Here is a 136063-nt window from a genome sequence, read left to right on the forward strand (position 1 = left end):
TAAATATGGAAACTTAGGTAAACATTGTTGTAAAAAAGGTGAAACTGAACATATTGCAAAAAATGAGTATGAGCGAGAGAAAATTTGTTAATTAACTCTTCAAAGGTCATCAATCGACGATCACAAAATAAATCTGTAAAAGAATGGATCCCTTTATTTTTCCATAGGAGAAAAATGGGGACAGTTGTTGAAGGTTTAAATGAAATGTTTCGATACAAAAAACTGGACAACTAAATTGTTTCAAACTTTTAAAAATTACGAAACTGAACCTAAATCGGTAGGAATTGTTTAATAAACGGGTAAAGATATAAATTTGGAATTTTAGAGAGCTATAAAGGTAATGGAGCTCCTAATATTGAAGTTAAATGAAATTATTTAACAGCTTTTAATTCCAAATCAACCCATAATATTTTTTGGTTCTTATCAAGCCAATATAACCAAAAACATAATTCTCTAATATTCACAGCCCAATAATACAATCTTAAATTAGAAAGTGCAAGTCCACCATCTTTTTTTAGATTTTTGTAAATGATACTTATTAATTCTTGGTCTTTTATTGTTCCAAATAAAGGAAGAAATAAGAGAGTCAATTTGATTGAAAATTTTTTTAGTTAAAAAGATATGTATACCAAACAAGGCAGTAAGGGGATTTGGGTCAAATTGGACCCTAAAAAGTTGTGAAAAGGTATGGAATACTTCCCGCCAAAACTTTTCAATTGTAGGGCAAAACCAAAACATATGAATTAAAGAGGCATCAGCAGAGTTGCATTCATTACAAAGTGGAGAAACATTCAGATAAAAACTGGACAGCTTCTGTTTAGAAATGTAAGTTCTATGAACCACTTTAAATTGTAGAAGAGAATGACGAGCACAGAAAGATGATTTATTAACCCGTTTAAGAATTTTATTCCATCTATCATCAGAAATCTGACAGTTTAGGTCATCCACCCAAGCTTTTTTTATTTCATCTAAACAGTCTTGTCTAGAATCAATCATCAAGTTATAGATACCGGTAAAGGAACCATTAACAAAAGGTTTTAAATTTAAAATATGGAAATATGGAAACTTAGGTAAATATTGCTGTTAAAAATGTCCAAACTGAACATATTGCTGAAAATGTGTATGAGCAACAGAAAATTTGTTAAATAACTCTTCAAAGGTCATCAGTCGACAATCACAAAATAAATCTGTAAAAGATTGGATCCCTTTATTTTTCCATAGGAGAAAAATAGGGTCAGTTGTTGAAGGTTTAGATGAAAAGTTTCAACATAAAAATCTAGACAACTTAAATTGTTTAAAAAATTTTTTAAAACGAAACTGAACCCAAATCCGTAGGGATTGTTTAATAACCGGGTAAAGAGTTAAATTTGGAATTTTAGAGAGCTGTATAGGTAATGGAGCTCCTAAAATTGAAGTTAAATAAAGTTGTTTAACAGCTTTTAATTCCAAATCAACCCATAATGATTTTTGGCTCTTACCAAGCCAATATAACAAAAAACATAATTGTCTAATACTCACAACCCAATTAAATTCACAGTCTTAAATTAGGAAGTGCAAGTCCACTATGTTTTTTAGATTTGTGTAAATGATACTTATTAATTCTTGGTCTCTTATTGTTCCAAATAAAGGAAGAAATAAGAGAGTCAATTTGATCGATTTTTTTTAGTTAAAAAGATATGTATATTTTCGAAAATATATAAAAATCTACGTAAAATCATCATTTTCACAGCATGAATACGACCTATTAAAGAAAAAGTAAATGGATTCCATCTAGAAAATAGTTGTTTCATGGAGTCCATTAAAGGAACTACGTTCGCTTTATAGAGATCTTTATATTTTTTAGTAATTATAATAGCTAGATATCTAAACGTATTAACAATTCTAAAAGGAATACCATCATATATAATAACATGGACATTTAATGGAAACAATTCGCTTTTATTCAAGTTAAGTTTATATCCTGAAAATGTACCAAAATATTGAAGTGCTTCCAAAACATTAGGAATTGATTCCTCAAGACTTGAAATAAAAACCAAAAGATCATTTGCACAAACCAAAAGATCATTTGCCAAGATGATCATCACTAATCTCACTGAGATTTCTCAGGTCCTGTTGAATTTATTGCCAAGTGCACAAGTACGGGAAGGTAGAGGTACAGAGAAACACTGACTTATGGCAGCATCACAGGCAAGTACATTCAGATAACACACAGAACACAAATTATACGATTCTCTGTCAGTCACAATCTGTAAATATGTTTTAAGTCATTAACGATATATAAAATACATTTTGTCATGATCAATATTAAAATGTGCATTTTGTGTCAACAACAGACTTGGAAATGTTGAATTTGATACCTGTCTCCATTCCTTCTGTAATCCACAACCAGCTCCTGTGTTTTTGTCACAATGAGGGAGAGGTTGTTTTCTTGACACCACTATGTCGGGGTGATGACTTCTTCTCTGTCGGCTGCCTCGTTATTATTTGAGATTAGGACAGTCAGTGTAGTGTCATCACCAAATTTAATTAGCAGATTGGAGCTGTGGGTGGCGACACAAGTCATGGGTGCACAGAGTAAAGTAAGGGGCAAGAAGCCAACCCTGTGGGGTATGTGTGCTGGGGGTCAGAGAGAGAGAGAGAGAGAGAGAGAGAGAGAGGTGAGCGAGCCCATACTTACCACCTGCGGGCGATCTGACAGGAAGTCCAGGATCCAGCTACACAAGGCAGGGTGAAGGCCGAGGTCTCTGAGCTTCTTGTCGATACTTCATGCCTTCGTATGGCTACTGCTCTGCCCATGACTGCAAGGAACTGCAGAGAACATCAGAGAAACAAGCCTCCCCTCCATGGACTCTTCCTACACTTCCCCTCCCTCGGAAAAGCAGGTCATGTACTCAAAGATCCTCACAGCCTGGACATTCTTGCTGCAAACCCGCTACCCCATCGGGGAAGAGATACAAAAGCCTTAAAGCGCGAACCACTCGGCTCAAGGACGGCTTCCTGTCTGTGGTTGGAAACCAAATGAATGATAAAATGGTCTCGGCCTCACAATGTGACTCGACGTGACCCTGCACCATATGTCTATCTGCACTGCATTTTCTCTGCAGCCATAATGCTTTGTTACAGTTATTGTTCTGTCGTATATCAGCTCAATGTACTGTTGTAATGTATCGATCTGTGTGGATGGTACGTCAGGCAAAGTTATCACTGTAGCTCAGTACATGATGATAATAAACAAATTCCCCATTTTAATTGTGTGGAAATATTAGACAGACTGATTTTCTGCTCTGGAACCACAGAAGGAAACTGAACTGTTTTCATTTCTGAACTGAACTAAACTGTTGTCCAGCCTTTCGTTATAGCTCGTGCTCTCTAATCCAGGCAGTATCCTGGTAAACCTCTTCCCCGCCCTGTCCAAAGCCCCGACATCCTTCCGAGAATGGGGGCGACCAGAACTGTATGAAACACTCCAGATTTGGTCTAAATAGTTTTATAAAACTGTGTTTCGAACTGTAACGTTTTAGAAACGAACCAGCAGCAATAGAGTTCACACTGGAGTCTGGTTTTGATGTTAAAAACACTCTGTTTATTAGTATCTACTTATAACGTAGTAAATTAACGAAGTAAAGGAAAGTGTACAGTGTTATGTGTATATATGTGTAAATATAATTCCCAAACTATCGAGCCTAAGGGAACAAAGCTCAGAGTCTTGAGATGGTAAAGTAGGAAAGTTCAGTAATCCACGGAATAAATGACGGGAGAGGGATATTTGTAATCCAGGGTGAAACGTAGAGAAACGGCCGTTACTTGAAAATACCGTCGTCGAAGTTCTTATCCGTTGAATCCGTCCACATACGAGTTATCAGCGAAAATGACCTGTCACAGGAATACCGTCTTCCAGGGGTTACCACACAACATACCCAGGCAAGGGTTAACACAATATATTCCAAAATCCAGTCCTATGGATTATACGAAGTTACAGCCACACACATTCGTTGTGGTTCCGTGTACCGATTATCAACCCACTCTTGTGGGCAGCGGAGAGTTCCGATCCTCAGCTGCGACTAACTGAAGCGATCAGCTTTTCCAGTCTCTCTCTCTCTCTCTCTCTCTCTCTCTCTCTCTCTCTCTCTCTCTCTCTCTCTCTCTCTCTCTCTCTCCCCCCCCCCCCCCCCCCCGGCCGACTGCCTGTCTGCAGATCGCTCTCTCTCTCTTATGTTTCAGTCCACAGTCAGCGCTGTCAGCCTGTGACTGACGTCATAGTCCCGCCTCCTCACGCCGGCGCTCTTAAAGAAACGGTCACAATACGACCACAGGCTCGGAACAGCCGCAACACAACTTCCCGACTTTCGACCTCAATGCTTCAACTGCTTCTGATCATCGACACTTAACATTTAACAGTGTACTGTCGCAACAATTTGCCCTACCGAGCTGCCAAGATGATCATCACTAATCAAATCTCACTGAGATTTCTCAGGTCTTGTTGAATTTATTGTCAAGTGCACAAGTACGGGAAGGTACAGGAACAGAGAAACCCTGACTTGTGGCAGCATCACAGGCAAATACATTCAGATAACACACGGAACACAAATTATACGATTCTCTGTCAGTAACAATCTATAAATATGTTTTATGTCATTAACAATATGTAAAATACATTGTGTCATGATCAATATTAAAATGTGCTTTTTGTGTCAATAACAGACTTGGAAATGTTGAATATGCTCCCTGTCTCCATTCCTCCTGTAATCCACAACCAGCTCCTTTGTTTTGTCACAATGAGGGAGAGGTTGTTTTCTTGTCGGGGTGATGTCTTCTTCTCTGTAGGCTGCCTCGTTAATATTTGAGATCAGGCCAGTCAGTGTAGTGTCGTCAGCAAATTTAATTAGCAGATTGGAGCTGTGGGTGACGACACAAGTCGTGGGTGCACAGAGAGTAAAGGAGCGGGCAAGGAGTCACCCCTGTGGGGTATATGTGCTGAGGGTCAGAGAGACAGAGGTGACGGAGCCCACTCTTACCAACTGCCGGCGATCTGACAAGAAGTCCAGGATCTAGCGACAGGGTGAAGGCCGAGGTCTCTGAGCTTCTTGTCGATACTTCACGCCTTCGTATGGCTACTGCTCTGCCCATGACTGCAAGGAACTGCAGAGAACATCAGAGAAACAAGCCTCCCCTCCATGGACTCTTCCTACACTTCCCCTGCCTCGGAAAAGCAGGCCATGTACTCAAAGACCCTCACAACCTGGACATTCTTGCTGCAAACCCGTTCCCCCATCGGGGAAGAGATACAAAAGCCTTAAAGCGCGAACCACCCGGCTCAAGGGCGGCATCATGTCTGTGGTTATAATCCAAATGAATGATAAAATGGACTCGGCCTCGCAATGTAACTCGACGTGACCCTGCACCATATGTCTATCTGCACTGCACTTTCTCTGCAGCCATAATGCTTTGTTACAGTTACTGTTTTGTCCTTTTCATTTTTTTAAATTTTTAGAAGCTTTTTTATTGGTACAGAATCTTGTACAGCTATAAAATGATACAAAACTTCAATAGATTAATATGTATGCAATTAATAAAGCTGATAAAAACTGATCGTAAAATATAAAATTGGAAATTATATATATGGAAAAAAAGGAACCACATCTAACTAGGGGAAAAAACCCACTAACTACACACATTTGACCATCATCTAAATATGAAAATAAGAAACATCAACCGCCATTTCGTATTTATATAAAAAAAAATTTGGAAGGAAACCATACAAATTAAAATTAAATGATAATATTTGGCAAATGAACCCCATCTTCTTTCAAATTCGAATCGAGGATCAAAAGTTCTACTTCTATGTTTTTCCAAACTGAGACATAACATTCCTTGAGAAAACCATTCAATTAATGTAGGGGAAGAAATATCTTTGTATTTTAATAAAATAGCCCTTCTTGTCAGTAGTGTAACAAATGCAATTACATGTTGATCTGAAGATGAAATACCCTGAATATGATATGGAACTATTCCAAATGGAACAGTCAATCTATTAGGTTGTAAATTAATTTTCAGAGCTTTAGAACTTGTAGAAAATAAAGATTTCCAAAACGATTTTAATGAAGTACATGACAAGAACATATGTGACAAAGTAGCTACTTCAGTTTTACATCTATCACAACATTTGTCTATACAAGGAAATATTTTAGATAGTCTCTCCTTTGTTAAATAATAACGGTGAACAAATTTAAATTGAATTAAACGATGGTGGGCACATACAGAAGAAGAATTTAAGTTTTTCAGAACTCGAAGCCAATCTTCATTAACAAAGGCCATATGAAGTTCTCTCTCCCAATCTTATTCAGTCTTTAGTGATAGGTTCTCCTTTTGTAACAAAAATAAATTATAAATTCTGCTAATGGAACCTTTCACTAAGGGATTCGATTTCAAAATGTTATCCAACAAATCAGATTCTTGTAAATATGGAAACTTAGGTAAATATTGCTGTTAAAAATGTCCAATCTGAACATATTGCTGAAAATGTGTATGAGCGAGAGAAAATTTGTTAAATAACTCTTCAAAGGTCATCAATCGACAATCACAAAATAAATCTGTAAAAGAATGGATCCCTTTATTTTTCCATAGGAGAAAAATTGGGTCAGTTGTTGAAGGTTTAAATGAAAAGTTTCGATATAAAAAACTAGACAATTTAAATTGTTTAATTTTTTTTAAAAAAAGAAACTGAACCCAAATCCGTAGGGATTGTTTAATAACCGGGTAAAGATTTAAATTTGGAATTTTAGAGAGCTGTAAAGGTAATGGAGCTCCTAAAATTGAAGTTAAATAAAATTGTTTAACAGCTTTTAATTCCAAATCAACTCATAATGATTTTTGGTTCCTATCAACCCAATATAACCAAAAATATAATTGTCTAATTTTCACAGCCCAATAATACAGTCTTAAATTAGGAAGTGCAAGTCCACCATCTTTTTTAGATTTGTGTTATTGATACTTATTAATTCTTGGTCTCTTATTGGTCCAAATAAAGGAAGAAATAAGAGAGTCAATTTGATCGAATTTTTTTAGTTAAAAAGATAGGTATATTTTCGAAAATATATAAAAATCTAAGTAAAATCATCATTTTCACAGCATGAATACGACCTATTAAAGAAAAAGTAAGTGGATTCCATCTAGAAAATAGCTGCTTCATGGAGTCCATTAAAGGAACTATATTCGCTTTATAGAGATCTTTATATTTTTTAGTAATTATAATACCTAAATATCTAAATGTATTAACAATTCTAAAAGGAATATCATCATAAATGCTAACATGGACATTTAATGGAAACAATTCGCTTTTATTCAAGTTAATTTTATATCCTGAAAATTTAGCAAAATCTTTAAGTGTTTCCAAAAGATTAGGAATTGATTCCTCAAGATCTGAAATAAAAACCAAAAGATCATCTGCATAAAGAGAAATCTTATGTATGGTTCCATTCATAGAGATACCAAGAATATTTTTAGCTTCACTTAGTGTTATAGCAAAAGTCTCCAATACAAGATTAAACAATAAAGGGCTTAATGGACATCCCTGTCTAGTGCCACGAGAAAGTGAGAAAAGAAGACCTGCAGTTATTAGTAATGACAAGCTCAAGGACGGCTTCCTGTCTGTGTCTATAAGCCAAATGAATGATAAAATGTTCTCGACCTCACAATGTAACTCGACGTGAACCTGCACCATATGTCTATCTGCACTGCACTTTCTCTGCAGCCAGAATGCTTTGTTACAGTTATTGTTCTGTCGTATATCAGCTCAATGTACTGTTGTAATGTATCGATCTATGTGGATGGTACGTCAGGCAAAGTTATCATTGTAGCTCAGTACGTTATGAGAATAAACAAATTTCCCATTTTAATTGTGTGGAAATGTTAGACAGACTGATTTTCTGCTCTGGAACCACAGAAGGAAACTGAACTGTTTTCATTTCTGAAATGAACTGAACTGTTGTCCAGCCTCTCGTTATAGTTCGTGCCCTCTAATCCAGGCAGTATCCTGGTAAACCTCTTCTGCGCCCTCTCCAAAACCCCGACATCCTTCCGAGAATGGGGCGACCAGAACTGTATGAAACACTCCAGATGTGGTCTAACTACTTTTATAATACCGTGTTACGAACTGAAGCGTTTTAGAAACGAACCAGCAGCAATAGAGTTCACACTGGAGTCTGGTTTTGATGGTAAAAACACTCTGTTTATTAGTATCTACTTATAATATAGTAACTTAACGAAATAAAGTTAACAGTGTTAAGTGTATATATGTGTAAATGTAATTCCCAGACTATCGAGCCTGAGGGAACAAAGTTTAGAGTCTTGAGATGGTAAAGTAGGAAAGTTCAGTAATCCACGGAATAAATGACGGGAGAGAGATATTTGTAATCCAGGGTGAAACGTAGAGAAAAGACCGTTACTTCAAAATAACCGTCGACGAAGTTCTTATCCGTCGAATCCGTCCACAGACGAGTTATCAGCGAAAATGACCTGTCACAGGAATACCGTCTTCCAGGGGTAACCACACAACATACCCAGGCAAGGGTTAATACAAGATATTCCAAAATCCACTCCTATGGATTATATGAAGTGACAGCCACACACGTTCGTTGTGGTTCTGTGTACCGATGATCAACCCACTCTTGTGGGCATAGGAGAGTTCCAAGCCTCAGCTGTGACTAACTGAAGCGATCAGCTTTTCCAGTCTCTCTCTCTCTTTAGACTGGCCGACTGCCTGTCTGCAGATCGCTCTCCCTCTCTTATGGTTCAGTCCACAGTCAGCGCTGTCAGCCTGTGACTGACGTCATAGCCCCGCCTCCTCATGCCGGCGCTCTTAAAGAAACAGTCACAGTACGACCGCAGGCTCGGAACAGCCGCAACACAACTTCCCGACTTTTGAACTCAATGCTTTAACTAATAAAGACAACCATGACATTTGCCTTCTTAACCACCCGATCAATCTGTGCAGTCTCTTTCAGGGAGCGATGAACTTGGAGTCTGATATCCCTCTGATCATCGACACTGTTCAGGGTTTTTCATTTAACAGTGTACTGTCTCATACATTCGACCTACCGAGCTGCCAAGATGATCATCACTAATCAAATCTCACTGAGATTTCTCAGGTCCTGTTGAATTTATTGCCAAGTGCACAAGTACGGGAAGGTACAGGAACAGAGAAACACTGACTTGTGGCAGCATCACAGGCAAGTACATTCAGATAACACACGGAACAGAAATTGTACGATTCTCTGTCAGTAACAATCTATAAATATGTTTTATATCATTAACAGTATATAAAATACATTGTGTCATGACCAATATTGTGTCATGATGCCTCGTTATTATTTGGGATCCGGCGGATCAATGTAATGCCGTCAGCAAATCTAATTAGCAGATTGGAACCCGCCACTGCAACCCCACAGTGCACTATGTACTGATTGCAAAGCTACGAAATTGCATGTGAATAGCCTCCCCTCCAACAACTCCACTCTTTCTGCCTCACCAGCAGACTGGGACATCTCACATCTCGCTGCCTCCGCCAGGACATTAAACTGTGAACAACTGTGGTCAGGGACTGATCTCTGGGGTACTCCAAATGGTACCTCCTTCCAGTCTGAAAACAACCCACTCATCCAGACACACACTACCGGCAGTTTATCGATCTCCAACGAAAAAGCCTAATCACCTACTCCCGATGTTCAATACCATTGCTGACTCTCAGTTTACCACCGTCAAATGCCGGGAGGGACATAATAATCAGAAAGTCTCCAGTCACAGCCGTTTAAATAAAATGTGATCTCAGTCGGTGTGTCACGCATGCTAAGAATGCGAAAGAGACAGACAAACTGAGCCAAGTCACAGACTGATAAAGGGGAGGAACGATCCATTTTGATACAGAGAGGGAAGCAGAGAGTTTGATGTTGTGCCTGATGCCGGAACTGTGGCCAGTTAGAAGATTAAGCCTAAATTGTTTTGAACAGTGAAAGTGTTTTTCTCAGAAGGCACCATGGAGACTAAAATTATCTGAGTTGAAATGTTGTCCTTCACCCACTGACGTGCTTTGTAAGCTTTTCACAGTGTAGAAAAGTCCATATCGGTGATCTGATTGGATACACCGCCATGACGTTAACAGCAGTGAAATGTCATTCACTGGCTCTCATTTTGGAAGGGATTCAGTCGGCCATCGCAGATACACCAACAGCTTCGCTCTGGGAAGCGGCTGTTCACCTGCTCCGTGTGTGAGAAGAGACTCATTCAGTTAGCCCACCTTGCGATGCTCCGGTGAGTTCACAATAAATAGAGGCCACATTTCTGTCCGGAGTGAGCAAAGAGTTTTACTCAATCATCCCAGCTGCTGCAACACCAGCAGCTTCACATCAGGGAGGAAGTTCAAATCAGCTCCGTGTTAAATGTTTAACCATCACGGTGACTGAAGGCAGCTGCAGGTTCATGAGGGACTGTTACTGTCAGATTCTGCAGTTCTTGCGGCTGCTCATCGCACCCAGGACTGAACCCTGGTCACTGAGCATTGGAGGAGTCTGTTCTGCTGATGTTAGCCTTAAACTAGACTGGTGTTTAATATTGTGGAGCTGTGAAAGATAAATCAGTTCTCTATCAAATTCTGCGTCTCAGGTACTTACTGTCTCTACCACTCTGACATTGTACACTAGAGAGGCCACTCGGCCCATCTGGTTCCTGCCCATGTTTCTGTTCCATATCAGTATATGAAAATCTACCCCTGCCGTTCCTCTCTCACTCTCCCTGAGATGACAGGTTGCAACTAGTCACCACTCCGTGGGATAGGAGATTTCCCTCGAATTCCATAGAATCATAAAAATCTACAACACATTACAGACGCTTTGGCCCACGATGTTGTGCCGACCATGTAACTTACTCCAGAAACTGCTTAGAATTAGTCTCTTAAAAGACCCTATTGTATCCTCCTCTACCACCGTCGCTGGCAGTGCATTCCACACACACACCACTCTTTGCTTAAAAAACTTAGCAATGACATCTCCTCTGTACCTACTTCCAAGCAGCTTAAACCTATTCTCGCTCGTGTTAGCCGTTTCAGCCCTGGGAAAAACCCACTGGCTATCCACACAACCTGGTCTTACAACATTTATATTGCTGTATCGCATAGTTACTAATAAATAGCATTAGTTTATAGCAATACCAGACTCCACGGTGTTTTCTATTTCTGCTGGTTCTTTGACCCGTCACAGGGTACGTAACAGTATCTACTCCAAATATAAAAGATTAAATGAAATAAACAGAAGTTAACAGTGTTATGCGTATATATAGCTCCCAAACTATCAAGCTTGGGAAACAATGCTTAAAGTCTTCAGATGGTAAAGTAGAAAAGTTCAGTAATCCAACGGAATAAGTGAGTGAGAGGAGAGATTTGTAAATCCACACGAAAATGTAGAGAGAAGGCAATTACGAAGAATTCCACACACATTCCACGCTGGGTAAACGAAATAACAGTCGCCGAAGATCTTATCCGTCGATTAGTTCCGAAATCCACTTAGAAATATCACCAGGTGACAGTCACAGGAATATCGTCTTCAAGTGGTTACCACAGAACACCCCGATTCCACGTATGTGCCAACAAAAGTGATACCACAGGATACTCCAGCAAATCCACACATATGGATGATACGAAGTGACAGTCACACATCCGTTGTGCACTGCGTGCCGATGATCAGATCAACCCAACCTTTTGGGCATGGAAGAGTTGCAGCCTATAGCAGTCACACGCTGAAGTTCCAACAGCTTGTCTCCCTCTCCCGCTCCCTCAGGCTGCCGCAGCTTGTGTCTGACGTCACAGCGCCGCCTCACTCAGGCACTTAAAGCGATACTCACAGTAAACGAACCTGCGGTCTCGTAACACAATGCACCTCTAAAGTCTGACAGCAGACTAGCGAGTGAATCTTCGATGGTGCAGAATCAGAAACCAAAGAGTTGCCAGACTGAGTCAGGCTTTGGGGCTCCAGAGAGAGATGCGGTCTGGAGTTTACGCGGAGGAGGAATCAGACCAGCAGGATATGGCTACAAAAGAAAGATCAGAAACATTTGGAAACTAGTAGACCGAGAAAAAAGTGGTTAATTTCTGCAAAATACTGCTGGAAATCAACCGATCCGGCAGTAGATGTGGAGAGGAATAGACAAAGTTTAGACCGAGCCCGCTCCGCATGCTCAGTTGCTGCCTGAACTGCAGAGTTCCTACAGCATGTTGTATGTGTGCGTCCCTGTATTTCCAGCAACTACAGAATCTCCTGTGTTTTACACCTGCATTTTACTTTGGCATTAGATACACTTTGATATTGAGTATATTGTTTATGGGAGCCGCTTTCTGCGTTAAAACAGCTGTTGATTTTTCTATAGGTCAGTTGTGGAGAGCGCCCTCTTCTTTGTGGTGGCGTGTTGGGGAGGCAGCATTAAGAAGAGGGACGCCTCACGTCTTAATAAGCTGGTAAGGAAGGCGGGCTCTGTCGTGGGCACAGAACTGGAGAGTATAACATCGGTAGCAGAGCGAAGGGCGCTGAGTAGGCTACGGTCAATCATGGAAAACCCTGAACATCCTCTGCATAGCACCATCCAGAGACAGAGAAGCAGTTTCAGCGACAGGTTGCTATCGATGCAATGCTCCTCAGACAGGATGAAGAGATCACTACTCCCCAATGCCATTCGGCTTTACAATTCAACCGCCAGGAGTAAGATATGTTAAAGTGCCGGGGTTAGGACTGAGCTTAAGTTACCATTCAATGTATTTAAATAGTTAAGTATTGTATGTAATTAGCTTTGCAACAATAAGTGTATGGGACATTGGAAAAAATGTTGAATTTCCCCATGGGGATGAATAAAGTATCTATCTATCTATCTATCTATCTATCTATATACACGAAAAAAAGAGGATAGACATTGAACCGGTGCTTGCAGAAATGTTCAATGGCACCGTGATTACCCATAAGGCGCTGCGTTCAAAAATTCTCCAGCGCTGAAGCACCGATAAAATGCGCAGGCGTCAGCGCTGATGACGTCTCCGAGTAACACGCATGCGCGCAGTACACTGAAGGCCTTGGAAATATCGGGAGCAGGTAAGAACGTTTCTCTGTATTTTTATCTTAAACACCGACTTCAGGACAATTCCTGTGAAATCCGGACACCGTAGTCCGCAATCCCGGGACAGTCCTGCTCTCGTCCCTCACTCTCAGCCCCACGATCCGTACACGGGCCCCGGGGAGCTTCCGGCTGATGAGGGAATGGGAACGGATGGATCTCTCAGACAGAGCTGAGCTCCAGCTATCTAAATGCAAGGATTAGGAACTCGGAGAAAGGGAACAAAATCTTTTACATCACCATTTGAGAAAATCGCCCTTGTTCTACCTCCAATCACTACCGAGAGAAAATCTGCAGATGCTGGAAATCCAAGCAACACACACAAAATGCCGAAGGAACTCAGAATTAGTACTCTTTTCCACAGATACTGCCTGGCCTGCTGAGTTCCTCCAGCATTTTGTGTGCGTTGCTTGTTCTACCTCCTCTTGCTCTGGACTTTCCTACCGGTGAGAACATGTTTTGACCCATTCTCTCTGGGCATATAATGATATCAAACACCTTTGCCCTGGGCAACAAGTGGCTTTCACATCACAAATGTGCCAGACTCCAGTGAGACAGACTACTGCCCTTCCCTTCATATTCATTGCCATTGCCATCACTGAGTTCAACACTGTCAGTCATTGGGGGAGGGTTCAGGGGGAATATTTATGTAGAATACAGAAACTAGTGATGCCTGTTTGCATTTTGGTAATGCAAGAGTTGCTGGAAAATTTGCAAGTGGGAAGAAGTGGAGTGATATTTGGAAATCTGACTTTTTAAAGTGTAATTTAGCAAGCAAACCACATATGGACAATATGCAAAAACTTTGGTGAGAAAATCCTTCATTACCTGTTACAGGCCTGCTACATAGGTTGTGTGAGAGTGCAGATGAACTGGATCGATCCCAGAGGAGATCAAAGTTCCTATTGACAGTGATTTGCTCGCTGTGAAAATGAATACCTCTCTATATAAAATTCACTGTGCACATCTTGTCACTGGGTAAAAAATGCACAGTATATGCAGACTGATTATTACAAATTAGAGGAAATATTGGAGGGAAGGAGGGGTGACCTCCAGTGGCCCTGATGCCCTCACCTACAAGATGTGCATCCAGCTGCAGCTTGTAACCCTGCACTTCAATGAGCTGCAACTTGAAATGGGTGAATTCCAGATCATCCGGCAGTTGGAGGTGTTGATAGATATGACATGCAGGGAGGTGAATTACACCCGAGGTGCAGGGCACAGGAAACTGGGTGAGAGTCAGGAAGGGGAATGAGGTTAAATAGGCATCACAGAGAACTCTAGTGGCCATCCCCCACAGGAACAGGAAGACCACTTTAGAAGCTGTTGTGGAAATTCCCTGGCAGAGTGCTAATAGGGGATTTGTTAGTTAGGGGAACAGATCAAGAGGCGACTAATATCCTAGTGGTAAGGCTTGCCAGAGTTAGTGGGGGGGGGGGTGGTTACGTGGTTAAAGTAAGTTGTAGGGGGAATGGGAGCCAGAATGTCAGAACAGATAGTGGAGAGGGTGAATTGAATTTAATTGACTTTATTATATACATCCTTCATATAGATGAGGAGTAGAAATATTTACATTACGTTACCATCTAAATGTGCAATGTGTAATTTAAATTGTTTTATAATAATTAGTTTGTATATAGGACAGTCAAGAAAGCAAAGAAATCAATTAATCAGTCTGATGGCCTGCTGTAAGATGATGTACCGCAGCCTGTTGGTCCATTTGCTGTGGTACTGTGTCCTGGATGGTAGCAGCAGGAACAGTTTGTGGTTGTGTTGAATTTGGTTCCCGATAACCTTTGTTCCCTTTTTATACAAATCCATATGCCTACCATCCAGGCTCCCATCCAAACTTCTTTTAAATGGTGAAACCGAGCTCATATTCACCACTTGTGTTGGCATCTGATTCCACACTCTCACGGTCATTTCAGTAAAGACCTTTTCCAAATGTTTCCGTTTAATTTTCACATTCCCCACTTACCCATGACCTCTGGTTGACATCCCACCCAACCTCAGTGGGAAAAGCTGCTTGCATTTACCCTATCTATACCCTCATAATCTTGTATACTTCTAACAATTTCCCAAAGCTATGTATAATTTCCTTGTTTATGTTTAGAGCCTTTTTTAGGTGTATAAGATGATGAGGGACATTGACCGTGTTCATAGCCAGAGGTTTGTTTTCCCAGGGCTGAAATGTCTAACACGAGGGAGCAGAGTTTTAAGGTGCAAGGAAATAGATACCGAGGGGATATCAGGGGTAAGTCTTTTACACAAAGAGTGGTGGGTGTGTGGAATGCACTGCTGGCTATTTGACTGAGAGTGTTTCAGTTACTGTGGGGCCAGGAACCCATGCAGCTCAGTGGGAACAGGGAATAATATCAATGTCTCTCCAAACTGAGCCAGGACACAGATTGGAGATGGCAGAAATGCTCCTCTCTTATAGAGATAGGAAGAACATCAGAGAGTTTGATGGTCATTCCAGATAACAGCAGTGTGCCCAGTTAGATGATGATTTCACTCTCCAACTTGTGTTGAACCTCACTGTAACAGTTCAGTTCCCAGCTTGACAACTCAAGTGATCTCATCTGAAATGTTGTCCTGCAGCCACTGATGCATTTTGTTAATCTTTTTACAGGTTACAAATGACAGGGAATTTGTGTACGGGAATCTAAAACTCAACACGCCAGTTTTGCTGTCTCTGTCCAGATATTTAAGAAGTGGAGCAAGGGATTCACTCGATCATCCTTCCTGCTCAGACTGTGGGGAGGTTTTCACTCTATCATCTGACCAACTGGCACGCCTGTCATTTTAAACAGGCAATTCCCATTCATCTGCTCAGATGGTGTGAATTAATTCAGACGGATATTTGAACTAAAGGGACATAAGCAATTTCACACTGGGAGAAGGGATTCAGTCGGTCTTTCCTCCTGTGGACAAACCAGTCAGTTCACACTGGGCAGAGGCCATTCACCTGCTCAGACTGTGGGAAGGGATTCACTAAGTCATCCACCCTAATGGCTCATCAACGAGTTCACACTGGGGAGCGGCCGTTCACCTGCTCAGACTGTGGGAGGGGATTCACATGCTCATCCCAACTGAAGATACATCAGCGAGTTCACACTGGGGAGAGGCCATTCACCTGCTCAGACTGTGGGAGGGGATTCACATGCTCATCCCAACTGAAGATACATCAGCGAGTTCACACTGGGGAGAGGCCATTCACCTGCTCAGTCTGTGGGAAGGGATTCACTACGTCATCCAACCTAATAGCTCACCAGCGAGTTCACACTGGGCAGAGGCCGTTCACCTGCTCAGACTGTGGGAAGGGATTCACTACGTCATCCACCCTAATGGCTCATCAACGAGTTCACACTGGGGGGCGGCCGTTCACCTGCTCAGACTGTGGGAAGGGATTCACATGCTCATCCCAACTGAAGATACATCAGCGAGTTCACACTGGGGAGAGGCCATTCACCTGCTCAGACTGTGGGAGGGGATTCACATACTCATCCCAACTGAAGATACATCAGCGAGTTCACACTGGGGAGAGGCCATTCACCTGCTCAGTCTGTGGGAAGGGATTTACTCAGTCATCCAACCTAATAGCTCACCAGCGAGTTCACACTGGGGGGCGGCCGTTCACCTGCTCAGACTGTGGGAAGGGATTCACATGCTCATTCCAACTGAAGATACATCAACGAGTTCACACTGGGGAGCGGCCGTTCACCTGCTCAGACTGTGGGAAGGGATTCACATGCTCATCCCAACTGAAGATACATCAGCGAGTTCACACTGGGGAGAGGCCATTCACCTGCTCAGACTGTGGGAAGGGATTCACTCGGTCATCCCACCTACAGAGTCATCAGCGAGTTCACACTGGGGAGAGGCCGTTCACCTGCTCAGTCTGTGGGAAGGGATTCACTCGGTCATCCATCCTAATAGTTCACCAGCGAGTTCACACTGGGGAGAGGCCGTTCACCTGCTCAGACTGTGGGAAGGGATTCACTCGGTCATCTGACCTAATGGCTCATCAACGAGTTCACACTGGGGAGCGGCCGTTCACCTGCTCAGACTGTGGGAAGGGATTCACATGCTCATCCCAACTGAAGATACATCAGCGAGTTCACACTGGGGAGAGGCCATTCACCTGCTCAGACTGTGGGAAGGGATTCACATGCTCATTCCAATTGAAGATACATCAGCGAGTTCACACTGGGGCGAGGCCATTCACCTGCTCAGACTGTGGGAAGGGATTCACATGCTCATCCCAACTGAAGATACATCAGCGAGTTCACACTGGGGAGAGGCCATTCACCTGCTCAGACTGTGGGAAGGGATTCACTCGGTCATCCCACCTACAGAGTCATCAGCGAGTTCACACTGGGGAGAGGCCGTTCACCTGCTCAGTCTGTGGGAAGGGATTCACTCGGTCATCCACCCTAATAGCTCACCAGCGAGTTCACACTGGGTAGAGGCCGTTCACCTGCTCGGACTGTGGGAAGGGATTCAGCTGCTCATCCCAACTGAAGGTACATCAGCGAATTCACACTGGGGAGCGGCCTTTCACCTGCTCGGAATGTGGGAAGGGATTCACTCGGTCATCCCAACTGAAGGTACATCAGCGAGTTCACTCTGGGGAGAAGCCATTCACCTGCTCAAGCCTGAATTATACCTCTGAGTAGGCACTATGGCATAGCAGACTCAGTAGCCCATGCATGTTGACTACACGGTTGTGAGCATTTCTACTTGTGCGTTTGTGTGTCTGCGTCGCTCTGCCAAAATGCTAGTTGGCGTTGGGGTTCTATGCTACTGTGTTGAATTGACCCGTGTGGAGTTGGGAACGATGGCAACTGCTGAGTTCATCTTGTTGGAGTTGGAGCTAATAGATGTTGAACAAGAGTTACTTTTATTGAAATTACTGCAGCACAGAAAAGAGAGAAGTTTTTCCATTTCTTTGCGCATTCCACAACGACCAAACCGATGTTTATGGAAATTTCTTTCCACAAATTTGATGCCATTTTCAATTCTTTATGGTGTGCCGACGAAGGGTCAAGCAAATGGACATATTTTCTGACTTCTTCACTTACCCTCTCCTCAATTTGGTCCACTTCCCAACTTCGAAGCAACAGGAAATGCACAGGAGGAAACTGGCTGCTGCCAAGTAGACCAATCACAGTTCTTGCGGTCTGTGTCGCCACGACACATAGGTACATTTTTGGGAATGTGCGCGTTAGACTACATTGGGCAAAAGACTCTCTTGGAGGCGCTAAATGGAATTGCTTTCCGGCTTTGCTCCGTTCATTTTAAATTTACTTACCACCCCTTTAATATCTTTATCAAAGTGTTTATAACACTTTTATATGTTTGAATTTGAATTTTAATCGACTAAAATGGCTTACAGAGGAAGAAAGGCATTAGCCGAAGGCAAGGAAACTGGTGATGGAAATGAAAATAAAGAAGATGTCTTTGAACAGCCTAAAAAATTTCCACTTACTTTACCGGCTATCTAGAATCTTTTGGATGAAAAACTTGATGAAAGATTTACTACCTTGGAAGTATGGTTAAAGGAGAGCGAAGGTGGATTGGCAACACTTGAAAAGAAGAACGAAAAACAGCAGTGGCAAATTTCAGCGATTATCAAAGCTGGCAAACTTGTATCACAAATGGAATTCTTTGGAAATGAAATGAACTTCGACACTCATACATTGGAGCAGAATAAAGTCAAGATTATTGATTTGGAGAGTCAAAGCCAGACTGCATTTGCGAATAATAGACTCAGTGCGGACGTTGAGAGCCGGGATCTTACTCAGTTTTTTCTCAATTCTCAATGGAGGTCTTTGGCTCGGAGGTTTCTTCTTCTCTTCCTGCGCTCAACTGCGCACATCGGGCGCTGAAACCAAAACGATCAAAAGGGTTAAAACCGCGTCATGTAATTCCTCGATGTCACAATCTGAATACCAAGGAGCACTTCATTCAGATTGCTTGTCAGAATGAAGTTACTGAGCATGAGAATCTTAAGTTTCATTATGTTGAAGAATGTTGTCCTGAGGTGATGCAAGAAAGATTGCATTTTAAAATGGTGATGTCAGAATTGTATCAGAGGAATCTTCATCCGGCTTTGTTATATCCCTTTCACCTAAGGGTTGCTCTGCCTCATAAATCCTTTAAATGGTTTAAATGTGTGGATGAATCAAAACAATTTCTCGAAGATCTAAGCTTGAACGCAGATGTCTAATGTTTTGAAGATCAATATTTGAGTTTGGATGTCTATGAAATTTACCATTCCTTTATGTCTGTGTATATCTGGTTTATTAGTTAACAACCAGCTTATAGATTTGGACAGTTTAGAACTTTGCCCTTGAGTTGATTACAGTCATACTGTATTTTGACGTTCAGAAGTTTATTATGTTTCCATGTTAAAGTTCCTTTCTTTTACCTTCATTGTTTTACTTTTTTTATTTTTAATTGTTTGCTTTTGAAAATTATTAAGACTCTGATTTGCTGATTATTTCTTTTTTCTTGAAATATTATTAAGATTGTATTTTGTGTCATTTTTAAAGGCCTTGTCTTTTAAAACGGTCTGCAATAGGCTGTTTTCTCTGAAATGTGTTTGACATTCCTTGTAATTTTTTGACTATGGGTGCTTTGTTTATTTTTTTTTGTAATTTGGAGATTTTCCCTCAGGGGAGATGGGGGTAGAGAGGTTCTTAGATAGTTCTCTGGCTGTCTATTGGCCAGGTTTTTGGACTTTGTGGGTGGGGGATAGGGCTATTTTTAGTCTAGTATTTTTCTTTTGGGCTGAATTGAAGCTACAAAAATGTCTGTATTGTCATAACTTCCGGTTCCTCTTTAAACTTTCCCTCTTCCTGATTCGTGAGTTTCCTATGCGATATGGTTAACCCTTTACATACTACATTGTTTATTTAAGGAAAATTGATATCATTAATTATTTTGGCATTATTAATTTTGTTTCATGGAATACGAATGATTTGAATCATCCAATTAAATGGAAGAAGATTTTTAGAGTTTTTCATAGACTGAATGCTCAGATTATCTTTGCACAGGAGGCTCATGTGAGGAAGGAGGATAATCAGCACGTCTTTAGGTATTGGAAAGGCCAACAGTTTCACTCATTGACTAAGGAGAAAGGTGTTTCTTTTTTCTAGACTCCTGGAACTCATTTGTTCACTACAATACAATTTCAGACCCATATGGTAGATCTCTATTAGTCACTGGTTAACTTTATAATGATAAATTAGTTTTGGTTAATATTTATGCTCTAAATACTGACTATCCTGAATTCTTTAAGCACTTTTTTGTATTTTTTCTCAATTTAAATGAATATATGGTAATAATGGGTGGAGATTTTAATTGTTGTCTGAATCCTATGATGAGTGGTGGTTCAACTCTATTTTACTTCAGGGCATAAGTTTTGTTAATTTCATTAAAGAACAGATTGCCTTTTTCTTTTCAACTAACTCAATGGAAGAAATTTTCAGTGGGATATTATACGATACCTTTAAAACATATATCCAAGGGCAAATTATCTCATACTCTGCTGAACTGAAAAAACAAATTCTTAATGAAATATGTACATTGGTTAATAATATTAAAGAAATTGATAGAAAATATTCTTTTGCTCTCATTTTAAGTCTTTATAAAGAGAGAATTGAACTTCAGATGCAACATCATTTGTTATTAACATCCCCGATTGAAAATCAGTTACTTAAAACTAAGAGTCAATTTTATAAATATGGTAATAAATCGGGAAAATTATTAGGTAACCAATTAAAAGTGATTTGGCGAAACTTCAGATTAATGGGGTTTGCAAACGGGAAGGTATTTTGACAGTTGACCATGGTGAATTTAACAAATCTTTTCAAGAATTTTATACCAATTTATACAAATCAGAATTTCCTGATGATTCTACCATAATGTATGAATTTTAAAAGAAATTCAATATTCTGAAATTATCAGTTAATGAACGTTTAGTATTAGTCAGACACATTACTGAAGAGGAAGTAAGCAATTTATTCAATGAATTCTGGTGAAGCACCTGGTTTGGATGGTATACTGCTGAATTTTTCAAATCTTTTTCTGATTTACTTTCTCCTGGTGAGGTAAAAATGTTAAAGATTATTTATAGGTAAATTACCACAATCCTTTTATGAAGCATCTATTTCTTTAATTCCTAAAAATGATAAAGATCTCACTGAATGTGCATCATACAGACCTCTATCTTTGTTGAATGCGGAATCTAAAATCCTTTCTAAAATATTAGCAATTAGATTGAAGAAGATATTGCCACAAATTGTCTCTGAGGATCAGACAGGATTTATTAAAAATCATTATTCACATTTTAATGTTTGGAGGTTAATGAACATTGTATACACAACTTTATCTAAGACTCCAAAATGTGTTATCTTGCTCGACACCGAGAAGGCATTTGATACACTTGAATGGGAATTTTTTTTTTACTATACTTGATAAATCTAATTTTAGCCCAAAATTTATATTTGGATCCAATTGATATATCATATACCTTTGGCGTCTGTTTCACTAATAATCAGAGATCCCCTTTCTTTAGGCTTTTTCAAGGTACTAGACAAGGCTGTCCTTTGAGCCCCTTACATCAGATATTGGCCTGGAGCCCTTGGCATCGCTATTCGTGATTCCCCCAACATATTTGGTGTTACTCATGGGAATGGGACACATGAAGTATCGCTATATGCAGATGACCTGTCACTATATATTTCTAATTCAGAGGAATCCATTCCTGCAGTAATAACACGACTTGCTCAGTTTAGTAGTTTTTCTGCCTATAAGCTGAATCTTAATAAAAGTGTGCTTTATCCATTAAATATGCAAGTCTCAATGTATAGACAGTCATCATTTCGATTGGTTGCTGATTATTTTATTTATTTGGGTGTTAAAATTACTAAGAAGCTCAACGATTTATTTAAAGTTAATGTTGACCCTTAATTGATCATGTTAAACAATTGTTTACTAAATAGTCCCCATTGTCCTTACCCTTGATTGGTTACATTAATGCTATTAAGATGATTATTTTACCTAAATTTCTGTATCTATTTTGTGCAATATCAATTTTTATCCCTAAATCTTTCTTTTTGATATTATTGATACTAAAATTTCTTCATATATAAGGCAGAATAGAAATTCCTGCCTAAGGAAGAAATATTTACAGAAGTCAAAAAAGGAAGGCGGATCCTAGATTTTATTATTGGGCAATTAATATTCGATATTTAACGTTTTGGACACAAGAGTTGGATGAAACTCCGTGTCCAGGATGGATGAACCTCGAGCGTGAGACTGTACAGGTGTTTTCATTGCCTTTTATTTTAGGGGCTTTTCTCCCCTTTGCACTTACTAAATTGAATAAACAAATGGTAAATCCAATAATTAAACGTACAATAGGAATATGGTTTCAATTTTGTAAATTTTTGGACTGAATAAATATATACTGTCAAGTTCTATTATATCTATTTTTTTTCTTTCAACCATTTAAATTGATCAAGCTTTTCTTTTATGGAAAACGGAAAATTAAGCTTTCGTGACTTATTTATGAATGATTGTTTTATGTCTTTTGAACAGTTTTCTAATAAATATAATTTGCCTAGATCACACTTTTTCAGATATTTACAGATTAGAAACTTTTTGAATGTTATTTTACATTCTGTTCCGATATCACATCAAATTGATGTTACGGAAAAAAAAAGTTCAAATCCGTATTGGAAGAGTTTATTATCATTTATTTATGATTTAATTATGAAAATATGCTTAGATACTTCTGATAAAATTAAGAATGGGTGGGAAAGAGAACTTCGGATACCTTTACATATACAGAAATGCGAGAAAATTCTTCAACTAGAAAATTCCTTCCTCAGTTTGTGTCAGACATGCATTCATACAATTTAAGGTGGTTCATAGGGCTCCTATGACCACTGGTAAGTTAGCTCATTTTTACTGCCATATAAATCCTGTCTGTGATAGAGGTAATTCTGAGGTAGCTTCATTGAAACGTATGTTCTGGTCTTGTCCTCTTCTAAAAATAATATTGGAAATATATATTTGATATTATCTCAGTAGTTCTGCGTATTGATTTACAACCACATCCTATTATTGCAATATTTGGACTACCAGTGATAGACTGTAGTCAACTATCCTCATCAGCTTGTCGTCTAATTGCATTTGTTACATTAATAGCCAGAAGACCCATTTTACTTGAAAGATTCCAATCCCCCTGCTACATTGTAAAGGTTTTCCGAAGCCTTAGCATGTCTAAACTTGGAAAAAAAACGAGTGGTACTGTGGATCCTTCGGTTAAATTTGAAGAGACTCGGAGACCATTTATTCAATATTTTCATATGATGTAAGTTGACCCTTTCCGAATCTTGTGTAATAAGGTTTTGTTCATGTATAGAGGAGCGGAGTTAATGACAAATAATAATTTCAGCCATTGTGATATGACAGCCCAATTTTTGTCTATTTGTTTTTATTTAGTTTAGTGTTTTTTTTCTAGTTTAGGGTGTTTTCCCCTTATAGAATATCTTTTTCATGGTTAGTTGCTATGAGATTGGGAGGTTAAACTATATTTGTCATTTGGAATTGGTGTTTTTACATGTTAACCGTTATTAATGTAATCCCGATCTCTTTATATCATTACTATTATTGCTATGCTTATTAAATTTGAAACTTAATAAAAAGATTGAAAAAGAAAAGGAAATTGGCTGCTACCAGCTGGACCAATCACAGTTCTTGTCGTCTGCGTCTCTGCGACGCGTAGTTACATTTTTAGGAATGTGCGCGTTAGGCTACGGCATACGGTACAGCCTAGGGTGCAGCGTCGGGTACGCGGCTACGTAGAGCCTACGGCGTAGACTGGACGGAGAAGAATAACTCAGGCTTCAATGTGTGGGAAGGGATTCACTTGGTCATCTCAACTACTGAGACACCAGCGAGTTCACACTGGGTAGAGACTGATCACCTGCGCAGACTTTAGGAGGAGATTTTCCCAGCCAAATCAACCAAAGGTGCATCATTGAGTTCACACTGTGGAGAGGTTGTTCATCTGCTGTGACTGAGGGAAGCGATCCACTCAGTCATCTAACCTTACGTAACTTTCACTTCAGCTGGCAGTTTAATATACGGGGTGATAGCTCCCACCCAGCCCGGCCAAACTTCAGAAATCTCATTTGGGTGGATGCTGTGTGATGTGTCCCATGTTACAGATCAGTACCCTGAAATTACAAACGATACACAATATGCAATTAAACGATTCAGCTCTATAATTCTTACTTTGACTATAGGATTAGTAAAGAAAATGAAAAAATAGAAAAAGGGCCCACTCTCTCCATTCATGTCTTCTCATCTCTCCCCAGCAAAAAACCGTGAAAATCTCTCTTCCAAACTCACAAGAAAGAATATTTCTGTCATTGCACAGCCCCACACTCGAAAACCCTATTTCCTCTAGTCGTAACCTAAACATTGCTGCCACAGAGAAACCATTACCTCAGCAGCAAAACATTACAGAGAGGCCGTTACTTTAGCAGTGAAACCTTACAGCGCGTTACACTTACCACACACTGCCGGTTCACACTGGGAGAAAGTTTCAATGAGCTGCATGCTGGATATTTGTCCATCACCATTGCTAAATGCAATTTCGAGAGTGACTGTCGGTGCTGAACTCTGCAATTATTGCTGCTGCTCACCACACCCAGTTCTGCACCCTGGTCACTGGGCATGAGAGAGGTTTCTTGTGCTGCATATTCACTTTTAATGGGACTAGATCTGTGACAAATAAATCAGTTCTATATTAAACGCTGTCTCCGGTACTTAGTGAGTTTATTACACACCTAGTGTACAGCAGAGAGTCAACTCAGGCCGGCTGGACCCTGCCAGTGATTCTGTTCCACAGCAGATCTTTCAAATCCTCCCCTGTTGTTGACCTCTCACTGTCCCTGTGAATGAGTTCCAAATAGTCACCACTCTGTGGGTGAAGAGGTTTCCCTTGAATTCTCTGCAGACCGAAGAAGTCGAGCTGACTGCAGTTCTGTCTGAGATGTTCTTCGTCCCTCAAATCTCTATGCATCACAAAGAGGAAGTAGTATTCTAAAGCTCAGGTGACAAAACCGTGGCTGATAAGAGAAACCAAAGAAAACATAAAAACCAAAGAGAGGGCATAGAGCAAAAATCACTAGTATGTTGGAGGATTGGGAAGATTTTAAAAACCAACAGAATGCAACTAAAATAATTAAGAAGGAAATGATGGAACACTTAAGTGAGCTAGCCGGTAATATTAAAGAGGATACCAAATGTTTCTTCAGGTAATTGTACTGTAAAAGAAAGGCGGAAGCGGATATCAAACCACTGAAAAGTGATGATGGAGAGGTAGTAATGGGCTGGGGGTGCAAGGTGATGGCAGATGAACTGAATATCTCTCGAAGACCCCGGCAGGAATATGGAAGTACCAGAGGTCAGTGGACTGAATGTGTGAAGTTACGTTACTCGGGAGAAGGTTCTTGGGAAACAGAGATGGTCTGAAGGTAAATAGGTTCCCTGGATCAGATGGTATACACCACAGAGATCTGAAAGAGGTGGCTGAAGAGATGTGGAGGCGTTAGCAATGATTTTTCGAGTATCGTTAAGGAAATAAAATCCTAAGTTAGTTTTCCCTTCACTACTCCCCCTCTCGCAGTTTCACCTATCACCGACCACTTCTTCTACCCTTTTCACCCCCACACTTCTTCCTCTGACGTCTCATCTTTTCTTCCCCCCAGTCCTGATGAAGGGTCTGGGCCCGAAACGTCGACTGTTTACTATTTCCCATATAAGCTGCCTGGCCTCCTAGGTTCCTCCAGCATTTTGTGTTTGTGTTGCTTGGATTCCCAGCATCCACAGAACGTTGCAGTTGATACAGATAAGAGACAGATAGTTTGGAGTAAAGCTGCAGTCTGCAAAATGACTTCGATAGGTTTGGTGAACGGACAACGAAGTCGTGGATGAAATGTACGGAAATGTACAGTGTATGCAAATGTACGGTCATGTACAATTGTGGAAGGAATAAGGGCGTAGAGAAAAAATAAATAAATGGGAGAAAATTCAAAAATCAGAGGTGCATAAGTACTTGGGAATCCTTGAGCAGGAGTACCTAAAGGTTTGCTTGCAGATTGTGTTGATGAAGGATGACAACTGTAATGTTAGCATATAAGAACAAGGATGTGACTCTGTAGCTTTAAAACGCATTGGTCAGATCGCTCTTCGTGTATTGTGAGCAGTTTACAACCTGCAAAAACAGATGTGCTCATACTGGAGCGGGTCCGGAGAACGTTTACGGGAATGATTCCAGCAACGAAAGGGCTAACGAATGAGGAGCGTTAGATAGCTTTGACCCTGCACTCGCTGGTATAGAAGAAAGAGAGGGGATCTCATTGAAACCTATTAAATATTGAAAGGCCTCGACAGCGTGGCTCTGAAGAAGATGAACACTATACTGTGTGAGTCTGGGACCACAGGTCACAACCTCAATGTATCGGACATCCACTGAGAGCAGAGATGAGGAGGATTTTCTTTAATCAGGGAGTGGTAAATCTTTAGAATTTATTGCCACGGACGGAGTAGAGGCCAAGTCATTGAGTGTATTTTAAATGGATGTTGAAAGATTATGGGGAGAAGGCAGGAGAATGGGGTTGAGAGATAATCAATTGGACAGGAACGAATGGCGGAGGAGACTCGATTGACTGACCAGCCCCTGTCTGATATCTCATGGCTCATGGTCTGAAGAAGAGGCCGGTGAGGTTGCATTAGGGTTAGGATTTTGTTAGGGTATCCACGTCTGGATTATTGTATTCAGTTATAGGAAAGAGGACGCTAAGCTGGAATAAGTGCAGAAAAGATTTACGAGAATGCTGCCGATACTCGAGGCACTGAGTTCTGGAGAGAGGTTGGGCAGGTTGGGACTTCACACCTTGAAGTGCTGGAGATTGAGGTGACATTATGCAGGTGTTCCACACTATGAGTGTACATAAATGGGGAATGTGCGCAGTTGAGTGATCTCGGCCTTTTCTCCTTGGAGCGACTGAGGATGAGAGGTGACCTGATAGACGTGTATAAGATGATGAGAGACATTGATCGTGTGGATAGTCAGAGGCTTTTTCCCAGGGCTGAAATGGTTGCCACAAGAGGACACAGGTTTAAGTTGCTGGGGAGTAGGTACAAAGGAGATGTCAAGGGTAAGTTTTTTACACAGAGAGTGGTGAGTGCGTGGAATGGGCTGCCGGCAACGATGGTGGAGGCGGCTACAATAGGGTCTTTTAAGAAACTACTGGATAGGTACGTGGAGCTTAGAAAAATAGAGGGCTATGGGTAAGCCCAGTAATTTCTAATGTCGGGACATGTTCCTCACAATTTTGTGGGCTGAAGGACCTGTATTGTGCTGTACGTTTTATATGTTTACTTTTCTTTTACCCCATTTTTGTGGAATCAACAACCAGAGGGCACCGGTTTAAGGTGAGAGAGGATTGATTTAATAGTGATCCCGGGGGACAATTATTAATCCACTCACTTCCGGTTCATTGTTTAACTAACATGATGAGGGCACTGTCAGGTTGGAGGAGCAACAACTCATATTACATCCGGGTAGTTTACAACCTGATGACATGAACATCGACATCTTTAACTTCTACCTCTACCTTTTTTTTCATCAACCCACAGGCCCGTCTCCTCCATTCTGTCTCCACACTTCTCTCTTCCCCACTGCGGATCGTCTCCCTCTGGTTCCTCTTTTACTTCCTTTTGTCCCATGGCCCGCTCTCTTATCGTATCAGATTCCTTCTTTTCAGTCCTTTGCATTTTCCACCTACCACCTCACAGCCTCTCACTTCATCTCCCACCTCGCCCACCCACTCACCTTCACTCTTATCTGGCTTCACCTATCACCTACCAGCTTGGACTCTTTCCACACCCCGCACCATCTTATTCCGGCTTATCCCACTTCCAGTCCTGATGAAGGGTCTTGGCAGGAAATCTCTGTTTTGCTTTATCCCCTCTATAGAAGCTACCTGACCTCCTGACTTCCTCCAACATTTTGTGTCTGTTACTCTGCATCTCCAACATCTGCAGAATCGCATCGGGACAGAGTGCAGAATGCAGAGAGAACATCGGGTCTCACTAATGTCGAGGAGGCCACACCTGGAAAACTGAAAACAGTAGATAACCCCAACAAGCACGATGTTGAAAAGTTGCCTCATATGGAAGGACTGTTTAGGACCCTGACTAGTGGTGAGGAGAGTGGTTTGGGGCATCTCTGGCACTTCATCCACTTGCAGTTGGCTTCCAGCCCCTACACCCCTTCTTATCGCTGTAAACCTCTCCCTTTTGTGGACAACACTGCCACTTGATGGTGATTTACCACAATAACAGGACCCCCTGATTTGTGGACTCCATTGTCACCAGGTCGCAATAACGCTGAGAAACAGAAATGTGATGCTGCAGCCTGCTGAAATGTTTCTTCAAGATTCAGGGTTGTTTAATTCCATTTCCAGCAGACACGTGTAAATGAGGTCGAAATAATTATTACTCCGGCTCCAATACAACACAACACAATAGTAACAACATATATCCACAGCTTATATACTGTGCATGCATTGATTGCATGTTCATAAAGTGACGCTCGGCATAGGATGCCTGCATATAAGATGACAGACAGGAAATGATAAAGTAGAGGTGTTTGGTGTTGTGGAAGTATGGGTTAGTGGGCAGAGATATTTATCAGCTTTACTGCTTGGGAAAAGTAGCTGTCCCAGAGGCTGGTAGTCCTGGTGAGGACGCTGCGTATCTACCCCCGATGGGAGTGAGACAAATAGTCCATGAGTGTGATGGGTGAAGGTAGATTGTGAAAATTAGGTTGGTGCTTGATCTCAAGAGAGGGAATTTGGAAAATACCAATGAGATGCCTTTTAGATCAGCTTGGAATTGTGTAGCCGGCTGGTGGCGTAGTGGCATCAGTGGCGGGAGGTCCTGAGTTTGAATCCAGCCGGCACCCATCTGTGCTGGGTTAAGAGCTGGTGATCTCTTAAAAAAAAATCTCACCCGGCAGAAGGCAAATACAACAATGGCAAGCCATTGCTGTAACTAGCCTCGCACACGATTTCCCAATACGTCAGAGGAAATCGCCCGCTAAGTTGAAAATTCCGGATGTGACCTACCTTCCCTTTGCAATTGTGCCCACTAGGGAAAAGTTAATTCTGGAATGGACCAAATTTGATTGGGGAGCTTTTGGAAAAGGGAGCATGTGGATACAGTGATAATAACATGACTGAATTCACCCTTCACTTTGAGAGGGGAAAGGTAAAACAAGATGCATCATTATTAGTGGAGTGAGGGGAACTACGGAGGCACTGGAGAAGAGCTTACCAAAGTTGATTGGAAGGGGACACTAGCAGGGATGATGGCAGAATAGCAATGGCTGGAGTTGCTCCACTTGACAGCCTCAGGGTTGAAGAGAAACAAATCATATTCCACCTACGTAGCTCCAACCTGAAGGCATGAATATCGATTTCTCCTTCCAGTGAAAAAAAATCACAGCCCATTGCCTTTCCTTCTACTTACTCCCGAATAACGTAACTTTACACATTCTGACCACTGACATTTGGGACTTTCATATTCCTGCCAGTGCCTTCCACAGATAAGAGTGAGTACAATACTTATTCAGTTCATCAGCCATCACCTTTCACCCTCACACCATTATTCCCTCTCCAGCATCATTCTCCAGTGGTTTGATATCCATTTCTGTCTCTCTTTTACACAATATGTACCTGAAATTAAAAATGGTATCCTCTTTAATATTACTGGCTAGCTAATCTATTCCTTCTTAATGGTTTTGGTTGCATTCTGTTCATTTTTAAAACTTTCCAATTCTCTAACTGCCTAGTAATTTTTGTTCTGTGCCCTCTTTGGTCTTTATGTTGTCTTTGGTTTCTCTTAGCAGCTACGGTTTTGTCACCTTACCTTTAGAATACTACTTCCTCTTTGTGATGTGTATATCCCGTCACTTCCAGATTGCTTCCAGAAATTCCAGCCATTGCTGCTCTGTTTTCATCCCTGCCCGTGTTCTTTCCAAATCAATTTTGACCAATTTTTCTCTCAGGCCTCTCTAATTCTCTTTTTATTCATATCTGACTTCAGTTTCTCCTTCTCTAATGTCGGGGTGAATTTGATCAGATTAAGATCACTTGTCCCGAAGGGTTCCTTGAACTCATGTGACCTAATTAATTCCGGTTCATTACAACACCCAATCCAGAATAGCTGATCCCCAAGTGGGCTCAACCACGAGCTGCTCTAAAAAAAAAGCATCTTGTAGGCATTCTAGGAATTCCTCCTCTTGAGACCAACACCATCCTGATTTTCCTAATCACCTGCATGGCAATCCCCCATGACTATTGTAACATTGCCCGTTTGGCACTCATTTTCTATCTCTCATTGTAATTTGTGGACCATATACTTACTACTGTTTTGGGGTCACTATACAATTCCCATCAAGGATTTTTTTGTACATTTGCTGTTCCTTAATTCTACCCACAGATTCCACACTGCCCAACCCTATGCCACCTTTTATCTAATGATTTTATTTAATATTTTACCAACAGAGCCACATAACCCCACGGCCGGCTTGTTATTTCACTAAACATATAAATATCTGGGAAACAGGAAGACCTGCAGATGCAAGAAATCGAGAGAAATTCACACAAAGTGCTGGAGAAGCTCAGCAGGTCAGGCAGCATCTATGGATGGGAATCAACATTTCCGGCCATGACCCTTCACCGGGACTCTTGATAACCACGTATCTGGAAAATCAACAAGCAAAAGCAACAGAAAGTAGTGCAATATAGGGAAAACCTTTGACAAAATTTATTTCAAGGCTTTAAAAAACTGCCGAACAGAGCTCACTAGTTAACAAATACAACAAAGGCAATAAACACTTCCATCAATACCGACATTGACTTTTTTAACTGAAAATATCTTAGTCCCATTTCAATCAGTAAAATTTACAAAGATAAGTAAGAACTGAAATGACAAGATTAGAAAAGACTATTTACACTCAAACCCACTGAGATTAACACTACCTTGGACAGAAGGAGGAAGAGCACATGAGAAAAAAATCACATAAGACCATAAGACAAAGGAGCAGATTCGGCCATTTGGCCCATCGAGTCTGCTCCACCATTTCATCATGAGTGGATCCAATCTGCCCTTTAGTCCCATTCCCCCACCTTCTCACCATAACCTTTGATGACTTGACTACTCAGATACCTATCAATCTCTGCCTTAAACACACCCAATGACTTGGCCTCCACTGCTGCCCGTGGCAACAAATTCCACAGATTCACCACCCTCTGACTCAAAAATTCTCTTCGCATCTCTGTTCTGAATGGGCGCCCTGTAAACCTTAAGTCATGCCCTCTTGTATTAGACTCCCTCAGTCACTCTTGAAATTGCATTCATCAACGGGGATGGACAAATATCCAGCCTACAGGTTATTGAGACTTTCCCCCCAGTGTGAACCCAGTCGTGTGTTACAAGGTTAGATGACTGAGTGAATGCCTTCCCATATTCACAGCAGTTGAACGGCCTCTCCACAGGGGAACACAATGATGCAGCCTTGGTGGAGAGGGTTGAGAGAATCTCTTCCCAAAGTTTGAGCGGACGATCGGCCTCTAAGTGGTGTGAACTCCCTGGTGTTTTAATAGATGACATGATCGTGTGAATGCCTTCCCACATTCACAGGTCTACGGCTTCTCCCGAGTAGAACTCACTTGTGTGCCAGCAGATTAGATGACAGAGTGAATCCCTTCTCACAATCTGAGCGGGTGAAATCCCTCTCTGCAGTGTGAACTGACTGGTGAGTCACTAGGTGAGATGATTTGGTGACTCCCTTTCCACAGTCTGAGTAGGTGAACAGCTTCTCCCCAGTGTGAACCCGCTGGTGACTCTGTAGGTTAGATGACTGAGTGAATCTCTTCCCACAGTCTGAGCAGGTGAACAGCTTCTCCCCAGTGTGAACTTGCTGGTGTCTCTGTAGGTTAGATGACTGAGTGAATCTCTTCCCACAGACTGAACAGGTGAAGTCCCTCACTGCAGTGTGAACTGACTGGTGAGTCAGTAGGTGAGATGATGTGGAGAATCTCTTCCCACAGTCTGAGCCACACAACCCCATCAGTTCCAATATCCAGATCACTGACAAACCATGTGAGAAGTAGCGGACCGTATACTGACCCCTGAAGACCACAAGTCACTGCTGGCCAACCAGAAAAGGCCCCTTTTATTCCCTCTTGCTGCCTCTTGGCTGTCAGCCATTCCTCTATCCATGCCAGTATTACTTCGGATTTTTATCCTGTTAAGCAGTTTCATGTGTGACACCTTATCAGATGCCTTCTGAAAATCCAAGTAAATGATATCCACCGCCTCTCGTTTGTCCATCCTGCTTATGACTTCCTCGAAGATCTGTAACAGACTTGTCAGGCAAGATTTCCCTGTACAGAACCCATGCTGGCTTTGACTTATTATATCATTAGTCTCCTAGTACCCCAAAACTTCATCTGTTATCAAGTGATTCTTGACGTGTCATGACCAGTGCATCTGTTATCTCTCCAGCAACCTCTCTCAGGACTCTGGGATGTAGTCCATCTGGTCCAGGTGACTTATCCACTTTAAGAACCTGAGTTGGCCTAGCACGTTTTCCTTTGTAATAGCAATGGCACTCACTCCTGCTCCCTGACACTCACGGATCTCTGGCACACTGGTAGTGTCTTCCACAGACAAGACGGATGCAAAGTACCTATCAAATTCATCTACCATCTCTTCCCCATTTGTACCCAATGAGCATCATTTTCCAGTGGTCCAATATCAACTCTCGCCTCCCTTTCGTATATTTTATAACTGGTTTATATTATTGTATAGTTTGTTGTCATATTTCACCTTTCCGCTTACAGCTTTTATTTTAAATTTGCCTGTTGTTGGATGTTAAAAGGTACCCAATTATCCAACCTACTACTCACTTTTGCTACCTTATATGCTTTTATACAGTCCTTAACTTCCTTTGTCAGCCACGACAGCCTAGCCCCGCTGTTTGAGAACTACGTCTGTGGGACATATCTATCCTGCACATTATGAACTATTCCCAGAAACGTCAGCCATTTATGCTCTGGCGTCTTCTCCACCTGCATCCTCCAATCCACCTGGTGAATCACCTTTCTCACGCCTCTGTAATTCCCTTTCATTCCTTTGTGATACTACACATGTGACCTGTGCTTCTCCCTCACAAATTGCAGTAGGAATTCAATCATATTATGATCACTGCCTTCTAATGGTTCATTTACATTAACCTCCATAATAAGATCTGGGTTATTACACAACACCCAATGTAAGATAGCAGTTCCCCGAGTAGGCTCAACCATCAGCTGCTCTAAAAAGCCATTTCGTTTGCATTCAATACATCCCCTCTTTTGCGATCTCACGCCAATCTGACTTTCCCAATCCTCCTGCAGATTGAAGTCACCCACTACAGCTGTGTCATTAAATTTATTACATAAATGCCAAACATTCAGCTGTACCTGGGGCAGAAGTGAGGATACATGCTTTTACCAAGGAGAGAAGGTTTTTTTGAAGCTGAAAGGCCTGAAGGTAGATAAGACACCGCAGAGTTCAGAAAGAGGTAGCTGAAGAGATTGTGAAGGCATTAGAGTCATAAAACACTACAACACAGGAAAATGCCATTCGGCCAGTCTAGTCCGTGCTAAAGCATTAATCTTCCGAGTTCCAACAACTTCCACCTGGACCATAGCCCTCCATATGCTTCTCATCCAGTGACCTAAGCAAACTTCTCTTAAAGATGACAATCGTCCCTGCCACTTGCTCTGGCAGCTCGGTGCACACTCTCCCCGCCTCTGAATGAAGAAGTTCCCCCCTTAGTTTTCTCTTCAAGTGATGAGTAATGATCTATCAGAAATCACTAGATTTTGGAACGGTTCTGGTGGACCAGAAATTTGCAAATGTCACTCCACTCTTTAAGAAGAGAGGGGGCACAAGAAAGAAAATTATTGGACAGTTAGTCTGACCGTAGTGGTCAGGAAGATGTTAGAGTGTACTAAGAGTGTGTTTTTTTGGGTACTGTAATTGGGGAAACATGATGAAGTAGGCCAAAGTCAGCCGGATTCTTTCGAGGAAATCTTGACTGACAAAGCTCTTGGAATACTTTGCGGAAATAACAGGCAAGATAGATAAAGCAGAGGCAGCGTATGTTGTTTGCTTGGATTTTCAGATGATCTTCAACAAGGTACCCCATGCAAGGCTTATTGAGAAAGTAAGGAGGCCTGGGATCCAAGGGCACATTGCTTTGTGGATCCAGAACTGGCTTGCTCACAGAAGACAAAGAGTGGTTGTAGGCTGGTCATATTCTGCATGGAGGTCGGTGACCAGTGGTCTGCTTCCGGGATCGGTTCTGGGACCCCTACCCTTCGTGACTTTTATAAATGACCTGGATGAGGAAGTGGAGGTATGGGTTAGTAAATTTGCTGATGACACAAAGGTTGGGTTAGGTTGCAGGGGGATATTGATAGTCTGCAAACCTGGGCTGAGAAGTGGCAAATGGAGTTCAACCCAAAGAAGTGTGATGTGGTTCATTTTCTTCGGTCTAATATGATAGAATATAGTATTAATGGTAAGCCTCTTGGCAGTGTGGAGGAACAGAGGGATCTTGGGGACGGAGTCCATAGGACACTCAAAGCTGCTATGTAGGTTGCCTCTGTGGTTAAGAAGCCATACTGTGCATTGGCCTTAATCAACCGCAGGCTTGAGTTTAAAAGCCGAGATGTAATGTTGCAGCTATACAGGACTTTGGTCAGACCACACTTGGAATACTGTGCTCAGTTCTGGTCGCCAAACTACAGGAAGGATGTGGAAGCCATAGAAAGGGTGCTGAGGAGATTTACGAGGATGTTGTTTGGATAGGGGAGCATGCCTTTTGAGAATAGGTTGAGTGAACTCAGTCTTTTCTCCTTGGAGTGATGGAGGAAGAGAGGTGACCTGATAGCGGTGTACAAGAAAATGAGAGACATTGATCGTGTGGATAGTTCGAGGCTTTTTCCCAGGGCTGAAATTGCTAGCACGAGAGGGCATAGTTTGAAGATGCTTGGAAGTAGGTACAAAGGAGATGTCAGGGGTAAGTTTTTGACACAGAGAGTGGTGAGTGCTTGGAATGGGCTGCCAGCAATGGTGGTGAAGGCGGACACGATAGGGTCTTTTAAGAGACTCCTGGATAGGTACACGGAGCTGAGAAAAATAGAGAACTGTAGGTAACCCTTGGCATTTCTAGAGCAAGGACATGTTCGGCATCGCTTTGTGAGCCAAAGGGCCTGTAACGTGCTGCAGGTTTTCTATGTTTCTAAGGTGCTGCACGTGAGGCTGCTGAACAGGATCACAGCTCATGGAATTACAGGAAAGATACTTGTACTGACAAGGGAGAAAGAGTCAGAATAATGTGGGCAATTCTGTTTTGCTGTCGGTAACTAATGCTGTTCTGCAGGGGTCAGTATTGAGACCGCATCGTTTCATGTTAAATCTGAATGATACGGATGATGGAATTGATACCTTGGTGACGAACATTGCAGTTGATACAAGGATAGGTAGGGGACAGGTAGTTTAGAGAAAAGTGGGAGTCTGCAGAAGGACTTCGATAGGTCTGGAGAATGCCAGCAAAGTAGCAGTTGAAATACAGTGTATGCAAGTCATGTATATTTGGTAGAAGTAATTGGGTGTAGAAAAAAAATGGGAGAAACTTGAAAAAATTAGAGGTGCATAAGTGCTTGTGAGTCCTTGAGCAAGAGGCGCTAAAGGTTTGCTTGTAGATTGAGTTGATTAAGGATGACAACTGCAATGTTAGCAATATAAGAGCAGGGATGCGATACTATAGCTTTATAACGCATTGGGCAGATCACTGTTGATGTATGGTGAGCAGATTCTGACCTGTACTTCCGACTTATTATCTGAGCAAAAGATGTGTTCTTATTGGAGTGGGTCCGGAGAAGTTTCAAAGAATGATTCCAGGAAGACCAAGAGTGGATGCCCTGGATGAGGAAGTACGTGGGAAGGGATTCACTCAGTCATCCACCCTACAGAAATTTATCAATATCCACTGCTGCTGATTTCCACACACAAATAAATCAAAAGGGATATGCCTAATCAAAACGATAATTAATCGATCAATAGCCCCCAAACAACACGGCACAGCCGGACACATAACAGGGGACTTTACATCTCACAACACTGGATTCAGTTACGAAACCGGTGATTAATGTTGTTTTCCCTCTGAAATCATAAGAAACGCACATTAAGGTGCATTTAAATGTGAGTGCATCCCCACAGGTGACGTCACACAGACCCCATCGCGCCTGACGTCAGGCATGGGCTTCCCATACCGGGATCTGCCCTTACGTGCACAGCGTCTTACGTCATCCATGCGCTGGTAAGCTCAGGCTTTATCAGTTTAATAGCTGGGCTAATAATCACGTGACGAACCCTTCCCCACTGCTGTCAACAGAGGATTCAGGGTCTGCGCAATTCCCATTGGTGCAAAGCAATGTCGATCACTTGTTACCACCAAGTCCAGAGGGCCTTACCCCCACTGAGTTCGCCTCCCGCTCCGGCCTCAAACTCCATATCACAGCGGAGTAAATCTCCGTTTTTTGATTTATTTCCATTTCCCTCCAAGGGAAGTTGGGGCATTTGTGAAGCGTCTTCTGCGGCCGGAGTCTGATGTGTCACCGAGAGGTAGGAGGAGACTGCTCGGCCCGTCGGTTTGATGCCAGTTCCCTGGGGAGGGAGAGGAGGGATTTTATTGAAAGGGTGAAGATGATGTGAGAGGGGGCGGACAGGATGTTTGTCCCGGTGGAAATCTGTGGAAAAATCTGAGCCCACGGTGGTGGTGAGCAGAGGGATTCACATTGGGGGGGAAACACCGGCAGACGGTTGACCTGCAAGTGGGGCCAATGACAGGGGTAGGAGGTGAGTGGTTGGGGCAAAACGGGGCTGCGGAAGATGGACATTTTTTGCACAGAGGATTAACAAAGTGGTTAGCGAGTATTTGTTATAGAGAGTGCAATGAAGTTTCAACAGACTGATCCCTGAAATGGTTGGGTCATCATATGAAGGAAGATCAAATGTGATAACCCTTTCATTTAGAGAATCGAGGACTGAGAGGTGAACACATTGAAATGCACATCATTACCGGTTGAACCAGGGATCCCAGTCTCTGAAAAAGGGGGTGGATGCCTATATTTTATAATATAACCCCTATTGTTTTACCTTTACCTCCTCTCCCAGTTTTATGCTTGCCCTGGTCCTTCACACCCCCTTACCTGCTTAAGATTCAGCCCAGTAGCAACAGTCAGCAATTCATTCTTTTTGGCTTTTCCTAATGCCTTAGGGGTTGTTGCTTCCAGAAATTTATAAATGTCCACTGCTGCTGATTTCCACACACAAATAAATCAAAAGGGATTTCCCCAATCAAATCGATAATTCATCGATCAATAGCCCCCAAATTTGTTCATATCCCAGACGCAGGTCCCAAATTTGTTATGAACCAGAATGCTTTAGAAACAAGCCAGCAGCAATAGACTACACCTGGAGTCTGATTTTGATGTTAAATCTGTCTTTATTAGAATCTACTTGTAATATGCAACTTAAACAAGATAAGATGGTAAAGTATGAAAGTTCAGTTCAACTACAGAATAGGCGATAAGAGAGAGAGAGATTTGTAATCCAGGGTAAATAGCGAGAGAAGGCAAATATGTAGAATTCCTCAGGTTCCATGGTTGTAAAATGAAAGAACAGTCGCTGTAGATTTTATCCGTCATCATTCCAAATCCACATACTGATTATCACCAAAAGTGACTTGTCACAAGGGGTATCGTCTTCAAGTGAACTACCACACCACAGCCAGGCAAGGGTTAACACATAAGTGGTCTCCACAGGATATCCCAAATCAGATCCACTCCTATGGATCAAACAATGTGACAACCACACATTCGATGTACATGAATCGATAATTAACCCACCATTGAGGGCATAGGAAACTTCTAAACAGTGACCCTTGGTCACTAGTTCTCTGGTTTCGATCCTTCCATTTTTCCTCCTTCGTCTCCAACTGACTCTGAGTGTCTGTGTCCTCAGTTAAAACTAAACAAGCTGCGAGCGATGTAAACAAGCTGCAAGTCAGACTGATTCACCTTCTTAATCTCTGTCTCTCTCTCTTAAAATGACAGTCCACAGCAAAGGAAACCCAGGGATTCATAACAACGGCCAGTCCCCACTGTGAACTGACTGGTGTGCTAGTAGTTGTGATGACTGAGTGAATCCTATCCCATAGTCTAAGCAGGTGAACGGCTTTTCCCCAGTGTGAACTCGCTGATGATTCTGTAGGTGGGATGACTGAGTGAATCCCTTCCCACAGACTGAGCAGGTGAATGGCTTCTCCCCAGTATGAACTCGCTGATGACTCAGTAATGTTTATTGACTCAGAGAATCCCTTCCCACAGACTGAGCAGGTGTATGGCTTCACCCCAGTATGAACTGACTGGTGTGCCAGTAGTTGGGATGACCGAGTGAAACTCTTCCCACAGTCTGAGCAGGTGATCGGCTTCTCCCCAGTGTGAACTTGCTGATGACTGTGTAGGTGGGATGAATCAGTGAATCTCTTCCCACAGACTGAGCAGGTGAACGGCTTCTCTCCAGTGTGAACTCGCTGATGTCTCTGTAGGTAGGATGATCGAGTGAAACTCTACCCGCAGTCTGAGCAGGTGAACGGCTTCTTCCCAGTGTGAACTCGCTGATTCTGTAGGTGGGATGACTGAGTGAATCCCCTCCCACAGAGTGAGCAGATTAACGGCTTCTCCCCAGTGTGAACTCGCTGATGTCTCTGTAGGTGGGATGACCGAGTGAATCTCTTCCCACAGACTGAGCAGGTGAACGGCTTCTCTCCAGTGTGAACTCGCTGATGTCTCTGTAGGTAGGATGACCGAGTGAAACTCTTCCCACAGTCTGAGCAGGTGAACGGCTTCTCCCCAGTGTGAACTCGCTGATGACTCTGTAGGCTGGATGAATGAGTGAATCCCTTCCCACAGTCTGAGCAGGTGAACGGCTTCTCCCCAGTGTGAACTCGCTGATGTACCAGTAGGGTGGATGACTGAGTGAATCCCTTCCCACAGACTGAGCAGGTGTATGGCTTCACCCCAGTATGAACTGACTGGTGTGCCAGTAGTTGGGATGACCGAGTGAAACTCTTCCCACAGTCTGAGCAGGTGATCGGCTTCTCCCCAGTGTGAACTTGCTGATGACTGTGTAGGTGGGATGAATCAGTGAATCTCTTCCCACAGACTGAGCAGGTGAACGGCTTCTCCCCAGTGTGAACTCTCTGATGTCTCTGTAGGGTGGATGACTCAGTGAATCCCTTCCCACAGAGTAAGCAGGTGAATGGTTTCTCCCCAGTGTGAAATCGCTGATGTCTCTGTAGGTAGGATGACAGTATGAATCCCTTCCCACATTCTGAGCAGGTGAACAACTTCTCCCCAGTGTGAAGTCTCTGATGTCTCTGCAGGTCAGATGACTGACTGAACCCCTTCCCACAGACTGAGCAGGTGAATGGCCTCTCCCCAGTGTGAACTCGCTGATGATTCTGTAGGTGGGATGAATGAGTGAATCTCTTCCCACAGACTGAACATGTGTATGGCCTCTCCCCAGTGTGAACTCGCTGATGACTCTGTAGGGTGGATGACTCAGTGAATCCCTTCCTACAGACTGAGCAGGTGAAGGGCCTCTCCCCAGTGTGAACTCGCTGATGTCTCAGTAGGTGGGATGACTGAGTGAATCCCTTCCCACAGAGTGAGCAGGTGAATGGCTTCTCCCCAGTATGAACTGACTGGTGTGCCAGTAGTCGGGATGACCGAGTGAAACTCTTCCCACAGTCTGAGCAGGTGAACGACTTCTCCCCAGTGTGAACTCGCTGATGACTCTGTAGGTGGGATGACTGAGTGAATCTCTTCCCACAGACTGAGCAGGTGAATGGCCTCTCCCCAGTGTGAACTCGCTGATGTACCAGTAGGTTGGATGATGCAGTGAATCCCTTCCCGCAGACTGTGCAGGTGAATGGCCGCCCCCTGGTGTGAACACGCTGGTGTGCCATTAGGTCAGATGACCGAGAGAATCCCTTCCCCGAAATTCAGCAGATGACCAGCCTCTGCCCAGTGTGATCTGACTGGTGTGTCCACAGGTGGGATGCCCGACAGAATCCTTTCTCACACACAGAACAGGTGAATGGCCTAGCGCAGTGTGAACTTGCTGACGTACCTTCAATTGTTATAACCGAGTGAATCCATTCCCACTGTCTGAGCAGGTGAAAGGCCTTTCTCCTCTGTAAGATGACGGGCTTGCTAGATGTTCAAATGACCAAGTGAATCCCTCCCCACAGTCTGAGCAGGAAGGATGGTCAATTGAATCCCTTGCTCCACTTCTTAAATATCTAGACAGAGACAACAAAACTGGCGTGTTGTGTTTGAGATTCCTGGAGACAAATTCCTTCTCGTTTTTAACCTGTAAAAGATTTACAAAATCTATCAATGGGTGTAGGACAACATTTCAAATGAGATCACTTGAGTTGCCAAGGTTTGATTTGGTATCACACTGTTACAGTGAGGTTAAACCCAAGTTGGAAGATAAATCATCTCCTGACTGGGCAGAGTGCTGGTATCTGGAATGACCATCAATTCCCATATGCGTTTCAAGTTCCAACTCCTTACAGTGCAGGGTTACAAGCTGCAGCTGGATGCACATCTTGTATGTGAGGGCATCAGGGACACTACAGGTCTCCCCATCTTCCCTCCAATACCCCCTCTAACTTGTAATAACCAGTGTGTACATAAATCTTGCACTGTGTATTTTTTTTACCCAGTGACAAGTTGTGCACAGTGAATTTTTATAGAGAGGTATTCATTTTAACAGCTGGCAAATCACTGTCGATAGGAACATTGATCTCCTCTGGGTTCGATCCAGTTCATCTGCATTCTCACACAACCTATGAAGCTGGCCTGTAATGGGTAATGAAGGATTTTCTCACCAAAGTTTTTACATATTGTCCATATGTGGTTTGCTTGCTAAGTTACGCTTTAAAAAGTCAGATTTCCAAATATCACTCCACTTCTTCCCACTTGCAAATTCTCCAGCAACTTTTGCAACACCAGAATACACACAAGTATCACCAGTTTCTGTATTCCCCTGAAGCCTCCCTCAATGACTGACAGTGGTGAACTCAGTGATGGCAATGCCAATGAATATGAAGGGAAGGGCAGTAGTCTGTCTCATTAGAGCCTGGCACATTTGGGATGTGAAAGCTGCTTGCTTCCCCTGGCAAAGGTGTTTGATATCATTAAGTACCCAGAGAAAATGGGACAAAACATGTTCTCATGGGTAGAAAAGTCCAGAACAAGAGGAGGTAGAACAAGCAACAGGCACAAAATGCTGGAGGAACTCAGCAGGCCAGGCAGCATCTATGGAAAAGAGTACTAATGCTGAATTCCTCCAGCATTTTGTGAGTGTTGCTTGGATTTCCAGCATCTGCAGATTTTCTGTTGTTAGTGATTGGAGATAGAACAAAGGTGATTTTCTCAACTGGTGATGTAAAAGATTTTGTTCTCTGAGTTCCTAATCCTTGCCTTTATTATAGCCGGAGCTCAGCTCTGTCTGAGAGATCCGTCGGTTCCCATTCACTCAGAAGCCGGAAGCTCCCTTGGGCCCGTGTATGGATCGTGGGGATGAGAGACATGGACAAGAGCAGGACTGTCCCGGGATTGTTGGCCATGGTGTCCGGATTTCACAGGAATTGTCCCAAAGTCAGTGTTTTAGATAAAAACATGGAGAATCGGTCTTACCTGCACCCGACATTTTCAAGGCCTTCTGTGTACTGCGCGCATGCGTGATACTCGGGGACGTCCTCAGCCTGATGTTGGTGTATTTCATCGGCGCTTCAGCGCCGGCAAAATTCTTAACGCATGGCCCTCTGGGTAATCACGGTGCTATTAACCATTTCTGCAAGCACCGGTTCAATGTCCATACCTCATTTTTTTTATAGTGTGTATAGAAAAAATCTGCAGCTGTTTTAACGTAGAAAGCGGCTCCCATAAACAATATACTCAATATCAACGTGTATCTAATGCCAAAGTAAAATGCGGTTATAAAACACAGGAGATTCTGCAGTTGCTGGGAATACAGAGACACACACACACAAAATGCTGGAGGAACTCTGCAATTCAGAGAGCAACTAAGCAGCGGAGTACACAGGCTAGGCATGCTGAAGGGGCTCTGTCTAAACGTTGTCTATTTATTCCTCTCCACATTTGCTGCCTGAAATTAACCACCATTATTTCGGTCAACCAGTTTCCAAATGTTTCTTTTCTCTCTTTTGTAGCCACATCCTGCTGGTCTGATTCCTCCTCCTCCTGGTAAACTCTAGACCCCATCTCTCTCTGGAGCCCCAAAGCCCTGACTCAGGCTGGCAACTCTTTGGTTTCTGACTTTGCACCATCGAAGTTTCACTCGCTAGTCTGCTGTCAGACTTTAGAGGTGCATTGTGTTACGAGACAGCAGGTTCGCTTACTGTGAGTGTCACTTTAAGTGCCTGAGTGAGGCGGGACTGTGACGTCAGAGACAGAGAGAGAGAACGTCAAAACCACAGTGAGCTCATTGTCTTATTCACCCTGGAAAAAATCATGCAGGTGTATAAGATGATGAGAGGCATTGGTCGTGTAGATAGCCAGAGGCTTTTTCCCTAGGGCTGAAACAGCTAACATGAGGGGGGGGTTTAAGCTGCTTGGAAGTAGGTACAGAGGAGATGTCAGAGCTAAGTTTTTTAAGCAAAGAGTGGAGTGTGTGTGGAATGCACTGCCAGCGACGGTGGTAGAGGCGGATACAATAGGGTCATTTAAGAGACTCTCAGATAGGTACATGGAGCTTAGGAAAATAGGTGGCTATGCGGCAGGGTAATTCTAAGCAGCTTCTAGAGTAAGATACATGGTCGGCACAGCAATGTGGGACAAAGCATCAGTAATGTGTTGTGCATTTATATGTTTCCATGAAATTCACGGGAAATCTCCTATCCCACGGAGTGGTGACTAGTTGCAACCTGTCATCTCAGGGAGGGTGAGAGAGGAACGGCAGGGATAGAGTTTGATATACTGATATGGAACAGAAACATGGGCAGGAATCAGATGGGCTGAGTGGCAATTCTAGTGTACATTGTGAGTGTGGTAGAGACAGTAAGTACCTGAGACACGGGATTTGATACTGAACTGATTTATCTTTCACAGATCCACAATATTAAATGCCAGTCTAGTTTAAGGCTAACATCAGCAGAACAGACTCCTCCAATGCTCAGTGACCAGGGTTCAGTCCTGGGTGCGATGAGCCGCCAGAAGAACTGCAGAATCTGACAGTAACAGTCCCTCATGAACCTGCAGATGCCTTCAGTCAACATGATGGCTAAACTTTTAACACACAGATGATTTGAACTTCCTCCCTGATATAGGAGCGCTCAGACTGAAGGTGTAGGGGAGAAGGGAAAAAAGAGATAATAAAGTTATTTGCACCGTTAGGGATAAACATAGAGGAAGAGGTGGAAAGTTTCTTGAATGCATCTATTTTAATGCTAGGAGCATTTTAAGAAAGGTGGATGAGCTTAGAGTATGGATTGATAACTGGAAATATGATGTTGTATCTATTAGTGAAACATGGTTGCAGGAGGGGTGTGATTGGCAACTAAATATTCCAATATTTTGTTGCTTCTGGTGTGACAGAATCAGAAGGGCAAGAGGGGGAGGTATTGCAATGCTTGTCCGAGAAAATACTACAGCGGTGCTTTGACAGGATAGATTACAGGGCTCATTTAGGGAGCCTATTTTGGTGGAATTGAGGAATGGGGAAGGTATAGTAACACTTATAGGGGTGTATTATAAACCACCTAATTGGGAGCGAGAATTGGAGGAGGAAATTTGTCAGGAGATAGCAGATATTTGTAGTAAGCACAAGGTTGTGATTGTGGGAGATTTTAATTTTCCACACATAGAAACATAGAAAATAGGTGCAGGAGTAGGCCATTAGGCCCTTCAAGCCTGCACCGCCATTCAGTATGATCATGCCTGATCATCCAACTCAGAACCTTGTACCCACTTTCTCTACATACCCCTGATCCCGTTAGCCACAAGGGCCATATCTAACTCCCTCTTAAATATAGCCAATGAACCGGCCTCAACTGTTTCCTGTGGCAGAGAATTCCACAGATTCACCACTCTGTGTGTGAAGAAGTTTTTCCTCATCTTGGTCCTAAAAGGCTTCCCCTTTATCCTTAAACTGTGACACCTCATTCTGGACTCCCCCAACATTGGAAACAATCTTCCTGCATCTAGCCTGTCCAATCCCTTTGGAATTTTATACGTTTCAATAAGATCCCCCCTCAATCTTCTAAATTCCAGCGAATATAAGCCTAGTCGATCCAGTCTTTCTTCATATGAAAATCCTGCCATTCCAGGAATCAATCTGTTGAACCTTCTTTGTAATCCCTCTATGGCAAGAATGTCTTTCCTCAGATTAGGGAACCAAAACTGCATCTGGCTGTGGCCTCACCAGGGCCTTGTACAACAGCAGTAGAACCTCCCTGCTCCTGTACTCAAATCCTCTTGCTATGAATGCCAACATACCATTTCCCTTTTTCACCGCCTGCTGTACCTGCATGCCCACTTTCAATGACTGGTGTACAATAACACCCAGGTCTCATTGCACCTCCCCTTTTCCTAATTGGCCATTCAGATAATAATCTGTTTTCCTGTTCTTGCAACCAAAGTGAATAACCTCACATTTATCCACATTAAGTTGCATCTGCGATGAATTTGCCTACTCACCTAACCTATCCAAGTCACCCTGCATCCTCTTAGCATCCTCAAAGCTAACACTGCCGCCCAGCTTCGTGTCATCCGCAAACTTGGAGATGCTGCATTTAATTCCCTCGTCTAAATCATTAATATATATTGTAAACAACTCGGGTCCCAGCACTGAGCCTTGCAGTACCCCACTTGTGACTGCCTGCCAATCTGAAAAGGACCCGTTTATTCCTACTCTTTGCTTCCTGTTTACCAACCAATTCTCTATCCACATCAATAACATACCGCCAATACTGTGTGCTTTAAATTTGCACACTAATCTCCTGTGTGGGACCTTGTCAAAAGACTTTTGAAAATCCAAATATACGACATCCACTTGTTCTCCCCTATCCATTCTACTAGTTACATCCTCAAAAAATTCTGTAAGATTCGCCAGACATGATTTTCCTTACAAAAATCCATGCTGACATTGTCCGATTATTTCACCTCTTTCCAAATGTGCTGTTATCACATTTTCACAACCAACTCTAGCATTTTCCCCACCACCGATGTCAGGCTAACCGGTCTATAATTTCCCGGTTTCTCTCTCCCTCATTTTTTAAAAAAGTGAGGTCACATTAGCCACCCTCCAATCCTCAGGAACTAATCCAGAATCTAAGGAGTTTTGAAAAATTATCGCTAATGCATCCACTATTTCGTGGGCTAATTTCTTAAGCACTCTGGGATGCAGACCATCTTGCCCTGGGGATTTATCTGCCTTTAATCCCTTCCATTTACCTAACACCACTTCCCTACTAACATGTATTTCCCTCAGTTCCTCCATCTCACTAGACCCTCGGTCCTCTACTATTTCCAGAAGATTATTTATGTCCTCCTTAGTGAAGACAGAACTGAAGTAGTTATTGAATTGGTCTGCCATGTCCTTGTTCCCTATGACCAATTCACCTGATTCTAACTGTAAGGGACCTACATTTGTCTTAACCAATCTTTTTCTTTTCACTTATCTATAAAAGCTTTTACAGTCAGTTTTTATGTTTCCTGCCAGCTTTCTCTCATAATCTTTTTTCCCTTTCCTAATTAATCCCATTGTCCTCCTCTGCTGGACTCTGAATTTCTCCCAGTCCTCAGGTGTGCCACTTTTTCTGGCTAATTTGTATGTTTCTTCTTTGGACTTGATACTATCCCTAGTTTCCCCTGTCAGTCATGGGTGCACTACCTTCCCTGGTTTATTCTTTTGCCAAACTGGATGAACACTTGTTGTAGTTCATCCTTGCAATCTTTAAATGCTTGCCATTGCATATGAATGTTGAGGAACCAACTAGAGAGCAGGCCATTCCACATTGGGTATTGAGCAAAGAGGAAGGGTTAGTTAGCAATCTTGTCGTGCGAGGCCCCTTGGGTAAGAGTGATCATAATATGGTGGAATTCTTCATTAAGATGGAGAGTGACGCAGTTAATTCAGAAACAAAGGTTCTGAACTTAAAGAAGGGTAGCTTTGAAGGTATGAGATATGAATTAGCTATGAGAATTGGCAAATGATACTTAAAGGGTTGACGGTGGATATGAAATTTTGCGACTTTCATTTTGCACCCCTCTGTCTCTCTGCACTTGTTCCCATCCCCGTGCCACATTAGTTTAAATCCTCCTGAACAGCAGTACCTGAATGCAAACCTAAGCCTGGGGAATCGGGACCAGACTATTGAGAGCGATTTCTGGCCTGCTACGGCACCTTCGCAGGAGAGCAAGACTTTAATGATGGGAATCTGTCCCCCCAGTTCAATGCCCTACTGCTCCAATGCTTACCAACTAAGTTAGCCAACATGATTAAAACAAATAATATGGACTGGCCTGACAATGACCGAAATCGAATGCGACGAGCTTTGACATATCATTAGGACCCAACTTTCGAATCTCGATCAACCCCGAAGGGAACTAATATTAAAGGTGAATATGCTCAGCGGGAAGAAGGACGCGAGCGGGCTATATCTGAGGAACAGAAATGGGATCAAAAACCAAGGGACAGGTGGGGACAACAACCCGTTTAGAAATTGACAAGAAGATGATTCCAACCATGAGTGCCAACCCTCAGGAAGAGCCCAATGTAATATTGCAAGTTGCTGGAAATCCAGTTCCATTTAGATTGATATTAGTTCAAAGATCAGAGTTCAAAGTAAATTAATTCTCAAAGTACATATATGTCAACATATTCTACTTAGAGATTTGTTTTGTTGCAGGCATTTACAGGAATATGACAAAATACAATAGAATTTATGAAAAGCCATATATAAACAAAATCTGGCAAACAACCAATGTGGTGTAACCCTCAGGCTCGGCCAACTGGTGTTCGTCCAACTTCTGGCCCCGCCAAACTGAGAAATCTCGTTTGTGTGGATGCTGCGTGATGTGTTGCCCGGTTACAAATCGGCACCGCAAAATATCAGGCAGTACACCATATGCAATGAAGTGACTGAAATTTATAAATGTTAATCTGGATAGAGGGCTCGTAAAGAAAATAAAAAGAAGAAGGGCCCATGTTAAGGAAAAAGTCAAAGTGCATGTTGGAGCTCACTGATATGGCCATTCGTCAACCATCGACCTCCTCCGAGCATAGCCAACCTTCGGACCTTCATTCCCAGTCCACTCCGTCCAGTGGTCTACCAGCTCTCTCCACATGTGTCTTCCTTCTCCCTCCTCTTACCAACCAAAGACAGCGAAAATCCCTCTTCCAGACCCCAAGAAAGAACAACATTCCTCTCGTTGGATAGTCCCCACATTCCTAAGCCCCGTTATCTCCAGTCATAACCCAAACATTGCTGCTACAGAGAAACCATTACGTTAGCAGTGAAACATTGCAGAGCGTTACAGTGGAAAAGAAGGCAAATAATAAAAAGGAAGTAAATAAGTAATACAGAAAATGGGAGCTGTAAACTCTTTGAAAGTGAGTCATTAGGGTGTGGAATCAGTTCAGATTTGAGGTGAGTGAAGTTATCCAAGCTGGTTCAGGAGCCTGATGGTTATAGGGTAATAACTGTTCCTGAACCTGGTGGTGAGGAACCTAAGGCTCTTATAGCTCCTGCCCTATGGAAGTAGTGAGAAGAGAGTGTGGCCTGGATGGTCAGACATTACGGGTCACGGAACCTGTTCCCATTCTGTATGGTTCCATGTTGTAAAAGAGGTCACACATGACGGAATCTGATCATTAAGAAAGGTGATGAGTGGAACCAGATGATGGAGGGATGGTGGGCAGATGGAACATAGGGTAAGGGAATAGGAGACCCAGTGGGTAAAATGTCTGGGCAATACGCTGAAAGAACTAGGCAGGGGAACAAAACTGGTAATGGTGGCTTGGGGATAGGAGAGGGGTGCAGTGTTGTGTTGGGAGAATGCAGATGGGCCAAAGACTGGGACCTCACAGCATCTCAGAAAAGATTCAGTATGGCTGAGCCTGTACCTCTTTTGTATGAGACAAATCTTGCCCCTCTCATTACAGCTCTGTAGATCCTTTCCTTTTAAGTAGCCCTGCTATGGCTGAGTCTGCCTCCACTTCTCCACCAGCAACACAGTCCAGACCATTACCTTTCTGCTACTGAGAACATTTCTACTTCAAGATCTTCATGATGTAAGTGCCTCTCTTAGATTCCGCTTTCCATCAACTCCCAATATTCCAAGAAGATCAACTCCTCCACCCAGTCCTCAGAACTGAAGCCCGATAAAGGCAATGGGAACATACTTGTCGGCCGGATCTGAGGAAAGTTTATAAGGTAAGGAGGAGTCACAGCAAGTGAGCTTCCAGCCAGAAACACATTAACCAATCCACTACAGCCTGCCCTAAAATCGGATTAGCTTTATTTGTCACACGTACATCGAAAGATGCAAACACACGGTGAAATACATCGTTTGTGTCAACAGCTAGCACAGTCTGAGGGTTGTGCTGGATCCCACATTGGGGATCCTGGCCTTATAAATACAGGCATACAGTTCTAAGGTTAGGCAGATAGTTTGGCAAGGATTAGCTTGTCACAATGTACATTGAAACATACTGTTCAGTAAAACAACGACCAACGCAGGTCCGTGAATTTTGCTGGGGACAGCCCACAAGTGTCACCGTGCCTCCAGTGCCAACATAACATGTCCACAACTTAGCAATTCCAACCCCTTTGTCTTTCAAGACTGGACCACCAGGAGGAAATCCATGTGGTCACATTGAGAACATCCAGACAGTGGCAGGAGGGGACCCGGGTTGCTGGTGCTGAAAAGCTTTATGCTAACCACTACGTAATCATACCACCAGCACAGTATCTGCTGGCCTTACCAATAATGCCCGTTTTAAAAATGCAAGTCTCCAGAAGTAAAGGAGCAAGAGGAGAGCAATGGTTAGCGAACACTCATAAAAACAATTATGGTGACATGGTAGTAACCAAGCATCAAGCATTGGTAAGATTATGTTTTGGTCTTGTTATGTTACATTTTAGAAACAGTTTCCCTCTGCCATCAGATTTCTAAGTGGTCTATGAACACTACCTCACTATTCCTCTTTATCATTGTTTGTTTATGTTTATGATTGATATGAGGGCAACCACACTCGATCAGGAAATAGTATCAGAAAAGGGATTCCAGCTATCAGACGTTATAATCACTCTGTCAGGGTTCGAAGGCACGGAGCGTACTTATTCACGTACCCAGCCACTGCAGGCGGAATTCCAGGGGAGCCAGTGTGAGGTTTCATTTACAGTCACCACCAGACGGGGGTGTAATCTAGCAGGGAGAGACTTGCTCTGTCTGTTAGAAATCGAGATTCTTTGCACAGAGAATGCTGTCACCCTTGACAGGTGAACACCCCACAGCTTCTCCAGTTTCCGACCCCCAAGTGGAGGGCATTTAATTTGGGCTCCACTCCTTCTGCCAGCAGCCGACCCTCATGTGACTCTGTGCTTTGACCCTACGGGGTGCACCGCTGAGGAAAGCCAATATTATGCACCCCTTGAGGGACAGAAGTTCCCAGTCACAGTGATTAGAGAGGTTAAAGGAAGAAACGGTATTGCATTACTGGCCGAATTTCCGGATTTCCTTTGGTGACAGACAGAACTGGTAGTTCCCCATACCACCATTAGGGTTTGCACTAGGTTCAAGCCAAAGAGCACAGGGTTCCTGGCCTACACCCTAACGAAACAAGCCTCCAGCACCGATGGAGACTGGCAACACTTGGCCGCGGGTCTAGCCCAATACAGGAAGGAGTCTGAGGTGAAGACGGGATATCTGGTAAGACAACCTTTTAATAGAGTCCAATCCCAAGATGCTGTACCCCATCTCTGTGTAATTTCAGGCCAGGAAGTCTGTCGCACCAACTGTCTCCGTCTGGATCACCATGAACGAAGGACAGACTCTCCCATCCATTTAGCAATATCCCATCAATCCCAAGGCAACGTTTTATGAGGATGGAAGCTCCTTTGTGGATCCAGCAGGAAAACAATGTTCTGACTATGCGATAGTGATGGACAGTGAAGTAAATGAGCAGGTCTCTTTTGAAGCAGCTGTCTCCGCCCAGAAGGCTGAGCTGTTTGCTCTGACTCATCCCTGTATCCCAGCAACAGACTAAAGTGGGAACGTTTACACAGACTCCCGTTATACATTTGGAATTGTATATGACTACAAGGCTCTCTGGGAACATGGGGATTCCTGACTTCCTCTGGCCACCCCGTTAGTAATGCCACCTTTGTAAACAACTTACTCACCGCTCTACAGCTACCTCGAGTTTTGTTCTTCTCAGGGGGACGCCTCTGAGCAGGAGTGAAAACTGTGGTCCCAGATGGGGTGCCAGAAAGACCCCAACATAGGTTTTTGGATCACCCAGTGGGACAGGTTTGGGTTCCTACACAGTTTTTACCAATATTGGTTGATTAGATACATAATTGTACACACCTGGGAAAGGAGGGAATGGTTGGTAACCTGTACCCTGCACACTGGGTACGACTCCCTTGCCAGGTGGACCTTTTTGTGTCTACAAGTTGATTTTATTGAATTACCTAGAGTACATTGCTATAGATGCTGCTTAGATATTATAGATGTGTTTAGTAGATGGGTTGAAGCTGTTCCAACTACCAATAATACTGTTATGACTGTTGTGAAGGTATTATTACGGGAAATACTTCCCGGGTACGGCCTGGCAGAGATGCTGAGCTCTGACAATGACCCACACTTCGTGATGAAGGTAAACAAAGGCATACGTAATGAACTAGCTATCCAGCAACAATTCCACTGTGTACACCACCCATGGGCCGCTGGCACAGTGGAGAGAGCCAATGGCACTCTGAAGAGTAAATTGGCCAAACTAACAGTGGAGACTGGACTCACTTGGTTGAAGGTCCTTCTGTTACCCAGTTCCACATGAGGGTTACCCCAGGGAAAACAGGGCTGTCACCAGCTGAAATAATTTATGGATGGCCCATGAAAACACCCTGGGGACTAAGACCTTGTGTACCATTGCTCCCAGAAAGTCTACCAGCAAAATTGGATATTCATACCTGAGGGGCAGACATGGGGAAATATATATGCCAACTAACCAAAATTTTCCAAGTATACATTCACAGGTATGACAGGCTTACAAGGAAGAGATCTACTCCGCACAATGGAACCTGGGATTTTTTTTCTTGATGAAGAACTGGGATTAAGGGAATCTTGGACCTCGGTGGAGAGGACCATATCAGGTGTTACCGACCACTCCCACGGCTGTGAAACTGAAGGGGCAATCTCGGTGGATACATCATTAGGCGCCAAACAGGTTACTGAAGGAACTGTGCAGAAGGTCTCTCTCGGACTAATGGGAATGTATTGGTTGTTAGTGGTGTTCATGTTTATGTCTTTGAGAGGGCTCACCCCAGCATCCGGGGGCCCCCATGTTAACACATTTCCGTCTTTCTGTCATACCTATGCCAAACAGGTAGAACTAGGGGCCTGCTGGGTTTGTGCTGAAATTCCACAGCATGGTAAAACTATGGTTCCAATGTCAGTAATCCTGCTCAACCAGAGTGAGGAACTCTCAGCCTGGGCTTTCTCAAATAACATCCGGGGAAGTGAGATGAGGACCTGTGGTCCAGACAGAGATGACTGTGGCTGTCAGTGTTTTGAGGGATGGTGTCTCAGGCCCCCATCCAACTGAACTTCCTATACTGGGAAACATGCATCCTGGCCATACTTGCAGGTGCCCAGCAGCCGAGAGGAACAACTGAGACTGATTGATTTTGGATGATTACTTTTCTCTCCTATGGAGTAGCCAGAATTCACGAGAGATAATCAATTTGGATACAGCACTTGAGGAGCTGGCCACAATACTGCAGGGGCCCTGACAGAAACACAGGCCCAAGTAACAGAAATATCCACTGAAATGATTGCAATCTGGCAAACAGTCATACATAATCGTACAGCTTTAGAGTTTATCCCAGCTGAGAAAGAGGGAACCTGTGCTGTTATTGACACAGAATGCTGCACCTATATCCCTGATGAATCTACTAACATTACACCCCTCTCCGAGCACACTGCAAAGGAGATTGACAGCATCAAGAAAGTAGGGCAGGATTTACACGGGTTCACTGAAGGGTCGAAATGGTGATCTTTGAAGGCCTGTTTGGTAATATGTGGGACATGATACTGCATTATGTCCTAATAGTTGTACATATCTTTGTTACAATTACTGTTGTACACTGTCATTACCCACTGATAAGTCAATGCTGTCGTCAGTTGCTTTCTCTGTAAAAAGTTACTGCGTTGTTGATAATGTAATGATCAAATGGAGGGAAGGATAAAGTCTGTAAAATGGTTAACACTTCGTTAAACAATAGCAGCCTGTTTTTCTGAAAGAAACTGCTGATGATCAACCGATGTGCTGAGCCATGTTTCTTCTTGCGGGTAGCTAGCTAGAGTTTCAAGATGCTTATCTCCTTGCACATTCACATGTAGAGATAGGACAGCTTCAGTCTGTTCTGTGTGTGTAAACCATTTGTAAACTATTTCGTAGTTTGTCTTTAGGGGCTCCAGCCTGTCATGTAGTAAATATCTTTGGCTCCAGCCTGTCTTGTGTGGGGGTATCTGGATGGATATATCTGTGGTGTAAGGGGAATTGTTAGTCAGTTAGTGGATTGGGTGGGAACAGTCACAGACTGTTCCTGTTTGAGGGACTAACTAAGTAAGCCCCGGGTGCTTGGAATAAAGAGTTTGTACCGTACGGTCTCTGAGTGACTTTATCCGGATTCGACTTCCACAGAATAGGAGTGGTTTTAAAGGGCTGTGCTGCTGGAAGCTCATTACCAGACCTGGAGTGATTGCAACTGGGTCTGACAGAGGCATAACTGGTTCTTCTGGGCACATTCAGTCTCACTCCAACTATTTCCCACCTTCCCTTATACAGGTATGTAATGTCTAAAGGAGCAGTGTTTGAGTAAATGAGACTCAACAAACTTTCTCCTGACTGAATCAATGGAATCTCCGAGTCTCTTGAGGCAGAGCTGTTCTCTCCAGTTAAAGCTCTCAGTCCTCAGGCTGGTTCACTTGTTGCTGTTCCCTCATCTTCAGCCGTGGTTTGCTTCTAGTTGGGGTTTTTCTTTTTTATAAACCTCTCACCGCAGGTCTAACTTTAACCAGGGAGACAATGAAACACAATAACAATAAAAAGGAGAACCAAACATTTCTGGTTAATGTTACTAAAAACAAAATGTTGAAGGCTGATATAATGATCTCAGTAAACATTTTTTTATTGTCACTATTGTCAATATGGGATAAGGAGGAGCCATCATTCAGTCAGGAACAGAATTAGGTGATTTGGTCCATCTGGTCTGCCCCACCATTTAACCACAGCTGATTTTCATTCCAACACCATATTCCTGCCTTCCTCCTGTAACCCTGAGCTACTCAGCAATCAGGAATATGTTAATCTCTGTCATAAATATACCCAAATGGCAGCTTCATCCAACCTCTGTGGCAACAAATTCCACAGATCAGACATCTTCTGGCCAAATTTTTTTCTCCACTCAGTTTTAAAGGGAAGCTTCTTTATTCTGAGACCATGCTGTCAGATCACAGTCTAATGGAAACATTCTCTCCATGTCCACTGTATCCAGGCTTTTCAGCATTTGGTAGGTTTACTTAACCAAACATCCCCCACCACCCCCACCATCCCTCTGAACTCCATTGAGCACAGGTCCAAAACAATCAAATGCTCCTCATACATAATGCCGAACATTCCTGAGATTATTCTTGTAAATCTTGTTCACAGCAACTGTACTGAACACATTTCTACGAATAACAAACTAATTGGCACCAGGGTAATTTGCAAGGAAAGGTTGTGGTTACTTTATTGTTCAACTGTCACAGAGTGAGCCATTTCCACTTCCACATTAAAACCGGTACATTTCAGGAAACATAAACCAATCCAGAGTGAATGTAATCAAAAGAAATTGGAATTACCAAACTGCTCAGCATGTAAGGAACAGCTGTGGGGAGAGGAACAATCTTTACAATTCAGGTTAATAACATTTTGTCAGGATGACTTCAAAAATTTTCAGTTTTTAGTGCAGATCTCCAGCAACTTGAGATTCTGCCCGATTTCCACCACTTTATCCAGATTTGACTTCCACAAAATGCGAGTGACTTTAAAGGGCTGGGCTGCTGGAAGCACATTACCAGACCTGGTGTGATTGCAACTGTGTCTGACAGAGGCATAAATGATTCTTCTGGGCACATTCAGTCTCACCAACTATTTCCCACCTTCTATTGTACAGGTATGTAATGTATAAAGGACCAGTGTTTGAGTAAATGAGACTCACCAAACTTCCTCCTCACTGACTCACTGGGAACTCCAAGTCAGCTGATTCAGAGTTGTTCTCTCCAGTTGATGCTCTCAGTCCTCGGGCCAGTTCACTTGTTGCTATTCCCACATCTTTAGCCATGGTTTGCTTCTAGTTGGGGTTTTTCTTCCAATAAACCTCTCACCGCAGGTCTAACATTAACCAGAGAGATAATGAAGCACATTAACAATGAAAAGGAGAACCAAACATTTCTGCTTAATGTTACTAAGAACAAAACTCACTGAAATTTAAACGTTGAAGCCAAATATAATCATCTCAGTGAACAATCTTTTATTGCCCCTCACACATCACAAAACAATATGGGATAAGAAGGAGCCATCATTCTGTCATGGTAATACATAAGACACAGGAACAGGATTAGGTGATTTGATCCATCTGGGCTATAAACGTGCAGGAGCAATGTGTGGTTAAGTGCCATGCTCAAGGATACAACGCACTGCCTGGCCTGAGGCTCAAACTCATGACCTTCAGATTGCTTAACCACTCGGCCACATGCACATCACAGAAACCACTCTCCCCCCTAGACTTCCCAGTCCCTCGGTAAAGCAGGCAGTGAAATCAAAGATCCCCACAACCTGGGACGTTCTCCTTTCTCACGCACCCCAGTCCGGTAGAAGACACAACAGCCAGAAAGCTCAAGGACAAATGTGAGCAGCCTCAGGAAATGAGGCGAGTTGGGGGAAGTTAACAGGACTCAGTGACCAACGTCAGATCCCCCAACACAACATAGAGGAAGCATCCTGACCCATCCGGGGACTCTGAGCACACACCACGTCATCTTGCATCACAAAGTGAAGGGCAGGGCAGATCAACAGTAAACAGCCTCACGTGACCTGTTGGTGGGTCTCCCATTTCAACTCTGCGGAAATAGACTGCCTGGGCTCCAGGTTTCAATGCAGATTAAGTGAAGTCTACAGATTTTTGACCAGCCCGGATAATCGGAAAATAAATGAGTAATTGGTCCTCAGTTTGGGGCTCACGGCCCACATCGGATCTCCCAGCTTGGGATCGGTCTCAATACTCACCGATGGGAACGCAATATCTTCTGCCCACAGACAGTGATCCCGACCCCGGGCTCCCCCACCCAGGAGGTGAGGACCCTTCCCTCGATCCCACAGATGATGCACTTCAGCACTGAGCGGAAAAGAAAACACCGCCCGGCCGGAGACAGTGAACATGCGCGAAGTGAGTGTCACATCATCCGGAGGGCAGGGCCTCGGAAACAGATGCACAGATGCTGCCCATCTGCTGTTAAATGGGAGGGGCAAACGAGATCACGTGACCAGTGGGGTCTCCCACCCCAGGCAGAGTTTTCCAGCTACCCACCATTCCGTGTAAAGAAACAAACTTACTGCTTACATCTCCTCTCACCTTAAATATATTAGACATTTCAACCCCCAGGAAAAATAGCTTGTCTGTCCACTCAGAATCAGAATCAGGTTTATTATCACCGGTGTGTGTCATGAAATTTGAAAACTGTGCAGCAGCAGTTCAATGCAATACATATTATAGAAGGAAAAAAAACAAAATAAAATAATAAAAATAAACAACTAAATCATTTACAGTATATCTAGGACCCTTACTCTTTGTGATTTTAATAAATGACCTGGATGAGGAAGTGGAGGGATGGGTTAGCAAGTTTGCTGATGACACAAAGGTTGGGGGAGTTGTGGATAGTGTGGAGGGCTGTCAGAGGTTTCAGTGGGACATTGATAGGATGCAAAAATGGGCTGAAAAGTGGCAGATGGAGTTCAAACAAGATAAGTGTGAAGTGGTTCATTTTGTTAGGTCAAACATGATGGCAGAATATAACATTAATGGTAAGACTCTTGGCAGTGTGGAGGATCAGAGGGATCCTGGGGTCCCACTCCATAGGACACTCAAAGTTGCTACGCAGGTTGACTCTGTGGTTAAGAAGGCATATGATACATTGATCTTCATCAATCGTGGGATTGAATTTAGTAGCCGAGAGGTAATGTTGCAGCTATATGTGACGCTGGTCACACCCCACTGTGCTCAATTCTGGTTGCCTCACTACACGAAGCATGTGGAAACCATAGAAATGGTGCAGAGGATATTTACACAGATTGGGGAGCATGCCTTATTAGAAGAGTTTGAGTGAACTCGGCCTTTTCTACTTGCAGCAACGGAGGATGAGAGGTGACCTGACAGAGGTGTATAAGATGATGAGAGGCACTGATCGTGTGGATAGTCAGAGACTTTTTCCCAGGTCTGAAATGGTTATGAAAAGACAGCACAGGTTTAAGGTGCTGGGGAGTAGTTGCAGAGGAAATGTTATGGAAAAGTTTTTTTACTCAGGGAGTGGTTGGTGAGTGTGTGGAATTGGCTACCAGCAAGGTGGTGGAGGTGGGTAGAATATGGTCTTTTGGATAGGTACCTGGAGATACTGGAGAAAAATAAAGAAATACTAGCTTAGAAAAATAGAGTGCTATGGGTAACCATGGTAATTCCTAAGGTAGGGACATGTCGGCACAACTTTGTGGGCTGAAGGGCTTGTATTGTGCTGTAGGTTTTCTATGTTTCTGTGACTAAATTAAAAATCGTGCAACAAACAGAAATACTACATATTTTAAATGTGAGGTAATGTTCAAGGGTTCAATATCCACTTAGCAATCGGATGGCAGAGGGGAAGAAACTGTTCCTGAATCACTGAGTGTGAGCCTTCAGACTTCTGTACCTCCTTACCCGCTGGTAACATTGAGAAAACCACATGCCCTGGGTGCTGGAGGTCCTTGATAATGGACGCTGCCTTTCTGAGACATGGCTTCTAATCCTCTGGTAATCTTATAAACGTCTATCCAGTCTCACCCCAGCTGGCACGGCTCCGGAGAAAACAACATAATTTTGTCCAACCTTCCGTTAAAGCTCAGGCCCTCTAATCCAGGCAATATCCTGGTAAACCTTTTCTGCGCCCACTCCAAAGCCCCGATATCCTTCCGAGAATGGGAGCGACCAGAACTGTATGAAACACTCCAGATGTGGTTTAACGAGTTTTATAAAGCTGCAACACAACTTCCCGACTTTTGAAATCAATGCTTCAACTGATAAAGACAACCATGTCATTTGCCTTCTTAACCACCCGATCAATCTGAGCAGTCTCTTTCAGGGAGCGATAAACTTGGAGTCTAAGATCCCTCTGATTATCAACACTGTTCAGGGTTTTGCATTTAACAGTGTACTGTCTCATACAATCGACCTACCGAGCTGCCAAGATGATCATCACTAATCAAATCTCACTGAGATTTCTCAGGTCCTGTTGAATTTATTACCAAGTGCACAAGTACATTCAGATAACACACGGAACACAGATTATACAATTCTCTGTCAGTAACAAGATAGAAACATGTTTTACTTCATCCTTCTAATAGGACCAGAACAACAGGGGCTGAGCGGCGGCTCATCTCAGACGGTTCGGTGTGAAGGTCTCACAACCCGGACCGACCCCGGCAGATTCTGTGAAGGAAGCGAGGCGAGGCCGCCAGTTCGGGAAAGTTCATCCCCTCCCCCTTCAGGTTTCACCGATCACCTTGTGTTTCTCTCTCCCCTCCCCACCCCCACCTTTTATTCTCCGGTCCTGCCGAAGGATTTCGGCCGGTAATGTCGACTGTATTCTTCCCCTAGATGCTGCCCGGACTGCTGAGTTCCTCCAGCATTTTGTGCGCGTTGCTCGCATTTCCAGCATCTGCAGATTTTCTCTTGTTTGAGTTCGGGAAAGTTAACTCACCACTCAACATCAGACCTCCCCGCTCGGAACCGGCTTCAATACTCACCGAAGGGAAATTGTTGGTGTTGCCCCGCAGAGAATAATCCGTCTCCGGCTCCCCGTCCAAGGGGGCGAGGACCCCCTCCCGATTCCGAACCCGAACCCGAACCCGGATCCACCGCTGACCCACTTACACAAAGAACGAAAAAAACATCACTGCCCGGCTCGGGCCTGTGAGCATGCGCAATGTGCTTCTTTTGCGTCACAGGTGGTGGGCGGGGCCACGGAAACAAACCCGCAAATGCTGCCGATCTGCGGTAAAACATGATCACGTTTCGCTGGAGGGTCTCCCATGTGACCGGTGACTGTTCCTCGCCCTTCACATACTGCCCTACCCACCGCCGCATTTCCCACATTATTTCATTATTTCCCTATATCATTTCCATACGTATTTAGATTTTCCTTCCATATCTTCCCTGATCCCTTTCCCTCCAGCCCCAGGTCACAGAGTTCTCAGAGTTATAGTTTTGATTCACTTCCCATCCCGACACACAATTCAGACCCACACAGAAAATGAGCAGGTTTCTTTTAAATCAGTCAACACACACAACATGCTGGTGGAACGCAGCAGGTCCGGCAGCATCTATAGGGAGAAGCACTGTCGACGCTTCGGGCCGAGACCTTTCGTCAGTCCTGAACCGTTCCGAAACGTGGACAGCGCTTCTCCCTATAGATGCTGCCTAACCTGCTGCGTTCCACCGGCATTTTGTGTGTGTTGTTTGAATTTCCAGCATCTGCAAATTTCCTCGTGTTTGTCATTTAAATCAGTCTATGTCTATAAACACTCATTTCTATTCACATTCCTCTGGCCTCATTGGACAGGAACACTGAAGCATTAAGTGAGAAACAGCAGGAGGAGGTCATTCGGCCCCTTTAACCATCAGCAAGATGGAGGCTACTCTCCCATCTCAGCCACATGCTTCTACCGATCCTCATTTTCTCAATCCCTTCGGTCTCCACAAATCTGCCAGCCTCTGTTTTATGTGAGGACGATCACCGAGTCATCACCGCCCTCTGTGGTGTGGATTTACAGACATTCACCACCCTCGGCGTGGAGACATTTTCCCTCATCTCAGTCCCGACATTTTCACTGCCATCATATTTGACCTACTAAAATGAACCACTTCACACTTACCTGTGCTGAACTCCATCTGCCACTTCTCAGCCCTGTTCTGCATTCTATCAATGTCCCGCTGTAAACTCTGACAGCCATCCACACTATCCACAAAACATCCAACCTTTGTGTCATCAGCAAACTTACCAACCCATCCCTCCACTTCCTCATCCAGGTCATTTATAAAAAACACAAAGAGTAAGGGTCCCAGAGCAGATCCCTGAGGCACACCACTGGTCACTGGCCTCCATGCAGAATATGACCCATCTACAACCACTCTTTGCCTTCAGTGGGCAAGCCAGTTCTGGATCCACAAAGCAATGTCCCCTTGGATCCCATGCCTCCTTACTTTCTCAATAAGCCTTACATGGGTTACCTTATCAATTGCCTTGCTGAAATCCATATACACTACATCTACTGTTCTTTCTTCATCAATGTGCTTAGTCACATCATCAAAAAATTCAATCGGGCTCGTAAGGCACGACCTGTCCTTCACAAAGTCATGCTGACTATTACTAATCACATTATACCTCTCCAAATGTTCATATCCATAGCGACTTATCCAAATTGATGCTTTCCAAAAGCTGCAGCACATCCTCTTTCTCAATATCTACATGCTCAAGCTTTTCAGTCTGCTGCAAGTCATCAGTACAACCACTAAGATCCTTTTCCATAGTGAATACTGAAGTAACGTATACATTAAGTCCCTCTGCTATTTCCTCCGGTTCAATACACACTTTCCCACTGTCACACTTGATATTTCAGGGTGAAAGGTGAAATATTTTTGGGGAATCTGAAGGGGGATTCTTCACTCAGAGGTTGGTGAGAGTGTGGAATGAGCTGCCAGTGGAAGTGGTGGATGTGGGTTCGAGTTAGACACTAAAGAGAAATTTGGGTAAGGACATGGATGGGAAGTGTATGCAGGTAGTTGGCAGCAAAAACAAAAACGGGTCCGTATTGACTAGAAGGGCCGAAAAGCCTGTTCCAGTGCTGCTGGGCTCTGTGACTCTAATAATATTCTGATTTGTAATTTCCACAGTCATGTGCTTTGCTGCTAATTACCAAGCCCAGTAATTTACAGAATGGGTGCAGAGGCTGCCCAGTGACTGTTCCTGTGATCAAAATCACTGGGACATTTCATCACTGAGCAGATAATGTCTTCTCCATTCTCTTTCACTCAGTCCATCACTCAACACCTTCCATGTTTACAGGAAATCACAGAACTCACAGAGAAGGAAACCGTATCAAATAACACTCTTTTTTGTTACTTCCAGTTAAGGGCTTATTTAAGAGAAAAATTAGGTTAAACAATGTTATTGCCGAAATCTAATAAAATAGAAACTTTAATTCAAAAAGGAAAAACTAAAAAAATTATTTATTGTATGTATAGATTGATTCAAAAACAGGCAATTAAACAAGGAATCCATAAGTCAAGACAAAAATGGGAAATTGACTTGAATATTAAAATTGATGAATCAACTTGGTCAAGACTATGTCTTGATAGTATGACAAATACAATAAATGTCCGGTTAAGATTAGTGCAATATAATTCTTTACATCAATTATATATTACACCACAAAAAATTAATAAATTAAACCCAAATTTATCTGATTAGTGTTTCCGATGTAACCAAGAAATTGGTACTTTTTTACATTCTACTTGGTCTTGTTCTAAAATTCAACGTTTTTGGACAAATTTAAGAGTTTTATTGGAAGAAATTATTGGAACACAACTTCCACATAATCCAATATTATTTTTATTAGGCGATATTGAAGGGATAAAATGGAAACCCAAATTGAATAAATATCAGAAAGAATTTATAAAAATTGCACTGGCAGTAGCCAAAAAGGCTATTCCATTTACTTGGAAATCGGATGCATGCTTAAGTATAGATCGTTGGAAGAATGAAATTTCCAGCTGTATTACAGTTGAAAAAATGACTTATAATCTAAGAGATAAGTATGAAACATTTTTGAATATTTGGCGCCCTTAGTTACAAAAGGCAGGATTAAATATATAGGTGCACTGAAGATAAAATAATTGGTTATTTGGGGAAATAAATAAATATATATACTAAAGATATTACGAACTCCATGGAGCATGTGGGGATCTTCCGATATCCAGGCACTCTTTCGTTCTTTCTTTCTTCCTTTCTTTCTTTCTTTCTTTCTTTCTTTCTTTCTTTCTTTCTTTCTTTCTTTCTTTCTTTCTTTCTTTCTTTTTCTATAGGGATGTTAGGGGGGAGGGGCTGCGGGGAGGGGGAAGGGTATTTTTTTTTCTTCTTTCTGTAATTATCTGAAAACTCAATAAAAATGTTTTTTAAAAAAACAGTTATTTTGGCACTAACCTTCGTCAGTTTCCTTCGCCTGCTACCTTGCCTGTAACCTCGACTGCGTCCTTGCCTGTATCGCCGTCAAGTTCAACCGCCGGAGTGAGACTGGAGTCTCGCCATGCCAAGATATGCAGCTATCTATTGCTGAGTTTGGATCTGTCTCTTTGTGTCCCTGTGTTTAGTGTCCATCAAGGAAAGAGTCCCGGCCTTAGGAGGGTCCTGACTCTGTGTAGAACCCCGGCTCTCAGCCCTGTTCCCAAGGAGGGGCACCGACTCTGTGACCCTGTACTCCAACACCAAGGCTCTGTGTTCCAAGATCAAGTCAGGGCGCCGTGTTCCAGCCCCGTCCAGATCTGAGCTTCGTGTCCTCATCCAGTTCTGGTGCCTCACTGAGCCCAGGAGTACCTCGCCCAGCCTGGTGCTGGAGATTCCTCGCCCAGCCCTAGCCACGTCCCAGATCCTGGTCTAGTCCAAGCCACGTCCCTGTGTTCCCAGTGTTATCTTGTGTCTAGTCTGTTCCTAGTCCCGAATCCTCGACTGCATCCGGGTTCCGAGCTCGAATCAAGACCCATGTTCCGGGTCACTGTCCAGTCTCTGTCTCGGAGTCCTAGTCTAGACATCTAGTTCCAAGTTCCTCATCCAGGTCCCGCTTTCATAGTCTGTGTCCTAGCCCAGGCTCGGTCTGCTTGTCTCGTCCAGGGCCTGTGTCCATGTCCAGCGTCCTTTCCTCCTGACTTCCGTTGCATTCTGGATAATCTTAGTCCTGCTCCCAGTACTTCAGTGTCTGTGTCTTGCATTTGGGTCCGCTACCAGAGACCCCCGCCCCCCCGGTTGCAACATACATAAACCAGCCCGTGACGATCCTAACTGTGATTTCCTCAATATAACGAACATTACCGAGAATCTGGAATCTGCAGCGTTTGCGATTACAGTGCGACTGACTTGTTAAGTGATCTTGTTATGAGGGTGGAGGTAGAGATGGAATGAGGCTGAGGAATAGGAGGCGTGTGAAGTGGAGAGAGGTGTTGACAAAGTTGTGTGTGGAAAGTGGAGAGCGGGTAGCTGCAGATGAAAGTGAGTGTGTGGAGAGATGGTGGGGAAAAGAGAGGAGAAGAAAGAGAGACATCAAGACATGGGAGTAGAATGAGGCCATCTGGCCTATCGAGTCTGCTCCGCTATTTAATCATGACTAAACCTTTTCCCCTCCTCCTTAATCCCAGTTCCCGCTCTTCTCCCCGTAATGTTCATTGTCATGTATAATCAAGGACATATCAATCTCTGCCTTAAATATACCCAATGATCTGGCCACCACCGCTGCATGTAGCAACGAATTCCACACATTCAACATACTTTGGCTAGGGAAATGTTTCCGGATCTGTTTTGAAAGGGCGCCCCTCTATCCTGAGGCTGTGCTCTCATGTCCTAGACTGTCCCACGATGGAAAACATCCTTTCCACACCCACTCTGTCCGGGCCTTTCGAAAGGGTTCAATGATATTCCTCTCATCCTTCTGAATTCCAGCGAGTACAGACCCAGAGCCATGTAACGCTCCTCGTGTGACAACCCTTTCATTCCTGGAATCATCCTTGTGATCCTCCTCTGGACCCTCTCCAATGGCAGCAGATCTTTTCTAAGATGACGGGCTCGAAGCTGTTCAAAATACTCAAGGTGAGGCCTCACCAGTGCCTTATAAGGCTTCAGCATCTGATCCTTGCTCTTTTATGCTAGACCTCTTGAAATGAATACTAACATGGCATTTGCCTTCCTCACCACCGACTGAGCCTGCAAGATAACCTTCATGGTGTTCTGCACAAGGATTCCCATCTCCCCCTGCATCTTAGATTCCTGGAATTTCTCATAGTTTAAAAAATAGTCCGCACATTTGTTTCTGCTACCAAATTGCATGACCCTGCATTTTCCCAACATTGTACTACATTTGCCACTTTCTTCCCCATTCTCCTAAACTAAATCATTCTTCATCCTACCTGTTTCCTGAACACTAGTGCCCCTCCACCAACCTTCGCGTCATCTGAAAACTTGGCAACAAAACAATCTATTTCATCATCTAAATCATTTATATAAAGTATAAAAAGAAGCGGTCCCTTCACTGACCCCTGTGGAACTAGTGACTGGCAAACAACCAGAAAAGGGTCCTTTTTATTTTAACTCCCTGCGTCCTGCCAATCAGCCAATGTTCTAACCATTTTAGTGAATTTCCTGTAATACTATGGGCTCTTCACTTGGTAAGCAGTTCATGTGTGTGCACCTGGTCAAAGGGCTTCTGGGGTTCCAAATGTACAGCATCCAATTCATCACCTTTATCTAATCTACTTGTAATCTCCTTCGAGAATTCCGAAAGAGTCGTCAGGCAGGATTTTCCCTGAAGGAAACCATGCTGACTTTGTATTATCTTGTCCTCTGTCACCAGATACTGCATCACCTCACTCTTAACAATTGATTCTAACATCTTCCCAACTGAGGTCAGGCTAACTGGTCTATAGTTGCCCTTCTGCTGCCTTCCTCCTTTCTTAAAGAGTGGAGTGGCATCTGTAATTTTCCAGTCCTCCGACACCATGCTGGAGTCTAATGATTATGGCAAGATAATTTCTAACGCCAGCAGAATCTCTAACGCTACCTCTTTCAGCACCACAGGGTGCAGTTCTTCTGGTCACGGTGACTTGTGTACCTTTAGGTCTTTCAGTATTTTGAGCACCTTCTCTCTTGTAATAGTAACTGCACCCACTTCTCTTCCTTCACACACCACAACATGAGGCGTGTTGTTAGTGTCTTCCACAGTGAAGAATGATGCAAAATACTCAATTAGTTTCATCAGCCATCTCATTGTACCCGGTTATTATTTCTCCTGCCTCGTTTTCTAGCGGTCCTTGATCCACTCCAATTTTTCTTTTATTTTTTAATATACACTTGGGGAAAAACTTTTATATTCCACTTTGATATTATTTGTTAGCTTGCTTTCATATTTCATCTTTTCCCTTCTAATGATTTTAGTTGCTCGCACTCGTGTTGTGATCACCTTTTCCAAAGGTTCTTCTACTTTAAGCTCCTTAATCGCCTCCCGTTCATTGTATAGCACCCAATCCAGTACAGCTGATTCCGTAGTAGGCTCAGCGACAAACTGTTCTGAAAGATTATCCCTCGGGCATTCAACAAACTCATTCCCTTGAGATCCATTACTGACTTGATTTTCCCAGTTGACCTTAATGTTAACATGTCCCATGACTGCCATAACATTGCCCTTTTGACTCGCCTTTTCTATTGCCTGTTGTAACCTGTGGTCCACCTCCCAGCCACTGTTAGAGGCCTCTATATAACTGCCATCAGCGTCTTTTTACACTTGCTGTTTCTTAACTCAATCCACAAGGATTCAACATCTTCCAGTCCTATGTAACATCTCCCTACCTTTACCAGTAGAGCCGCACTACCCACTCTGCCTGCCTTCCTATCCCTCTTGTATAACACGTAACCTTGGGCATTCAGCTCCAAACTGCAATCATCCTTCAGCCACGATTCAGTGATGGCCGCATCATCATACCTGGCAATGTATGATGTTGAGAGTGGACAGTCACGGGGGGTATAGAGAGTGGGATTTAGAGATGGTTGGAGCAAGGGGAGAGAGCTGGAGAGTGAGGAGAGCGAGGTAGAGAGAAAGGGATAGAGGGCTAAAAGAAAGGGAGTGGGAGGGTTTTTTTATGGAGACTGGGATGGAAAGGTGGAATTGGTGCGGGGGGAGGCGGCGTGGTGGGCTACAGAAAGGGGTGAGGAAGGATGGGTGTGCAGGATACCGAGGTGGTGGGGGTGAGCTATAGGGGCAGCGAGGAAGGAGATGTGAGTGAAAATGGCGTCAAGAGAAAGGAGAGGGCGAGACGAGTTTGCAGCGTAAATGAGTGAATGAGTGCAGCGTGGAGGGTGTCGTAAACTGACCGGGTTCATAGAAAGGAGGGTTCAGTGTTTTGGGTGGCGAGGAGAGTGGAGCGATTTGGAAGGGAAGAGGGAGAGGCTGGAAGAAGAGTCCACTGCGAAGGGGAGCGGCAGTGAGGAGTCATGGATGAGTGAGAGAGTCGGTGCGTCTGGTCAGAATGATTAAACTAACCAGTTATTTATCCACAGTGGCGAATATGTTAGTCATGGTTGAGATTGTGGCCCTCGTCTCCGAATCCCACAGCGAAACTTTTACCGCACATGGCCCCGGATCTGCAACCCGACGCTGGGGTGGGGTAGGGAGTGTTGTGGGGTTAGGCGGGGGTTGGGGGTATTGCGATTTCCACGCACTGCTCCCGATCATTGTGTCGAACTGTAAATCCGTCAGATCATGCCCTCCCATCCATGTACTTAACCAAGTTTCTGTATGTACACCAAGTGAGTGTATATTGGACAGCGAAGGAGGCCATCATATCTTGCAGAGGGATTTGGATCAGTTGGATAAATAGCAAATGGACCTTCGGTAGGAACCAGGAGGCTAGGGTTTACAGATTAAAAGTAGGACACTGATGAGTGTGTACAACAATGGTTTCGGGGAATACAAGGTCACAATGCTTTGGAAATGGCGTCCTATGTGGATAGGGTCGGAAGGAAATGTTTTGACGCATTGGACTTCATGTACTGGGTGCAGGAGATGGGATGTTATGTTGAAGTTGGTGAGGCCTAATGTAGAGTATTGTCTGCAGTTTTGGTCACTGAACTGCATGAAATATGTAAATAGGTTTGTAAGAATACACTGAAAAATTACAAGGATGATGCCGCGATTGGAGGACCTGCGTTATAAGGAAAGATTGAATAGGTTAGGACTTTATTCCTTGGAATGTAGATTTCCGGGACATTTGATAGAGATTATACAAATTATGAGGCTTACAGGTAGGGTTAATGGAGCGGAGGGATGGGAAGAGAGGGATAGACCGGGGGAAAGGGGAATGAAGGACAAAGGATGTGCAGAGGAGAGTATACTGGTGGTGAGGGGGGTGCTGACGGAGTGGTGCAGAGCTAGAGGCGAGAGTGTGGGCGGAGAACGAGGGGGTTGAGAGAGTGCAGAGTGAGTGGAAAGACTGGTGGAGAGAGGGACAGAAATGTGAAGGGTAAGTGGAGATGGAGGACACATGGGTGATGATGGTTTCACTCATCTTTCCTCCTCTTCTCCTCTTCGCTTTCCCCACTCTGTTCCCCAGTATCTTCCCATCCCCTCTCCCGCTCTCCATGTCTCCTGTAGAAGATGGTCTTGATTGACGCTAACCAACTCGCACCTTTAAACCTCGCCTCCAATTGGCACAGAGATCCATTGAAGACACCTTTCCCGGTCTACAGCCTGAAGAGGTTAGTGCATTTCATCACAGGTGGCCATTTTCAATCCGCGGCTCACTCCTTCGCTGATTGTCAATCAGGTCGTCATACCATCCCTTCGGGCATTTTAACACAGGTGAAAATTTTCAGTGAATTCATCTCTCCCTCCCAGACGACATTCTGACAACAATTTTTTCTGAAGTTCTTCCCTCACTCCCTCCATGGTTCCCATTTTGGATCAGCCCATCACTCTTTCCCGTGTTAAATCATTTGACCCTTTGGAATAAGCGACATTCCAAGAGGATATCGAAAGTTTCTTTCGAAACATACAGTCGGATGCAAAATGCGAGACTAGGTGTCCGACACTGGGAAAAGACGCTGGAGAGATAGTAATGGGGAAAGGAAATGGCGGACGGACTGATTGAGTATTTTGCATCAGTCTTCACTGTGACGACACGAGCAATATGGTGGAATTTCCGGTTGTCATGGTTCATGAAGTGTGTGAAGTTACCATAATCAGAGCGAAGGTTGTTGGGGAACTAAAAGGTCTGAAGGGAGATAAGTCACTTGGACCAGATGGTGTAGATCCCAGGATTCTGAAAGAGGTGTCTGAAGAGATTGTGGAAGCATTAGTAATGATCATTCAAGAAGCACTGGGATCTGGAAAGTTTCCGGAACACTGGAATTTTTCATGTGTCACTCCACTCTTCCAGAATGGAAAGAGTCAGAAGAAAGGAAATTGTCGGCCAGTTAGGCTGACCTCGGGTTGGAAAGGTGTTGGAGTCTATTATTAAGTAGCTCTGACGGTACTTGGAATCACATGATAAGATAAGCCGTCGTCAGCATGGTTTCCTCAAAGGACAATCTCGACTGATAAATCTGTTGGAATTATCTGAAGATATAACAAGCAGGAGAGGAAAAGGAGAATCGATGGAAACTGTGTACTCGGATTTTCAGAAGGCCTTTGACAAGATTCCATACATAAAACATAGAATAGTACAGCACATTACAGGCCTTTCGGCCCACAATGTTGTGCTGACCCTCAAACCCTGCCTCCCATATAACACCCCACCTTAAATTCCTCCATATACCTGTCTAGTAGTCTCTTAAAATTCACTAGTGTATCTGCCTCCACCACTGACTCAGGCAGTGCATTCCACGCACAACCACTCTCTGAGTGAAAACCCTTCCTCTAATATCCCCCTTGAACTTCCCTCCCATTACCTTAATGCCATGTCCTCTTGTACTGAGCAGTAGTTCCCCGAGGGAGAGACGCTGGCTATCCACTCTATCTATTCCTCTTAATATCTTGTACACCTCTATCATGTCTCCTCTCATCCTCCTTCGCTCCAAAGAGTAAAGCCCTAGCTCCCTTAATCTCTGATCATCATCCATGCTCTCTAAACCGGGCAGCATTCTGGTCAATCTCATCTGTACTCTTTCGAATGCTTCCACATCCTTCCTATAGTGAGGCTGCTTAACAAGTTACGAACTCGTGGTATTACAGGAAAGATTCTGGCATAGATAAATCAGTGGCAGATTGGCAGGCGGCAAAGAGCGGGAATAAATCGAGCCTGTTTTGGTTAGCTGGCGATGGCCAGTGGTGTTCCACAGGGACAGGTGTTGGGACTGCTTCTTTTTGCGTTGTACGCCAGAATTTGGATGATGTAACTGATTACCTTGTTGAAAAGTTTCAGGTGATATGAAGAAGGGTGGAGGGACAGGTAGTTTTGAGGAAGTTGAGGGGGTACGGGGGGACGGACAGCCAGATTAGGAGAGTGGACAAAGAAATGGCAGTTGGAACACAGTGTCTGCAAATGTACTGTCAGGCAATTTGGTTGAAGAGGTGGAAGGATTGAGTATTTTCGAAACGGAGGGAAATTACGAAAAAACACGAGGGCGCCAATGCACTTGGGAGTCCTTGTGTAGGATTCCCTAAAGGTGGGTTTTCCGGGTGAGTCCGTGGTGAGGAAGGCAGGTGCAATATTAGCATTCATTTCAAGAGGAATAGAATATAAAAGCAAAGATGTCCTGTTGAGACTTTGTAAAGCACTGGTGAGGCCGCACTGTCAGCAGTTCAGGCCATTACCTTAGAAAAAGTGCTGTGAACCTAGAAGGAGTTCAGACGAAGTTGACGAAAACGATTCTGCGATTGAACGGCTTGTCGTATGAAAAGTGTTTGACTCTGGGCCTGTATTCACTGGATTTCAGAAGGATAAGAGGTGACGTCATTGAAGCCTGACCGAAGAGTTTGACGGAGTGGATGTGGAGAGGATGTTTCCTCTGGTGGGAGAGTCTGAGACCAGAGGACGCAACCTCACAATGGAGAGGCGTCCTTTCAGAAGGCATTTATTTTGCCAGGAAGCGGTGAATGTGTGGAATTCTTTGTTACAGGCTGCTGTGGAGGCCAAATCTTTATGTATATTTAAGGAAGAGTTTGATTGATTCTTGACTGGTCAAGGCATGAATGGATGCACGGAGAAGGCAGGAGACTGGGGCTCAGCCGGAAACGGAATCAGTCATGATGAAATGGCGGCGCAGACTCGATGGATCTGATGGGCTGATTCTGCACCGATGTCTTATGGTCATTTTGTCTTGTGGACTTTCAGGGAGACAAATTCCACAAATGATTCCGGTTGGGTGGGGGCAACAACCCCTGCTTGTGAAATGTAACCCGCTGTTTACCGCGGAGGAGGGGGTTTCTTGCGAAAGCAGTTGTCCGGATGGTATGGCTATAATCGCTTAATGTTTGTGTTAAATAATGAACGTGAATAGACTCCTTTAGTTCTAGAGTCACTGAGAAAATAATTGACAACATTTGTTCCTGTTGAGTGGGAGTTAATTGTCGAACGTGTTTTCTCTAATTTCAGCAGAGATTCTAACTCCCCATCTTCCCGATTTATTAATCTAATATCAAATACACATGGACGGGAGGGATATGAAGGACTCTTCATATTCCAGTTCTAGCTCCAGAGGACCATAAGATCAGAAGACGAAATGTCAGAATTGGGCCATTCAGCCCATCGAGTCTGCTCCGCCAGTTCACGGCTGATCCCGGATTCCACGCAACCCCATACACCTGTCTTCACACTATATCCTTTGATGCCCTGACAGTTCAGGAAACGATCGACTTGCGCTTGAAATATAAGCAAGTCTTGTCCTCCACCGCATACTGTAGCAGAGCGTTCCACTGATTTACCGCTCTCATGCTCCATGATAGGTAATTGTAGTATGGCAAGCGGCTGCGGATTGTAACATTAACTCCGTGGTCACACTGGCGCTGCTCAGAATTCTGCATTCTGAGAGACATAACTACCTCTCAAAACTTCAGGAGCTTCACCGCACAGTCGGCGGTGACGTCACATGAAACTGCCGTTGTGCAGAACGACTTTGAGGAACCTGCTTACAATCATGGGCACAGTATATCCCTCGGTTACTGACATAGGTAAACAGAAGGGGCTCTCCATTACTTTAACCTCATTAACACCTGCTCTCTATGCTTCGGGACACATGGAACATTATTCGCTGCATTACTAAAATGGATATTTTAAACATCTGGCAAATTGACTTATAAATAAATAATTTCAGACCTCCCGTTATACCTGTTTCTGTGCTCCATATTCACTGTCCCTGACGACAATGAAACATTTTTTAATCTGACCGACGAGCAGATGGCGGGAATTGCGAAACTTCGACGTTGAAGCGGAATATTGACAGAAACTTCACAGCAAGGCCCTGCCCTGTGTTCACTAATCTGTCCCATTGAGCCGTCTATAGTCAGCCCTTGGAATTGATTGGGCAGAAACAGTTTCTGATTTGTAATAATATCTGGCACCAATAGAATCTGCGGCTGAAGCTCGGTTTTGTCTGAAATCGAGATGGTATGTTGTTTCTGTGATCAGTACTATTGAATGTAAACTAACGCAATGAGCTACCTGCACAATCACAGTTAATTTGCAGGTAGATCCCTGCGCTTCGCGGTTGTAGCCATTGCTCACGGGTCATTTATATTTTTCCTGTCTCATTTTTGGGAAGACGGGTTATGTTAAGATTAGCTTTTTCTTTCTGAGGTTACAGATTTTATCTTATTATCCAGACTCGATGAGATGAATTCTAACAATGCTTTTCTCGCAATTATGCCCTTTGAATCAGAAGTGAATACAACTGTGACCACGGGGAGCTAGGACAGAAGTTGAGAAGCAGGACCTCAAAAGTAGTAATTTAAGGATTAATGCCTGTGTCACGTGACAGTGAGTATAGGATTAAAATTATGTGGAGGATAAATGTGTGGCTGAGGTATTGAAACAGGGGGCAGTGTTTCAGATTTCTGGATCATTGGGACCACTTCCGGGGCAGGTGTGACTTGTACAGAAAGGACGGGTTGCCCTTGAATCCTAGGGGACCATTACCCCGGAGCGAAGGTTTACTAAGGCTGTTGGGGAAAGTTTAAACGAGAATTGCTGGGGGGTGGGAACTGAAATGAAGTGACGGAGGAAAGGGAGGTTGGCTCAGAAATAGAGAAAGCTTGTAGACAGTGCGAAAGAGGGGATAGGCAGGTGATAGAGAAGGGACGCGCTCAGTCCGATGGTTTGAGATGTGTCTATTTTAATGCGAGGAGTTTCATGAATAAAGCAGATGAGCTTAGAGCGTGGATGCTGTGGTCATTACAGAGGCAAAAGAGGTGGGGGCGTGGCACTGTTGATCAGAGATAGCGTCACGGCTGCAGAAAACGAGGAGGTCATGGAGGGGGTTGTCAACGGCGTTTCTGTGTGTGGAAGTTTGCAATAGGAAAGGGTCAATAACTCTCCTGGGTGTTTTGTGTAGACCAGCCAATAGTAACAGGGACATCAAGGAGCAGATAGGGAGACAGATTCTGGAATGGAGGGTTGGTGTGGTGGGAGATATTAATTTCCCAAGCATTGATTGCTATCACCCTCGACTTAAAGGTTTAGATGGGGTAGAATTTGTTAGGTGTGTTCAGGAAGACTTCTTGACACAATATGTGGATAAGCCTACAAGAGGAGAAGGTTTACTTGATCTGGTATTGGGAAATGAACGTGGTCGGCTGTCAGGTCTCTGAGTAGGAAAGCATTTTGGAGATAGTGATCACAGTTCTAAGTCCTTTACCACAGCATTGGTGAGGGATAGGAACAGACAAGTTACGAAGCGGTTAATTGAAGTAAGGGGAGATATGAGGCTATCAGGCAGGAACTTGGAAGCAGAGATTGGAAACAGATGTTCTCCGGGAAACGTACGGAAGTAATGTGGCAAATGTTCTGGGGAAATTTCCGTGGGGTTCTGGGTAGGTACGTTCCAAAGAGACATGGAAAGGATGGTAGGGTACAAGATCCGTGGTGCACAAAGGCTTTTGTAAATCTAGTCAAGAAGAAAAGAAGAGCTAAGGGAAGGCTCCAAAAACGTGGAAATGATAGTAACCTAGGCGATTATAAGGCTAGCTGGAAGCAGCTTAATAATGGGAGTGTTCCACGGTTCGTCCATTTTGGTGTAAAGTTCTTGATTTGTTGGGGAATTGTTCGGGTCCGACACAGCCCTTGTGGCCACGGCTTTGTCTCCTGGGTGATAGGATAATGATACTTGATGTAAACAATGACAAATTTACTATTTTAAAGGTGGGTCTCATCACAGCTGCAAGAATTGTATTGCAAAACTGGAAAACCCAGATGTCCCACTGTGAGGGAATGGACTGAGGAAATGATTAAGATTTCATCATATGAAGACATGTTGGGAAGAATTAACGGTGAGGGAAAAGCACAAGACGCGTGGGATCAATGTTGGTTGTATGTTAATTTAAACTTAAATTAGAAGGTTTTTTTCTGTTTCTTAGTTTTGTATGTTTTCCTGTCATGGGGTGGCTGTGTAAATATGCTTTACTGTATCTGCTGTATGATATGCTGTGCTGCTTTGTAAAATAAGAATAAAAAATAGAAATTTGAAGAAAAAAGAATGAAAACAGGAGAGCCAGAAGTGGCCATCAGAAGGTCTTGGCGGACAGGATTATGGAAAACCCCAAGGGCATTCTACAAGTATGTGAAGAGCAGGAGGATAAGAAGTGAGAAAATGGGACCAATCAAGTGTGACAGCGGGAAACTGTATGGAACCGGAGGAGCTTGCGGAGGGACTTAATGAATACTTTGTTTCAGTATTCACTACGGAAAAGGATCTTGGCGATTGTAGAGATGATCTTCAGTGGACTCAAAAGCTTGAGCATGTAGATATTAAGAAAGAGGATGTGCTGGAGCTTTTGGAAAGCATCAAGTTAGATAAGTCTCCGGGGACTGGACGGGATGTACCACAAGCTACTGTGGGAAGCGAGGGAGGAGATTGCTGACGATTATCTTTGCATCATCGGTGAGGACGGGAGAGGTTCTGGAAGATTGGAGGGTTGCGGATGTTGTTCCCTTTTTTAAGAAAGGGAGTAGGAATAACCCTTCGGAAATAATGGGACAGTGAGTCTTAATTCAGTTGGTGGTAAGTTGATGGAGAAGATCCCGAAAGGCAAGGTTTATGAACCTTTGGAGAGGCATAATATGATTAGACATAGTCAACATGGTTTTGTGAAAGGCAGGTCGTGCCTCCGAGCCTGATTGAATTGTTTGAGGATGTGACAAAACGGTTTGATGAAGGCAGAGTCCTAGCTGTAGAGTATATGGATTTTAGTAAGGCACTTGACAAGGTGCCCCATGCAAGGCTGATTGAGGAAAGTAAGGAGGCATGGGATCCAAAGGAAGATTGCTTAGTGGATCCAGAACTGGCTTGCCCACTGAAGGCAAAGTGTGGCTGTAGATGGGTCATATTCTGCATGGAGGCCGGTGACCAGTGGCGTGCCTCAGCGATCTGTTCTGGGACCCCTACCCTTTGTGATTTTTATAAATGACATGGATGATGAAATGGAGGGATGGGTTAGTAAATTTGCAGATACACGAAGGTCGGCGGTGTTGTGGATAGTGTGGAGGGCTGTCAGAAATTACAATGGGACATTGATATGATGGAAAACCAGTCTGAGAAGTGGCAGATGGAGTTCAACACAAGTAAGTGTGATGTGCCTGGCCTGCTGCGTTCCACCAGCATTTTGTGTGTATTGCTTGAATTTACGGATTTTCTCGTGTACGTGTGAGGTGGTTCAGCTTGGTGGGTCAAATACGAAGGCAGAATATAGCATTCATGGTAAGACTCTTGGCAGTGTGGAGGATCAGAGGGATCCTGGAGTCCGGGGTCCATAGGACGCTCAAAGCTGCCCAGCAGATTGATTCTGTGGTTAATGAAGGCCAATGCACCGTATGCCTTCTTAATCTTAGCATTGAATTTAAGAGACGAGAGGTAACGTTGCCTGGTCGCCTCACTACAGGAAGGACGTGGAAACCATAGAAAGGATGCATAGGAGATTTACAAAGATGTTGCCTGGATTTGGGAGCATGTCTTCTGAGAGAGGGCACAGTTTTACGGTGCCTCGAAGTAGGTATAGAGGAGATGTCAGGGGTAATATATATTTGTTTTTTTTACGCAGAGATTGTTGAGTGCGTGGAATAAGCTGACGGTGGCAATGTTGGAGGCGGAAACGATAGGGACTTTAAAGAGACTCCTGGATGTAGGTTAGAAAAATAGAGGGCTATGTGTAAAACCGATGTAGTTCTAAGGCAGTGACATGTTCCGCACAGCTTTGTGGGCCGAAGGTACGGTGCTGTATGTTTCCTCTGTTTCCATGTTTCTTACTGTATCGTTGTTTTCTGCAGGCGTTAAGCTGTTGATGGTTACATTGACATGCCACACTGGCTCAACAAAGTGAAATGAAAGTTGAATGGAGTTATTCCTCTTACTGCAATCCAGTCATATTACCTGGGGCCCTGTAGACAACGTTACCACTGTGACCGACATATTGGCCTTAATGGCAAATGAATTGTAGCTTACAAAAAGGAGGGTGCCGCGAAAGCTCGACGAGAAAGTGCAGAGGGTATATGGTTTCGTTTTCTTTTCCACCCTGTTTAATTTCATCCATATATTCAACATAATTTATATTTTTATTATTATTAAGGAATGCAATGCATTGTTTCTGCAAGCTAACATATCTCACTACATATGCTAATGACACTGTGCTTGATTTAAAATCTGATTTTAAAATGCTGTTCCGACATTGCAGGTTGTACAAGACAGGTTCACCAGCCGGAAGTCCGGTATGTTCGCTCAAGACGGTGCTCATTCAGGGTCTGAACACAACCCGAATGTCAGTCCCGTATACTAAACTAAATGCGAAAGTGGACGAATTCTCACCCACATACTGGACCTGATCACTAATTCCAATGCAGGGCCTGATCAGTATACCTGGTGTAGACCCTGAACACTCATCCTGGTCCCCAAGGCAACCCCATAGCTGGGGTTTGTCTACCTCAGAATTTAGAAGAATTGTAGTTATGATCTTTCCCAAATAGTGCCTATGATAGGTTCTTGACCAGGTCCATGCTAAATATTAGCTGAGCGTAGGGAGTGCAAAGGAGATGTGCCGGATAACGCTTTATCACTGTGATTGCTCGGTACCTGGGCGGGTGATGGAAGCAGATGCCTTATTGTTGTCTAAGAGGTATACAGATCGTGCGCAGGTAGATGGGTCGTGAGTAATTTGGCAACATGGCCAGTACGATCTGTTCCTGCACTGTACTGCTCTGTGTACAATTCTAAATTGTTTCTGCAAGTGGGAGAGTCACGAATAAAGCGACAGAATCAGCAAATAAATGGTCCATCTTTAAGAAAGCGGGTAAGTAGAAATGTCTTCTCTCAGGGGGAGTGAATCTCTGTACATCTGTATATCTATATAGATATAGATGCATATCTATACAGATGTACATCCACACCTCAGGCTCGCTTCTGTCTAGGGGGAGCAGCCTTCTGCCCCGTCAAACTGGGCAACCAGATTGTGTAAATATTCTGTGATGTCCCCACTCGGCCATATAACAGACAGTACACCATATGCGATTAAATGGTTACATTTTATAGATATTACTGGTACTAAATAGTTACCAACAATGCAGTATATATAAATAAAAAATATATAAAATAAAGGAGCCGAAACGTATCAGAGTTCAATCAGTTTAGTGCACAGCGTTGGAGCTCAACCATCGAACCTTCGACCTCTCGTTGCTCTCCTCCGACCTCCCGTCTTCACACCTGGGACCACCCGCAGTGGTCAACCGAGCAGTGGCTCCAGCACCCGTCCGCCTTCATCTCCTCTTCCCGCCGACAACCTGGCCTCGGACCCCCGCTCGGGGTCCGTTCCGTCACCCAGCTTACAGCATCGCGTCCTCTCTCCCTCACCCCCTCGCGCCGACTCCCCAAAAGCCCGCCAAAACTAGCTTACAGACCGAGAAGAGAGAGTAACATTAATGTCAATTGGTTAACAAATGAATACAATTCTCGTTATCAGTAAATTTTAAACCAGGCAAGCTTCCAGCATTCTTTCATAACAAAACAAAGAAGCCATTTTGATTAACATACGGAGTTAAAAAGAAAAAGAAGAAACCTCCTTTACACTCTCCCCCCACCAAATAAAAGTCATGTCCTCATGACTATTAAATAACTCGCTCACGTTTCCTGCCAACCAAACCCTAACCCAGGCACAAACAGTGACATTGCTTCCCAAACAGTAGACCTCACGCCCTGTTCCTCAGGCGCTACATAGGCCAAATTCTCTGGGAGTTTCTCAACCCTTCGAGACCTCCGTACCTCCTCCCCGAAACCATCCTGGCTCCGACACAACCGGGGATACCTCGGCTCCGCTTGTCAACTCCTCTCTCAATCTCTCACTCATGCCCCCTTGCAACTCTGATCCCCCTGCTGTCCACGGCTAACCCTCCCCACTACACCTGACTCAGTAGCAGAAAGGCTAAAGGTCTCTTCCTCAATCGAGGGGAAGTTAGCAAAAGGCAGCATGTACCACACATGCAGCGCATCATCCTTCGAATCCGTATTCTTCCTCAGTTCTGCGATCGGTAGCTGCTGTTTGATCTTCTCCAAACGGAAGCACGTGGCCTGCACTGCTCCCCCAGCCTCTTCAGCCTCCCGCAATCGAGACATCAGCTTCATCTCTGGCTACTCCAACTCCCGCCACAGTCTCAACAATTCTGTATTCACTGCACTTATCTCCAGCTTTTCCTTCCTGATGACTTCTTCAAGGTCGACCTTCAGGGTTTCCACTTCATTTGGACTGTCGATGGTCATCTTCAGGTTCCCTTCAAACTTCCGCTTCCCTCTTCCAAGATCTGTCCGCAATTACTTCACCTCCTCAAACTCCCCTCTCCGGGCTCTCGGTTTGCTGTTACTCTTAATCAGATAACTTTCTTGGTCTTCCAACTGATCCCGGATCACTTTCTCCGGTTTCTGATGATAATTCGGCCTCTCCTTCTCCACATCAAACTTGATTCCGTAGAGACAGTCACTCACGAGCTGCGACCTTCGCCAGACCTGACACGTGACCAGAGAAAGCTTTAGCTCTTTAGTTCTCAGTCGCTCCTGCAACAGTCTCGCTTCAGATTCTCCCGAGGCAAATCCAAATACCAGGAGAACATCCACATACGCCAAAACTCCAAACACCTCCACATCCCCCATGGTCTTCCACATGCCCCGCGGGAAGTTTGCAAGGGCTCCGGATATGCCCTCTGGCATCTTTCCGGACGGGAAGAATCCTAGGGGACCTATAACGGCCGTCTTCTCCTTGTTGGCCTCACTCATTGGGATCTGGCAACATCCACTCCTCAGATCCAGCACCTTAAACCACTTCGCACCACTCAGACAGGCCATCGCCTCTTCGGCCCTCAGGGCCGTATTCTGGTCACTGACAGTGCGCCTCTTCAGCGCACTATACTCCACACACACGCTGCCTACGTCTCCCACGGCTTCAGGGCCCAGTCGCCGCAACTTCTCTCTCTCACCGAGGTGTCTTCAGCGGTCAACTCCCCTCCCTCCTGGTATTTCGGAGCGTCCACTAAGAGGGTCTCACCCTCAGATACTTGCCCCAGGCCGTACCACCACCGGCTCTCGTTTGAATTCGGTACCGGCCCGTGGCTATTACACAAGTCCTCCCAAGCAGCTCGAAACTCTGGGTTTAATAAATAATAATAGACAGTACACCATATGCGATTAAATGATAACACTTTATAGGTTGAAGGTTGAACAAGTTAGGTCTCTATTCATTGGAGCGTAGAAGGTTGAGGGGGGATTTGATCGAGGTATTTAAAATGTTGAGAGGAATAGATAGAGTTGACGTGAATAGGCTGTTTCCATTGAGAGTAGGGGAGATTCAAACGAGAGGACATGATTTGAGAGTTAGGGGGCAAAAGTTTAAGGGAAACACGAGGGGGTATTTCTTTACTCAGAGAGTGATAGCTGTGTGGAATGAGCTTCCTGTAGAAGTAGTAGAGGCCAGTTCAGTTGTGTCATTTAAGGTAAAATTGGATAGGTATATGGACAGAAAAGGAGTGGAGGGTTATGGGCTGAGTGCGGGTAGGTGGGACTAGGTGAGATTAAGAGTTCGGCACGGACTAGGAGGGCCAGAATGGCCTGTTTCCGTGCTGTGATTGTTATATGGTTATATGGTTTATACATATTACTAGAACTATGTGATTAATAATGATACAATATATACAAAGGAAAAGAAAATAAAGAAAAGGCGCCAAGACTTATCAAAGTCCAAACCACTTCGTGTACAACCGTTGGAGCTCAATTAACAAAGTCTTCCGGCCACTATTTGATCCCCTCCGAACTCCTCGACTCGTAGCTCAGGACCACTCGAAGTGATCAACCAAGCACATCTATCTTCGTCTTCTCTCCTCGCCGAACATCCTGGCCTCGGAACCCCACTCGGGGTCCGTTCCTCACCCAGTTTACAGCATCGCGTCCTCTCTCTCTCTCTCTCTCTCTCTCTCTCTCTCTCTCTCTCTCTCTCTCTCTCTCTCTCTCTCTCTCTCTCTCTCTCTCTCTCTCTCTCTCTCTCTCTCTCTCTCTCTCTCTCTCTCACCCCCTAGCGGCGATCTTCCCAAAAGCCCGCCAACAGTAGCTTACAGACCCAGAACAGAGAATAACATTAATTCCAATTGGTTAACAAATGAATACAATTACCGTTATCAGTAAATTTAACTCAAACAAGCTTCCAGCACTCCCTTGCAAGAAAGAAGCATTCCTACTTTTAACAAAACAAAGAAGCCATTTGATTAACTTACGCAGTAACAAAAAAGAAAAATAAACCCTCACAAAGAAGAAACCCCCTTATACTAATAAGAAACCCCCTCTACACATCGTTCTCATGGATGCTGCCTGACCTGCTGAGTTCCTCCAGTGTGTTGTACATGTTGCCTTTACCAGCGTTTGAATGCCACCGATCCTTGAATGTGGAGTTAGAGATGTGGGAGAAGACAGCGCCCCACTGGCGTTTAATATTGTGGATCTGTGAAAGATAAATCAATTCTGTATCAAATCCCATGTCGCAGGTACTTACTGTCACTGCCAAACTCACAATGTACACCAGAAAGGCCACTCGGTCTATCTGCTCTCTGCCCAGGTTTCTGTTCCATATCCGTATTTTAAAAATTATCTCTCACTCTCCCTGTTGCAACTTGTCACCACTCCGTGAGAGAAGAGATTTCCATTGAATTTCTTAGAATCAGAGAAATCTGCAGCAAATTACAGGCCCTTCGGCCCACAGCAACCAACTCTAGAAAATGCCTAGAATTACCCTACGACAGAACCCTCTATTTTTCTAAGCTCCATGTACCTCTCTAAGATTCTCTTAAAAGACTCAATTGTACCCGTCTATACCACCGTCGCTGGCAGTGCAGTCCACACACCCACCACTATCTGTATAAAAAATATATCTCTGACACCTCCATTGAACTACTTCCAAGCACCTTAACTATGCCCCCCACGTGTTAGCCATCTCAGCCCTGGGGGGAAAAAAGCCTCTGACTTTTCACACGATCAATGCCTCTCATCATCTGATACACCTGCATGAATTTCCTGCATGATTTTCCCCAGGCTAATTAACACGATGAGCTCGCTGAGTATTTGACCTTCCCCATGGCTCCGCACTAAGGTGGTTAAACTCCTATTTCCCTGCTCTTTTCAAATTTTGTGTCATTTTCACCAATTTCAAAGGACTGTGCCTCAGACAGCTGGGTTGCTGCAATGCACCTCTAAAGCCTGACAGCAGACTATCGAGTGAATCTTCAGTGGAGCAGAGTCAGAAACCAAACAGTTACCAGCACCAATCAGGGCTTTGGGGCTCCGGAAAGAGATGGGGTCTGGAGGTTACGAGCAGGAGGAGGAAGAGGAACAAGACCAACAGGATGTGGCTATGAATGAAAGATGAGAAACATTTCGAAACTGGTTAATTGAAAAACAAAATGGTTAATTTCTACAAAACATTGCAGGTAATCAGCAGATCAGGCAGCAAATGTGGAGAGGAATAAAAGGGCAGCATTTAAGCCGAGCCCCTTCAGCATGTCTAGACTGTGTACTCCTCTACTTAGTTGCTGCCTGAACTGCAGTGTTCCTCCAGTATTGTGTGTGTGTGTGTGTGTGTGTGTGTGTGTGTGTGTGTGTGTGTGTGTGTGTGTGTGTGTGTGTGTATGTGTGTGCGTCTCTGTATTTCCAGCAACTGCAGAATCTCTTCTGTTTCACATCGGTATTTGTAAGAGGATTGTACTTTGGCATTAGATACACGAAATGCATGTTGATAATGAGTGTATCGTTTATGGGAGCCGCTTTCTGCGTTAAGAAAGCTGCTGAGTTTTCTACACACACAAAAAAACTGAGATATGGACATGGAACCGATGCTTGCAGAAATTTTTAATGGCACCATGATTACCCATAAAGCCCCGCGGTTAAAATTTCGCTGTCGTTTGAAGCACCGATCAAATGCGCAGGCGTCAGGATTGCTGCCGGCTCTGATAATTACGCATGCGCGCAGTATACAAAATGTCGGGAGGAGCGGAAAGGTAAGGGCTTTTTCGACTCTAATTGAGTGACAATTGCTGTGAGAACCGGAGACTGTGGCCCGCAAACTCGGCACAGGCAGGTCTTTTTCTTCTCTCTGAGCCCCACGATCCGTACGCGGGCCCCGGAGAGCTTCCGGCTAATCGGAATGGGAGCAGATAGATCTCACAAACAGAGCTGAGCTCGAGCAATCTGAATGCAAGGATTAGGAACTCGGAAAAAGAGAACACAATCTTTCTATCAGCTGTTGAGGAAATCACCTTTGTTCTGCCTCCAACCGCAGCAAGAGAAAATCTGCAGCGGCTGGAAATCCAAGCAACACACAAAATGCCGGAGGAACTCAGCATTAGTACTCTTTTCCATCGATGCTGCCTGGCCTGCTGTGTTCCTCCAGCATTTTGTGTGTGTTGCTTGTTCTACCTCCTCTTGCTCTGGACATTTCTACCAGTGAGAACATGTTTTGTTCCATTCTCTCTGGGTCCGTAATAATATCAAGCAGCTTTGCCCTGGGCAACAAGCAGCTTTAACATCACAAATGTGCCAGACTCAAATGAGACAGACACGGCCCTTGTCTTCATATACATTGGCATTACCATCACTGAGTGCACCACCATCAGTCATTGGGGGAGGGTTCAGGGGGAATATTTATGTAGAGTACAGAAACTGGGGATGCCTGTTTGCATTTTGGTGATGCAAAAGTTACTGGAGAATTTACAAGTGGGAAGAAGTGGCGTGATATTTGGAAATCTGACTTTTTAAAGCATAGTTTAGCAAGCAAACCACATATGGACAATGTGCAAAAGCTTTGGTGAGAAAATCCTCCGTTACCCGTTCCAGGCCTGCTACATAGGTTGTGTGAGAGTGCAGATGAACTCGATCAAACCCAGAGGAGATCAAAGTTCCTATTGACAGTGATTTGCCAGCTGTTAGAATGAATGCCTCTCTATATAAAATTCACTGTGCACGTCTTGTCACTGTGTAAAAAATACACAGTACAAGATTTATCTGCAGTAGTTATTACAAATTAGAGGGGAGATTTTTACAAATTAGAGAGGATATTGGAGGGAAGGAGGGGAGACCTCCCGTGTCCCTGATGCCCTCACCTACAAGATGTACATCCAGCTGCAGCTTGTAACCCTGCACTTCAATGAGCTGCAACTTGAAATGGGTGAATTCCAGATCATCCAGCAGTTGGAGGGGGTGATAGATATGACATGAAGAGAGGTGAGTTACACCCAAGGGGCAGGACACAGGAAACTGGGTGAGAGACAGGAAGGAAAATGAGGTTAAATAGGCATCACAGAGTACTCTAGTGGCCATCCCCCACAACAACAGGTGGACCACTTTAGAAGGTGTTGGGAGGAATTACCTGGCAGAGGAGTCAAATGATGAGGGGTATTGAGCGTGTGGGTGGCCAGCAGTTTTTTCCCCAGGGATGAAATGGTTAACACGAGGGGGCATAGTTTTAAGGTGCTTGGAAATAGATACCGAGGGGATGTCAGGGGTATGTTTTTTACACAGAGAGTGGTGGGTGCGTGGAATGTGCTGCCAGCTGTGTTTGTTGAGGCAGATACAACAGGGTCTTTCAACAGCCTCTTAGATAGGTACATGTAGCTTAGAAAAATAGAGGGTGTGTGCTGGGGAAATTCGGGGCAGTTACTAGAGTAGGTCACATGATTGGCACAAAATTTTAGTCGGAATGGCCTGGAATATGCTGTAGATTTCTATGTTCCATTTTGAACAGTGAAGTAACTTCTCTTTTTTAACTGTACCGGGTCCACGATTTTAATGCCGCTTTTCCACAATCCCATAGAATCTTTGTCCATATCCTGAGTAAATAGAGAATGGAAAAATATTTAAGATCTCCCCCATCTGCTTTGGTTCCACACGTGGATTGCCATTCCGGTCTTCCAGAGGACCAACTTTGTGCCTTGCAATCCTTTTGCTCTTAATCTATCACTAGAATCCCTGAGGATTATCCTTCACCTTTTCTGTGACAGCAACCTCATACCTTCATTTTGCCATCCTGATTTATTTCTTATGTGTTCCCTTGCATTTCTTATACTCCATAAGAAACTGACTGCCTATCCCTGTTATGCAATTCCATTTTGTGCTTTACCAGGGTCTCAATATCTCTTGAAATTCAAGGTTCCCTACAGTTTCTATCTTTACCTTTTATTCTGACAAGCACATACCCACTTTGTACTTTCAAAATTTTGGTTTGAAGGCCTCCCATTTACCAAGCACACCTTTGCCATAATGCAACATGTCCCAGTCCACAGTTGCCAGATCCTAGTATCTTAATTCCAGGTGTTGATCCATGCCCTGAACACATCTGCCTTTCCTACGCTGCTCCTTGTATTGAAATATACAGGGCTCAGCATATTCACTGCACCATGCTCAACTTTTTCATTCCTGACTTTGTCTGAGGACTGAACAACATCTGTCTCCACAACCTCTCCACTATCTGTTCTGTTATTCAGGCTCCCATTCCCCCTGCTACTTTAGTTTAACCCTCCTTACCCCCACCTCCCACCATGCACCTCAAAGCATCACCCCTTTGGCTTTCCTCTCCCAGATCAACAAAAAGGAGGTGCATACCAGGTACAGTCAGAGAGGAATAAATGGGGTACTTATGAAATACAGGAAATTCAAGTGAACACTGATGAAAGAAATAAAAGAAGGCATGAGGTTGCCCCAGCAGACAAGGTGAAGGAAAATCCTCAGGGATTCTGCAGATATGTTAAGAGCAAAACGATTGCATGGGAAAAAATTAATTCTCTGGAAGATCAGAATGGTAATCCATAAGAAGGGATAACATAGACGGGGAGATTTTCTTTTGCATCCGTATTTACTCAAGAGATGAACACAGAGTCTATAGAAGTGAGGCAAAGCTGCATCAACATCATGGACCCTGTACAGATTACAGAGGTGGAGGGATTTGCTGTCTTGAGGCAAATTAGTGTGGATCAAGCCCCAGGGCCTGACAAGTTGTTCACTAGGACCCTGCGGAAGACAAGTGCAGAAATTATTGGGGCCTTAGCACAGATATTTAAATCATCCTTAGTGACAGGTGAGATACCGGAGGATTGGAGGACAGACAATGTTGTTCTGCTGTTCAAGAAAGGCTGTAAAAATAAACTAGGAAGTTATACATTGGTGAGCTTGACATCAGTACTGGGAAAGTTATTGGAATGTGTGTGCAGGAACCAAGTATATACTGTAAGTATTTGGATAGGTGTGGACTGATAAAGGATAGACAGCATGGCTCTAGCCAACCTTAGAGCGTCTCTCGAGGAAGTTATCAGGAAAGTGGATGAAGGCAAGGCAGAGGATGTTGTCTACATGGACTTTAGCAAGGCACTTGACAAAGTCTCATATGGGAGGTTGGTCAAGAAGGTTCAGTCACTCAGCATTCAAGATGAGACAGTAAATTGAATGAGACACTGTCTTTGGGAGAAGCCAGAGTATTTACAGATGATTGCCTCTCTGACTGGAGGCCTGTGTCTAGTGATGTGCCGCAGGGATCAGTGCTGGATCTGTTGTTGTTTGTCATCTATATCAGTAATCTGGATGATAGTGTGGTTAACTGGATCAGCAAATTTGTGGATGACAACAAGACTGGGGGTTTAGCGGACAGCAATAAGACTATCATGGCTTGCAGTGTGATCTGGACCAGGTGGAAAAATGGTTTTAGAAATGGAAAATGGAATTTAATGCAGACCAGTGTGAGTTGTTGCACTTTGGTATGAGCTACCAAGGGAGGTCTTTCACAGTGACTGGTCGGGCACGGAGGAGTGTTGTAGAAGAAAGGGACCTGGGAATACAAGTCCTTAATTCACTGAAAGTGGTATCACAGTTAGATAGAGATGGAAGGAAAGATTTTAGTTCATTGGCCTTCATGAACCATATACTGACAATAGATGGATGTTATGTTGACTTGTAGAAGACAATGGTGAGGCCTAATTTGGAGTATTGTGTGCAGTTTTGGTCACCTACCTACAGGAAAGATGTAAAAGAAGTTCAGAGATTTCAGAGAAAATTCACAAGGATGTTGCCGTGTCTGGAGGACTTGGGTTATAAGGAAAGATTGAACAAATCAGGACTTTATTCCCTGGAATGTAGAAGATTGAGGGGAGATTTGATTGTGATAGAGGGGCATAAATAGTGTAAATGCAAGCTGGCTTTCTCCACTGAGATGGGGGTGGGACTACAACCAGAGGCCATGGGTTAAGGGTGAAAGTTGAAACGTTAAGGGGAACATGAGGGGAAACTTCTTCACACAGACAGTCATCCGGATGTGGAATGAGCAGCCAGCACAAGTGGTGCATGCAAGCACAATTTCAACATTTAAGAGGTTCGTGTAGGTACCTGGATGGTTAGGGTTTGGGAGTGGGCAACTTAAATAGTCTTGCATAAACTAGATGGCCCAAAGGGCCTGTTTCTGTGCTGTAATTTTCTATGACTCTGACAAGAACCTGAAATAATACAAAAATTTACTCTAAATCATTTTAACAGACGTGCGGACCAACCATTCATCTCAGCAGGAATTTTTTATATGGTGTTAAAACTGTGGCACTTTAAGTTAATAATACATAAAAGAAAATCCCAGATGCATGTCAAGAAAGACTATTTGTGTGAGACTGTTTCAGTTACTGTGGGGCCAGGCACCCATGCAGTTCAGCAGGAGGGGGGAATAATACCAATGGAGAGAGTCAAACTGAGCGAGGGTTCAAATTGGAGAAGGCCAAAATGCCCCATTCTTATAGAGACAGGAAGAGCATCAGAGAATTGATGGTCATTCCAGATACCAGCACTCTGCCCAGTCAGGAGATGATATCTCTGTCCAGCTTGGGTTGAATCTCACTATAACAGTGTGATACCAGATCAAACCTTGGCAACTCAAGTAATTTCAACTGAAATGTTGTCCTAAATCCATTGATGGATTTTGCAAATCTTTTTACAGGTTAAAAATGAGAAGGAATTCGTCTCCAGGAAGCTCAAACATGACACGCCAGTTTTGCTGTCTCTGTCTAGATATTTAAGAAGTGGAGTGAGGGATTCAATCGACCATCTTTCCTACTCAAGACTGTGGGGAGGGATTCATTCGGTCATCTGACCAACTGGCATGCCCATCATTTTACACAGGAGAAAGGCCGTTCAACTGCTCAGACAGTGGGAATAGATTCACTCGGTCATCTCAACTGAAGGTACATCAGCAAGTTCACACTGGGCAAGGCCATTCACCTGTTCTGTGTGTGAGAAACGATTCACTCACTTTTCCCACCTGTGGACACACCAGTCACTTCACACCAGGCAGAGGCTGGTCATCTGCTGAATTTCTGGGAAAAGATTCACTCAGTCATCTGACCTAATGGCTCACCAGGGAGTTCACACCAGGGAGCGGCCATTCACTTGCTCAGTCTGTGGGAAGAGATTCATTAAATCATCCCACCTGCTGAGTCATCAGCGAGTTCACACTGGGGAGAAGCCGTTCAACTGCTCAGAATGTGGGAAGAGATTCACTGAGTTATCCAACCTACAGAATCATCAGCGAGTTCACACTGGGGAGAAGCCATTCACCTGCTCAGAATGCGGGAAGGGATTCACTCAGTCATCCCACCTGCAGAGACACCAACGAGTTCACACTGGAGAGAAGCCATTCACCTGCTCAGTCTGTGGGAAGAGCTTCACTCACTTATGGAACCTACAGAATCATCAGCCAGTTCACACTGGAGAGAGGCCATTCACCTGCTCAGAATGTGGGAAGGGATTTACTCAGTCATCCAGCCTACTGAGTCATCAGCGAGTTCACACAGGGGAGAAGCCGTTCACCTGCTCAGAATGTGGGATGGGATTCACTCAGTCATCCCACCTGCAGAGACATCAGCGAGTTCACACTGGGGAGAAGCCGTTCACCTGCTCAGTCTGTGGGAAGGGATTCACTGATTCATCCACCCGGCAGAAACATCAGCGAGTTCACACTGGGGAGAAGTCGTTCACCTGCTCAGAATGTGGGAAGGGATTCACGGATTCATCCTGCCTACTGGTACATCAGCGAGTTCACACTGGGGAGAAGCCGTTCACCTGCTCAGAATGTGGGAAGGGATTCACTCAGTCATCCCACCTGCAGAGACATCAGCGAGTTCACACTGGGGAGAGGCCATTCACCTGCTCAGAATGTGGGAAGCGATTCACTCAATCTTCCACCCTACAGGCACACCAGCGAATTCACACTGGGGAGAAGCCGTTCACTTGCTCAGTCTGTGGGAAGCGATTCACTCTGTCATTCCAAGTACTGAAACACCAGCGAGTTCACACAGGGGAAAGGCCGTTCGCTTGCTCAAAATGTGGGAAGAGATTCACTGGATCATCCAACCTACAGAGACATCAGCAAGTTCACACTGGGGAGAAGCCGTTCACTTGCTCAGGCTGTGGGAAGGGATTCCCTCAGTCGTCCCAACTACTGGCACACCAGTCAGTTCACATTGGGGAGTGGCCATAGTTATGAATCCCTGGGTTTCGTTTGCTGTGGACTGTCATTTTAAGAGAGAGCGAGAGAGATGAAGAAAGTGAATCAGTCTGACTTGCAGCTTGTTTACATTGCTCACAGCTTGTTTCTTTTTAACCGAGGACACAGACACTCAGAGACAGATGGAGACGAAGGAGGCAAAATGGAAGGATCAAAACCAGGGAACTAGTGGCCAAGGGTCACTGTTTGGAACTTTCCTATGCCCACAAGGGTGGGTTAATTATCGATTCATCGTACATCGAATGTGTGGTTGTTACCTTGTTTGAGCTATAGGAGTGGATCAGATTTGGGGTATCCTGTGAAGACCACTGATGTGTTAACCCTTGCCTGGGTGTGGTGTGGTAATTCACTTGAAGACGATACCCCTTCTGACAAGTCACTTTCGGTGATAAATCGTATACGGGTTTGGAACGACGACAAATAAAATCTACAGCAACTGTTCTCTCGTTTTACCACCATGGAACCTGTGGAATTTGACATAATTGCCTTCTCTCAACATTTACGCTGGATTAGAAATATCTCTTTCATCACCTATTCCATGTTTGAACTGAACTTTCATACTTTGCCTTCTCAAGACTCCAAGCGTTGTTTCCCCCAAACTCAATAGTTTTGGAGTGATATTCACACACATATATACACATAACAATGTTAACTTTTGTTTATCTTGCTTGTTACTATATTATAAGTAGATTCTAATAAAGATAGGTTTAACATCAAAAACAGGCTCCAGGTGTAGTCTATTGCTACTGGTTCATTTCTAAAGCGTTACGATTCATAACAAAATTGGGCCTGCGTCCGGGATAGTAACAGTTTTGGGGGTGGAGACATTAATTATCAATTTCTTTGGGGAAGTCCCTTTTGATTTATTTGTGTGTGAAAAATCAGAAGCAATGGATGTTGATAGATGTCGGGAAGCGCTAGCCTCTGAGGCATTAGAGGACGCCAGAAGGATTGAGTTGTTGAATCTTGCCAGAAGGTTAAACCTTGCTAAGGTGAGATCGACAATGAGGAGGGCACAGATGCAGAGGATAATAGCTGAACATTATGTATCTGAGTGTGTGTTTAAAGTGGAGGAATTGGAGGTGTTTCCTGAAAGTAAACCTAGTGAGCTTGAGCTCCAGTACAAGTGAGAAAAATTAAAGATGGAGGCTGCGGAAAGGCAGAGGCAGTTTGAGGCTAGAGAGGCAGAAAAACAGAGGGAGGAAGCAGAAAGACAGAGGCTGGTCGAGCTGAAACGATAGAGAGATTGCAGCAAAGGGGTCTAGCGTTAGACTCTAGTGATGTTTGAGGCCATTCGGGAAGTTAAATTGGTACCTCCATTTAACGAGGCAGAGGTTGATAAATACTTTCAGCATTTTGAGAAGGTTGCTCAAAGTTTAAAGTGGCTAGAAGAGGGTTGGCCTATTCTCTTCCAAAGTGTAATTAAGGGGAAGGCTCATCAAGCCTATTCTGCTTTGACAGTTGATGAAGCAGCTGATTATGACATATTGAAACAGGCTGTGCTCATAGCTTATGAGTTGGTCCCAGAATCATACAGGCAAAAGTTTAGAAATTTGAGGAAATCTGTGAACCAGACATATGGAACTTGCTTATGAGAAGTTTGTGTGTTTTAACCGCTGGTGAACATATAAAAATATAAATGATGATTTTAACAGCTTGAAAGTGTTGCTTTTAAGTGAAGAATTCAAACGGTGCGTCCCTGATGACATAAAGACGTATTTAGATAAAAAGGATGCTGCCACTTTGCAGGAATCTGTTGGATTAGCAGATGAGTTTGTTTTAACTCATAAGGTTAAGTTTATCCCGAATAAGAGCTTCCAAAAGAGTAGCAAGGATAACCAGGGTAAATCAGAAATTAAAGCTGGGACTAGTGACAAGAGTAAGGATGAAGGGAAGCAGTTGAAAGATAAATATTCTGGTCTTGCTTGTTACTATTGTAAGAAAGCTGGTTATATGATGGCTAATTGTTGCCTTCTGGGGAAGAAAAAGGAAAAGGAGGCGGTCCCGAATGCCTGTGTTCAGTATGTTGAAGCACCTATAAACACACAGGTTTCTGAGCATTCTGTTTGAGGCTCAGTTAAGGTCTGAGAGGTCTGACCGAGTTAAGAAGGGATTCGATCATTTTATGTCAGATGGGTTTGTATTAGTAAAGGAAGGGTCATCCCCGGTACCAGTGAAGATTCTTCGAGTTACTGGGGCTTCTCAGTCACTTATATCAGACAGCGTTCTAAAGTTTGGCGAAGAGACTAAGACTGGTGAGGTAAATCTTATTAAATTCATTTGGGGCGACATGGTTTCTGTGCCATTGCACAACGTAACTTTATTGTCAGGGTTGGTTTCGGGACCTGTTAAGATTGGAGTATGCTCCAGTTTGCCAAAGGAAGATGTTACTTTGCTGTTAGGGAATCACCTGGCAGATGGTAAAGTTGTTCCTGCAGTGCAGTTGACAACTAACCCAACCACTGACGACCCACAGATGGATTTTAACATTTATCCTTCCTGCGCAGGAACTCTAAGTAAGGCTAAAATGTCTGCCGACGCAGACGAGTTTATCGCAGAACAGAACCAAGACCCAGAGTTTGAAGCTTTAAAAGAAACAGCTTTCTCAGATGATGAGATTAAGAAAGTGCCAGTCGGGTATTATCACAAGGGTGGAGTGATAATGAGGAAGTGGAGGCCACCTGCTATACCAGCGAGTGAGGCATGGGCAATTGTTCACCAAGGTGTAGTTCCTAAAGTTTATAGGACTCAAATTTTAACTTTGGCCCACAGTCTGCCCTCAGGTGGCCATTTTGGAGTGAATAAAACTGTAAGGATTATGTAATAATTCTGCTGGCCTAACCTGAGGAAAGATGTTGTGACCTTTTGCAGAACCTGTCACATTGGTCAAGTTGTCGGTAAACCTAATCAGGTCTCCACAGTGCCCCACTGCAGTCTATATATAACTGCATTTGGTGAACCCTTTTCAAAATTTATAGTGGATTGTGTTGGCCCATTGCCAAAGACTAAAGCTGGCCATCAGTGTCTGCTAACTATTATGTGTACTGCATTCAGATTCCCAGAGGCAATACCTCTCAGAAATATTAAAGCTAAAACTGTGGCGAAGGCTCTTACCAAGTTTTTTTTTACATTATTTGATTTGCCTATAGAAATCCAGTCTGATCAAGGAATCAATTTTACATCTAGATTATTATCTGGGAGCTAAGCAAATTAAATCGTCTGCGTAAGATCCAGAATTACGATGGGTTCTAGAAAGATTTCATTCTACCCTCAAAACAATGATAAAGAGATAATGTGTTCCACACTGTCTCTCTCTCTGTCTCTCTCTCTCTCACTCCGTGCCTTGGAAAGGCTTGAAAAATACATCATCGGACGCATGCACGCACACGCCAAAAAAAGACATACTGTGTTGAAAATGGAAAACACTGAGATGAAGGAATATATTTGCTTTTGTTCGCAGCAAGAGAGTTGGTAAAGGAATCACTGGGCTTTAGTCCATTTGAATTTGTATTTGGTCATAGAGTGAGGGGACCTTTGACCTTGTTAAAGGAACAGTGATTGATGGGGATGTGCATGTTAACTTGTTCGACTAAGTTTAGAAGTTCAACAATGAACTACCCCAGGCCTGTATTCTAGCGAGACAAAACTTAAAGATTTCTCAAAACAAAATGAAGTGTTGGTTTGATAAGTGGGCTTGCGAAAGATAATACCAGGTGGGGGATAAGGTGATTACCTTATCTCCAATGCCAACAAATCCACTTCAGGCAAAACTCAATGGACCCTGTGAAATAGTCTCTCAAATTAATAATGCGAATTATGTTATCAAAACACCCGACCGATGTAAACTAACACAGGTGGTACAGATAAATATGATAAAGCCTTATTTTGACAAGCAGGCACCATCTGTGAGTGTTGTTGTCAAAACATATGAATCTGGCAACCCTGAGAATGAAACAATTGACTCGTCAGAGACTTTTCACAAGCCAAACGTGGTCCCAGTTAGACTAATGAACTCCGTTGTTCCAGAAAACATTGATAACTGGTTGGCTCACCTGCAGCCAAAGCAACAACAACAGCTGAAGGAATTAATTCTGAAGTTTAAAGATTTATTTCCCGATGTTCCCAAGCAAACCACGGTCGCAATACATGATGTAGATATTGGTTAAACCGATAAAACAACACCCATATCGCATGAACGTAGAAAAGTGTAATTAGGCTGAGCAAGAAATTGAAAATATGCTGGAAAATGGTATTGTTAGCCTTTCAGCATCAGATTGGAGCTCACCCTGCATTATTGTGCGCAAACCTGATGGTAGTGTTAGATTTTGCACTGATTATAGGAAGGTAAATGCAGCAACAAAAACAGATGCCTATTCTATCCCTAGGATAGATGATTGCATCGATAAGGTTGGAAAATCTGAATTTCTTACAAAGATTGATCTGTTTACAGGGTATTGGTGTGTTCCATTGACAGACAGAGGTAGAAATAATTCTGCATCTGTGATACCATCTGGGTTGTATGAATACAATGTTTTGCTGTTTGGAATGAAAACAGGTCCAGGAGCATTCCGGAAAATGAATGATTCTGTAATTCGAGGGTTGGAACACACAGATGCCTATATTGCTGACTTAGTCACAGGGAGTGACACTTGGGAAGAGCATATCTCTGCAGTATAAAAGCGGTTTGACAGGTTTTCCCAGGCCAGCCTTACAGTTAACTTAGCTAAGAGTGAATTTGGCCATGCCATTCTGACCTGTCTTGGTCAATGCAAGTTGTCTCCTGTTCGGCCAAAAGTCCAGGCAATTTCTTATATTCCTTTTCTGACTGCTAAGAAGGCTCTTATAAGGTTTCTGGGAATGGATGGATATTATCGTAAGTTCTGTATGAACTTTGCTGCTATCGCTCTTCCTCTGACTAACCTGAAGAAGGGTGAAAAGTTTGTTTGGACCGAGCCTTGACAGGAGATCTGACAGGAAGTCCAGGATTCAGCTACAAAGGACAGGGTGAAGGCCGAGGTCTCTGAGCTCCTTGTGGATACTTCATGCCTTTGTATGGCTACTGCTCCGCCCATGACTGCAAGGAACTGCAAAGAACTTTGGAGAGCAGAGAACATCAGAGAAACAAGCCTCCACTCCATGGACTCTCCCTACACTTCCCCTCCCTCGGAAAAGCAGATCATATGCACAGAAAAACCTCATAACCTGGACATTCCTGCTGCAAACCCGCTCCCACATTGGCGGAGAGATACAAAAGCCTTAAAGTGCGTAACACCAGGCTGAAGGACGGCTTCCTGTCTGTGGTTAGAAGCCAAATGAATGATAAAATGGACTCGACCTCACAATGTAACTCGACGTGACCCTGCACCATATGTCTACCTGTACTGCACTTTCTCTGCAGCCATAATGCTTTGTTAGTTATTTTTTGTTGTATATCAGCTCAATGTACCATCGTAATGTATCGATCTGTGTGGATGGTACATCAGGCAAGATTTTCACTGTAGCTCAGTACGTGATGATAATAAACAAATTTCCCCATTTTAACTGTGTGGAAATATTAGACAGACTGAGCTTCTGCTCTGGAACCTCAGAAGGAAACTGAACTGTTGTCATTTCTGTGGAAAGCAAATATCTGGAAAATGCTTCATTCTCACATTACGGTCTGCAGTAACTGGGATCAGTTGACCGGTGGTTGGTCTCCCATATCAATATCAGAATCAGGTTTAATAACACCGGCATATGCCAGGAAATTCATTGTTAATTGTTAATTCTTAACAAAAGCTTTTAACAATTGTGATTTAAAATAAGAATATATATAGTACAAAAGTAGAAAAAATAAAAATGTAATAAACCTTTTTAATTGTGTGGAACTATTTGTCTGACTGGGTTGTTGCTTTGGAAATTCTGAAGTGAAGCTGAATTAAACTTTACACATTTATGAGAAGCTCAGATAAATACAAAAGGCTAAATTCTCACATAAATGGGTCAAACATCCAGAAACGTTGGCAGCACTTCAGCACGTCGAAACAGTGAATGAAACATGCAGAAAATATTGCAGAAAAAAAAACATTGTCCACGCACAACGAGAGGACGTGACCGATCCGGATCTCACTGCCTTGTCTGAACGGGGAAAGATGAAGCTACACGTACACGTAGAGCAGTGAACCGCAGATTCTGCAGATCTGCAGAAAAACGTGAAGAGCAAACGGGATCAGGTGACGGGTGGAGGGTCTCCCACCTGAACCGATGACTCTGCTCCTCTCCCCTCTCACACTGCCCGACCCATCCGCCGCATTCCCCACATGATTCCATATTTACACCAGATACATGTCAAATTTTCCAGACCATATCTACCCCGATCCCTTTCCCTCCACCCCCAGGTCACAGAGTCACAGGCTCGATTCCCATCCCGGTCCGAAACATAATTCAAGCCCAAACAGGAAATGTTCACGTTTCATTTAAATCAGTTCTGTGTTTATAATCACTAATTTCTATTCACATTCCTCCTGCTTCACTGGACAGGAACACTGAAACATCAAGTGAGAAACAGCAGGAGGAGGCCATTCGGCCCCTCTAACCATCAACAAGATGGCGGCTGCTCTCCCATCTCAGCCACGTTTCTGTCCGATCCTCATTTCCTCGATCCCTTCGGTCTCCACACATCTGCCGGCCTCTTTTCTACGTGAGGATGATCACTGAGTCTTCACCGCCCTCAGTAGAGGGGATTTACAGATATTCACCACCCTCGGAATGGAGACTTTTCCCCTCATCACAGTCCCGGACAGTCCACCCCCTTTTTCAGAGACTGGGATCCCTGGTTCAACCGGTAATAATGTTGTGCATTTCAATGTGTTCACCTCTCAGTCCTCGATTCTCTAAATGACATTTAGAGTTATCACGTTTGATCTTTCTTCAAGTTATGACCCCAGCACTCCAGGGATCAGTCAGGTGAATCTTCTTAATCTTCTTATAACAAATACTCTCTAACCTCTTTGCTCATCCTCTATGGAATTAATTTACATCTTCTGCAGCCCCGTGTTGCCCCAAACACTCACCTCCCACCCTTGTCGCTATTTTCAGCTTCCACCTCCCCCCTCACCTGGATCCACCTCTCACTCCCCAGCTCTTGCCCCATCCCCACCGCTCACCTCTTTTCTCTGACTATTTCCCGTCCACTCTCAGTCCAGAGGGTGGGTCTCGGCCCGAAATGTTGACGGTCCATTTCCCTCCACAGATGCTGCCCGACCCACTGAGTTCCTCCGGCAGTTTGTTATTGTATCTGTATAACCCGTGTTAGTATGGGGATCGGGATTTTACACCATATTCCAGGGTTAGCGTTAGGGTTAATGGACTTCTCGGTGAGACAAGAACATTAATCACGGGTTTCATCACTGAATCCCGTGTTGTGGGATGTAAATTCCCCTGTTATGTGTCCGGCTGTGCCGTGTTGTTGGTGGAGTGGGCAGCGTGGTGTTTGTCTCGATTCGGGTCACAACACCAGAATTGCCAGCGAGGTCCACACACAGTGTATTAGTCAACAGAAAACCTCTCGTCCCTGCAGTCTTTGTCTCCTGGTAAACTCAACACCCTGACAGTGTGGACCCTTTCCTATCAGAGTCAGGGAATCAGTCAGACAGCTGATCGCTGAGAGGAATTATATTTATTGGTCATTAAAGTTCACCCAGATTCGTTTGGACGGATTTGATGTGGAGTTGGGGTGTCACAGTGAAAGGGCCGGACGGCCGAACTCTCTCCGTTGTCCAAACATCCTTCCAGGTGAGGCGACATTTCACCTGTGAATTTTCCGGGGTCGCCTATTGTGTCCGCTGCTCCCGATGCGGCCGCCTCCACACTGATGACACCGGCTCCTCCGCAGTTGTGCCGGGTAGGAATGTTTTTATAACGGGTGCCGATATGTTTCTTCCCTTTGTGCGGGAAGGGTGTGTTTTGGGGGTTGATGATCGGGATGCCGTCCTTTTTGATTCAGGGGGTGGGGAGGGAGTTTCATTTTTTTTCTCTCTGAACGACTTTCCTCTTTTCTTTGTTTCGTGGTTCTCTGGAGAAAAAAAACTCAGCGTTATTTATGGATACCTGCTTTGATAGTAAATTAACCTTTCAACTATCCACTCCGAGCGGGACTTGTTAGTCACTCAGACAGGAACAGTCTGTGAATGCACCCATCCAATTCACCAATTCCCCTGACACCACAGATATATCTGTCCAGATACTCCCCACACAAGACAGGCTGGAGCCAAAAATATTTACTACATGCCAGGCCCTAAAGAGAATTACAAAATAGTCATAATGGCTTATACACACAGAACAGACTGAAGCTGTCCTATCTCTACACATGAGTGCACAAGGAGATAAGCATCCTGAAACCCTAGCTAGCTACCCTCAAGAAGAAATATGGCTCAGCATGGCTTAGTACATCTGTTGATCATCAGCAGTTTCTTTCAGAAAAACAGACTGCAATTGTTTAACGAAGTGTTAACACTTTTACATACTTTATCATTCCCTCCTTTAGATCATTACATGATCAACAACGCTGTAACGTTTTACAGAGAAAGCAACCAAGTACAGCATTGACTTCTCAGTGTGTAAAAACGGCATACATCAGTAATTAGAACAATGATATGTACAACCATTTGGACATAATGCAATATCATGCCCCACATATTACCGACAGGTCTTCGAAGATCACCATTTCGACCCTTCGGTGAATCCGTGTAAATCCTGCTCTACTCTCTTGATGCTGTCAGTCTCCTTGGCAGTGTGCTTGGAGAGGGATGTAACGTTAGTAGCCTCATCAGGGATATAGGTGCAGCATTCTGTGTCAATAATAGCACAGGCTCCCCCTTTCTCAGCTGGGATAAAATCTAAAGCCGTACGATTCTGTACGACTGTTTGCCAGATTGCAATCATTTCAGTGGATATTTCTGTTACTTGGGCCTGTGTTTCTGTCAGGGCCCCTGCAGTGTTGTGGCCAGCTCCTCAAGTGCTTGTAGCCAAATTGATTATCTCTCGTGAATTCCTGGCTACTCCATAGGAGAGAAAAGCGATCATCCAAAATCGCTCAGTCTCAGTTATTCCTCTCCGCTGCTGGCACCTGCGGTTCTCGCCAGGATGCATGTTTCCCAGTATAGGAAGTTCAGTTTGGTGGGGGCCCGCGATACCATCCCTCAAAACACCGACAGCCACAGTCATCTCTGACTGGACCACAGTTACTCACTCTCTTCCCCAGGTGTTATTTGAGGAAGCCCAGGCTGAGAGTTCCTCACTCTGGTTGAGCAGGATTACAGACATTGGAATCATAGTTTTACCCAGCAGGCCCCTAGTTCTACCTGTTTGGCAAGGTGTGACAGAGAGACAGAAAGGTGTTCACATGGGGCCCCCCAGAAAGACATAAACACGAACACCTCTGTTACATTCCTGTAACGGTTTAAATGAACCAGCAGCAATAGACCACACCTGGAGTGTGCTTTTGATGTTAAAACCACTGGCTTTATTCGTATCTACTTATAATATAACAAATTAAGCAAAATAATCAAAAGCTAAAAGTGTTATGAGTACACATATGTGTAAATATAACTCCCAAACCACTAAGCTCAGAGAATGCCAAGCTTAAACTCTTGAGATGGCAATCTGTGAAATTCAGTTCATCCACGGAATCAATGACGAGAGAGAGATATTTGTAATCCAAGGTGAATGTCAAGAGAAGGCAATTACGTTGAATTCCACAAATTCCACAATGGTAAAACAGGATAACAGTCGCTGTAGGTCTTATCCGTCGTTGTTCTAAATCCACATACGAATTATCTCCAAAAGTAGCTTATCACAGGAGTACTGTCTTCAGAAGGAACTACCACCCAGGCAAGGGTTAACACACAGGTTTATTCCGCAGGGTACTCCCAATCCAGACCCAACGCTCAAAGTATTACCGACAGTGATTTCCACAGAATATCCCTTCTCACAAGTTTTTACCACATAACACACCCGAATCCAGCTAAGGGTTAACAAAAGTTGTAGCCACGGGTACTCCAACAAAATCCCCAGATGGATTATACGAATTATCACCAACAGTGATTGGTCACAGGGGTAGCCACTTCAAGTGAATTACCACCCCCAGGCAAGGGTTAGCACAAGTGGTCCTCACAGGATACTCCCAAACCAACAGATCCACTCCAATGGATCAAACAAAGTGACAATCACATATTCGGTATACGCTGGATCAATAGTCAACCCACCTTGTGGGCATAGGAGAGTCCAAACAGTGGCCTTTGTCCTCTAGGAACCTTTGTTTCGAACTTTCCATCTTCTTTCTTTCTCTCTGGCTGACTGTGTTTGTGACTGTCCTTGATTAAATAAAACAAACTGTGAGCTATGTAAACGCAAGCTGCAAGCAAGTGTAAACACGCTGCATCGTCAAATAGTTCCACCCCTCTCTCTCTCTCTCTCTCTCTCTCTCTCTCTCTCTCTCTCTCTCTCTCTCTCTCTCTCTCTCTCTCTCTCTCTCTCTCTCTCTCTCTCTCTCTCTCTCTCTATCTCTCTCTCTCTCTCAGTAAGAATCAAACAGGAGCCGGGAAAGCCAGGCTTGTATACAGAGGAATTTAGAAGGAGAATTTAGAATTTAGTATTTCTCCGTGTGTCGCTTTTTTAGTTATCTTCTGTTGCTCTTTAAAAGTTTCCCAATCCTCTGGCTTCCCTCTCATCTTTGCTACGTTATACATCTTCTCTTTTATTTTTATACTGTCCTTGACTTCCCTTGTCAGACATGGTCGCCCCTACTATCCTTAGCTGGCTTTTACCACTGAGATGGTGCGGGACTACAACCAGAGGCCATGGGTTAAAGGTGAAAGGTGAAATGTTAAGGTGAACATGAGGGGGAACTTCTTCACACAGTCAGTCATTCGGGTGTGGAATGAACAGCCAGCACAAGTGGTGCATGCGAGCTCAATTTCAACATTTAAGAGGTTCGTCTAGGTACCTGGATGGTAGGGATGTGGGAGTGGGCAGTTTAATTCGTTCAGCACAAACCAGATGGCCCAAATGGCCTGTTTCTGTATTGTAATTTTCCACAAGAACCTGAAGTAACGCTAATATTCACACTAAGTCCTTTTAACAGCTGTGCAGACCAACCATTCACCTCAGCAGGGATTTTTTATATGGCGTTAAAATTGTGGAACTTTAATTTAATAATACGTGACAGAAAATCCCAGATGCACGTCAGGAAAGACTATTTGTGTGAGAGTGTTTCTTTTACTGTGGGGCCAGGTGCCCATGCAGCTCAGCAGGAAGAGGGAATAATACCAATGGAGAGAGTCAAACTGAGCCAGGGTACAAATTGCAGATGGCAGAAATTCCCCATTCTTATAGAAACAGGAAGAGCATCAGGGAATTGATGGTCATTCCAGATACCAGCACTCTGCCCAGTCAGGAGATGATTTCTCTGTCCAACTTGGGTTCAACCTCATTGTAACAGTGAGGAACAGCCAGATCAAAACTTGGCGACTCAAGCAATCTCATCTGAAATGTTGTCCTACAGCCATTGATGGACTTTGTAAATCATTACACAGGTTAAAACGAGAAGGAATTTGTCTCCAGGAATCTCAAACACAACACGCCAGTTTTGCTGTCTCTGTCTAGGTATTTAAGAAGTGGAGCGAGGGATTAAATCGACTATCCTTCCTACTCAAGACTGTGGGGAGGGATTTATTCGGTCATCTGACCAACTGGCACGCCCGTCAGTTTACACAGGAGAAAGGCCGGTCACCTGCTCAGACAGTGGGAATAGATTCACTCGGTCATCTCAACTGAAGGTACATCAGCAAGTTCACACTGGACAAGACCATTCACCTGTTCTGTTTGTGAGAAAGGATTCAATTGGTCTTCCCACCTGCGGACACACCGTCAGTTCACCCCGGCAAAGGCTGGTGATCTGCTGAATTTGTGGGAAAGGATTCACTCAATCATCTGACGTAATGGCACACCAGCGAGTTCACACTGGAGAGAGGCCATTCACCTGCTCAGAATGTGCGAAACGATTCACTCGGTCATCCGACCTACAGAGACACCAGAGAGTTCACACTGGGGAGAAGCCCTTCATTTGTTCAGAATGTGGGAAGCGATTCACTCGATCGTCCACCCTACAGGTACATCAGCGAGTTCACACTGGGGAGAAGCCGTTCACCTGCTCAGTCTGTGGGAAGGGATTCAGTCAGTCATCCAACCTACGGAGTCACTTGCGAGTTCACACTGGGGAGAAGCCGTTCACCTGCTCAGTCTGTTAGAAGGGATTCCGTCATTCATCCAACCTACAGAGTCATCAGCGATTTCACACCGGGGAGAGGCCATTCACCTGCTCAGTCTGTGGGAAGGGATTCACTCTATCACACCACCTACAGAGACATCAGCGAGTTCACACTGGGGAGAAGCCGTTCACCTGCTCAGTCTGTGGGAAAGGATTCACTCAGTCATCCACCCTACAGAGACACCAGCGAATTCACACTGGGGAGAAGCCGTTCACCTGCTCAGTCTGTGGGAAGGGATTCACTCTATCACACCACCTACAGAGACACCAGCGAATTCACACTGGGGAGAAGCCGTTCACCTGCTCAGAATAAGGGAAAGGATTCACTCAGTCATCCCACCTACTGGCACATCAGTCAGTTCACAATGGGGAGTTGCCGTTGCTATAAATCCCTAGATTTCGTTTGCTGTAGACTGCCAGTTTAAGAGAGAGAAATTAAAAAGTTAAATCAGTTTGACTTGCAGCTTGTTTACATCGCTTACAGCTTGTTTAGTTTTAACCGAGGACACAGACACTCAGAGTCAGACGGAGACGAAGTAGGTAAAATGGAAGGATCAAAACCAGGGAACTAGTGGCCAAGGGTCACTGATTGCAATTTTCCTATGCCCACAAGGGTGGGTTAATTATCGATTCAGCGTACTCAAATGTGTGGTTGTCACCTCGTTTGATCCGTAGGAGTGGATCTGATTTGGGGTATCCTGTGAAGACCACTAATGTGTTAACCCTTGCCTGGGTGTGGTGGGGTAATTCACTTGAAGACGATACCCCTTGTGACAAGTCACTTTCCGTGATAATTCGTATGTGGATTTGGAATGATGACGGATAAAATTTACAGCAACTGTTGTCTCGTTTTACCACCATGAAACCTGTGGAATTCGACATAATTGCCTTCTCTCAACATTTACGCTGGATTACAAATATCTCTCTCATCACCTATTCCATGGTTGAACTGAACTTTCATACTTTGCCATCTCAAGACGCCAAGCCTTGTTTCTCCCGAAATCAATATTATATTTGCACACATATATACACATAACACATTTGTTTATCTTGTTTAAGTTGTTATATTATAAGTAGGTTCTAATAAAGTTGGTTCTAACATTAAAAACAGACTCCAGGTGTAGCCTATTGCTGGTGTTCGTTTCTAAAGCGTTAAAATTCATAACAAAATTTGGACCTGCGTCTGGGATATGAACAGATTTGGGGGCGTAGTCATTAATTATCGATTTCATTGTGGAAATTCCTTTTGATTTATTTGTGTGTGAAAAATCAGTAGCAATGGATGTTGATAAATGTCTCGAAGTGCCAGGCATTGGAGGACGCCAGAAGGATTGAGTTGTTACATATTGGTAAAAGGTTAAAACTTGCTAAGGGGAAATCGACAATGAGGAGGGCACAGATGCGGATGTAATAGCCGAACATTATGTATCTGAGGGTGTGTTCAAAGTGGACGAGTTGGAGGTGTTTCCTGAACGTAAACCTAGTGAGCTTGAGCTCCAGTACAAGTGAGAAAATTAAATGCGGAGGCTGTGGAAAGGCAGAGGCAGTTCGAGCTGGAAAGGATAGAGAGATTGCAGCAAAGGGGTCAAACGTTAGACTCTTGTGATAAGTTTAAGGCCAGTCAGGAAGTTAAATTGGTGCCTCCAGATGGCTGCTCAGAGTTTAATGTGGCCAAAAGAGGTTTGGCCTATTCTCTTACAAAGTGTAATTAAGGGAAAGGCTCAGCAAGCCTATTCTGCTTTGACAGTTGATGAAGCAGCTGATTATGACATAGTGAAACAAGTTGTGCTCAACGCTTACGAGCTGGTCCCAGAAGCATACAGGCAGAAGTTTAGAAATTTCAGGAAGTCTGTGAACCAAACTTATATGGAACTTGCTTATGATCAGTTTTTGTGTTTAGCTGCTGTTGCACATATAAAAATATAAATAATGATTTTAACAGTTTGTAAGAGTTGATTTTAATTGAAGAATTCAGAGGGTGCGTGCCTGATGACATAAAGAGATATTTAGATGAAAAGGATGCTGCCACTTTGCAGGAGTCTGCTGGATTAGCAGATAAATTTGCTTTAACTCATAAAGTTCTGAAAATTCTGTTGAGGCTCAGTTAAGGAAAAAGGAAAAGGAGGCAGTCCCGAATGCCTGTGATCAGTCTGTCGAAGCACCTGTCAAACCACAGGGTTCTGAACATCCTGTTGAGGCTCAGATAAGGATTTGAGAGGTCTGACCCAGTTAAGATGAGATTCGATCATTTTATGTCAGACGGAATTGTATTATTAAAGGAAGGATCAACCCCGGTACCACTGAAAATTGTTTGAGATACAGGGGCTTCTCAGTCACTTATATGAGACAGCACTCCAAAGTTTGGTGATGAGACTGAAACAGGTGAGGTAAATCTTATTAAAGGCATTGGGGGCGGTGTGGTTTCTGTTCCATTGTACAAGGTAACGTTACAGTCAGGGTTGGTTTCGGGACCTGTTAAAATCGGATTGTGCTCCAGTTTACCGGTGGAAGATGTTACTTTGCTGTTAGGGAATGACCTGGCAGATGTTAAAGTAGTTCCTGCAGTGTAGTTGACAACTAAGCCAACCACTGACGGCACACAGATGGATTTTAACATTTATCCTTCCTGCGCAGTAACTCGAAGTATGGTTAAAAAGTCTGCCGACGCAGACGGTTCTGTGCAGCATGATTCTGATACCCATGATGGCCAAAATCGGGATTCAGGTTATGATGACTTGTCAGGGACTTTTCTGCTTTCATTGTTTCAACAGGATTCAGGGGGCAAGTTTGATGAAAAAGATTTATCCCTGTCTAGGAAGGAGTTTATAGCAGAACAGAACCGAGACCGTGAGACTGAAGCTTTAAAAGAAACAGATCTCTCAGATGATGAGATTAAGAAAGTGCCAGTAGGGTATTATCTCAAGGATGGAGTGATAATGAGGAAGTGGAGGCCACCTGCTATACCAGCGAATGATGCATGGGCAACTGTTCACCAAGTTGTAGTTCCTATAGTTTATAGGACTCAAATTTTAACTTTGGCCCACAGTCTGCCCTCAGGTGGCCATTTTGGAGTGAATAAAACTGTAAGGATTATGTAATAATTCTACTGGCCTAATCTGAGGAAAGATGTTGTGACCGTTTGCAGAACCTGTCACATTGGTCAAGTTGTCGGTAAACCTAATCAGGTCTCCACAGTGCCCCACTGCAGTCTATATATAACTGCATTTGGTGAACCCTTTTCAAAATTTATAGTGGATTGTGTTGGCCCATTGCCAAAGACTAAAGCTGGCCATCAGTGTCTGCTAACTATTATGTGTACTGCATTCAGATTCCCAGAGGCAATACCTTTCATAAATATTAAAGCTAAAACTGTGGCGAAGGCACTTACCAAGTTTTTTTTTTACTTTATTTAATTTGCCTATAGAAATCCAGTCTGATTAAGGAAGCAATTTTACATCTAGATTATTCCAGCAGGTATTTTATTTACTGGGAGCTAAGCAAATTACATCGTCTGCGTAACATCCAGAATTACGATGGGTTCTAGAAAGATTTCATTCTACCCTCAAAACAATGATAAAGACATAATGTGTTCCACACTGTCTCTCTCTCTCACTCCGTGCCTTGGAAAGGCTTGAAAAATACATCATCGGACGCACGCACGCACACGCCAAAAAAAGACATACTGTGTTGAAAATGGAAAACACGGAGATGAAGGAATATATTTGCTTTTGTTCGCAGTAAGAGAGTTGGTAAAGGAATCACTGGGCTTTAGTCCATTTGAATTTGTATTTGGTCATAGAGTGAGGGGACCCTTGACCTTGTTAAAGGAACAGTGAATTGATGGGGATGTGCATGTTAACTTGTTCGACTAAGTTTTGAAGTTCAACAATGAACTACCCCAGGCCTGTATTCTAGAGAGACAGAACTTAAAGATTTCTCAAAACAAAATGAAGTGTTGGTTTGATAAGTGAGCTTGCGAAAGAAAATACCAGGTGGGGGATAAGGTGATTACCTTATCTCCAATGCCAACAAATCCACTTCAGGCAAAACTCAATGGACCCTGTGAAATAGTCTCTCAAATTAATAATGTGAATTATGTTATCAAAACACCCGACCGATGTAATCTAACACAGGTGGTACAGATAAATATAATAAAGCCTTATTTTGACAAGCAGGCACCATCTGTGAGTGTTGTTGTCAAAACATATGAATCTGGCAACCCTAAGAATGAAACAATTGACTTGTCTGAGCCTTTTCACAAGCCAAACGTGGTTCCAGTTAGGCGAATGAACTCCGTTGTTCCAGAAAACATTGATAACAGGTTGTCTCATCTACAGCCAAAGCAAAAACAACAGCTGAAGGAATTAATTCTGAAGTTTAAAGATTTATTTCCCGATATTCCCAAGCAAACCACGGTCGCAATACATGATGTAGAAATTGGTTAAACCGATTAAACAACACCAATATCGCATGAACGTAGAAAAGTGTAAATAGGCTGAGCAAGAAATTGAAAATATGCTGGAAAATGGTGTTGTTAGCCCTTCAGCATCAGATTGGAGCTCACCCTGCATTATTGTCCCAAACCTGATGGTAGTGTTAGATTTTGCACTGTTTATAGGAAGGCAAATGCAGTAACAAAAACAGATGCCTATTCTATCCCTAGGATAGATGATTGCATCGATAAGGTTGGAAAAGCTGAATTTCTTACAAAGATTGATCTGCTTACAGGGTATCGGTGTGTTCCATTGACAGACAGAGGTAGAAATAATTCTGCATTTGTGATACTATCTGGGTTGTATGAATACAATGTTTTGTTGTTTGGAATGAAAACTGGTCCAGGAACATTCTGGAAAATGAATGATTCTGTAATTCGAGGGTTGGAACCCACAGATGCCTGTATTGATGACTTAGTCACAGGGAGTGACACTTGGGAAGAGCATATCTCTGCAGTATAAAAGCTGTTTGACAGGTTTTCCCATGCCAGCCTTACAGTTAACTTAGCTAAGAGTGAATTTGGCCATGCCATTCTGACCTGTCTTGGTCAATGCAAGTTGGCTCCTGTTCGGGCAAAAGTCCAGGCAATTTCTTATATTACTTTTCTGACTGCTAAGAAGGCTCTTAGAAGGTTTCTGGGAATGGATGGATATTATCGTAAGTTCTATACGAACTTTGCTGCTATCGCTCTTCCTCTGACTAACCTGAAGAAGGGTGAAAAGACAGGGTGAAGGCCGAGGTCTCTGAGCTCCTTGTCGATACTTCACGCTTTTGTATGGCTACTGCTCCGCCCATGACTGCAAGGAACTGCAAAGAACTTTGGAGAGCAGAGAACATCAGAGAAACAAGCCTCCACTCCATGGACTCTCCCTACACTTCCCCTCCCTCGGAAAAGCAGACCATATGCACAAAAAAACCTCATAACCTGGACATTCCTGCTGCAAACCCGCTCCCACATTGGCGGAGAGATACAAAAGCCTTAAAGTGCGTAACACCAGGCTGAAGGACGGCTTCCTGTCTGCAGTTATAAGCCAAATGAATGATAAAATGGACTCGACCTCACAATGTAACTCGACGTGACCCTGCACCATATGTCTATCTGTACTGTACTTTCTCTGCAGCCATAATGCTTTGTTAGTTATTTTTTGTTGTATATCAGCTCAATGTACCATCGTAATGTATCGATCTGTGTGGATGGTACATCAGGCAAGATTTTCACTGTAGCTCAGTACGTGATGATAATAAACAAATTCCCCATTTTAACTGTGTGGAAATATTAGACAGACTGAGCTTCTGCTCTGGAACCTCAGAAGGAAACTGAACTGTTGTCATTTCTGTGGAAAGCAAATATCTGGAAAATGCTTCATTCTCACATTACGGTCTGCAGTAACTGGGATCAGTTGACCGGTGGTTGGTCTCCCATATCAATATCAGAATCAGGTTTAATAACACCGGCATATGCCAGGAAATTCATTGTTAATTGTTAATTCTTAACAAAAGATTTTAACAATTGTGATTTAAAATAAGAATATATATAGTACAAAAGTAGAAAAAATAAAAATGTAATAAACCTTTTTAATTGTGTGGAACTATTTGTCTGACAGGGTTGTTGCTTTGGAAATTCTGAAGTGAAGCTGAATTAAACTTTACACATTTATGAGAAGCTCAGATAAATACAAAAGGCTAAATTCTCACATAAATGGGTCAAACATCCAGAAACGTTGGCAGCACTTCAGCACGTCGAAACAGTGAATGAAACATGCAGAAAATATTGCAGAAAAAAAAACATTGTCCACGCACAACGAGAGGACGTGACCGATCCGGATCTCACTGCCTTGTCTGAACGGGGAAAGATGAAGCTACACGTACACGTAGAGCAGTGAACCGCAGATTCTGCAGATCTGCAGAAAAACGTGAAGAGCAAACGGGATCAGGTGACGGGTGGAGGGTCTCCCACCTGAACCGATGACTCTGCTCCTCTCCCCTCTCACACTGCCCGACCCATCCGCCGCATTCCCCACATGATTCCATATTTACACCAGATACATGTCAAATTTTCCAGACCATATCTACCCCGATCCCTTTCCCTCCACCCCCAGGTCACAGAGTCACAGGCTCGATTCCCATCCCGGTCCGAAACATAATTCAAGCCCAAACAGGAAATGTTCACGTTTCATTTAAATCAGTTCTGTGTTTATAATCACTAATTTCTATTCACATTCCTCCTGCTTCACTGGACAGGAACACTGAAACATCAAGTGAGAAACAGCAGGAGGAGGCCATTCGGCCCCTCTAACCATCAACAAGATGGCGGCTGCTCTCCCATCTCAGCCACGTTTCTGTCCGATCCTCATTTCCTCGATCCCTTCGGTCTCCACACATCGGCCGGCCTCTTTTCTACGTGAGGATGATCACTGAGTCTTCACCGCCCTCAGTAGAGGGGATTTACAGATATTCACCACCCTCGGAATGGAGACTTTTCCCCTCATCACAGTCCCGGACAGTCCACCCCCTTTTTCAGAGACTGGGATCCCTGGTTCAACCGGTAATAATGTTGTGCATTTCAATGTGTTCACCTCTCAGTCCTCGATTCTCTAAATGACATTTAGAGTTATCACGTTTGATCTTTCATCAAGTTATGACCCCAGCACTCCAGGGATCAGTCAGGTGAATCTTCTTAATCTTCTTATAACAAATACTCTCTAACCTCTTTGCTCATCCTCTATGGAACTAATTTACATCTTCTGCAGCCCCGTGTTGCCCCAAACACTCACCTCCCACCCTTGTCGCTATTTTCAGCTTCCACCTCCCCCCTCACCTGGATCCACCTCTCACTCCCCAGCTCTTGCCCCATCCCCACCCCTCACCTCTTTTCTCTGACTATTTCCCGTCCACTCTCAGTCCAGAGGGTGGGTCTCGGCCCGAAATGTTGACGGTCCATTTCCCTCCACAGATGCTGCCCGACCCACTGAGTTCCTCCGGCAGTTTGTTATTGTATCTGTATAACCCGTGTTAGTATGGGGATCGGGATTTTACACCATATTCCAGGGTTAGCGTTAGGGTTAATGGACTTCTCGGTGAGACAAGAACATTAATCACGGGTTTCATCACTGAATCCAGTGTTGTGGGATGTAAATTCCCCTGTTATGTGTCCGGCTGTGCCGTGTTGTTGGTGGAGTGGGCAGCGTGGTGTTTGTCTCGATTCGGGTCACAACACCAGAATTGCCAGCGGGGTCCACACACAGTGTATTAGTCAACAGAAAACCTCTCGTCCCTGCAGTCTTTGTCTCCTGGTAAACTCAACACCCTGACAGTGTGGATCCTTTCCTATCAGAGTCAGGGAATCATTCAGACAGCTGATCGCTGAGAGGAATTATATTTATTGGTCATTAAAGTTCACCCAGATTCGTTTGGACGGATTTGATGTGGAGTTCGGGGTGTCACAGTGAAAGGGCCGGACGGCCGAACTCTCTCCGTTGTCCAAACATCCTTCCAGGTGAGGCGACACTTCACCTGTGAATCTTCCGGGGTCGCCTATTGTGTCCGCTGCATCCGATATGGCCACCTCGACACTGGTGACACCGGGTCCTCCGCAGTTGTGCCGGGTAGGAATGTTTTTATAACGGGTGCCGATATGTTTCTTCCCTTTGTGCGGGAAGGGTGGGTTTTGGGGGTTGATGATCGGGATGCCGTCCTTTTTGATTTAGGGGGTGGGGAGGGAGTTTCATTTTTTTTCTCTCTGAACGACTTTCCTGTTTTCTTTGTTTCGTGGTTCTCTGGAGAAGAAAAAAAAAACTCAGCGTTATTTATGGATACCTGCTTTGATAGTAAATTAACCTTTGAACTATCCACTCCGAGCGGGACTTACTTACTTAGTCACTCAGCCAGGAACAGTCTGTGAATGCTCCCACCCAATTCACCAATTCCCCTTACACCACAGATATATCTGTCCAGATACTCCCCACACAAGACAGGCTGGAGCCAAAAATATTTACTACATGCCAGGCCCTAAAGAGAATTACAAAATAGTCATAATGGCTTATACACACAGAACAGACTGAAGCTGTCCTATCTCTACACATGAGTGCACAAGGAGATAAGCATCCTGAAACCCTAGCTAGCTACCCTCAAGAAGAAATATGGCTCAGCATGGCTTAGTACATCTGTTGATCATCAGCAGTTTCTTTCAGAAAAACAGGCTGCAATTGTTTAACGAAGTGTTAACACTTTTACATACTTTATCATTCCCTCCTTTAGATCATTACATGATCAACAACGCAGTAACGTTTTACAGAGAAAGCAACCAAGTACAGCATTGACTTCTCAGTGGGTAAAAACGGCATACATCAGTAATTAGAACAATGATATGTACAACCATTTGGACATAATGCTATATCATGCCCCACATATTACCGACAGGTCTTCGAAGATCACCATTTCGACCATTCGGTGAATCCGTGTAAATCCTGCTCTACTCTCTTGATGCTGTCAGTCTCCTTGGCAGTGTGCTTGGAGAGGGATGTAACGTTAGTAGACTCATCAGGGATATAGGTGCAGCATTCTGTGTCAATAATAGCACAGGTTCCCCCTTTCTCAGCTGGGATAAAATCTAAAGCCGTACGATTCTGTACGACTGTTTGCCAGATTGCAATCATTTCAGTGGATATTTCTGTTACTTGGGCCTGTGTTTCTGTCAGGGCCCCTGCAGTATTGTGGCCAGCTCCTCAAGTGCTTGTAGCCAAATTGATTATCTCTCGTGAATTCCTGTCTACTCCATAGGAGAGAAAAGCGATCATCCAAAATCGCTCAGTCTCAGTTAATCCTCTCCGCTGCTGGCACCTGCGGTTCTCGCCAGGATGCATGTTTCCCAGTATAGGAAGTTCAGTTTGGTGGGGGCCCGCGATACCATCCCTCAAAACACCGACAACCACAGTCATCTCTGACTGGACCACAGTTACTCACTCTCTTCCCCAGGTGTTATTTGAGGAAGCCCAGGCTGAGAGTTCCTCACTCTGGTTTAGCAGGATTACAGACATTGGAATCATAGTTTTACCCAGCAGACCCCTAGTTCTACCTGTTTGGCAAGGTGTGACAGAGAGAGAGAGAGGTGTTCACATGGGGCCCCCCAGAAAGACATAAACACCAACACCTCTGTTACATTCCTGTAACGGTTTAAATGAACCAGCAGCAATAGACCACACCTGGAGTGTGCTTTTGATGTAAAAACCACTGGCTTTATTCGTATCTACTTATAATATAACAAATTAAGCAAAATAATCAAAAGCTAAAAGTGTTATGAGGACACATATGTGTAAATATAACTCCCAAACCACTGAGCGCAGGGAATACCAAGCTTAAAGTCTTGAGATGGGAAAGTATGAAATTCAGTTCATCCACGGAATCAATGACGAGAGAGAGATATTTGTAATCCAAGGTGAATGTCAAGAGAAGGCAATTACGTTGAATTCCACAAACTCCACAGTGGTAAAACAAGATAACAGTCGCTGTAGGTCTTATCCGTCGTTGTTCTAAATCCACATACGAATTATCTCCAAAAGTAGCTTATCACAGGAGTACTGTCTTCAGAAGGAACTACCACCCAGGCAAGGGTTAACACACAGGTTTATTCCGCAGGGTACTCCCAATCCAGATCCAACACACAAAGTATTACCGACAGTGATTTCCACAGAATATCCCTTCTCACAAGTTTTTACCACATAACACACCCGAATCCAGCTAAGGGTTAACAAAAGTTGCAGCCACGGGATACTCCAACAAAATCCCCAGATGGATTATATGAATTATCACCAACAGTGATTGGTCACAGGGGTACCTCTTCAAGTGAATTACCACCCCCAGGCAAGGGTTAGCACAAGTGGTCCTCACAGGATACTCCCAAACCAACAGATCCACTCCAATGGATCAAACAAGTGACAATCACATATTCGGTATACGCTGGATCAATAATCAACCCACCTTGTGGGCATAGGAGAGTCCAAACAGTGGCCTTTGTCCACTAGGAACCTTTGTTTCGAACTTTCCATCTTCTTTCTTTCTCTCTGGCTGACTGTGTTTGTGACTGTCCTTGCTTAAATAAAACAAACTGCGAGCTATGTAAACACAAGCTGCAAGCAAGTGTAAACACGCTGCATAGTCAAATAGTTCCGCCCCTCTCTCTCTCTCAGTAAGAATCAAACAGGAGCCGGGAAAGCCAGGCTTGTATACACAGGAATTTAGAAGGAGAATTTAGAATTTAGTATTTCTCCGTGTGTCGCTTTTTTAGTTATCTTCTGTTGCTCTTTAAAAGTTTCCCAATCCTCTGGCTTCCCTCTCATCTTTGCTACGTTATACATCTTCTCTTTTATTTTTATACTGTCCTTGACTTCCCTTGTCAGACATGGTCGCCCCTACTATCCTTAGCTGGCTTTTACCACTGAGATGGTGTGGGACTACAACCAGAGGCCATGGGTTAAAGGTGAAAGGTGAAATGTTAAGGTGAACATGAGGTGGAACTTCACACAGTCAGTCATTCGGCTGTGGAATGAACAGCAAGCACAAGTGGAGCATGCGAGCTCAATTTCAACATTTAAGAGGTTCGTGTAGGTACCTGGATGGTAGGGATGTGGGAGTGGGCAGTTTAATTCGTTCAGCACAAACCAGATGGCCCAAATGGCCTGTTTCTGTATTGTAATTTTCCACAAGAACCAGAAGTAACGCTAATATTCACACTAAGTCCTTTTAACAGCTGTACAGACCAACCATTCACCTCAGCAGGGATTTTTTATATGGCGTTAAAATTGTGGAACTTTAAGTTAATAATACGTAACAGAAAATCCCAGATGCACGTCAAGAAAGACTATTTGTGTGAGAGTGTTTCAGTTACTGTGGGGCCAGGCACCCATGCAGCTCAGCAGGAAGATGGAATAATACAAATGGAGAGAGTCAAACTGAGCCAGGGTACAAATTGCAGATGGCAGAAATTCCCCATTCTTATAGAAACAGGAAGAGCATCAGGGAATTGATGGTCATTCCAGATACCAGCACTCTGCCCAGTCAGGAGATGATTTCTCTGTCCAACTTGGGTTCAACCTCATTGTAACAGTGAGGAACAGCCAGATCAAAACTTGGCGACTCAAGCAATCTCATCTGAAATGTTGTCCTACAGCCATTGATGGACTTTGTAAATCATTACACAGGTTAAAACGAGAAGGAATTTGTCTCCAGGAATCTCAAACACAACACGCCAGTTTTGCTGTCTCTGTCCAGATATTTAAGAAGTGGAGTGAGGGATTCAATCGACTATCCTTCCTACTCAGACTGTGGGGAGGGATTTATTCGGTCATCTGACCAACTGGCACGCCCGTCATCTTACACAGGAGAAAGGACGGTCACCTGCTCAGACAGTGGGAATAGATTCACTCGGTCATCTCAACTGAAGGTACGTCAGCAAGTTCACACTGGACAAGACCATTCACCTGTTCTGTTTGTGAGAAAGGATTCAATTGGTCTTCCCACCTGCGGACACACCGTCAGTTCACACCGGGCAGAGGCTGGTGATCTGCTGAATTTGTGGGAAAGGATTCACTCAATCATCTGACGTAATGGCACACCAGCGGGTACACACTGGGGAGAGGCCATTCACCTGCTCAGAATGTGCGAAACGATTCACTCGGTCATCCAACCTACAGAGACACCAGAGAGTTCACACTGGGGAGAAGCCGTTCATTTGTTCAGAATGTGGGAAGCGATTCACTCGCTCTTCCACCCTACAGATACATCAGCGAGTTCACACTGGGGAGAAGCCGTTCACTTGCTCAGTCTGTGGGAAGGGATTCAGTCATTCATCCAACCTACGGAATCACCAGCGAGTTCACACTGGGGAGAAGCCGTTCACCTGCTCAGTCTGTGGGAAGGGATTCAGTCATTCATCCAACCTACAGAGTCATCAGCGAGTTCACACCGGGGAGAGGCCATTCACCTGCTCAGTCTGTGGGAAGGGATTCACTCTATCACACCACCTACAGAGCCATCAGCGAGTTCACACGGGGGAGAAGCGTTCACCTGCTCAGTCTGTGGGAAGGGATTCAGTCATTCATCCAACCTGCAGAGTCATCAGCGAGTTCACACCGGGGAGAGGCCATTCACCTGCTCAGTCTGTGGGAAGGGATTCACTCTATCACACCACCTACAGAGCCATCAGCGAGTTCACACTGGGGAGAAGCCGTTCACCTGCTCAGTCTGTGGGAAGGGATTCACTCAGTCATCCAACCTACAGAGACACCAGCGAGTTCACACTGGGGAGAGGCCATTCACCTGCTCAGTCTGTGGGAAAGGATTCACTCAGTCATCCACCCTACAGAGACACCAGCGAATTCACACTGGGGAGAAGCCGTTCACCTGCTCAGTCTGTGGGAAGGGTTTCACTCTATCACACCACCTACAGAGACATCAGCGAATTCACACTGGGGAGAAGCCGTTCACCTGCTCAGAATAAGGGAAAGGATTCAGTCAGTTCACAATGGGGAGTTGCCGTTGTTATGAATCCCTAGATTTCGTTTGCTGTAGACTGCCAGTTTAAGAGAGAGAAATTAAAAAAGTTAAATCAGTTTGACTTGCAGCTTGTTTACATCGCTCGCAGCTTGTTTAGTTTTAACCGAGGACACAGACACTCAGAGTCAGACGGAGACGAAGTAGGTAAAATGGAAGGATCAAAACCAGGGAACTAGTGGCCAAGGGTCACTGATTGCAATTTTCCTATGCCCACAAGGGTGGGTTAATTATCGATTCAGCGTACTCAAATGTGTGGTTGTCACCTCGTTTGATCCGTAGGAGTGGATCTGATTTGGGGTATCCTGTGAAGACCACTAATGTGTTAACCCTTGCCTGGGTGTGGTGGGGTAATTCACTTGAAGACGATACCCCTTGTGACAAGTCACTTTCCGTGATAATTCGTATGTGGATTTGGAATGATGACGGATAAAATTTACAGCAACTGTTGTCTCGTTTTACCACCATGAAACCTGTGGAATTCGACATAATTGCCTTCTCTCAACATTTACGCTGGATTACAAATATCTCTCTCATCACCTATTCCATGGTTGAACTGAACTTTCATACTTTGCCATCACAAGACGCCAAGCCTTGTTTCTCCCGAAATCAATATTATATTTGCACACATATATACACATGACACATTTGTTTATCTTGTTTAAATTATTATATTCTAAGTAGATTCTAATAAAGTTGTTTCTAACATTAAAAACAGACTCCAGGTGTAGCCTATTGCTGGTGTTCGTTTCTAAAGCGTTAAAATTCATAACAAAATTTGGGCCTGCGTCTGGGATATGAACAGATTTGGGGGCGTAGTCATTAATTATCGATTTCATTGGGGAAATTCCTTTTGATTTATTTGTGTGTGAAAAATCTGTAGCAATGGATGTTGATAAATGTCTCGAAGTGCCAGGCATTGGAGGACACCAGAAGGATTGAGTTGTTACATATTGGTAAAAGGTTAAAACTTGCTAAGGGGAAATCGACAATGAGGAGGGCACAGATGCGGAGTGTAATAGCCGAACATTATGTATCTGAGGGTGTGTTCAAAGTGGACGAGTTGGAGGTGTTTCCTGAACGTAAACCTAGTGAGCTTGAGCTCCAGTACAAGTGAGAAAATTAAATGCGGAGGCTGTGGAAAGGCAGAGGCAGTTCGAGCTGGAAAGGATAGAGAGATTGCAGCAAAGGGGTCAAACGTTAGACTCTTGTGATAAGTTTAAGGCCAGTCAGGAAGTTAAATTGGTGCCTCCAGATGGCTGCTCAGAGTTTAATGTGGCCAAAAGAGGTTTGGCCTATTCTCTTACAAAGTGTAATTAAGGGGAACGCTCAGCAAGCCTATTCTGCTTTGACAGTTGATGAAACAGCTGATTATGACATAGTGAAACAAGTTGTGCTCAACGCTTACGAGCTGGTCCCAGAAGCATACAGGCAGAAGTTTAGAAATTTCAGGAAGTCTGTGAACCAAACTTATATGGAACTTGCTTATGATCAGTTTTTGTGTTTAGCTGCTGTTGCACATATAAAAATATAAATGATGATTTTAACAGTTTGTAAGAGTTGATTTTAATTGAATAATTCAGAGGGTGCGTGCCTGATGACATAAAGAGATATTTAGATGAAAAGGATGCTGCCACTTTGCAGGAGTCTGCTGGATTAGCAGATAAGTTTGCTTTAACTCATAAAGTTCTGAACATTCTGTTGAGGCTCAGTTAAGGAAAAAGGAAAAGGAGGCAGTCCCGAATGCCTGTGATCAGTCTGTTGAAGCACCTGTCAACCCACAGGGTTCTGAACATCCTGTTGAGGCTCAGATAAGGATTTGAGAGGTCTGACCCAGTTAAGATGAGATTCGATCATTTTATGTCAGATGGGATTGTATTATTAAAGGAATGATCAACCCCGGTACCACTGAAAATTGTTTGAGATACAGGGGCTTCTCAGTCACTTATATGAGACAGCATTCCAAAGTTTGGTGATGAGACTGAAACAGGTGAGGTAAATCTTATTAAAGGCATTGGGGGCGGTGTGGTTTCTGTTCCATTGTACAAGGTAACTTTACAGTCAGGGTTGGGACCTGTTAAAATCGGATTGTGCTCCAGTTTACCGGTGGAAGATGTTACTTTGCTGTTAGGGAATGACCTGGCAGATGTTAAAGTAGTTCCTGCAGTGTAGTTGACAACTAAGCCAACCACTGACGACCCACAGATGGATTTTAACATTTATCCTTCCTGCGCAGTAACTCGAAGTATGGTTAAAAAGTCTGCCGACGCAGACGGTTCTGTGCAGCATGATTCTGATACCCATGATAGCCAAAATCGGGATTCAGGTTATGATGATTTTTCAGGGACTTTTCTGCCTTCATTGTTTCAAAAGGATTCAGGTAGTAAGTCTGATGAGAAAGATTTATCCCTGTCTAGGAAAGAGTTTATAGCAGAACAGAACCGAGACCGTGAGACTGAAGCTTTAAAAGAAACAGATCTCTCAGATGATGAGATTAAGAAAGTGCCAGTAGGGTATTATCTCAAGGATGGAGTGATAATGAGGAAGTGGAGGCCACCTGCTATACCAGAGAGTGGGGAATGGGCAATTGTTCACCAAGTTGTAGTTCCTAAAGTTTATAGGACTTAAATTTGAACTTTGGCCCACAGTATGCCCTTAGGTGGCCATTTTCGAGTGAATATAACTGTAAACAGGTTTATGAAATAATTTTACTTGCTTAATTTCAGGAAAGATGTGACCTTTTGCAAACCTGTCACACTTGTCCATTTGTGGGTAAACCCCAGCAGGTCACCCCAGTGGCCCCACTGTAGTCTATACCTGCATTCGGTGAACCCTTTTCTAAAGTTATAGTGGATTGTGTTGACCCATTGCCGAAGCCTAAACCTGGCCATCAGTAACTACAAAGTATTATGTATACTGCATCCAGATTCCCAGAGGCAATACCTTTCAGAAATATTAAAGCTAAAACTGTAGCAAAAGTTCTTACCAAGTTTTTTTTTCACTTTTTCTGGATTGCCTAAAGAAATCCAGTCTGATCAAGAAAGTAATTTTACACCTGGATTATTTCAGTAGGTATTTTATGAACTAGGAGCTGAACAAATAACATCATCTGCGTACCATCTGGAATCACAAGGGCTGCAGAAAGTTTTAATTCTACACTCAAAGCAATGATTAAGTCATACTGCGTTGAAAAGACTGGGATGAAGGAATATATATATTTATTTTTGTTCTCAGTAAGAGAGTCAGTACAGGATTACTGGGCTTTAGTTCACTTGAACTATTTGGTTGTCGACTGAGGGAACCTTTGACCTTGTTAAAGGAACGGTGGATTGATGGGGATGTACATGTTAACTTGTTAGACTATGTTTTGAAGTTCAAAAAAAAACTACACCAAGCGTGTAGTCTAGTGAGACAAAATTCAAAAATTTCTCTAAACAAAATGAAGTGTTGGTTTGATAAGCGGGCTTGCGAAAGAAAATACCAGGTGGGGGATACCTTATCTTATCATATTTTATCTCCAATGTTGACGAATCCATTCCAGGTGAAACTCAATGGACCGTATGAAATAGGCTCTCAAATTAACGTTGTAAATTATGTTATTAAAACACCCGACTGACGTAAACTAACACAGGTTGTACACAGAAATATGATAAAGCCTTATTTTGACAAACAGGCACCATCTGTGAGTGTTGCTGTCAAAACATATGAATCTGGTAACCCTGAGAATAAAACAATTGACTCGTCTGAGACTTTGCACAAGCCAAACGTGGCCCCAGTTAGGCTAATGAACTCGGTTGTTCTGGAAAAAAAAATGATAACAAGCTGGGTCATTTGCAGCCAGAGCAACAACAGCTGAAGGAATTAATTCTGAAGTTTAAAGACTTATTTCCTGATGTTCCCAAGGAAACCACGGTCGTAGTACATGATGTAGATATTGGTCAAGCCAAACCGATTAAACAACACCAATATCGTATGAAAGTAGAAAAGTGTAAATTGGCTGAGCAAGAATTTGAAAATATGCTGGAAAATGGTATTATTAGTCCTGCAGCATCAGATTGGAGTCACCCACCGTTATTGTGCCCAAACCTGATGGCAGTATTAGATTTTGCACTGGTTATAGGAAGGTAAATGCAGTAACAAAAACAGATGCCTATGCTATCCCTAGGGTTGATGATTGCATCAATAAAGCTGTAAAAGCTAAACTTCCAACAAAGATTGATCTGTTGAAAGGGTTTTGGTGTGTTCCATTGATGAACAGAGGTAGAGAAATTTCTGCGTTTGTGATACCTTCTGGTTTGTATGAATACAATGCTTTGCCGTTTGGAATGAAAAAATGGTCCAGGATCATTTCAGAGAACGTTTGATTCTGTAATTCGAGGGTTAGAACACACAGGTGCCTATATTGATGACTTAGTCACAGGGTGTAACACTTGGGAAGAGCATATCTCTGCAGTAGAGAAGCTGTTTGACAGGTTTTCCCAGGCCAGCCTTACATTTAGCTAAGATTGAATTTTGCCATGCTACTGTGACTTATCTTGGCTATGTTGTAGGTCAAAGCAAGTTGGCTCCTGTTCAGGCAAAAGTCCAGGCAATTTCTGAAGTTCCTATTTCGACTGGTAAGAAGGCTCTTAGAAGGTTTCTGGGAATGGTTGGATAAAGTTCAGCAAGAACTTTACTGATATCGCTCTTCCTCTGACTAATCTCATGAAGAAGGGTCAAAAGTTTGTTTGTACCGAGCCTTGTCAGGAGGCATTTGATCGATTGAAAGCCATTTTTATGTCATTAACCTGTGCTCAGGGCACCTGACTGTACAAAGCCATTTTCTATAGCTGTGGATGCCAGTGATGAAGCTGCCGGGGCAGTGTTATTACAGAAAGATGATGATGATGTTGAACATCCTGTAGCTTACTTTTCGAGAAAATTCAATCAGCATCAAAGAAATTATTCCACCTTAGCGGGCTCACTTTTGACATTTAAGAAAAACTTGGACATATATATGGATGAGAGGGGCTTGGAGGGATATGACCCAGGTGCAGGTGAGTGGGACTAGGCAGAAAAACGGTTCGGCACAGCCAAGAAGGGCCAAAAGGCCTCTTTCTGTGCTGTAATGTTCTATGGTTCTTAGAGAAAGAGTTGTTGTCACTCATCTTAGCTTTGCGGCATTTTGATGTTGATGTTTGTCCTGAGAAGAAACCTCTTGTAGTTTATACTGATCATAAACTGTTGGTGTTTTTGATTAAGGTAAAGGGCAAAACCAGATGATTGTTAAACTAGAGTCTGATTTTGCAAGAATATGGCATTGTGACAATGCATATGAAAAGCACGGACAATATGATTGCCGATTGTCTTTCCAGATGGAAGCTTACAGTTTTAATAGTGAAGCAGAATCTGGTATTTGCATACGATTCTGCAATGTGTTACATAATAACCATACATGCATTATTTTACACACTGCAGTTTGCAGTTAAAATTTTGCTCTTTTAGATCAAAAACAAATTTTCTTTGTGGGGGGCGAAGTGTTATGTATCTCTCGGTTTCGTTTGCTGTGGACTGTCCCTTTAAGAGAGTGCCAGAGTGAGGTGGGGACTAACAATGACGTCAGCCGCTGACTTTCTCAGCTCATTTTTGATTTTTACAGAGAGAGAGAGATCAAGGAGGCAGGACTGTCTGACTTGCAGCTCGTTTACATTACTTGCAGTTTGTTTCGTTTTAAGCGAGGACAGACACTCACAGTCAGAAGAAAACAAAGAAAGAGAACAAAAGGATTCAGACAAGGAAGCTAGTGGCCAAGGGTCACTGTTTGGAACTCTCCTGTGCCCACAAGGGCGGTTTGATTATCGATCCAGTGCACATCGAATGTGTGCCTGTCACCACGAATAATCCACAGGAGTGGATTTTGTTTGGGGAATCCTGTGGAGACCACATATGTGTTAACCCTTGCCTGGGTATGTGGTGTGGTGATTCACTTGAAGACGATATCCCTGTGACAAACACGAGGAAATCTGAAATTCAAACAACAACACACACAAAATGCTGATGGAACACAGCAGGCCAGGCAGCATCTATAGGGAGAAGCGCTCTCGACGTTTCGGGCAGAGACCCTTTGTCAGGACTAACCGAAAGGAAAGATAGTAACAGATTTGAAAGTAGTGGGGGGAGGGGAATTGCGAAATGATAGGAGAAGACTGGAGGGGGTGGGATGAAGCTAAGAGCTGGAAAGGTGATTGGCGAAAGTGATACAACGCTGGAGAAGGGAAAGGATCATGGGACGGGAGGATTCGGGAGAAAGAAAGGGGGGGGGGGTAGATGGAGAACAGGTAAACAACTAAACATGTCAGAGATGGGGTAAGAAGGGGAGGATGGACATTAACAGAAGTTAGATATTTTAATTACACGTCCCATTCCCATTCTGATATGTCTATCCATGGCCTCCTCTATTGTCAAAACGAATCCAAACTCAGGTTGGAGGAACAACACCTTATAATCGGCTGAGTAGCCTCCAACCTGATGGCATGAACATTGACCTCTAACTTCCGTTAATGCCCCTCTTTCCCTTCTTACCCCATCCCAGACATATTTAGTTTTTTGCCTGTTTTCCATCTCCCTCTACTGATCCCCCCCCCCCTCTTACTCCCGAGGCCTCCCGTCCCATGATCCTTCCCCTTCTCCAGCTCCATATCACTTTTGCCAATTAACTTTCCAGCTCTTAGCTTCATCCCACCCCCTCCGGTCTTCTCCTATCATTTCTCATTTCCCCCTCCCCCCATGACTTTCAAATCTTTTACTATTTTCCCTTTAGGTTAGTCCTGACGAAGTGTCTCGGCCCGAAACTTCGACAGCGCTTCTCCCTATAGATGCTGCCTGTCCTGCTGTGTTCCACCAGCATTTTGTGTGTGTTGTTGATCCCTATGACAAGTCACTTTCGGTGATCATTCGTATGTGAATTTGGAACGGAGATGGGTAAAATCTACGGCGACTGGTATCTCACTTTACCACCGTGGAACCTATGGAATTCAACGTAATTGCCTTCTCTCTGTATTTGCCCTGGATTACAAATATCTCTCTCCCATCCCTTATTCCGTGAATGAACTACACTGTCATACTTTACCATCTCAAGACTCTAAGCCTTTCTCCCCCCCACCCCCCACCCACCACCAAGCTCAACAGTTTGGGAGTTATATTTTCACATACATATACACACATATCTTGCTTAAGTTACTATATTGTAATTAGATACTAATGAAGATAGTGGCTTTAACATCAAAAACGTGCTCGTCAGAGCAGAAATAGGAGGATATTTCAGATGAATACGTGGCTTGAAAAATGGTGCACGGCGGAGGGATTCAAATTTCTGGGGCATTGGAACCTGTTCTGGGGGAGGTGGGACCGGTATAAACAGGATGGTCTGCACCTGGGCTGGTCTGGAACAAATGTCCTAGGGGGAGCGTTTGCTACTGCTGTTCAGGAGGATTTAAACTAACGTGGCAGGGGGATGGGAACAAGTGCAGAGAGACAGAGGTGTGTAAAATGAGGGTAGAAGCAAAAAGTAGTAAGGTGAAAAGTAAAAATGGCAGGCAGGCAAATCCAGGGCAAAAAGCAACAAGAGCCACTTTTCAACATAATTGTATAAGGGCTAAGAGTGTTGTGAAAACAAGCCTGAAGGCTTTGTGTGTCAATGTGAGGAGTATTCGTAACAAGGTGGATGAATTGAATGTGCAGATAGTTATTAATAAATACGATATAGTTGGGATCATAGAGACATGGCTCCAGGGTGACCAAGGATGGGAGGTCAACATCCAGGGATATTCAATATTCAGGAGGGAGAGACAGGAAAGAAAAGGAGGTGGGGTAGCATTGCTGGTTAGAGAGGAGATTAACGCAATAGAAAGGAAGGACATTAGCCTGGGGGATGTGGAATCGATATGGGTAGAGCTGCATAACACTAAGGGGCAGAAAACGCTGGTGGGAGTTGTGTACAGGCCACCTAACAGTAGTAGTGAGGTTGGAGATGGCATTAAACAGAAAATTAGAAATGCGTGCAATGAAGGAACAGTAGTTATAATGGGTGACTTCAATCTACATATAGATTGGGTGAACCAAATTGGTAAGGGTGATGAGGAAGCGGATTTCTTGGAATGTATGCGGGATGGTTTTCTGAACTAAGATGTCGAGGAACCAACTAGAGAGCAGGCCATTCTAGATTGGGTATTGAGCAACGAGGAAGGGTTAGTTAGCAATTTTGTCGTGCGAGGCCCCTTGGGTAAGAGTGACCATAATATGGTGGAATTCTTCATTAAGATGGAGGGTGACATAGTTAATTCAGAAACAAAAGTTCTGAACTTAAAGAAGGGTAACTTTGAAGGTATGAGACGTGAATTAGCTAAGATAGACTGGCAAATGATACTTAAAGGGTTGACGGTGGATATGCAATGGCAAGCATTTAAAGATCGCATGGATGAACTACAACAAATGTTCATCCCAGTTTGGCAAAAGAATAAACTAGGGAAGATAGTGCACCCATGGCTGACAAGGGAAATTAGGGATAGTATCAATTCCAAAGCAGATACATATAAATTAGCAAAAAAAAAGGCGGCGCACCTGAGGACTGGGAGAAATTCAGAGTCCAGCAGAGGAGGACAAAAGGCTTAATTAGGAAAGGGACAAAAGTTTATGAGAGAAAGCTGGCAGGGAACATAAAAACTGACTGTAAAGGCTTTTATAGATATGTGAAAAGAAAAAGATAGGTCAAGACAAATGTAGGTCCTTTACAGTCGGAAACAGGTGAATTGATCATAGGGAACAAAGACATGGCAGACAAATTGAATAACTACTTTGGTTCTGTCTTCACTAAGGAGGAATTAAATAATCTTCCGGAAATAGTAACGGACCGAGTGTCCAGTGAGATGGAGGAACTGAGGGAAATACATGTTAGTAGGGAATTGGTGTTAGGTAAATTGAAAGGATTAAAGGCAGATAAATCCCCAGGGCCAGATGGTCTGCATCCCAGAGTGCTTAAGGAAATAGCCCAAGAAATAGTGAATGCAGTAGTGATAATTTTTCAGAACTCCTTAGATTCTGGATTAGTTCCTGAGGATTGGAGGGTGGCTAATGTAACCCCACTTTTTAAAAAAGGAGGGAGAGAAAAACCGGGGAATTATAGACAGGTTAGTCTGACGTCGGTGGTGGGGAAAATGCTAGAGTCGTTTTTAAAAGATGTGATAACAGCACATTTGGAAAGAGGTGAAATCATCGGACAAAGTCAGCATGGATTTGTGAAAGGAAAATCATGTCTGACGAATCTTATAGAATTTTCAAAAGATGTAACTAGTAGAGTGGATAGGAGAGAGCCAGTGGATGTGGTATATTTAGATGTCAAAAGGCTTTTGACAAGGTCCCACAAGGAGATTAGTGTGCAAACTTAAAGCACACGGTATTGGGGTATGGTATTGATGAGGATAGAGAATTGGTTGGCAGACAGGAAGCAAAGAGTGGGAGTAAACGGGACCTTTTCAGTATTGCAGGCAGGGACTAGTGGGGTACCGCAATGCTCAGTGCTGGGACCCCAGTTGTTTACAATATGTATTAATTATTTAGACGAGGAAATTAAATGCAGCAACTCCAAGATTGCAGATGACACGAAGCTGGGCGGCGGTGTTAGCTGTGAGGAGGATGGTAAGAGGATGCAGGGTGACTTGGATAGGTTAGGTGAGTGGGCAAATTCATGGCAGATGCAATTGAATGTGGATAAATGTGAGGTTATCCACTTCGGTTGCAAGAATATGAAAACAGATTATTATCTGAACGGTGGCCGTTTAGGAAAAGGGGAGGTGCAACGAGACCTGGGTGTCATTGTACACCAGTCATTGAAGGTGGGCATGCAGGTACAGCAGGCAGTGAAAAAGGCAAATGGTATGTTGGCATTCCTAGCAAAAGGATTTGAGTACAGGAGCAGGGAGGTTCAACTGCAGTTGTACAAGGCCTTGGTGAGACCGCACCTAGAATATTGTGTGCAGTTTTGGTCCCCTAATCTGAGGAAAGACATTCTTGCCATAGAGGGAGTACAGAGAAGGTTCACCCGATTGATTACTGGGATGGCAGGACTTTCATATAAAGAAAGACTGGATCGGCTAGGCTTATACTCACTGGAATTTAGAAGATTGAGGGGGAATATTATTGAAACATATAAAATTCTAAAGGGAATGGACAGGCTAAATGCAGGAAGATTGTTTCCGATGTTGGGGAAGTCCAGAATGAGGGGTCACAGTTTAAGGATAAATTGGAAGCCTTTTAGGACCGAGATGAGGAAAAACTTCTTCACATAGAGAGTGGTGAATCTGTGGAATTCTCTGCGACAGGAAACAGTTGAGGCCGGTTCATTGGCTACAATTGAGGAAGTTAGATATGGCCCTTGTGGCTAAAGGGATCAGGGGGTATGGAGAGAAAGCAGGTACAGGGTTCTGAGTTGGATGATCAGCCATGATCATAATGACAGGCGGTGCAGGCTCGAAGGGCCGAATGGCCTAGTCCTACACCTATTTTCTATGTTTCTATGTTTCTAAAACCAGACTCGAGTGCAGTTTGTTCCTGCTGGTTCCTTTCTAAAGTGTTACTGTTCGTAACAAAATGCTAGAATCTATCCTGCCATACCCTATGATCGTAGCTTATAACTCTTACCCCACCAGGTGCTGCATTCAATTAAACCTCGTCGTTCTAGCTAAGAGAAACTGATTCTTGGAAAACTCAGTGAGATAGAAGGTGCAAGATAATACTTCACAATGAAGTCAAATGTTACAGGAAACTTTACTGATACACTGTACATCTTTGCCTCAGTCAAAGTAAGAATTATAAAGCTCAATTGTTTAATCAAATGTTGTGTACCGTTTGTTATTTCGGGGTACAGTACTGATTTGTAACAGTGGACACATCACGCAGCATCCACCCAAATGAGATTTCTGAAGTTTGGCCGGGTGGGAGGGCACTATCACCTCCTATTTTAAGCTGCCAGCCGAAGCGAGAGTTACATAAGGTTAGATGAATAAGCGAATCGCTTCCCACATTCACAGTAGGTGAACAGCCTCTCCCCAGTGTAAAGTCAGTGATGCACATTTGGTTGATTTGGCTGAGAGAATCTCTTCCCAAAGTCCAAGCAGGTGATCAGACTCTCCCCAGTGTGAATTCGCTGGTGTCCCCGTAGTTGAGATGACCTCATGTTTCCTCTTAGGGATATCGTCTTCAAGTGAATCGCCACACCACACACCCAGGAAAGGGTTAACACGTAAGTGGTCTCCACAGGATAGCCCAAACAAAATCCACTCCTGCGGATTATTCGAATCCCTTCCCACAGTCGGAGCAGGTGAACGGCCGCTCCCCGGTGTGAACTCGTTGGTGTGCCAGTAGGTCGGATGACCGTGAATCCCTTCCCACAGTCTGAGCAGGTGAACGGCTTTTCCCCGGTGTGAACTCTCTGATGAAACTTCAGTTGAGATGACCAAGTGAATTCCTTCCCGCACACGGAGCAGGAGAACGGCCTCTCCCTCGTGTGAACTGACTTGTGTACCACAGGGAGATGGAGAACATGCAAATAACTAAATATTTCAGGGATGGGGTAAGAAGGGGAGGATGGGCATTAACGGAAGTAGAGAAGTCAATGTTCATGGCAACAGCTTGGAGGCTACCCAGCCGGTAGATAAGGTGTTGTTTCTTCAACCTGAGTTTGGATTCATTTTGACAATAGAGGAGCCCATGGATAGACATATCAGAATGGGAATGGGACAAGTAATTAAAATGTCTAACTTCCGTTAATGCTCCTCCTCCCCTTCTTAGCCTATCCCTGACATATTTAGTTGATTACCAGTTCTCCATCTGCCCCCCCCCCACCTTTCTTTCTCCAGAGGCCTCCCGTTCCATGATCCTTTCCCTTCTCCAGCTCTGTATCACTTTCACCAATCTCCTCTCCAGCTTTTAGCTTCATCCCACCACTTCCGGTCTTCTCCTATCATTTCGCATTTCCTCCTCCCCCCACTACTTTCAAACCTCTTACTATCTTTCCTTTCGGTTTGGCCTGATGAAGGGTCTCGGCCCGAAACGTCGGCAGGACTTCTCCCTATAGATGCAGCCTGGCCTGCTGTGTTCCACCAGCATTTTGTTTGTGTTGTTGTTTGAATTTTAGATTTCCTAGGGGATATCGTTTTCAAGTGAATCGCCACACCACATACACAGGCAAGGGTTAACACGTAAGTGGTCTCCACAGGATTCCCCAAACAAAATGCACTCCTGTGGATTATTCGGGGTGACAGGCGCACATTCGATGTGCACTGGATCGATAACCAAACCGCCCTTGTGGGCACAGGAGAGTTCCAAACAGTGACCCTTGGCCACTAGCTTCCTTGTCTAAATCCTTTTGTTCTCTTTCTTTGCGTCCTTCTGACTGTGAGTGTCTGTGTCCTCGCTTAAAACGAAACAAGCTGCGAGTAATGTAAACAAGCTGCAAGTCAGACAGTCCCGCCTCCTTGAGCTCTCTCTCTGTAAAAATCAAAAGTGAGCTGAGAAAGTCAGCGGCTGACGTCATTGTTAGTCCCCACCTCACTCAGGCACTCTCTTAAAGTGACAGTACACAGCAAACGAAACTTAGGGATTCATAACACGTCCCCTCTCCCCAAAAAATTTTGTTTCTAAAAGAGAAAAATTTTAACTGCAAGCTACAGTATGTAAAATAATGCATGTATGGTTATCATGTAACACATTGCAGAATCGTATACAAATACCAGATTCTACTTCAGTATTAAAACTGTAAGCTCAGCATGTGGAAAGACAATCGGCAATTATATTGTCTGTGCTTTTCATATGCGTTATCACAATATCACATTCTTGCAAAATCAGACTCTAGTTTAACAATCATCTGGTTTTGCCCTTTACCTGAATCAAAAACACCAACAGACTGTGATCAGTATAAACTGCAAGAGGTTTCTTCTCAGGACAAACATCGACATCAAAATGCCGCAAAGCCAAGATGAGTGACAACAACTCTTTCTCTAAGAACCGCAGAACATTACAGCAGAGAAACAGGCCTTTTGGCCCTTCTTGGCTGTGCCGAACCATTTCTCGTCTAGTCCCACTGACCTGCACCTGGGCCATATCTCTCCAAGCCCCTCTCATCCATATATCTGTCCAAGTTTTTCTTAAATGTCAAAAGTGAGCCCGCTAAGGTGGAATAATTTCTTTGATGCTCATTGAATTTTCTCGAAAAGTAAGCAACAGGATTTTCAACATCATCATCATCTTTCTGTAATAACACTGCCCCGGCAGCTTCATCACTGACATCCACAGCTATAGAAAATGGCTTTGTAAAGTCAGGTGCCCTGAGCACAGGTTAATGACATAAAAATGGCTTTCAATCGATCAAATGCCTCCTGACAAGACTCGATCCAAACAATCGTTTTACCATTCTTCAGGAGATTAGTCAGAGGAGGAGCAATATCAGTAATTTTCTTGGTGAACTTTATCCAACCATTCCCAGAAACCTTCTAAGAGCCTTCTTACCAGTCGAAATAGGAACTTCAGAAATTGCCTGGAATTTTGCCTGAACAGGAGCCAACTTGCTTTGACCTACAACATAACCAAGATAAGTCACAGTGGCATGGCAAAATTCACTCTCAGCTAAATGTAAGGCTGGCCTGGGAAAGCCTGTCAAACAGCTTTTCTACTGCAGAGATATGCTCTTCCCAAGTGTCACTCCCTGTGACTAAGTCATCAATATAGGCATCTGTGTGTTCTAACCCTCGAATTACAGAATTAAACGTTCTCTGAAATGATCCTGGACCATTTTTTTTACATTCCAAACAGCAAAACATTGTATTCATACAGCCCAGAAGGTGTCACAAACGCAGAAATTTCTCTACCTCTGTCCATCAATGGAACGCACCAATACCCTTTCAACAAATCAATCTTCGTAAGAAATTTAGCTTTTCCAACCTTATCAATGCAATCATCCACCCTAGGGATAGGATAGGCATCTGTTTTTGTTACTGTATTTGCCTTCCTATAACCAGTGCAAAACCTAACACTACCATCAGGTCTGGGCACAATAACGGGGGGGGGGGGGGGGGGGTGACTCCAATCTGATGCTGAAGGATTAATAATACCATTTTCCTTCACATTTTCAAATTCTTGCTCAGCCAATTTACTCTTTTCTACTTTCATACGATATAGGTGTTGTTTAATAGGTTTAGCTTGACCAATATCTACATCATGTACTGAGACCGTGGTTTGCTTGGGAACATCAGGGAATAAATCTTTAAACTTCAGAATTAATTCCTTCAGCTGTTGTTGTTGCTTTGGCTGCAGATGAGCCAACTTGTTATCAATGTTTTCTGGAACAACCGAGTTCATTACTCTAACTGGGACACGTTTGGCTTGTGAAAAGTCTCAGACGAGTCAATTGTTTCATTTTCAGGGTTACCAGATTCATATGTTTTGACAACAACACTCACAGATGGTGCCTGTTTGTCAAAATAAGGCGTTATCATATTTATGTGCACAGTCTGTGTTAGTTTACGTCAGTCGGGTGTTTTAATAACATAATTTACAACATTAATTTGAGAGCCTATTTCATGCGGTCCATTGAGTTTCACCTGGAGTGGACTCGTCAACATTGGAGATAAAATAAGATAAGATAAGATATCTCCCACCTGGTATTTTCTTTCTCAAGCCCGCTTATCAAACCAACACTTCATTTTGTTTTGAGAAATCTTTAAGTTTTGTCTCACTAGTCTACACGTTTGGTGTAGTTTGTTTTTGAACTTCAAAACATAGTCTAACAAGTTAACATGTACATCCTCATCAATCCACTGTTCCTTTAACAAGGTCAAACGTCCCGTCAGTCTGCAACCAAATAGAAGTTCAAGTGAACTAAAGCCCAGTGATCCTGTACTGACTCTCTTACTGAGAAGAAAAGCAAATATATTCCTTCAGCACAGTCTTTCCATTTTCAACACACTATGTCTTAATCATTGTTTTGAGTGTAGAATGAAAACTTTCTATAGCACTTGTGCTTCCAGATGGTACGCAGATGATGTTATTTGTTCAGCTCCTAGTTCATAAACTACCTACTGAAATAATCCAGGTGTAAAATTACTTTCTTGATCAGACTGGATTTCTTTAGGCAATCCAGAAAAAGTAAAAAAAACCAACTGGATAAGAGCCTTCACCACAGTATTAGCTTTAATATTCCTGAGAGGTATTGCCTCTGGGAATCTGGATGCAGTATACATAATACTTTGTAGTTACTGATGGCCAGCTTTAGGCGTTGGCAATGGGCCAACACAATCCACTATAACTTTAGAAAAGGGTTCACCGAATGCATGTATAGACCACAGTGGTGTCACTGGGGTGACCTGGTGGGGTTTACCAACAAATGACAAGTGTGACAGGTTTGCAAAAGGTCACATCTTTCCTCAAATTAAGCCAGTAAAATTATTTCATAAACCTGTTTACAGTTATATTCACACCGAAATGGCCATCTAAGGGCATACTGTCGGCCAAAGTTAAAATTTCAGCCCTAAAAACTTTAGGAACTACAACTTGGTGAACAATTGCCCATTCCTCACTCGCTGGTATAGCAGGTGGCCTCTACTTCCTCATTAACACTCCATCATTAGATAATACCCTACTGGCACTTTCTTAATCTCATCATCTGAGAGATCTGTTTCTTTTAAAGCTTCAATCTCAGGGTCTCGGTTCTGTTCTGCTATAATCTCCTTCCTAGACAGGGATAAATCTTTCTCATCAGACTTACTACCTGAATCCTGTTGAAATAATGAAGGCAGAAAAGTCCCTGACAAGTCAAGATAACAGAAATCCCGATTTTGGCTATCACGGGTATCAGAATCATACTGCACAGAACCGTCTGTGTCGGCAAAAATTCTTAGCCATACTTCGAGTTACTGGGCAGGAAGGATAAATGTTAAAATCCATCTGTGGGTCTCAGTGGTTGGCTTAGTTGTCAGCTGCAGTACAGGAACAACTTTACCATCTGCCAGGTCATTTCCTAACAGCAAAGTAACAACTTCCACCGGTAAACTGGAGCATAATCCGATTTTAACAGGTCCCGAAACCAACACTGACTGTAAAGTTACCTTGCACAACGGCACAGAAACCATGCCGCCCCCAATGCCTTTAATAGATTTACCTCACCGGTTTCAGTCTCATCACCAAACTTTAGAACGCTGTCTAATATAAGTGACTGAGAAGCCCCTGTATCTCAAACAATTTTCAGTGGTACCGGGGTTGACCCTTCCTTTAATAATACAATCCCATCTGACATAAAATAATCAAAGCTCTTCTTAACTGGGTCAGACCTCTCAAATCCTTATCTGAGCCTCAACAGAATGTTCAGAACCCTGTGGGTTTACTGGTGCTTCAACAGACTGATCACAGGCATTCCGGACTGCCTCATTTTCCCTTTTCCTTATCTGAGCCTCAAACAGAATGTTCAGAACCCTGTGGGTTTACTGGTGCTTCAACAGACTGATCACAGTCATTCGGGACTGCCTCATTTTCCTTTTTCCTTATCTGAGCCTCAACAGAATGTTCAGAACCCTGTGGGTTTACTGGTGCTTCAACATACTGAACACAGGCATTCGGGACAGCCTCCTTTTCATTTTTCTTCCCCAGGAGGCAACAATTAGCCATCTTACGACCAGCTTTCTTGCAATAGTAACAATTAAGACCGGCATATTTCTCCATCAACTGCTTCCCTTCTTCCTTACTCTTGTCACTAGACCCAGCTTTAATTTCTGGTTTACCCTGGTGATCCCTGCTACTCTTTTGGAAGCTCTATTTCGGGATAAACTTAACCATATGAGTTAAACCAAACTCATCTGCTAATCTAGCAGACTCCTGCAAAGTGGCAGCATTCTTTTCATCTAAATATCTCTTTATGTCATCAGGCACCCACCCTCTGAATTCTTCAATTAAAACCAACTCTTTCAAGCTGTTCAAATCATCATTTATATTTTTATATGTGCACCAGCGGTCAAAACACACAAACATCTCATAAGCAAGTTCCATATAAGTCTGGTTCACAGAGGTCCTCAAATTTCTAAACTTTTGCCTGTATGATTCTGGGAAAAACTCGTACTCTTTGAGCACAGCCTGTGTCACTATGTCATAATCAGCTTGATTCATCAACCGTCAAAGCAGAATATGCTTGCTGAGCCTCCCCTTTAATTACACTTTGTAAGAGAATAGGCCAACCCTCTTCTGGCCACTTTAAACAACCTTCCCAAAATGCTGAAAGTATTTATTAACCTCTGCTTCGTCAAATTGAGATACCAATGAAACTTCCCGAATGGCCTTAAACTTATCACCAGAGTCTAACACTCGACCCCTTTGCTGCAATCTCTCTTTCTTTTCCAGCTCGAACAGCCTCTGCCTTTCTGCTTCCTCCCTCTGTTTTTCTGCCTCTCTAGCCTCAAACTGCCTCTGCCTTTTCGCAGCCTCCGCATTTAATTTTCTCACTTGTACGGGAGCTCAAGCTCACGAGGTTTACTTTCAGGAAACACCTCCAACTCCCCCACTTTAAACACACCCTCAGATACATAATGTTCAGCTATTACACTCTGCACCTGTGCCCTCCTTATTGTTGATTTCCTCTTAGCAAGTTTTAACCTTTTAGCAATACTTAACAACTCAATCCTTCCGGCGTCCTCCAAAGCCTCAGAGGCTGGAACTTCGAGACATCTATCAACATCCATTGCTACTGATTTTCCACACACAAATAAATCAAAAGGAATTTCCCCAATAAAATCGATAATTAATGACTACGCCCCCAAATCTGTTAATATCCCGGACGCAGGCCCAATTTAGTTACGAATTGTAACGCTTTAGAAACGAACAGCAGCAATAGGCTACACCTGGAGTCTGTTTTGATGTTAACACTATCTTTATTAGAATCAACTTGTAATATAGTAATTTAAACAAGATAAACAAAAGTGTTATGTGTATATATGTGTGCAAATATAACTCCTGGACTATTGAACTCGGGAGAAACAAGGCTTGGAGTCTTGAGATGCAAAGTATAAAAGTTCAGGTGATGAGAGAGATATTTGTAAACCAGCGTAATGTGAGAGAAGGCAATTATGTCGAATTGCAGAGGTTTCATGGTGGTTAAAACGAGATAACAGTTGCTGTAGATTTTATCCTTCATCATTCCAAATCCACATACGAAATATCACGGAAAGTGACTTGTCACAAGGGGTATCGTCTTCAAGTGAATTACCCCACCACACACAGGCAAGGGTTAACACATCAGTGGTCTTCAGACGATACCCCAAATCAGATCCACTCCTACGGGTCAAACGAGTGGTGACAATCACACATTCGATGTACGGTGAATCGATAATTAACCCACCACTGTGGGCATAGGAAAGTTGCAATCAGTTTACCCTTGGTCACTAGTTTCCTGGTTTCGATTCTTCCATTTTTCCTCCTTCGTCTCCGTCTGACTCTGAGTGTCAGTGTCCTCGGTTAAAACTAAACAAGCTGCGAGCGATGTAAACAAGCTACAAGTCAAACTGAAATAACTTTTTAATTTCTCTCTCTTAAAATGACAGTCCACAGCAAACGAAACCTAGGAATTCATATCAACGGCCACTCCCTATTGTGAACTGAGTAATGTACCAGTACTTGGGATGAGCTGAGTGAATCATTTCCCTTATTCTGAGGAGGTGAACGGCTTCTCCCCAGTGTGAACTCGCTGATGACTCTGTAGGATGTCTGGCCGAGTGAATCTCTCCCCACAGACTGAGCTGGTGAAATGGCTTCTCCCCAGTGTGAACTCGCTGGTGTCTCTGTAGATTGGAAGACTGAGTGAATCCCTCGCCACCAACTGAGCAGGTGAATGGCTTCTCCCCAGTGTGAACTCGCTGATGACTCCGTAGGGTGGATGACTGAGTGAATCCTTCTCACAGACTGAGCAGGTGAATGGCTTCTCTCCAGTGTGAACTCGCTTGTGTCTCTGTGGGTTGGGAAGACTGAGTGAATCCCTCGCCACAGACTGAGCAGGTGAATGGCTTCTCCCAGTGTGAACTCGCTGATGACTCTGTAGGTGGGATGACTGAGTGAATCCCTCGCCACAGACTGAGCAGGTGAATGGCTTCTCCCCAGTGTGAAGTCCGCTGATGTATCTGTAGGTCGAATGACCGAGTGAATCGTTTCGCACATTCTGAGCAGGTGAACGGCCTCTCCCCAGTGTGAACCCGCTGGTCTGCCATTACGTCAGATGATTGAGTGAATCCTTTCCCACAAATTCAGTAGATCACCAGCCTCTGCTCAGTGTGAACTGACTGGTGTGTCCACAGGTGGGAAGACCAATTGAATCCTTTCTCACACACAGAACAGATGATTGGCCTTGCCCAGTGTGAACTTGCTGATGTACCTTCAGTTGAAATGAACGTGTGAATCCATTCCCACTGTCTGAGCAGTGTGAACAGCCTTTCTCCTGTGTAAAATGACGGGACGTGCCAGTTGGTCAGATGATCGAATAAATCCCTCCACACAGTCTGAGTAGAAAGGATGGTCGATTGAATCCCGCGCTCCACTTCTTAAATATCTGGACAGAGACAGCAAACTGGCGTGCTGTGTTTGAGATTCCTGGGAGACAAATTCCTTCTCGTTTTAACCTGTGAAATGATTTACAAAATCCATCAAAGGCTGTAGGACAACATTTCAGATGAGATTACTTGAGTCGCCAAATTTTGATCTGGCTGTTCCTCGCTGTTACAATGAGGCTGAAGCCAGGTTGGACAGAGAAATCATCTCCTGACTGGGCAGAGTGCTGGAACCTGGAATGACCATCAGTTCCCGATGCTCTCCTGTTTCTATAAGAATGGGGCATTTCTGCCGTCTGCAATTTGTACCCTGGCTCAGTTTGACTCTCTCCATTGGTATTATTCCCTCTTCCTGCTGAGCTGCATGGGTCCTGGCCCCACAGTAACTGAAACACTCTCACGCAAATTGTCTTTTGGACGTGCATCTGGGATTTTCTTTCACGTATTTTAAACTTAAAGTTCCACAATTTTAACGCCTTATAAAAAATCCCTGCTGAGGTGAATGGTTGGTCTGCACAGCTGTTAAATGGACTTCGAGTGAATATTAGTATTACTTCAGGTTCTTGTGGAAAATTACAATACGGAAACAGGCCATTTGGCCATCCGGTTTGTGCTGAACTAATTAAACTGCCCACTCCCACATCCCTACCATCCAGGTACCTATACGAACCTCTTAAATGTTGAAATTGAGCTCACATGCACCACTTGTGATGGCTGCTCATTCCACCCACCCCGGATGACTGTCTGTGTGAAGAAGATTCCCCTCATGTTCACCTTCCACCCTTAACCCATGGCCTCTGGTTGTAGTCCCGCACCATCTCAGTGGTAAAAGCCAGCTAAAGGGAGAAGGGGGGGAGACCGTGGATGACAAGGGAAGTCAAGGACAGTATAAAAATAAAAGAGAAGTTGTATATCATAGCAATGATGAGAGGGAAGTCAGAGGATTGGGAACTTTTGAAGAAACAACAGAAGATAACTAAAAAGGCAATACGGGGAGAAAAACTAAATTCTAAATTCTCCTACTAAATTCCTGTGTAAACAAGCCTGGCTATTCCCGGCTCCTGTTTGATTCTTACTGAGAGAGAGAGAGAGAGAGAGAGAGAGAGAGAGATGAGAGAGAGAGAGGAGAGAGAGAGAGAGAGAGATGAGAGAGAGATGAGAGAGAGAGAGAGGGGGGGGGGGGAGAGAGAGAGAGAGAGGGAGAGGGAGAGGGAGAGGGAGAGGGAGAGGGAGAGGGAGAGGGAGAGGGAGAGAGAGAGAGGGAGAGGGAGAGAGAGAGAGAGAGAGAGAGAGAGAGAGAGAGAGAGAGAGAGAGAGAGAGAGAGAGAGAGGCGGAACTATTTGACTATGCAGCGTGTTTACACTTGCTTGGCAGCTTGTGTTTACATAGCTCGCAGTTGTTTTATTTAAGCAAGGACACACAGTCAGCCGGAGAGAAAGAAAGAAGATGGAAAGTTCGAAACAAAGGGCCGAGTGGCCAAAGGCCACTGTTTGGACCTCTCCTATGCCCACAAGGTGGGTTGACTATTGATCCAGCCCTATACCGAATGTGTGATTGTCACTTTGTTTGATGCATTGGAGTGGATCTGTTGATTTGGGAGTATCGTGTGAGGACAACTTGTGCAAACCCCTGCCTGAGTGTGGTAATTCACTTGAAGAGGGTACCCCTGTGACCAATCACTGTTGTGATAATTCGTATAATCCATCTGGGGATTTTGTTGGAGTATCCCGTGCCTACAACTTTTGTTAACCCTTAGCTGGTTCCGGGGTGTGTTATGTGGTAAACACTTGTGAGAAGGGATATTCTGTGGAAATCACTGTCGGTAATACTTTGTGTGTTGGGTCTGGATTGGGGAGTACCTTGCCGAATCTACCTGTGCGTTTAACCCTTGCCTGGGTGGTAGTTCCTTCTGACGACAGTACTCCTGTGATAAGCTACTTCTGGTGATAATTCGTATGTGGATTTAGAACAACACGGATAAGACCTACAGCGACTGTTATCAACGTAATTGCCCTCTCTCGACATTCACCTTGGATAACAAATATCTCTCACTCGTCATTGATCCCGTGGATGAACTGAACTTTCATACTTTACCATCTCAAGACTTTAAGCTTGGTATTTCCTGAGCTCAGTGGTTTGGGAGTTACATTTACACATATGTGTAATCATAACACTTTTATCTTTTGAGTATTTTGCTTAATTGTTTATATTATAATTAGAGACGAATAAAGGCAGTGGTTTTAACATCAAAACCACACTCCAGGAGTGGTCTATTGCTGCTGGCTCATTTAAACCGTTACGGGAATGTAACAGAGGTGTTCGTGTTTATGTCTTTCTGGGGGTGCCCATGTTATCACCTTAATGTTTCTCTGTCACGCCGATGCCAAACAGGCAGAACCACGGGCCTGCTGAGGTTTGTGTCGAAATTCCACAGCATGCTAACACTCTGATTCCAATGTCAGTAATCCTGCTCAACCAGAGTGAGGAACTCTCAGCCTGGGCTTTTCTCAAATAACTTCCGGGGAAGTGAGATGAGGGACCTGTGGTCCAGTCAGAGATGACTCTGGCTGTCGGTGTTTTGAGGGATTGTGTCTCAGGCCCCCACCAAACGAAACTTCCTATACTGGGAAGCATGCATCCTGGCCATAACTGCAGGTGCCCAGCAGCCGAGAGGAATAACTGAGACTGAGCGATTTTGGATGATCGCTTTCTCTCCTATGGAGTAGACAGGAATTCACGAGAGATAATCATTTGGCTACAAGCACTTGAGGAGATGGCCACAATATTGCGGGGGCCCTGACAGTAACACAGGCCCAAGTAACAGAAATATCCACTGAAATGATTGTAATCCGACAACAGTCGTACAGAATCGTATGGCTTTAGATTTTATCCCAGCTGAGAAAGGGGAACCTGTGCTATTATTGACACAGAATGCTGCACCTATATCCCTGATGAGTCTACTAACGTTACATCCCTCTCCAAGCACACTGCCAAGGAGACTGACAGTATCAAGAGAGTAGGGCAGGATTTACACGGGTTCACCGAAGGGTCGAAATGGTGATCTTC

The 136063-nt window shown here is 43.8% G+C and overlaps 1 protein-coding gene and 1 pseudogene across 1 annotated transcript; one reads left to right on the forward strand and one right to left on the reverse strand.

The window, feature by feature from the left end:
* Positions 1 to 13062: 13062 nt before the first annotated feature.
* On the forward strand, positions 13063 to 88755 carry LOC140721717 (uncharacterized). The gene is made up of 3 exons (XM_073036501.1): positions 13063 to 13124; positions 15779 to 17611; positions 86910 to 88755. Exons 2-3 carry the CDS (start codon positions 16158 to 16160, stop codon positions 88012 to 88014), a joined length of 2559 nt encoding a protein of 852 aa, XP_072892602.1. The 5' UTR covers positions 13063 to 13124; positions 15779 to 16157; the 3' UTR covers positions 88015 to 88755.
* On the reverse strand, positions 37848 to 58943 carry LOC140721716 (uncharacterized; annotated as a pseudogene).
* Positions 88756 to 136063: the final 47308 nt, after the last annotated feature.

This window comes from Hemitrygon akajei, unplaced genomic scaffold, assembly GCF_048418815.1.
Source record: "Hemitrygon akajei unplaced genomic scaffold, sHemAka1.3 Scf000060, whole genome shotgun sequence".
In the NCBI taxonomy this organism is placed as follows: Eukaryota; Metazoa; Chordata; class Chondrichthyes; order Myliobatiformes; family Dasyatidae; genus Hemitrygon; species Hemitrygon akajei.

Excerpts from the sequence above, each read along its gene's own strand:
- LOC140721717 (XM_073036501.1), top strand. The coding sequence starts at position 16,158 with ATGGCTCATCAACGAGTTCACACTGGGGAGCGGCCGTTCACCTGCTCA. Across the intron at positions 17,612-86,909 it reads CACCAGCGAGTTCACACTGG|GGAGCGGCCATTCACTTGCT; the intron begins GTAGAGGCCGTT and ends AGTTCACACCAG.